The 144,179-nt window shown below is 39.0% G+C and overlaps 1 protein-coding gene across 2 annotated transcripts; it reads right to left on the minus strand.

Annotated features, from left to right (window-relative positions):
* Positions 1 to 4,852: 4,852 nt before the first annotated feature.
* Positions 4,853 to 95,015, minus strand: FBXL4 (F-box and leucine rich repeat protein 4). 2 transcript variants are annotated; one of them, XM_047859772.1, is made up of 9 exons: positions 94,880 to 95,015; positions 76,635 to 76,752; positions 75,396 to 75,979; positions 66,138 to 66,483; positions 57,622 to 57,701; positions 43,892 to 44,105; positions 22,669 to 22,740; positions 18,121 to 18,433; positions 4,853 to 5,394 (listed from the first exon to the last, which is right to left on the minus strand). In XM_047859772.1, the coding sequence occupies exons 3-9, from the start codon at positions 75,905 to 75,907 to the stop codon at positions 5,231 to 5,233; spliced, it is 1,701 nt and encodes a 566-aa protein (XP_047715728.1). In that variant the 5' UTR covers positions 75,908 to 75,979; positions 76,635 to 76,752; positions 94,880 to 95,015; the 3' UTR covers positions 4,853 to 5,230. The 2 variants fall into 2 exon arrangements, with proteins under 2 accessions (XP_047715728.1, XP_047715727.1); XM_047859771.1 differs by having other exon boundaries at positions 57,622 to 57,866.
* Positions 95,016 to 144,179: the final 49,164 nt, after the last annotated feature.

The following is a 144,179-nucleotide window of genomic DNA, read 5'->3' on the forward strand; positions in this document are numbered from 1 at the left end:
AAGAGTGTAAGGGTTACCAGGGACTAGGGGAGGAAGAAATGGGGAGATGTTGGTTAAAAGAAAGTTTCAGTTATGCATGATGAATAGCTTCTGGATATCTAATGTACAATGTGACTACAGTAAATAGTACTTACTGTATGGTTGAAATGTGTTTGTCACTACCAAAATAAACAAAAGTTGTAACTATCTAAAAAGATACATTATTTAGCTTGAATGCGGCAATGACTTCACAATGTATATATAATGTGTATCAAATCATCAAATTGTATACTTTCAACATATACAATTCTTAGTTGCCAAATATACCTCAATAAAAAAGAAAAGTTCAAAATTCTCGTTATGGTAAAAATTTTTGTTTTTTTCCAAGTCAATAAAATATGGTTCTTCATATTAAAATCTAAATGGTAAAGTGAGAAAGATAAAGGCTGAGAAGAGGTTTGAGAGTGGTGTATAAAATTAGGAGTGTGCAAACCTGAGCTTAGTCACTGATTTGAGAATATCCTAGAACCCGGGTTACAAATTTGCTCCACCAGCCTGCCACTTAAAACGGTTTTTCCATTTTCTATTGGCAAAAAAGAAAAGAATATAAAAGGAAGAACAGTATTTTGTGACACATGAAAATTACATGAAATTAAACCTTCAGTGTCCATAAGCAATGTGGCCACATTCATTTATACATCGTCTATAGTGGCTACCACACCACCGGGGAAGAGGTTAAGTGGCTACAACAGAGACCTACGGTGCTCTCCTTGCTCTGCTCTTCTGCTTGGCTCATTACAAATCGCAGTGATGCAGTTATAATCTTCGCCTTCTGAATACCACACATCTGGTCCTTCCACAATAGTTATTTATTACCAGTGGATACTCATAATGCCAGAACAAAGAAAGGGAAAGGAAAAAAAAGAAACGTGGACTCCAAGTTTCATGTGCTGAAGGCACGGTGCAGTCTGGATAATTCTGTTATCAAATTAGATGGCAAAGCACTGTGTTCAACATGCAGTGACACTGTGGCTGTTCTGGAAGAATACTATACATACATTGGAATTATCAAGTGAAGTACTCATCACAGTGGCCAGAAAAACTAGAAAACTTAAAGCAAGGTATCTCATTTCATTACAGAATTTCTTATAAAAATAAAAACATGAAAATAAAGCCGCAGCCAAAATAAGCTTCTGAGCGGTTCATTTGTTAGCCAAGCAAGGAGAGCCATTTACCAATGGTGAGTTAATTAAAATGTTTTTGATTCATCAACTAAAGTGTCCAAAGTAAACTTGCTTAGACTATTTAATTAGCCTTTTGGCAACAATAGTCGCTCAAAGAGTGGAGAACATTGGGAACAACATCAACAGTCAATAAAAAACAAAAACAAAACAAAACAAAAAAACAAGGCAAATGATTCTGAGTAGTTTTCCTTGGCTCTTGATGAGTCAACAGATGTTACTGCTATTTCCTGGTTATTGTGGTTTATTTGATAAGTCAATGCTGAGGCTGAAGTGATTGAAGAGTTAGTTTCTATGAATAGTCTGTGTGTAACAACTATAGGTAAGAGTATTTTCTAAGAAGTTAAGAAAACGTGACTTTGGTACAAGCTGAAGTAGAATCTGCTAAGATGTGTTACATCTGGTGGTAAGAACGTGTGGAGCAAAAAAAGGCTTAGGTGGTCAAATTTACAAAACTTGTGAAGATGCAAAGTATTAAAACCCTATGGTTATTCACTGTACTATTTACAGCAGGTTTTTGTGGAATATGGTTGACTTTCATCTTGTGTTAATGAACTCGTGCTCTCGACATTGAACTTCATGTAATCGGCATCAGTTGTTATCTTTTGTCAGCTATGGAAGGTGACATCCCGATTTGTCCTACCAGTTGGCTTAGCAGCAGTTTTATTGTGAGTTTTTGAGTTCAGAACTGACACTGCAATTTTTCTGGACCAGAAGAAAATACCCTCAACTACTGTTACAGAACACTGAATGGCTTTGGAATCTAGCTTTGGTTGCAGACTTGATGATGTTTTGTAATGAATTCAACCAAAAACTGAGACAGTGCAAAACAATGGGAACAGTTATCCCCACTGTCTGTAGGATTCAGGAAAAGGCTCCTCCAGATTCAGAGTGTTCTAGAGTAGTGCTTTTCAAAGAGTGCCCTCAGACCAGCAGCATCAGCATCGACTGATTACTCATTAAAATGCAAATTCTACTGAATCAGAAGCTCTGGAGGTGGAGACAGCAAAACAATGTTCACGCAAAAAACATACACTAGAGTAATTTTGATGACAACTAACATGATTTGAATCACAAAGTAACACCCAGGAGCTTTATATATTCCTGTGCTCTCAAGAGGGAAGACAAGAAGCAGTATTTCCATTGTCGCACAAATCTGCAGCAGATACATTTTCTGCTCAAACCACAGGTCCGGCAGTGTTTTTCGGACCCTGATGCAAATGTAAAGGAAATTTCCATTTTTCAAAATCCATTCAATTGTGCAATTCAGGAGCTTCCACGTAACCCTTAATTGGAAGGGATTAATCTGCAAGGCTCTAGCAGGCTAAAAGGAAAAGACCAAGGGAAGAAAGAATCTAATAGAATTCTACCAATGCCTTCCAAGTGATAAATATGCTCCGGAAAATACTCTCATGGATTAACATATGTACTTGGCAATTCTTATCTGTCTGAAAAGATATTTTCAAAGACAAAATATGTAAAATCTTACTAGAGATCAACATTAACAGATGAATACTTACAGTCAATTCTGATGATAGGAAATAGTAACTTTGAATCCCAATCGAGTGAAATATTATCCTCCCCATGAGTATTCCATTCTTCTTTAGTAGAACCGTATCACAAAAAAATTGTTTTCCATTACTATGTTTTGAATTCTGTCAATAAAAGTTTTGTGGAAATTCATTCCCTCTCTCATTATATAATACCTACATAATAATCTCAATTTTGCCTCTTAGTCCATTACAGAAAATGTTTGCTGACCTCTGCTCCGGAATCAGAAGTCACCCTGCACGCTTAAAACATAGGTTAAACGCACTGCCTAGGTGTGTAAAAGCCAGGTGTCCAAGGTGTGTAAAATGGCTCTGCCACCAGCAGGTATGTGGACAGGAGGAAGTTCTTCAACCTTTCTTTGCCTCAGTTTCCTCAACTGTAACCGGAAGCAAGCAACAGTATCTATCTTACAGGGTTGTTGTGAAGATTAAGTGACTCAGGGAATACAAAGCCCACCAAAGAGGGTCTGGCCAAAGTAAGCATCAACTCAATGTCGGTTGCTAATTTACGATAAAAGTACCACTTCACCCAGTTGGTAGTCAAATTATAAATCTCATCCTCCTAAAAGTTCCACCAGATAAAACATCTAAAATGTTTATATACATTTGTGAGTGGAAAGAAGATACAAGTGCATGAAGGTAACGTGTAGGATAACCCAGCCCTCTCCCAACTGGCCCTTGCTTCTGCCATGAAAACAGAAGATAGGGTGGGTCCTGCCCCATGACAGCAATCTTCATATAGATGGTTTCTTATATGGAAGAGACTGTACTGCTATTTTAATATTTCAAATGTCACAGGATTGCATTCTTTATATTCTAGAAAAGAGTAAGCATAGTACTAGTTTATAACATTTACATTAAAAATTGTTCTTAATGTTTTATTTATTTTTTGGGAGCCTAAGTGCGGGATGGGACAAAGAGAGAGGGAACAGAGGGTCCAAAGCAGACTCCATGCTGACAGCAGCGAGCTCGATGTGGGGCTCGAACTCACAAACCACGAGATCATGACCTGAGCCAAAGTCTGATGCTCAACTGACTGAGCCACCCAGGAGCCCCTATAGCCTTTATGTTTTTAAGGTTTGACATATTATATGGCTTAGCTCAATAATATATGCTTACTCATTCAATAAATATTTATTGACTGCCTAATATTTGTCATATACATAAATTCACTAGCTTATGCACTTTGGGGGAAAAATGCTTTCATATATGTACTTTTGAGAATGCCCTCAAAAACTGCCCAGAGATATATATTAAGCATGCTAATTTTTTAACTAAGTGTGCTTCTTCTTAAATGGCTACAAGAAATTCTAGAGTAATGATGTCCAATATGATAACCACTAGCTTCAGGTGACTACTGAACACCTGAAATGTGGCTAGCACAACTGAGGTATGGAATTTTTAATTACACTTAACTACAATTAAATAAAACAGCCATATATGGCTAGTGGCTGCCAGATAGGGCAGTAGAGTTCTACAGGATTATTCTGGGATGTGCAGATGTTGGAATTTAGCAGTTTGTCCTATGTGGGAAAGTAAATTTGGTTATACTATACACTTAATATTAGTTTGCTACTCAAAACAGCCCTGTCTTTTCATGCCACAAAATATTTTGTTTACTTTCTTAGCAACAGAACTAAATCAATTCACTATTTTAACAAAACAGTGTTTGTTTTTCCTCCACTGTAACTGATTTCTAATGATTTAAGGTGCTGGGACACAGAAAAAAATAGATATAATCCACGTATATTTCAGAAGTCTTAAGCCTCTCCCTCCAGGCAAATTTTTAAGGCATCTGCTAATAGTTGGAAAGTTATTTTGTTTAGTAGTTTACCTCTTGTTCTTGATTACGCCCACATTTCTACACTGGTATTATCTAGTAGTAAAATAAATAAGTCAGAAGAAAAATGGAAAAACTAAAACCGTCAAATTGAAGAGTTAATGTATCAGCTTAAAAAATAATTGCAACATGAAAAAATAAGACTCTTCCTCCAAATAACTCTGAAAATTCTGTATACATCAAACAAAACACTGGCCAGGTCATAAGGCTTATTATAATAAGACATCTTTACATGAGGGTGTGAAAAATTAATTTTATTTTTAAACATCATGATACTTTCTGGCTCAACGTGTTCCTTTAAAAATAAGTTAAAAGGTTTCCATATTACTCTTTTATTACACATGTAATTATTGACTAAAGAATAATATTACTGATGAACATAAGGTAAAAATAATGTGACCCACTCACATATTCTTGAAGAAAAGCGCTTACAATATTTTATGAAAACACTTCTTTACATTTTTACTTGATTTAATGGACAATTTCATATCTTTCTTTACAATCTACAAATGCCTTAATGGAGCAGTAAGACATTCCCACCATTATAAAACTAAACAAAACCAACGCCAAAATAAAACCCTACGAAAGCACATGGATTTTATTATAGAACATATACGAAGTCACTGCGTAAAGCTCTTTTTTATGAATACATTTGGAAAGCTCACATTGAGTTCCAGCACAGCTCTGTTATCAATCTGTGAACAGAAGGACACATCAAGCAAGCAAAGATCTTTACAAGATTCCAGAAGTTTTCTTAAAGATGCTGGACTTACCATTCTTGTTCCTGTTAAAATAAAACAAAACACCTTAAGTATCATATTTACATAATGTCCGGATAAAGAACCCCTTTATTATTTATTATTTAAAATGCATTTAAGATAAACTGCCTTTTAAAAATTAAAAGCATTTCTTTAAACAAAAGACATATTGAAATAGTCTTGTAAAAAAAATACAAACTGAATTGTTCCATCCAATTTGGCATCTAGGACCTGGATTTTGTCAATAGTCTACTCACTATCTTCATTCCTGCCTCCTGGCCATTCCAATCAGCTCCTCCAGACTTTTCCTATTTCTGTCACCCAAGTTCAAAACTGTCTACACATCTCGTTTTCCTCAACCCATGGGTCAAATCATACAGCAATGCTTACAGTGATTCAACCTCATATTCCATGCAGTGCAATTACTGAGCAACTACTACTGCAGAAACTTCTGTTTCAGGCATTGGAGATACAAAGATGAATAAGACATGTGTCTGCCCTAAGGAACTCCTTGACCAGAGTTGAAAACAAATAGTTACAATACAACTCGGTAAGTGGTGGGTATAAAATGGCATTATCAGAAGTCAGATAGATAATGGCTGAGCAGTACTCCATTTAGCCCACGTTAAATCTGAAGAGACTACTGGCTATTCAGATAGAAGCCACATTATATACGTTATGAAAAGCACCTGTTTACAGTCAGCACTCAATAAATAACAAATATCATTAGGCTTGAAGATATCATCTATTGTAAAACACGCATGCATGCTTTAACTGTGGGTTTTCTAGGGAGGAAAAAAAATCACTATCATATCACATAAACACATCTAATGTGATGGAACTGGAGTTTCTGAGACGTTAACCTATGCCTTTTCTCCTGAGAAATCCTTTCTGCTCTCCTCCTTGCCATGGGCTCCAGAAGCAGTATACTGCTACCTTGACTGCGGCTAGCCCCGTGCCAAACCCATACAGATTCTCCTGGGAATCAGGAGAACTGGAACTCACTAAAGCCTTCAGTGTCCATAGATCCCTTGAACTAAAGACACGAAAAGCTGGGTTGGGACTGTTGTATCATATAGCCACATGTACATAGGAAGACAGAGATGGCCAGCATGACAAGAAAAGAGTAAGGCAAAAACAAAGGGAAAAGCAGATGTAAAAGTTACTGGTGAGTGTACAAGGGCAGTGGAGGTGGGGCAGGCGCCTGAGCATGAAGGACAGGAAAAGGCAGAAAAAAGAGAAAACAACATTCTTGCCTTTTGATAGTTTTCCAGTCTCTGCTGAGGTCTGACCATAACTCCTACCTATGGATCCCAGAGAGACACCTGTTCCTTCACAATAATGTTCCTTCTCTTATGTGGAAGTTAGTGTGAGTGGGCTTCTGTTGTACAAGATCAGAGAACCTCAGCTGGGACACTTGGCTATGCGGTCGGTGTTCTTCACCTAGGGTTGTGACTGTTTTCTATTTGCCAGACTTGGTCATTAGCATCTGAGTTTCCTAGTAAGTTAGAAATTCCTAAAAGCCTAAGAGAATAGAATGTCAGGGAAGGAAGGTGGAAGACTGAAAATTTAACAAGGCTAAGGCGCCCTGTCTTATGCTTCCAGAGGACTGTGTGCTTTTGTTTTCTTATCCACCTAGGACACAACTATGTTCTCAGTTTGCTCCCTCAGGGCAGGGGCCACGTCTGTCTATCTGACCTATCTCCAGTGTTGGAAACAATGCCTGACACAGTTTATGCTCAGTAAGTGTGTAATAAATGAAAGAATGAAGGGATGGTGTTTAATTTCACAATACTATTACCCTGGTTTGGACCCGTATTAGATGGATTACCATGGCTAATCTCCCCGATTTTTATTTCCTCGCTCTCCCAATTCACCTACCACTTGCTTCTAGATTAATATCCCCAACACAGCTCTAAATATATCACTCATGCTCCAAATTAAAACCCAATAATAGCTCTTCCTTGTTTAATTTTGTGCAGATTCCTCATCCTTGTGTTCAAAACTCTCCACGAAAGCCTGCATTATACTAACGTTCTAAGTCAAATTAGATTGCCAATTCTCTGAAGGTATTCTGTATTTTTAACTCCTATGCCATGTTTCATGCTCTTCATTCTGCTTAAAATGCTCTCCTCCTCCTATTTTCTATTCCCTTTTCAAGGGATACCTTTCAAATACCTATTAACCTTAAAAAAAAATTTTTTTAATTTTAGAGAGAGAGCATGCACGAGCAGGGGAGAGGGGCAGAGGGAGAGACACAGAGAGAGAGAATCCTAAGCAGGCTTCAGGCTCAGCACAGACACAAACACAGGGCTCAATCCCACCACCCTGGGATCATGACCTGAACTGAAATCAAGAGCCGGACGCTCAACTGACTGAGCCACCCAGGTGCCCCCTATTAACCTTTTCAAGTAAACTTTTTCATATTTCTTTAATCATATATACTCTCTTTTCTTTGAGCCCCCAAATGAACTTGCTTCTGGCTTGCATTAAAGTTACTTATAATTGTTTTACTGCGTTTTTTGGGGTTTTTTTTTGGCCAGGTCATAAACTCTCTGAAGGTAGGGACTGTATCTTACTCAGCTTTGTACTGGTCAGTAAGCATTTTCAGTATGAAGAAGGAATGCCACTTAACATTAATATGCACCAATCACAAAATGACAAAATAATGACTATAAGCTTGGTTTAACTAAGAATCTTTTTTTCAAAATGGATTCAAACACTTAAGGAAACCATAAACAACAATAAAAATGAAAATTTAGCATAGTGGTTTAGGAGCATAGATTCTGATTCAAATTCAGATTCCTGTGGCACCTGGGTGGCATGGTTGGTTAAGCATCCACCTCTTGGTTTCGGCTCAGGTCATGGTCTTGTGGTTTCATGAGTTTGAGCCCCACATTGGGCTCTGTGCTGCCAGCACGAGCTTGCTTGGGATTCTCTCTTTCTCCTTCTCTCTCTGCCCCTCCCCCATTCACGCTGACTCTCTTTCAAATAAACAAATAAACTTTAAAAAAATTGTAAAAAAAAAATTCAGATTCCTCATTAGACATGAGACTCTGGCAAATCACATAACTTCTTTCAGCCTGTTTCCACTTCTGTGGCTATAATAACAGCTATCTCAAACACTGTGAGGGTTAAATCGGTTAGTGTATGCTCGGAACAATATAAAGCATACAGTCCCATTGCTGTTAACATTATTTTACTTTGTTCTTTATATTTGAAATAAGATGTTCTAATATATTTGCATGATGGTCCTCTTCCTATAATTTATTTTGCCATAATAATACTTCCTTGCTCTCTCTTCTAGTTTTTTTTTAGTATAGTTGACACACAATGTTATATTAGTTTTAGATATACAAGGTAGTGATTCAACAGGTTTATACATTATGCTATGTTCACAAGTGTAGCTACCATCTGTTACCATGCAATGCTACTACAATATCACTGGCTATATTCCATATGCTGTGTCTTCTTTTCCCAGGACTTATTCATTCCATAACTGGAAGCCTGTATCTCCCACTCCTCCTCACACATCTTGCCCATCCCTCCACCCCCCTTTCCTCTGGCAACCATCAGTTTGTTCTCTATATTTATAGATTTGATTCTTTTTGTTTATTCATTTGTTGCTTTTTTTCCTAAAGATTCCACTTATAAGTGAAATCATGTATTATTTATCTTTCTCAGTGTGACTTATTTCACTTAACAAAATACCCTCCATGTTATCACAATCTTATCCTTTTTTATGGCCATGTAATATTTCACTGCATACCTATATACCACATTTTCCTTATCCATTTTTTATTGATAGACACTTAGGCTGACTTCATATCTTGGCTACTGTAAATAATACTCCAACAAAAATAAGGGTGCATATACCTTTTTGAATTTGTGTTGTTTTGAGTAAATACCCAATAGTGGAATTACTAGAACATACGGTAATTCTATTTTTAATTTTTTGAGGTACTTCCATTCTGTTCTCCATAGTGGCTGTACCGGTTTACATGCCCATCTACAGTGCACAAGGGTTCCTTTATCTCCACATCCTCACCAACATTTATTTCTTGTGTTTTTGATTTTAGCCATTCTAATAAGCGTAAGGGTGATATCTCACTGTGGTTTTGATTTGCAGTTCCCTGATGAATGGTGATGTTGAACATCTTTTCATGTGTCTGTTCACCATCTGTGTGTCATCTCTGGAGAAATATCTATTCAGATCCTCTACCCATTCTTTTATCGCATTGTTTTTTCATATTGAGTTTTTAAGTTCTTTATATATTTAGGATATTAACCGCTTATCAGATCATCATTTGCAAATATCTTCTCCCCTTCAGTAGGTTGTGTTTTTGCTTTGTTCATGGTGCATTTTTTTTTAATTTTGATGTACTCCCAGTAGTTCCTTTTTGCTTTTGTTTCCCTTGCCTTAGGAAACATATCTAGAAAAATGTTGCTACAGCTGATGTTAGAGTAATTACTGCCTGTGGTCTCTTCTAAAATTTTTGTGATTTCAGGTTTCACATGTAGGTGTTTAATCCATTTAAGTTTATTTTGCGGTAGGGTATTAAAAGGTAGTCCAGTTTTATTCTTCTACACATAGCTTTCCAGTTTTCCTAGCACCATCTACTGAAGAGATTGTCTTTTCCCCATTATATAATCTTGCCTCCTTTATTTCTGGGCTCTCTATTCTGATCCATCGATCTATGTGTCTATTTTTATACCAGTACCATATTATTTTGATTACTACAGCTTTGTAGTATATCTTGAAATCTGGGATTGTGATACCTTAAGACTTTGTTCTTTCTCAAGACTGCTTTAGCTATTTGAGGTTTTTTGTGATTCCATAAAAATTTTAGTACTATTGGTTCTAGTTTTGTGAAAAATGCTGTTTGTATTTTGATAGGGATTGCACTGAATCTGAAGATTGATTGGGGAAATATTTGGGACATTTTAACAATCCTAATTCTTCCAATTCATGAGCATGGAATATCTTTCCATTTGTTTGAATCATCTTCAGTTTCTTTCATCAGTGCTTTATAGTTTTCAAGAACAGTTCTTTCCCCATTTTGGTTAAGTTTATTCATAGGTGTTTTATTCTTTTTTGTGCAACTGTAAATGGTGTTGTTTTCTCTTTTTTTTTTTTTGCTACTTCATTATTGGTGTATAGAAATGCTACTGATTTCTGGATACTAATCTTATATCCTGGAGCTTTACTGAATTCATGTCTTCTAGCAGTTTTTTTTGTGGAATCTTTAGGACTTTCGATGTATCGTAACCAGTCATCTGCAAATAGTGAGAGTTTGACTTCTTTATCAATATGGATGACTGTTATTTCTTTTTCTTGTCTGACTGCTATGCCTAGGACTTCCAGTACTATCTTGAATAAACACAGTGAGAGTGGACATCTTAGAGGAAAAGCTCTCAGTTTTTCACCGCTGAGTGTGATGTTAACTGTGGGTTGTTCATATATGGCCTTTATCACATTGAGGTATGTTGTCCACTTTATTATTACTATTATGTTGAGGTAAGTTCATTCTACTTTGTTGAGTTTTCTTTTTTATCATGAATGGATGCTGAATTTTATCAAATGCTTTTTCTGCATCTACTGAGATGATCATATGCTTTTTATCCTTCATTTTGTTGATATGGTGTATCACACTGATTGATTTGCAAATACTGAACCATCCTTGCACCCCTGGAATAAATTCCACTTGGTCATGGTGAATGATCTTTTTAATGTATTGTTGTATGAGGTTTTGTAATATTTTGGCCCACAGTTTTCATTTTTTGTGGTCTGTCTGTCTGGTTTTGGTATCAGGGTAATGCTGGCCTCATAGAATATATTTGGAAACCTTCCTACCTCCTCTATTTTTGGAATAGATAAAGGTGAATAGGTACTAACTCTATTTATTTATTTATTTATTTATTTATTTATTTAACACTTATTTTTGAGAAAGAGAGAGAGAGAGAGAGAGCACATGAGCAGGGGAGGGGCAGAGAGAGAGGGAGACACAGAATCTGAAGCAGGCTCCAGGCTCTGAGCTGTCAGCGCAGGGCCTGATGTGGGGCTCGAACTCACAAACCGCAAGATCATGACCTGAGCTAAAGTTGGATGCTTAACCAACTGAGCCATCCAGGGAAACCAGTGCTCTCTTCTTTAAATGTTTGTAGTATTCATCTGTAAATCATCTGGTTCTGAACTTTCATTTTTGGTACTTTTTTGATTACCAATTCATTATTTGTAATCAGCGTATTCAGATTTTCTATTTTTTCCTAGGTCAGTTTTGGAAGATTGAATGTTTCTAGTAATTTATCCATTTCTCCTAGGTTGTCCAGCTTGTTGGCATGTAAATTTTCACATTATTCTCTTATAATTCTTTGTATTCTGTTGTGTCAGTTTGTTACTTCTCTCTTATTTCTGGTTTGAGTCCTTTCTCTTTTATTTTTGATGACTCCAGCTATGGGTTTATTGATTTATTTATCTTTTCAAAGAATCAGCTTTCAGTTTCATTGATTTTTTTTTCTATTGCTTTTTGCTTTAGTCTCTATATCATTTATTTCTGCTCTGATCTTTATTATTTCCTTTCTTCTATTCACCTTGGATTTTGTTTGTTCTTTTTCTAGTTCCTTTAGGTGTAGACTGTTTATTTGAGCTTTTTATTGTTTCTTGATGTAGACCTATATCACTGCATATTTCCCTTAGAACTGCTTTTGCCGTGTCCCAAAGATTTTGGACCATTATGTTTTCATTTCCATTTGTCTCCATTAATTTTGTTCATTTGTTTGATTTCTTCACTGACTCCTTCATTGCTTGTTCAGTATCATGTTGTTTAGTCTCCAGGTTTTTGTGTCTTTTCTATTTTTTTCTTGTGATTTATTTTTAGTTTCATACTGTTGTAATCAGAAAAGACACATGGTATGACTTCAATCTCCTCAAATTTATTGAGGCTTGTTTTGTGGCCTAATACATGATCTATTCAGGAGAATGTTCCATGCACAATAAAAAAGAATGTGTATTCTGTTGTTTTCAGATGGAATGTTCTCTATATGTTATTTCCCTCCAGTCCAATATGTCATTCAAAGACATTATTTCCTTGTTGATTTTCTACCTGGATGATCTATCCACTGATGTTAAGTAAAATGTTAAAGTCCACTACTATTACTGTATTATCATCAATTTCTCTCTTTATGTCCATTAATATTTGCTCTTTGTAGGTATATGCTCCAGTGCTGGGTGCACAGATACTTACAACTGTTACACCCTCTTATTGGATTGATCCCTTTATCATTATGCAATGCTTTGTCTCTTGTTATAGTCTTTGTTTTAAAATCTATTTTGTCTGATATAAGTATTGCTACTTTGTTTTTGTTTTTTTGTTTTTCCACTTCCATTTGCATGGTGAGTATTTCTCCATCCATTCACTTTCAGTGTATATATCTTTAGGTCTGAGGTGAGTCTCCTATAGTCAGTATAAAGATGAGTCTTGCTTTTTGGTTTTTTTTTTTTTTTAATCCATTCTGCCACCCTATGTCTTTTGATTGGAGCATTTTGGCCATTTACATTTAAGTAATTGTTGATAGGTATGTACTTATTGCCATTTTATTATTTGTTTTCTAGTTGTTTTTGTAGTTCTCTCCTGTTCCTTCCTTCCTTCTCTTGCTCTCTTTCCTTATGAGTGATGAGTTTCTATAGTGTTATGTTTGGCTTTCTTTCTCCTTATTTTTTGTGTACCTCATGAGGTTCAAATATAGCATCCTAAGTATACAGCAGTCTATATTAATTTGATGAACTTCAAAGGCATTCTAAAAACAAAAAAGAAAAAATAAAACCTTTTTCTTTTTCCCCTTCATGTTTTATGAATATGTGGTCCTATTTTACATCTTTTTACTTATAATTTTTTTATGTCTAATTATGGCCATTTCCTTTAGGACTTACGGAAGTCTCTTTAACATTTCTTCTAAGTCTGGCTTAGTGGTGATAAACTCCTTTAGTTTTTGTTTGGGAAACTCTCCTTCAAGTCTGAATGACACCCTTGATGAGTAGATTATTCTTGGTTGTAGGTGTTTTCCTTGCAGCATTTTGAATGTATCGTGTCATTCGCTTCTGGCCTGCAAAGTTTCTGCTGAAGAATCAGCTGATAATCTTACAGGTTTTTCCTTGTAGGTAACTTTTTGTTTCTCTCTTGTTTTTTTTTTTATTAAAATTTTTTTTCAACGTTTTATTTATTTTGGGGACAGAGAGAGACAGAGCATGAACGGGGGAGGGGCAGAGAGAGGGAGACACAGAATCGGAAACAGGCTCCAGGCTCCGAGCCATCAGCCCAGAGCCTGACGCGGGGCTCGAACTCACGGACCGCGAGATCGTGACCTGGCTGAAGTCGGACGCTTAACCGACTGCGCCACCCAGGCGCCCCTTGTTTTTAAGATTCTATCTTTAACCTTTAAAACTTTACTTATTACATGTTGTAGTGTGGACCTCCTCGGGTTCATCTTGTTTGGAATTCTCTTCTCTGATGTGGATGTCTGATTCTTTCCCTACATTAGGGAAGTTTTCAGCTACTGTTTCTTTAAATAAGTTTTCCACCCCTTTCTCTTCTTCTTACGGGGCTCCCGAATGTGAATGTTTGTTTGCTTGATGTTGTCCAAGGGTTCTCTTAATCTATCTTCATTTTTAAAAAGTCTTTTCTCTTTTTGATGTTCATCTTGGGTGCTTTCCATTACCCTGTCTTCCAGATCTCTTCTGCATCTGCTAATCTGTTGATTCCCTCTAGTGCGTTTTTTACTTCAGTTATTGTATTCTTCAACTCTGATCGGTTCTTGCTTATATTTTCTATCTCTTTACTGAAGGTGTCACTGGGTTCTTCCACTGTTCTCTCCAGCCTGGTATTTTAATGATCACTACTTTAGATTCCTTCTCAGGCATGCTGTTTATTTTTATTTCACTTGGTCCTTCTCTTGTTCTTCCTTTTGAAGCATATTCCTCTGTCTCCTCATTTTGCTTGACTTTCTGCGTTTATTTCTATGGATTAGGAGGTGCAGCTAATTCTCCTGAATTTGAAGGAATGATCTTGTGTTTGGTCATCCCCTATGTAGACTATATGTGTTTGGTCATCCCCTATGTAGACTATATGCTTGGTGACTTTTGCTGGCTGGCAAGCTGGACCTGTGGCTGGCATGGGTTAGGGGAACCTGGTACTTTCCACATAGTGAGTCCCTTGTCAGGACAGCTAAAACTGAAGCAGATTCAGGTCAGGATGTCCCAGGGTTCTGTGTGTGGAGAGCACACTAGCAGGACAGCTGAAGCTGAAATGGGTGCAAGTCAGAGTGTCCCAGGGTGCTCTGTGCAGGGGGTACCTTGGCGGAATGGCTGGAGCTGATGCAGTGTACAGGCCAGGAGAACCCTGAGCTCTCTAGGCAGAAGGTACCCTAGTAGGAGAGTTGAAACTAAAGTGGGTCCAAGCTGGGGGGACAAGGGGCTCTCCACACAGAGGCACCTTGGAAAGACAGCTGAAGCAGAAATGGATATAAACTTGGGTGTTTCTGGAATTTCCACATAGAGGGTGCCCTGAATAATGGCTGTAGTTGGTGTGGGGTATAGGTTGGGAGGTCCTGGGGTGTTCCATGCAGGGGTCGTCTTGGGAGGACAACTAAAGCAAAGATGTGGTCCCTGGGCTCTCCACACACAACATGCCCTGGTAGGACCGCTGAAACTGAATTGGGAGCAAGTCAGGTTGTCCAATGGAGACGCCCCGGCTGGGTGGCTGGAGCTGAGGTTGGCATGGGTGGAAGTGTTCTGGGGTGCTCCACACAGGTGTGCCCTGGCAGGAGCTGAAGCAGATGTCAGCCAAAGATGGTGAAGCACTCTGCACTGTGGGTGCCCTAGCAAGTCACTGGAAGCACAAGTGGTGTGTGCTCCTGGAGTGTCCTAGGGTGTCTGCACCTGTGTCACTTTGATGTGAAGACTGGGGCTGGAGTGAGCACTAACCAGGGGTGTCCTGGTGTGTACGACTTTGTGGCTGCCTAGGTAGGACAGCTGAGGCTGGTGTGGGCTAAGGGCTCAGGGTTCACTGAGGCAGGAGGCCAGTTAGGGTGCCAGATGTGCACTGGTCTGTGCTTTCAAGGTGGAGGGAGAGTGCAGACCATGTACATAAGCTCCTCCCACCCAGAGAGCATTCTAGCAGCTCTCCCCACTGTTTGGTGGAGTTCTAGAGTTGACTCTTTTATACGCTAGTTGCTCTTTTAAACCATGGCTTTTAGAGAAAGGTGATGATGATGATGATAATAGAAAAATAAAAGAAAAAAAGGGATAAAAAGGGAAAAAAAGGAAAACAAAAACGAAACAAGACAAAACCAAAACCACACGCACAAAAAAATCCAGTTTATTTTCTATGCCCCAGTGCTACTGCCCCCAAGGCTGGCATGGGCTGTGGACTCTGGTCTTGCTGAGGTTATAGGTACACTCTGATGACCAGACCTACTGGTGTCTAGATCCTGGTGGGGTCTAGGCTTTTAAGGTGGGGTGGGAACACAAACTGTGTTGTCCTCCAGTCCCTCTGACCTGGAGAGTGAACCCACAGTCCCTCTGCAATTTGGTAGAGTTCTACTGTTGTCTCTTTTATGTGTTAGTTGCTCTTCTCCACTGAGGCTTTTATCCTGTGCCCAAGGACAGAGATCTGTTCCTGGTCCCTCAGTACTATTCCCCCCTCGCCCCCCCCCCCCCCCAACTGCTGTTGGCCTTGTCAGAGGTGGAGGTTCCCTTTGTTACTGTGTCTCAGTTTTTCTTGCTGTTCTCTTGCCATTCTATGGTTTTGCAGAAGCTGTTTAGTCAGCCCTCAGTTCTTTCAGGAGGAACTGCTCTATAAGCAGGAACTGCTGTGTTCCATGGAGCTGAGTTCAGAGTCTTCCTATGTTGCCATGTCAGACTGGAACTCTCCATATTTCCTTGCTCTTGCTTGGGAAAGTTACAAATGTTTTCAAAAAGAAGCCATTATACTTCTTACCTATTTATCTTTCATGTCTCTGTCAAGTAATGCATATGTTTGTAGGCCATTAGGCCACCTGAAAACCAACCCCAGTGCTCACAAGTGTGCTTTTGTCTGAGAATCAGCGTTACCAACTTCTTTGTAGTTCTGTAGCATCTGTTTCAGACACTGGCTACTCCTCATCTCTACTGTACGAGGTTCGGGCGGGGGGGTGGGGGGGCGGTGACTGTAAAACAGATATTAACCAACGCCAGCCCCTATCCTCTGAAGTGAAGCCTAATGTAATCAGTGATCCAATTTTAAAGGCCTCAGCTACCTTTCCTCATTCTCTCTCATTTTCTTAAACTTTCCAAAATATTTCTCCTGTAAAAGGTCTACAGTAAGTCAAAGTGGTAGGTAGGCAGAAAGGAAAAGAAATAAGCAAGGAAAGCAGTCGTGGTGTTATAAAAAATCAGTACTGACTATGTTGGGGCCCAAAACCTTGCATTTGAACCCTTGGCTCTGCCATATATTAATTGCTGGGCTCTAGTCCCTCTGCTATGAAAACACAATGATATCCAATTCCCTGAGCTATGAAGAATAAAGAAAATATAACACAGATGAGGTATCTAGCCAAAAGTGTACCTGTAACAGGCAAGAATTTCTCCCTAAATGTTTAGGCAAGAGTTTCTGATAAAAGTAGCTTGAATAAGTAATATGCAACCATATGAGCAACATCCACAAATGTATCATAAACCTGGACTGTGCAGAGATTTTCAAGGAAACCACAAATTCAGATGCTGAAAATCTTCACATTTCCCTGTGGTTGAATGTTTAATAGACAGGAAAGGATAGAGTCCACTCCATGGACTAACCTACCAACACGAACAGATTACCAGAGAACACAGTACAAGTGCTATATGAATTCACAAAGTACCAACTGTGTGGGCAATTTTAACTATGGTGCTGCCAGCACTTCCGGCTAAAGTAAGAAGTAACGAAGCCTCACAGGGCTCCCAGCTGATAAACTGCAAGAAGGACACAAGGAATCCCAGAACTGGAAAGGATTTTCAATACATCTGCCCTGGGGTAGAACTACTCCTAAAATCTAGAATTATTGGAAATGAAGATTTGACAATATTCCTTAATCACGAGTTTAACATCAAGAAGCATTCGTATACACACACACACACACACACACACACACACACATATATGTATAACTCATTATACAAATGGATTAATTTCTTCTCTGTCTTTAAAATGGAGAACACAGCTTATATAAATTCTCACTCTTCTTACTAGACCAAGAATTAATGTTTATTTAGAGCTTTCTGATAGGCTCAACTATAAAATTCTGTTATTGTCCTCACTCTTTTACTTAAGTACAGATATAATTACTCTCTGTATCAACTGGCCTATCTTGCACTTCTTCAAACCAAGCAGGCTTATCAGGACAAAATTTTATTGTACCTAAGTTTTTTTCCCCCCTTGCAAAAAGTCTGAGATTGGCTTTCACATCAAGGCTTTAAAATGAGTTTATACATGGGGCACCTTGGTGGCTCTGGCAGTTGAGCATCCAACTTCGGCTCAAGTCATGATATTGCGGTTCATGAGTTTGAGCCCTGCATCGGGCTTACTGCGGTCAGCCTGTCAGCACAGAACCTGGTTTGGATCCTCTGTCTCCCTCTCTTTGCCCCTCCCCCACTTGCGCTCTCCCAGAAATTAAAAAAAAAAAATCTTAAAAAAAAAAAAAGCAAAAATAAAAAATAAAACAAATATATACTGTATCCTTACCTAGTATGTCCAGTTGCCGTAATCGGGTGCAATTACATGCCAGTTCTTCAATGTCTGTGTCACACACAGATCTGTTAGCTGTAAGAAAGAGTTTTTGCAAGTTTGGGAGCTGGCGTGCCAGTCTGGCGAAACACCCGGTGCTGCTCTGCAGTGTAGGGCACCAGCCAAGGTCGAGTTCCTCCAGAAGCGGACACCCAGAAGCCAGTTCTGCTATCCCGTTCTCAGTAATATTCTTACACCTCCACAGATCCAGAGTTCGGAGTTTTTTACACTTGGCTCCTATCATGCTGGCTATCACATCATAGTCTTCAATCTGGAAATCAAATCATTCCAGTCTCTTACATATTATGCTCAGAAATACAGACTGCATAGAGCAAGTTAAAACATTCATAATCATCTCCTATTGTTTGCTTCCATGTAAACAGACCCACATTCTTGTTAATATAGATCTACCCACTCATCTCACAGATCTGCCACTGTTTCCTAAAACAGCAAGAATAATCGCTTACTTAAAAATCCACCTAACAGAACTCTAGACAGAGGGCTTCATGAATTAAATCCCAGAGCAGTATGAAATCTTCAGTCCCTCACAAAGAATTTGAGGATTTTGTGTTGTTCTTGCACGTCTTCCATTTTGACCTTGCTGCTGCTACTCGTTGGGTTCATGGGGCCTCGTTTCTTCTATTTTATATATAATTCATCAACTGTGGTAGGTATGTAAGAGCCCCCTGATAGAGGTGGGCACTTCACCACACTCTAAAATGGTATGTGAATATGTTGAGAGTCCTAATAATGATACTAGTTTGGGGTTAAATGAGGCCTTTAGGGACTGAACATACAACACAAAAATAATTTAGATTGTGATATGTTGTCTCAGTTACTGGAAGTGTCCGACGATTTACTTTGTGATCACAAGATAATTCTCTACTAAACAGGGATTAAACATTTCAGTTCATGGGCTTTCTATGCTTTAATAATGTTTTTCTGAACAGGTTTATTTACAGTTTGATTTATTTTTTAATCAGGTATCAAAATTATCACCAGAAGTCAAAAGGAAATAAAATAGCTAACATTTCCAGGTATCATATCCTTGTGTTCATTTCTTTATTCATATCTTCAACTACCATGTGCCAGGACCGCTCCAGAGGCCAGGAACAACAGTGAACCCCAAAACAAAGACTTTGTTCACATTTTTGGGAAAGACAAACAAACGAGCAAAATAAATCCAGTGAGTGGTAAGTGGTGTTAGAATAATGAAATGGGGTGATCAGACTGCCAGATGCGCAGAGGGTCACATGCAGTGGAGAAAGGGAGCAGGGGAGAGAGGGGTGATTGTTGGGATTTCCAGGAATGAACCTGGTGTATTCAGGGAACAGAAGTAGGATCAGGTATGGCCCAAGGGGAGTGAGGAGAGAGGCCATGAGGGCAGAGAGATATGCAGGGGCCAGGCTGTTATGCCATGAAAGAGTTTGGATTTTTATTTTAAGTACCAAGGAAATCAATGGAGGGTTTGAAACAAATACAACTTACACTAAAACAAAAACAAAACCCCCCTCTGGTTTCTGTGTGGAGGTTGGTCTATGGTCAGTAAGACCGGAGGGAGGAAGCCCAGCAAAGAGGCCTGCATTAGGTTAGTGGAGAGAGGCAGGGGCTTGCAATGAGTTTGCAAGCAGTGAAACGAGAAATGGACACATTTGGAGCTATAGAGCTATATTTTGAGTCAGAACTAAGGGCTGATGGCTTAGATGAAGTCATGGGGATTTCTACGGTCTTCAGGAACTGTTATGATAGAATCAAGCAGAAGACCATGAGAAATGATTTGAGGGGAATACAACTACTTAAGTGAGTGAAAATTAGTGCAGCCAATCAACTCCTTTACAAAGAATTGTCAAGCTTTCCAACACTCGTGATGCTTATTTGCTCTTGTTTTGATAGTCAAAAATAAAATCAAATGAATCATCCTGCCTTTTGGTCAACTGATAGAAAAGAAGCTGAAATAAACATGGTATTAAAATATCAACAGGGGCGCCTGGGTGGCTCAGTCGGTTGAGCGGCTGACTTCGGCTCAGGTCATGATCTCGCACTCCGTGAGTTCGAGCCCCGCGTTGGGCTCTGTGCTGACAGCTCAGAGCCTGGAGCCTGTTTCAGATTCTGTGTCTCCCTCTCTCTGACCCTCCTCCATTCATGCTCTGTCTCTCTCTGTCTCAAAAATAAGTAAACATTAAAAAAAATTTAAAAAAATAAAATAAAATAAAATAAAATAAAATATCAACAAAGATCTGTCTGTGTTACTGTTCTGGTGAATCCTGGACCTGCTGTGAAATGGGAACAGTATTTCTATGACAACCGTGGAACGTTTCCACCACGTAAATAATAGTACCAGCAATATCACGAATATTTCTGAACTTCAATGTCAAGTCCTTAAAACTTAATTTCCTGACAAATATCAAAAGCAACAATATTTTACTGGCAACTACATACTTTAATTTAAAAATAGCCTACTCATCTTAAGTAGCATTTCTTACAGTATATCATATATTAACAGAAGTACAAGGAGAAAATGGGTTCAGGAGTCAGGTAAAGCTGCAAAACACTGGCATACACAAAGGCACACAGTTTCTTTGTTGTAAGATATACCATTGAAAACTCTAGGAGGAAGGCAAGGTGCATTATTTCCTAATCTTAATCAGGAATCCCTACCTCACTGCCCCCCAATACACATCTTTTCTTAATTGAATATATTTTAGGACTAATGTTGCATGAGTCAACTTGAAAATGTTGACTTAAAACATACTAATTCCAACTACAAACATATATGTGATTCCAAATCTCAAGTATGTGTGACCAGAGTCCTGCTTTTCTAGAAGATGTTGTTCCAGTTTAAAGGGAGGTAAGTAACAGGCAGAAAAAGGTACCTCTGGCCAAGGTTAAACAGCGGCCTTACCAATCTAAAGAGGGCGAGCTAGCAATCCAAGCGGCAGTAACTGGCTGGTCTGTCATCACAGAAAGTCCCATCAAATGTAACTGGGCCCATCCAGAAAAGTCATCAGAGGGACCCAACAGAAGCCCATGAAATGGCTTACGAAGATAAGAATTTGATGAAAAGTAAGGAAAGTCTAATGCTGAGTTAATGGGCTCCCAAGATTGTTTCTAAAGACCGGGGTTGGTCTGAGCCCACACCTGGTGGTTTAATCAGGCCTAACCACCAGGATGGTTTTTATATGGGGATATGGAGATAAACAAGTGGTCGTAACAGGTCTCTCTAGCCTACATTGCCAGATCTTGGAGCATCTCAGAAGCCATCATTGAACTCTAAAAGGTGTTCACATGGAATTTCTTTTAGGTTGAATCCAAGCTTAGGACGCCAGGAGAACTTCTCTGATCTTGCAACCATCCTGCTTATTCAGGTCTTCCTAGTAAGTGGATACAAAATTGGAATGGTTTGGGGGGGCACCCGGGTGGCTCTGTTGGTTAAGCGTCCAGCTTCGGCTCAGGTCATGATCTCATGGTTTGTGAGTTCAAGCCCCACGTCAGGCTCTGTGCTGACAGCTCAGAGCCTGGAACCTGTTTTGGATTCTGTGTCTCCCTCTCTCTGATCCTCCCCCACTCATGCTCTGTCTCTCCCTCAAAAATAAATAAACATTAAAAAAAATTAAAAACAAAACAAAACAAAATCGGAATGGTTTGGGATCTCCTGAATCTGTTTTGCGAGGGGAAGGTAAGAAAGAAAAGAGGGATGGATTGCCCTACAGTCAGTTATATTGGGAGATGCATTTCCTCTGAGTGTGTGTACATGTATGCACACACACATGCACATACAAATACCAAGAGTTCTCCTGTCCCTGGAGTCTCAGTATTACTTATAAGCCACATAATTTAGATGAAAAGAATTTAACTCATCCCATGAACTCTTTCAATGGCACCATAAAGCTAAAATTTTAAATCTGGAAGGACTTTAAAGATTATCTAGTTCAACAGTCCCTAGGCATTTGGATTTAATGGACCAGTAACATTCCAAAAAAATTTGAGTTCTAACATAGGGTGTCCATTTACCTTAACCAGTAAGGACAGTAAAACAAACACACACCAAAAACAACAACAGCAAAACAAACAAACAAAGATAAACCTACCTACTATCAGCAACATTTCCAGGAAATAATTTCAGAACTTAAAAACTAAAATTAGCTTTGTGACAAACGTACTGAACTACCAGCATTTGGGTATGACTGATATCTTATTTTGTAAAAAAAAAAAAAAAATCCAGAGAGGTACATAGCTTGTCTGAAACTTGTCTGGCTCGAGGCAGAACCAAACTCTTTTTACCACAACACATTACTTTCCTTGCTCTCCTGGATAAATCATGTTGATGTTTCAAAGACATCCTCTCGAATTTAAGAAAAATGTTTGAAAGTAGGGTACACGGTAGTTCGCTGTAAATCTGAAAAGCCGTGGGTGAGTGTGGAGTGGCTGGGTCAGGATAAAATTCACCCATGGGAAGAAAAAGAGAACAAGCGATGGAGTATACGTAAAGAATTTTCAAATACTTACCATTACACAACTGCCCAAACTAAGGTGCTGAAGCTCTGAACAGAAGTTCAAAATGCTGAGCAGTGCTGTTTGCTGCCATCGGGGACCACATTGGCGGCAAATATGGAAAGCGAAAGAAAGTGAAACAAAGAGGAGAGGTCAATTAGACATTAAAGGCTGTCACCGCTTTTCTTGAAATAGAGCTCAAACCCGAGGTTACAGACACCACAAATGCCATTTAATGAGTCCCCAGGTGCTCCCACCATTGATTGGCTTGAAGTCAAGGTAATCATTACTAGTTTCCATGTAAGTCGCCACTTCGTAGATGGTTTCGTGGGCCCCACAGACACCTATATTCCCTGTGACCTCTCAGCTCATCTCCCAAAGGTAAGCAATTTGAAAGTCTGGTTAAGACTGAACAGCAAGACAAGCTTAACAACCCCTCCCTCAAAAAAAAGAAAAAAAAAAAAAAGTAAGAAAACAAAAACCCAGAGAGGCCTGGTGACACTTTGAAGAACAGCGGCAGCTCTGACATTCACTGATCAGCTGCCGCCTGATGGAGCTGCCAATAGAGTCACCCCAAATCAGGATTGAGCTGGTGACGTTAATGTCAAAGGATTCTCTTTGCTGACAAGGATACCAACAACCATTGAGCACCTGTCACTAGCAACATGCTGACTGAAACATATATACCGTGCACTTTCTAGTCATGTTCCTGCCATTTAAGCCCATCTACTCTGTGCAATGAAAACGGTCTCACCACTGAAGAAACCCAAAGATATGCTAGACTGCTACATAATCATGGTACCTAAAATATCTCTAGTCATAACTTCATTTGGTGAAATGCCTGCCATGAAAAATTACCAAAAAAAAAAGCAGCAAAACATTCACATTTCTAGTTTTCTTTTTTCTATTAGGACAAAAAACTACTCAAACTAATATGGCAAAATTTCTTTCTAAACATTTCAACTAAATCGTATCTAAAAAAAATGACGATGACACTGTACAACTTCTCTTTAATCTGCTCCAAGTGTTCAAAACCTGAACAGTATTAGCTGGAGAAAGGACAAAGAATGTGTCGATGACGATACAAAACATCAGTTCGAACCCAGGTAAGATTTTCCCAGAGAAAATAATGAACTATATCAGATAAAATAAACTTAGTTAAGGCAAAAATAAAATAATAGTTACAAGAGATCCTAGAACAAAACTAGACTTAAGACTAATTGTTTCACTGTTGGGCATTTCTTTAAGCAAAATTTTAAAAAAAAGTTTATATTCATTTTATGACTTTATACCTAAGTTTCAACACAACTTTATCACATTTATAAGACAATCCCATCTAGCTCTCAGAATGTTGACATTAGAAGAGATCTATCAAGATAAATTAATTTTCTGCTTCTCCATAATACTTAGCTATTTTAACTTACTAACAGATAGGAAAATGACATCAGGTTTGTTTTTATTAAAATACCAGATCCTTATGACAAGGTTGCTTGATAAGACTTTCCCATGAGCAAGATCCAGGACATATTAGAGAACTTTTATAGAGAATTCCATATATTCTTGTCAATTCAAAATTATAAATGGCTCCCCTTCCCCCACCCCTATACGCACACCCCATTCAAGAACTTGCTGATAATTTATTTTTAAACTATTTACAATGGCAAACGTCAGGTATACGAACAAGTACAGAATCCAATGAAATGAATACCCAGGTAGCTGCAACTCAGATTTATCAAATCTTAGCATACTGCTTTGCTTATCCTTATTTATTTGTGAATCCCTCCATCCATTTATATATTTCCTTAGAGGTAACCTTTATCATCACTCAGTGCTTAAAAACATGCTTGAAAATTATATAATTTGGGGCACTTGGGTGGCTCAGTTGGTTGAGGGTTTGACTCTTGCTTTCGGCTCAGGTCATGATCTCATGGTCATGAGACTGAGCCCCATGTCAGGCTCTGCTCTGGGCACTGAGCTTGCTTAAGATTCTCAGTCTGTCTGTCTGTCTGTCTGTCTCTCTCTCTCTCTTTCCCTCTGCAGGGAGGTTTTATATAAAAACAGGGGTTTTATATAAATGTGCACATACTTTTGCATCTTCCTCGACAATGTTTGTGAGAAATTTGTCCATGTTGACACTCACAGCTTTAGCTCACTGACCTGTTAACTGTTGTATATACTATTACATTATGCAACATATATCCCCATTTGGTGAATATTTAGTTTGTTTATAACTTTTACCATAACAAAGAATGTTAAAATAACCATTCTTATATGTGCTTCCTTGTGCATTTTATAGAAGAGTATTGCTCTAGAGCACATGCCAGAGGAAGAATTTCTAGGTGTTTAGGTATGCTTAAACTTTATCAGATTTTGCAAAACAGCTCTCCTGAGTGCCTGCGTCAATTGACGTGCCCACTAGCAATGCAAGAGCGCTGGGTCCCCACATCTTTGCCAACATATAATCTTTTCATCCTTTTTAATGTCTGCCTATCTGATGAGCATGGGATGTTAGAATATTTATTAGTATGATTACTAGTGAGATTGAAGATCTTCTCATATGTTTATGGGCCACTCATATCTCCTGTGCCATACACTGCTTAATCATATCCTTTACTGATTATTTCCATTAGATTGTTTCTTCCTTCCTGACTTGTAGGAATTCTTTTCCATGCTGGATACCAATCATTGTCAGTTTTATCCATTACAAATATCTTCTCTAAATCTAACACTTGTCTTTTGCTTTATTTATAGAATCTTCTGCGACATGAAACTTCAAATTTTAATATAGTCACATCAATCTTTCCTTTATGTTTGTATTCTGTTGTCTTCCCCAAAAGGTCCCTCTTTACCCAAGGGAGAATATTCTTTTTTACTTCTTTTTTTTTTTAAATGACACCATTAAAGTTTTTCTTTTTTACACTGGTTTTTAACCCAGTGGTAACTGATCTTTATACATGGGAGCATATCAAATTTAATTTTTTCCTTAAGAATAACCAGTTGTCCTGGTTCAATTTATTGAAGATTCTACCTTATCCACTTATTTGCAGTGTCTTCTGTTATATTTCAAGTTTCCATATGTGTATGAGTCTGTTTCTGGGTATTTTGTTTCACTTGTCTATTTGCCCTTCCCCTGTACCAACACTTCAGTCTTCCCTATTATAATCTGGAATGAGTCTATATATGTGGTAAGGCAAACACCTTTTCCTCATTCTTCAAAACTCTTAGCTGTTCTTGATCCTTTGCTCTTTGATATGAATTTTAGGAACACCTTGAGGATTTTAGTTTACCTTTTTAAAAGTAATACAAAAAGATTAGTTTTTCTTTCTTTTTTACCCCATGGTCAATACAGTTGGTCCCTGAACAACATCAGGGTTAGGGATGCTGACCTCTGCACAGTGAAAACTCTGCAGGTATAATTTTTGACCCCCTATATCCTAACTACTACTAGCCTACTGTTGACGGGAAGCCTTACCAGTAACATAAATAGTTAATTAACACATATTTTGTATGCTGTGTGTATTATATACTGTATTTTTACAGTAAAGCTAGAGATAGTAAATTGTCATTAAGAAAATGATAAGGATGTCGGGGCGCCTGGGTGGCTCAGTCAGTTGGCCGTCCGACTTCGGCTCAGATCATGATCTCACGAGCCCCGTGTTGGGATCTGTGCTGACAGCTCAGCCTGGAGCCTGCTTCAGATTCTGTGTCTCCCTCTCTCTCTGCCCCTCCCCCACTCAAGCTCTGTCTCTGTCTCTCTCAAAAATGAACATTAAAAAAAATTTAAGAAAATCACAAGGACAAGAAAATACATGTACGGTACTGAACTACATTTATTGGGAAAAAAAAAATCTGCACATAAGTAGACCCATGCAGTTTAAACCCAAGTTCTTCAAGGGTCAACTGTATTTACTTTACTGGCATTTTATCAATTTCTGTGTCATTAACTGTCTATTATATCTGATACCTTCTCACTGAATTTTTCTTCTTGTTGAAGAATATTTTTAAGAGTTCTTTTAGCGAGTGTCTGTGAGTGGTAAAACCTTAACAACACATATTTATAGAGTAGTTACCAACATGTCAGGTACTGCTGTAAATTATATACATTGTTTAGTCCTCACAACCCTACACACTTGTTTAATAAATATTTATTGAATGTCTACTCTGTGTTAGGCACTGTTTACACTTGGATATATCAGTAAACACAGCAGATACTAACCTATAAGGTAGATACTGTTATTCTCATTTATAAATTAGGAATCTGAGTCACAGAAAGTTAAATACCATAGTCTTTAATTTTCGCTCCGTCCTGAGTGAAAATTTAGCCAGGCTTAAAATTTTAGGCAGTCTAATTGTCTTCCTCTGTAAGTAATATATTTTTTCTCTCTGGGGGCTCTTATCCATTTATCTCATATTCTGCAATTTCATCACAATGTGTCCAAAGATTTATTTTCACTTATTCTGTTTGGCATCCTGAGTGAACATTTGACTGGAAGACCTCCAACTGTCATCATGAAAGATGAAGATTCTTGGGGCGCTTGGGTAGCTCAGTCGGTTGAGCATCCGACTTTGGCTCAGGTGATGATCTCACAGTTTGTGGGTTCGAGCCCCGCATCAGGCTCTGTGCTGACAGCTTGCTCAGAGACTGCAGTGCAGCCTGCTTCAGATTCTGTGTCTCCTTCTCTCTTTCTGCCCCTTCCCCACTCATGCTCTGTCTCTCAAAAATAAATAAATATTAAAAAGAAAGAAAGATGAAGATTCTTAACAATCCTTTTTTTCAAATATTGCTTCTCTATCATTTGGTCTGGTTTCTTTTCTTCTGGAACTCCTATTACATAAACATTGGAGTCTCCCAAGAACCAGTGCCCAGAGTAGCTTAAAAAGTATGTTCACAGTTCATTCTATACTCCTTCCTTTCAGAGATGGAGCTTACTTAGTTCCTCTCCCTTTGAGTGGGGGCTGGATCTAGTGATTTGTTTCTAACAAAAAGGACATAGCAGAGTGATGGTATGTTAGGTTATTGTGATGATTAATTTATGTGTCAATGTGCCTGGGCCACAGGGTGCCCAGATATTTGGTCAAACATTATTCTGGGTGTTTCTAAGAGGCAGTTTTTGAATGAGATGAACATTCATCTACAGATAAATCAGCAGACTGAAAGCAGATTACTCCCTAATGTGGATGGGCCTCATCTCACAGTCAAATATCAGAATAGAACAAAAAGCTGACTCTCCTCCAAGTTGAGAGAATTCTTCCTGCCTGGTATCCTTCAACCTGGGACATCAGCTTATTCCTGACTTCAGACTGAAACTGAAACATCGACTCTTCCTGGGTCTCAAGTTTGCCAGCCTTCAGACCAGAAACACTGGCTCTCCTGGTTTTCAGGCCATTGAACTTGGACTGAACTACACCAGTGGCTCTCTGAGTCTCCAGCTTGCTGACTTATCCTGTGGGCTTTCTGACTTGCCAGCCTCCATAATCATGTAGGCCAGTTCCTTAGAATAAAGCTATACACACACACACACACACACACACACACACACACACACACCCTCTTATTTCTATGTCTTTGGAGAACCCTGACTAATACTGTTATAAAAGGCTATTGCTCCTCTTGGTTCCCATCTCTCAGTCAGGAAAAGCCAGCTGCCATGTCAGAAGGACACTCAGGAGGCCTGTGGAGAGGCTCGTGTAGAGAGAAACAGAGGTCTCTGGCCAACAGCTAAAGAGGAAGTCTGCTAATAGCCATGGGTGTGAGTTTGGAAGCTGGTCTTCCAGCTGCAGTTAAGCTCTGAGATGAGTGCAACCTTGTTGGACACCCTGAGCCCAAACTATCCAGCCAAACAGCTCCCAGATTCCTGAGAAGTTATGTTAGATGATGAATGTCAGTCTTTCCAAGCCACTCAGTTTTGGGGTAGCCTATAGATAACAATAAATAAATAATACAGTGACTAGCACATAGAGTAGACACAGTATATATTTATTACGGCAATGAACAGGATTACTATGAGGATTAAGTGAGGTGTATGTGTGCATGTACGTATGTATGTGTATGTGTGTGTATATGCGCGTGTGTGTGTATATACATATATATGTTTAATGCATACAAACTACATATAATAGTGCTTGACATCCAAAGCTTTTACAAGTTTAAGTGCATTCCTCAAACCTTTCTAATTTAGCAATATCTTTGTGTCCAATTTAGAACTTAATCAATTTTTTATTATAATGACTATCATTTATTTCCTAGATTTCTAACTAGCTCTTTACCACAACTACTTGCTCTTGCTGTTTCACTCTATGTTCCATAATTTCTTGTTCCATTTTAAAGGATGCTTTCATTTACTTCTTTGAACTCCCATCCCCTGACTTCACTCTTTGTATTCTTCCCTGTCTAATGGTCTTGCAGACTGCCTCCGTCTGGAACCAGGACTTTTCCTTTTTTTTTTCTTTTTTTGGAGGGAGAGAGAGACAGTGAGTGAGCATGAGCAGGAGAGAGGGGCTGCTCCATGCTCAGAGCAGAGCCTGACGCAGGGCTCGATCCCATGACCCTGGGATCATGACCTGAGCTGAAATCAAGAGTCAGATACTCATCCCACTGAGCCACCCAGGTGTCCCCAGAACCAGGACTTCTACTGAAAGTGCAGTGGTCCTGCTCTGCAGTGGTACCGGAGATACTGCAGAAGCAGGAGAGGCTTGGCTCAGTTCTGACAATGAGGTACAGCCAATGCCAGATCACTATATACTTTTTGTTGTATGTGCCCAGGCCCAAATCCCTCCTTTCTCTAAGATTTCCATCCAACCCCTGGGGTGGCTTGGACAGTCACGTAACACAGTCCCCTGACTCTGACTACCCCCGTGTTGGGACAGTAAGATTCTCTTTTATCAAGAGATGAACTCCTGTTAAATCAGTTCTTCTAATTAAAGGTAAGAGTAAGACAAAAAAATGTATTGCCAAGAATGCCGTATTAATCTGTCTTGACTATTCCTTTGAGGAGCCACGCATATTCCTTACTGTCTAGCTTACCAATTATAATTTTGAGGCACAGACAATACACTTCTGAATTCAAATTCTCATAATTACGTAACTGCGAAACATCTTGTGTAAAGGCAGATGCATTCTAGAGGAATTACAAGCCGTGGAAGAGGAATTCATGGCATACTATACTTACTCATGCAAATATTGTACAATAACTTACAGTCTGCACATTAAATTGGGAATTAAAAATTCATTTAATGGTAGACAGAACTATTATTTGCATTCCCACCTTAAAGAAGGAACTAATATAGGATAAAAGATTCATGTTGAATGACATCACACATCTTTGCTAAGTAAGAGTTGTGAGACATGCTGAGACCACCACACGAGGGGATGGAGGTGATGGCTAGGGGGAACAAGGATGGCCTAGGAAGAGATGCTGTGAGGAATATAACAAGGAGTCAACAGAGATCAATAAAAGGGCCGACAGGAAGCACTGAGGTGAACAAGCACAAGTTTACAGTTCCATGACTTTCTCCAGCAGAGCTCATGAGAAGCCCGAGACTGTGGGAGTACCCAGGTTTAGAAAACACGACAATAGTTTGCAGTCTCTCTAAATCCATTTAACCAATTTCCTCCTAGAAAATGTTTAGGATCTTCTCTCTCTATGCTGTTAGTATTCAGAATTAAAGTTCTGCTATTGATGATGAAGCAAAGAGAAGAAATTCTTTGTTTCCAAATATAAAAGGGCCTGATTTGGGGGAGACCACAAACTCAATGACTTAGAGCAGGAGTTGACAAACTACTGCCCCAACGCCAAATCCAGCCCACTGCCTGCTTCTGTAAATAAAGTTTTACTGGAACAATGACACACCCTATCATTTATGTATTGTCTATGGCTATTTTTACACTACAACAGCAGGTTGAATGCATCAACACTTACACATATGACCTGCAAGGCCTAACACATTCACTATCTGGGCCTTCACAGAAAAAGTTTGCCCACCCCTACTTAAGAGAACAATTCTATCATACTGAGTACTTGCGCTTCTAGAACACACAAGTGGATGGATTAAGGCTACATTAGCAAGTATGCCGTGAAAAAAGCATTCAGAAATAAAAGAGTGAAAAACTCGTATGAACCTCTGATTTAAGACTTAAGATATCTATTAGGTCCTAAAGTCCACAAATTCTGCTGGTTAGTTCAATAAAATTCAATAGGAACACAAGAGTAGCTCTATATTTTTTTCAACGTTTTTTATTTATTTTTTGGGACAGAGAGAGACAGAGCATGAACGGGGGAGGGGCAGAGAGAGAGGGAGACACAGAATCGGAAGCAGGCTCCAGGCTCCGAGCCATCAGCCCAGAGCCTGACGCGGGGCTCGAACTCACGGACCGCGAGATCGTGACCTGGCTGAAGTCGGACGCTTAACCGACTGCGCCACCCAGGCGCCCCAAGAGTAGCTCTATAAAATCAAAATACAATTTATTTAAATAGTTATCAGCTTTAATAATGCAAGGCAGGAGATGCGTTTTCAAATGAGTTTGTCATTTTTAAACAAAGGCCAACCTTATTTAAATTGCCATGGAAAGGAATCCACTAAGGAGTGACTGGATCCATGTTAATTTCTCCTACAGAATTATCAAAACATACCCTAAGTGAATGCTGGCATCTAGTAGTAGAATATATGTTCCTAAAAAAAGAATCCCTTTGCATTCCACCTATAATCTACCTACTAACCCTGTTCAAAAGCTCCAAAACCCAACAGATAACTATTAGTCACAGAGAATTATTATTAATGCCTCTTCTTGCTATAAGGAAATTTAGTAAGAGGTAAAAGAAGGAAATTCAAATTTTCATTCACATTTTTTTTAAGAAATGCTACCCATACACTACATAACCTTCTATCCTCCAGACTTTGAAAGTACTAAGCAAAAATACTTAGTAAGATGGTAACTGATGTTTATTATACTCACATATAAGTTTTAGACAGTCCAGGTTTATGGCTTAGTAGAGTTCTACTTATGCATACCGTGTACATTTCATAATACAGTGAGACATTGGTTAATCAATGTTTGCAGTACTGTGTTTACCATTTTACATTAATACAGGTTTATAGTTGTTATAACTAGCTTATGACCTTTGTTGCTCAGTTAAAATTAACTGTTGCTTATCTTCAGTAAAGAATTTAACCCTTAATTATAACACTCTTACTATAGGAAGATAGGATTCCAAATCAGTATTCTCTAACTCTAAGAAAATGACTCCTAGAAAGCATTCTAAAGGAACATTATAGGGGCACTTGGGTGGCTCAGTCGATTAAGCATCTGACTTCCTCTCAGGACATGATCTTGTGGTCTGTGGGATCAAGCCCTGCATGGGGCTCTGTGCTGACAGCTCAGAGCCTGGAGCCTGCTTCGGATTCTGTGTCTCCGTCTCCCTCTCTGCCTCTCCCCTACTCGTGCTCTATCTCAAAAGTGAATGAACATTAAAAAAAAATTGAAGCAACATTAAAATAAGTTTATGTATTACAGATATATATTAGCTAAAATATAGAGACTAGTGACATCACCTGATCACAAACAAATGTACATTCACTGACCGTGATATATTTCAAACACAACAGAGTAACGAGATGGGATTTTATACAAGTATATTCCCTGCATGAGTATCCATAAATTTGCATAACAAATATCACCAAAGAAATCCAAAGAACACAATCAATTAGTAGAATTTAAAATACACATGTATGTATGGGTGACTGACTGGTTGACTCAGTAGAGCATGTGACCCTTGAACTCTGGGTCATGAGTTCAAGCCCCACATTGGGCATGGACGTTACCTTAAAAAAAAAGTATACACTGGATATATGAATCTTTCTTCAATTTAAACTTCTTTTTTGCCCCAGTATCCCAATCTCAATAAATTTGAGGAAGGGGAATATGGAATCAAAGTTGAAGCATTTTGAGAACTATTTAAAGCACTTGAAACTAACTATATGTAGAAACAATCATCATTCCAGAATATTTCAGTTCAATTATTTTATAGAGATTTGCTATAAACCATCTACTGCAAATTGTTCTCTTCTATACAGTCCAAATATACAATACAGTATAGGTTATACAATGATACATAATCACAACTTGAAAATAATTTTGTCTTTTATACCTTAAACTTTAAGATCAACATTGTGGTGGAAAGTTAGACTTCTCATTGATTTCTAAAAAGAAAAGTTAAAGACCATAAATGACATAAATTAATAAAGCTCTTACACCTACCTCCGAGGAAAAAAAGGAAAGCTTTCTAAAACTAACTAGAGTTAAAGCTACCCTAGACCAAAGACTCAGAAATTTGGCTATATGGTACAAGTTTCAAAATAAGGTTCAAATAATTTAAATTCCAAAAGCCCATCTGTGTGACAGAACAAAATCTAAGACTAAACCACACACGTTTGCCTTGCTCTGTAGTCTCATCTCAGAACCATTTTACTATTGTAGTGGATCTCTCCTATAATCATACAGTTGAATGCATCTTTGCTCACAGATGACTAGGCTGATCAATTTCCATATCAATCCATAATGGGTGATGGCAGATATCTACAGTCACAAAGTCAGGGCAGTTTCCACACCAGCTGGACTTGACAGTAACCTTACTGAGTATATAAAAAAAGAATGTTTCAATCAGAGGGGTAGAAGGGCTGGACTGTCAAAGAAGCATGTAAGAGGAGTCTGAGGCATATGCTGGTTGACACTGTTCGTCTAAAGAGAGTGTACTAGTGCAAAGACTTTATCTTCTTTCTTTCCTGTTGAGATGAAAGTGTCAACCTGTTCTGTGCTGATGCCTTTAATCATTTAAGTCACATAACTAATTCTCAGTGTTCTCATTCTAAACTCACCAAGTAAGTCTTGTAACTATAGTTTCCCTAGTGGCATGCCAACAGTGAGAGAATATGCTGATCAGCTACCTCTAATGAATGATGTCCTTTCCAGGTAGATTTCTTCTACCTGATTTACTGGTGGATGATAACAAGTCTGACCCCCAAGAGATGACACTCTCTCTATATCCCACCTCACTGCACTGACAAGTTAGGCTTCTTGACCCTGAATGAACCGCAGCCTATTCTCTCAGGCCACATATACTCAACCCCACCAAAAGCCTCATATTCCCACTGGAACTTCTATAAAGCCTATCAGGATAAAGAAAAGTATAGATATATTCTTGCCTGGAGACATATATTAAAGGCTTTAAAAATTGTTAACTTTAGTATATGATAGTTAAGTTATATAGAAGTTATTAAAAATCTTAACTTTTAAGCTATTTAAGAACAAAGTAATTATTAACCTTTTTGTTTTATGTGTTATCTAATCAAATTAATCTGTCTGAAGTGGACTGCATTTTAGGTGGCAGTTAGCTAATGGTGCCCTGCATTAGTCAATTTACATGACCAGCATAGGTTTTTTCTATTTCAGTTTCTCCTCTTGGTCTTGGTTGTCTACACTGACTCTGTTAAGTGAGAGGCCATCCCTTTCATTTGAGTTTATTAGCTGCACTGGTTCCATTAAAGGAAAGGCCATCCCTGCTTCTACTTACCAGTATAAAAAATGTGCTCTTTAAGTCAAGTAAGAATGCAGTAAGGAGGCCACCATTATCTCTGTGTCAAGAAGCAAATTCATGTCATTAAATCAAGCCAAACAGTTTTCAAAAGACAGTTTATGTATCTTTAGTGGGAAAGCCCAGGAGCTTTCATCAATAGACGGGGTCGGATGCATTTTTACCTACATATCTACTCTGCCAAATGAACTGGTACAGAAAGCAGAAAATACAAGGAGAGTGCTGATATCCAAGAGAAGTAAAGATCAACTACTTTTGTCGTCTTCTACTTGATGAAGATGAAGCCAGTGGGATCCTTGAAACTGTCGTCCCTGCCTAGTAGGCCAAGTAAACAGTTGCTGAACCATACTTTCGGATTACTGTCATACACTAGTCCCCCACAATACCTATAATCAGTTTTTTCACTTCTTCAGATTCTTTCAATTTATGCTCTATCATTCTTGAAGTGAGGCAATCAAAACTGGATGCAGGTGTTCCATTTATAACTCCAACTTTTAAAAAACACACTTGGTTTTCTTGTCTGCTGCTAAGCAACAGAATGACATTCTTACTGAGCTACTATCATGCCCCATCTCACACCCATCCCAGATATTTTTTTTCTCTACAAACAAAGAAAAGGTAAACAGGTCCAAACTTCCACCACTAATCCACATTGTTTTAGTAAATGCACATGACCTCTCTCCAAGACACTTTTTATGCAATATGTGAAAAAGTTGTTGTTATGCCATCCTTTACAAACTGCATTAGTTTATTAAGGCTGCTACAACAACGTACCATGCACTAGGTAGTTTTAACAACAGAAATTTATTTTTGCACAATTCCGAAGGCTAGAAGTCTGACATTGAGGTGTCAGAAGGGTTAGCTTCTTCTCAAGCCTCTCTTCTTGGCTTGAAACTGGCCATATTCTTCCCTTGTTTTCACATGCTCTTCCCTCTGTGCTTCTTTGTATCCTAATCTCCTCTTCTTATAAGGACACCTGTCATATTGGATTAGGCCCCACCCTGATGACCTCATATAACCTTAATTACCTCTTGAAAAACCCTTGCTCCAAACACACTCACATTATGAGGTACTGGGAGTAGGACTGCAACATATGAATTTTAGGGAGATACAATTCAGCTCATAACACAAGTATTTAACAGTAGGTTACAGATACATGTCCCTTTAGAAGTAAAGAATTGTTATCTTCTAATTTATTTTCAAATGGTTCAGGAAAAAAATTATGCATATGGTAAGGGAATCTACTTTTTATGCTACATTTCTTTAAGTCTAAATTTAGTTTGAAATTAAAGGTTTCCTTTTAAGTATTCCAAGGTCTATTTAATGAGGTAAATTTTTACAGCCCTCCTCTCACGAAAAGACATCATCGTATATGGCAGGAGAAATGCTTGCAATCAGTGTTTATCAAACATGAAAAGAATCTAGTGAACAGAGAAGAAAAGGACCAAAGGGACTGAAACAAAGTACGTCCCATCTTTATACATCTATAGCTTTAGTATATATAATATACTAAATATATACTATAATATAGCTATAGTATATACATCATTATACATTATAGCTACCCTTTCGTCATGGATAGCAGAAGATCCTAAGTACAACAAAGCTTCCTTCCTGTCTAAGTTCCCACCTTTTGTCTAAAAGATCCACCTAAAAGATCCACCAAATTCATTACAAAGAAAATTACCCTATTTATCAACCCACTTCACTAGTCATTCTGGGATCATACAGTAAACAAGGCCTAAGTCTTGGCTGGAGGGTCATTTCTCCCAATAAGGTTGCACAACAGACCATTCTCCAACCAAGCACACACCTGTGATGTTCTTGGATGCATGTGGGCTTACTGCACACCAGCCTGCTTTGTCTCTCTTTATCGTAGTATTAGCTTGTTCTTTACTAGGCATATGTTTACTGCTCTTTGCATCTACTGAATTCCAACAAGTGTATACCACTGACTCTGCAAATAGCTTATTTAGTGATGTTTTTTGGTTGATGTTTTAAGGAGACATTTGTTATTTCTCTGATGAAACCAGTTCCCATCTCAACCCTAAACACATCTAAAAAATGAAAAAGATCTCATGAAACAAATGAACAAAACAGGTTGAACTATACTGCATTATCTTTTAGGGCTAAAACTTCTGAACAAATACAGATCTGTTCAAATATTTTCTTCTACGTTTTTCAAGTTGCAGATCTAACTGTCCATCTGTTCAATAGATATGCTTATCTACTAATGAAAAAATGAATTGATAGGAATAGCTATCACTCATTCATTCAACAGAAGTTTACTAAATACCTACTATGTACATTCACTATAATGAATGCTGTTCTATGCACTAGTCGTGAAAAAAAGTAAACAGTCAAAAACATGGTCCTTCCCGTCAAGGAGTTTTTAATTTAGGAATGAACATTCCTTTCACCAGAAATAAATCAAAAGGGTAAAAGAGATAATTCAGCCTCAATCTCCCTTCACACATGATGGAAAAGATACTTCTATTTAGGAAGATATACAAGAATACTTGACAAAGGTGGGAATATTTGTGTAGGACTATGCTGGGTAAATCTATACTATCATTTCCACAACTATACAGGTCCATCTAATTTATAAAGTGTGGGTTTGTTTTTTTTTTTTTTAAATACGTATGACCTAATTTGGTCTTTTCAGTAGTTTATGTGATAGGGTAAGTTTGGCTTTTTTTTAATAGATAAATAAACTTTTAGCTTAGTACAAGTGGCTTACCCAAACACATAAATCTTTTAAGTGGAAAAGCCAAGATAAGGACTGAGTTGTATGACTTGGGTCTATGATACAGACTAAATAACAAATATCTTTTCGGTTTTTAAATTATCAAATAGTGTGTGAATCAGATACTTGAATCCTACTGCTAAGCAAAAGTTTTAATCATAGCTAAAGTCTCAACAAGATCCTACTGCTGCCTTCTCTCACTGCAGGGTACTGACCATAGTCAGCCAAAGCAGTGGAACTGGGCAGAAAATCTTTTTTTTTTTTTTAATTTGATAAACTTGATTCATTGTAATTTGTAAATCTAAGGTGTACAGTGAGGTACTTTAATACTTTTATATATTGAAATACAATTACAATTGAAACAATATTTGTATTGTATCATTACAGTATTATTGTCTATACTCATTATACTGTGCATTAGATCTCTTAAACACCGTCAATCTTACCCTCCCCCCACCCTCTATCCCCTGGTAACTACCATTTTATTCTGTTTCATCTATTTATGGGTTTGACTTTTTTAATGAACTAGGCCAGGTAAAGGTTGGGCTCAAAAATTGGTGACAATGGCACTGGGGCTTATTTTAAGGTTGCTCTCAGTTTACTACCAACGCAGCAATCAAGCAATATGAAGGATATGAACCACAATACAACCCCAGCTCCTGACAAAGTTACCCATGAGGTTCATGAGGCTCAAGCAGCCTTGATGGTGAAATATGTCGGGGAGAGAGAAGCCCACTACCCTGGGCTCACGACCTGTTTCACCACTGGCTCACAAGGGGCCACGTCAGCATGTCAGGATCTATCCACCGGCATATCAGGCAATTCTGACCCGATTATACTTTCATTCTCCTGGGTTCTCAGTCTTATTGAGTAATCAGAACTGCAACATGCCTGGCTATGCCTAACAACTTAGGAACATACCACCTAGACATCAACAACACATAGTTTTACCTGCTAAAATTATGTGGGGGATTATGTGTCCCAATGCTACTGTCCACTAGGGTATAACATTGAGAAGTGGCCTATGTAACCCATTTGCTTAAAGCATTATTATGTATTGATTCCACAAACTATTACTTAAATTTTCTAAATGTAATTTAAATAATTGTTATTTATAAATGCAGAGCAATTAAGACTTCAAAGTAAGTTTGTTTATAATAAAAATGAAAGACAAGAATTCCACTTCCTTGTAGAAGTTTCAACTACAAAATATATATAGAATATAACTTACTAGTTTGCATTTTACACTGGATCACGATGTTGTGTATGTTAGTTACAATGTTATATTTCCTTACCAATTGCAAATCTTTTCTAATAGGTAGTAAGGAAAAATCTCTAGTTTAAATAGAGGCAGTCAAGTTCTTAGAATAACCACCATTCTGTGCTTTTACATAGCATACAATTTTAACTATGACACTGAGACCACCAAACTTGGGTTCAAATCCTGACTCTAACATATTGCTCTGTGTCACTGGGAAGGTTACTAATCTTTTGGAACCTTCATTTGATCATCTGTAAGATGAGAATGACACCTACTTTCACTGGACTAGTGCAAAGAATTAAATAATATGCAAAATGTCTAGGACAGCAGAGTACATTCAGTAAGCTTTCCCAAACATTGGGGCTAAAATCCAGGTCTCCAACATCCTCTAAAGCTTTGCTCACTAGGCACACAGACTTAAGTCTTATAAAATGGCACAGATGTATTATGTTTATTAGTGTAAATTATATATAGGCCTGTAAAGTATAACTCTACGACACCATCAATCTGATCTCTCTGAAGTTAAATGCTATAACAGACTCAACATTTAATAATACTAATTTTTGCTTATTTAAAAAATTTGTAGAATTTAGAAAAACAGGCAAAAGTGGCACTGGATAATTTGTATTGCTTGTTAAGAAAAAAAAAAAAAAACTCTCCCAGGAAGTTCAAATTTGTTTTGTTTTATTTTTTTTCTTCTCATCTATTTCCTCGGAGCAGACAGAGGCATTTAAAATTAATTGCTGTTCCTTTTTTTCAAAACAGTTCATAACATCTGAATGTACTGCCAATGATTACACGGGAGGTTCAGAGAGAAGCCAAGCCCCTGAATCTTGTCTTATTCCCTGTTTGTTCTCCATCCACCAACATCACTGAGTGTAGGACAGAAGTGTACATTCATGGAAGAAAGAAGGGGGTGACATAACGCCGTGCCCAAGTGACAAGGGAGGTGTTTGCAGATTGATATGAATGCCAGTGTTGTAGCTTCTGTTTGTTTTAAGAGACCAGAGGACTGTGCTGCCTTCTTCCTTTATTCCTGTGAGCTACTGAGTGCCCACGTCAGCATCTGATACAGATCCCAAGGATGAGAAGACACTAGAAGTGAATACTAAGTATATAGGTTGAGAGCACTGAATATAGACTCGAGAGCACTGAATATAGACTCGAGAAGCAATAAAAGTAAACACTGCCTAGGGAAATTTTTCCCAATTTTGAATTTTCCCATTTACAGCACTCAAATGGCACTATTTTTATTTTACTGGAAGTTAATTGTAGATCATTAAAATGTAACTTTATAAATTTTTTATACACTCAATGTCAGAAAATTGTATAAATAAATGTATAAATTATTTTTATAATATTTTAGCAGATGGAACTACAACACAAATTTTATTTAATGCATTCCTACAATGATTTTAAATCTGTGTTTAAGTAACCGAGGGAAGGTGGAGATGATGCTTGCCATCTAGAGTTAGATACGTATAGATCTCCACTCTGGAGATAGGAAATCTTCTCAGGCTTTTACAAATCACACTTCTTGAAAAATATACTCGTATGTGGAATTCAAGAAATGAAACAAAGGAACAAAAGAAAAAAGAGACAAACAAAAAACCACACTCTTAAATACAAAGAACAAACTGGTGGTTGCCAGAGGAATGGTAGACGGGAGGATGGGTAAAACAGAAAAAAGGGATCAAAAGTACACTTAACACAATGAGCACTAATGTATAGAATTGTTGAATCATTATATTGTATCCCTGAAACTAAAAAAAGAAAATGATTTTAACAATATATAGTCATATTCTATCAGTTTCTTGAGGTAAATTAAAGAAAACTGGATTACTTCATGATTTCCTGACACTTAGATGTTGTTGATATAGAACATTTCAAAAGCATCCCACAGGCTATACATTTTTTAAGGTATCTAATTTATTTTTTAAATTAATCGATTAATTAATTTTTATTCTCAAGTTACTTAACACACAGTGTAGTCTTGGCTTCAGGAGTAGAACCCAGTGATTCTTAAAAATCACCATAGATGTAAGGTGCCTAGCAAGTTAGTATAATTTCTTGTTTTTATCCTATTTTTCTTCCTGAAGATTCACTGAATAATTAACTGTGCTATATTTCTTCTTAAAGTTAAATTTCACCGGAAAATTTTTAAATGAGGCATTATCTTGCTCAGAGGACCTCAGACTTTATAGTACATAGGCCAATAAAAGAGTTAATATAGGGGCGCCTGGGTGGCGCAGTCGGTTAAGCATCCGACTTCAGCCTGGTCACGATCTCGCGCTCCGTGAGTTCGAGCCCCGCGTCGGGCTCTGGGCTAATGGCTCGGAGCCTGGAGCCTGTTTCCAATTCTGTGTCTCCCTCTCTCTCTGCCCCTCCCCCGTTCATGCTCTGTCTCTCTCTGTCCCAAAAATAAATAAACGTTGAAAAAAAAAAAAGAGTTAATATATCAGTAAAAATAAGGTATGGCATAATTTAAGAATGGACAGACCTACCCAAGAAAAGATAGCTGACAATTTTACACTCACAAGTGGTAAGTCATTTCACGACAGACCAATTAAAACATGGGCTAACACTATACTTAAACATGCATTCAGGGATAACGGCCTTTTTATTTCACAAAAGAAGAATCTGGGAATATGAGAGACTGTGTGACTCAACCTAGATCATGAAGCTTGTCACTGGGCCAGAACCAGAATAAGTCTTCTTTCCACTATACCAGGTTATCGGTTAAACTCTGGCTAAACATTGTGCCCCAAACTGAAAATACTGTATTAAACAGACGCTCTTATACTCACATACTTTCAGGCTTCCATAGATTAGAAAAAACGCCATGTCTATACAAGGGTATACCAATAAAAAAGGCTATATACCCAGATGGTCGTATAGGTCAATTCTAGAACAGATAATTCCCATCTATCAAAGCTATTCCAGATCAAAGAAAAAAATGGGAGTTTCCCATATCATTTTGCTGCGTTGTCGTAATTCTAGCCTCAAACCTGATAAAAAAGCAGGAAAAGGAGAACTAAGGCTCAATCTCACTTAATAAAGCAGATGTAAAAATTATTTATAAGTATAAATCCTTAAAAGATACTAACTATGAACCAGGCACTGCTATAGAACTTCATGTATAGTAAATCATTTAATCCTCACAAAAACTCTCTGTGGTGCATACTATTATTATCTCCATTTTACAGAAGGAAAAGCTGAAGTACAGGAGGTCAAGAAACTTCCTCAAGGTAACAATCCATAAGTGATAAAGCTAGAATTCAAATTCAGGTTAATTTGGCTCCAAAATATTAGGAAATTAACCCAGCTTTGTATTAAATTAAAAACATGTAGGGAGGCAAGGACTATTCGACATAAGTCATTATATTGAGATGAAAGAAAAAAGATGAATGTATCAATGGAGGCTTAATATACATTTTTGCTAAAATATTCTTAAGCAAACAAAAATTATAAAGACTATTTATCAGAAAGCAATATCAAACAACATATAAACTCAGTAAGCTGCATGAGGAGTTGTCTATTTAGTTCGATACTAAAGTTCCAGTGCCTAAAACAGTACCTAGCACATAATAGTCAAACGTTTGTTGTATAGATGTTTTTAAAATGAAACATTAATGACATTCTCACCACATTAAAAATAACACCGGTACACCTGTTATGACTCTATTGCTGCACATTATTTATTAATTTCTATCTAATAAAGCAACACTTTAAATACTAAAAAAGACAAGGTATAGTAATTTTGAGATTATGTAATTGTATCATTAGAAAATCCAAAAGACATAAATAAAAATTAGAACAATTATAAGCATTCAGGAAAGTGAGCAGATACAAGATAATGATACAAAAACAATGAACTTTAACAATAACCTATTAAAATTAAATAGAAAACAGTACCTGAGACTACAAAATGCAAAAGATAAACCTTTTAACTAGAAAGATACAAAACCTAAGTGAAGAAAACAACAATACGCTCTTTCTTGGACATAAAGCAAGGCTTACGTGACAGACAGGAAGCCTTATTAAAAAGCAAAATGAAATAAAACGAATACACTTCTGATAAAATCCCTTGCCAAAAGCTGTAAGTGGCAGAAGAATATACAAGGATTTAAAAAAAAAGGTTTAAAAGCTTAGAAATGAGACTTCCCCCACCATAGAGTAAAACACGCTACAAAACTACCATGGTGGTACTATTATCACTACTACTGTTACGTGCAGCTAATGTTTATTGAGAGTTTACTATGTTCTAGGCACCCTTTAAGCGCTTTACACGTAATTTAATTCTCACAATGACCCTAATATCTGTATTTTTAGTCTCTCCATTTTAGAGAAAAGGAAACGGAAATACCAGAGGTTAAATACCAGAGGCTGACCAAGGTAACACTCAAGACAGGCAAGAGTTCGCTATCGTGGGAAAACTACCGGTATCCCATTTTGGAAAAGTAATTTGGTTACTGTATTCATTCATTTAATAAATATTTATCAAAGAGCCAATCTTCACCAAGTACTATTCTAGATGTTGGAAACACAGCAATGAAAAAGACAAACAAGGCTCCTACTTTCGTAAAATTTATATCCCAGTGTAAGGAGACAGATAATAGCAAGAAAACAAAATCATTTCAGAGTGATACAGATGCCAGAAAGGAAATAATACTGGATAAAATGAAAGGAATGAGCCAGAAAGGGGCTACCTTTTTATCAATGTCCAAGAAGTGATCTCTGAAAAAAAAAAAAAATACTTGAGTTGAACACTGAGCTAAGAAAAGGGCAGCCATGTAATAAGCTAGAAAACATTCTAGACAGGCAGAAGGGCTGGGACCAGATCAGAATGTTCAAGTAACAGAAAGAAGGCCAACACGACTGAAGAAAAGTAAACAAGTATATGACAGTAAGTGGCCCCTAGTAGGTCCCAGCCACATACTCTTTGGTCCAATAATACCACTTACAGGATTCTATCCTACAGCAATAACAGCATGTAAATGCAAATTTCTGCACAAAACAATGTTATTGCTAGATAGTTTATAAAAGAAAAACAACTGGAAAAACCTGAATGTTGATCACTTGGGAAATGGCTGAATAGATAGATTATGGTATAACCTACACTACACAGTTAGTGGAAAATGTCAGGTGGTATATGTAGAGATCTGGAAAAAAGTCCTAGAGATGTTACATGAAAAAAGAAAGTAGGTCAATATACATGACAAGATTCCATTTTTCTTTAATGAGCCTCCTAAAATATGGTATCAAGAATTTTAACTCCTAAGTCTGGCCCTGGCTAAATTCCACTTTGCTTCTTAGCCCTCCTGCATACTATCATTCTGCCTCTTTTTCTAATTCATTCCCTGCCAGCATTTCAGCTCATCTCAGCCCATTGCTTATTACATGAACAGTATTACAAAAATTTTAAGAACACAGAGAAGAACCTCTTCCTATAATTATAAAAACAACACAATACACTTGAAATAATTTTGAAATGACTGAATCAGTTCTATTGATTTTAGAATAGTCAGGTGGCATCATAATCTATTTAAAAATCAGAAAGCACATTATCATGAGCAATTATAGGCAACTAAGTATTCGGTTGGCTATCACTGTAGCAAAGACATAAAGGATGGTTATTCTTACCTCTATTTTTGTTCTATAGAGAACAAGTCGTCTAAGACCGCATAATTTGGCAATGTGGTTGAAAGCTTGAGGTGGTAATTTATCACAGGATGAGAGATTTAAGTCCTGTAAATTTGGACACATCTCGGAAATAATCTCCAAGCAAGTTTCATTAAGAAAGTGGCTACAGGATAATTCCAGGCGCACTAATTCAGATCCACAAACCTTTAGAAACCTGTAAAAACAATGTTCCATGTGAATTTTGTAAAACTAAATGATACTTTTACAAGTACACTGGAATTACCTCAACTCTTAATAGACACCTTCAGAAGAATGGATTTCTACTAGGGAAAATGTAAAGCTCGTTTCACTTAAATTCTCATTTACTGCTTACCGAAATAGGCATGATTAGGCTAAAATAAATCAACCTGATATGATAAGATGTATTCACATCATAGAAAAAGTCATCCAATGCTAAGTGAAAAATTAAGAAAGCAAAGAATGCGGGAGTTGCGGCAAGATGGCGGCTTAGGAGGACGCTGGGCTCACCGCACGTCCTGCTGATCACTTAGATTCCATCTACACCTGCCTAAATAACCCAGAAAACCGCCAGAGGATTAGCAGAACAGAGTCGCCGGAGCCAAACGCAGACGAGAGGCCCACGGAAGAGGGTAGGAAGGGCTGCGAGGCGGTGCGCGCTCCACGGACTGGCGGGAGGGAGCCGGGGCGGAGGGGCGGCTCGCCGGCCAAGCAGAGCCCCCGAGTCGGGCTTGCAAAAGCGGAGGGGCCGGGCGGACTGTGTTCCGACAGCAAGCGCGACTTAGCGTCTGGGAGGTCAGAAATTAACAGCTCTGCTCGGAAAGCGGGAAGGCTGGAGGACAAAGGGAGGGAGAGCTGCTGAGCCCCCTGACAACAGAGCTCAGTTTGGTGGGGAACAAAGGCGCTCGCCAGCGCCATTTCCCCCGCCCATCCCCCAGCCGAAATCCCAAAGGGAACCGGTTCCTGCCAGGGAACTTGCTCGCTCCGCGCAAACACCCAACTCTGCGCTTCTGCGGAGCCAAACCTCCGGCAGTGGATCTGACTCCCTCCCGCTGCCACAGGGCCCCTCCTGAAGTGGATCACCTAAGGAGAAGCGATCTAAGCCTGCCCCTCCTGCCCCCGAGCACCTTGCCTACCCACCCCAGCTAATACGCCAGATCCCCAGCATCACAAGCCTGGCACGGTGCAAGTAGCCCAGACGAGCCACACCACCCCACAGTGAATCCCGCCCCTAGGAGAGGGGAAGAGAAGGCACACACCAGTCTGACTGTGGCCCCAGCGGTGGGCTGGGGGCAGACATCAGGTCTGACTGCGGCCCCGCCCACCAACTCCAGGTATACACCACAGCACAGGGGAAGTGCCCTGCAGGTCCTCACCACGCCAGGGACTATCCAAAATGACCAAGCGGAAGAACTCCCCTCAGAAGAATCTCCAGGAAATAACAACAGCTAATGAGCTGATCAAAAAGGATTTAAATAATATAACAGAAAGTGAATTTAGAATAATAGTCATAAAATTAATCGCTGGGCTTGAAAACAGTATACAGGACAGCAGAGAATCTCTTGCTACAGAGATCAAGGGACTAAGGAACAGTCACGAGGAGCTGAAAAACGCTTTAAACGAAATGCATAACAAAATGGAAACCACCACAGCTCGGCTTGAAGAGGCAGAGGAGAGAATAGGTGAACTAGAAGATAAAGTTATGGAAAAAGAGGAAGCTGAGAAAAAGAGAGATAAAAAAATCCAGGAGTATGAGGGGAAAATTAGAGAATTAAGTGATACACTAAAAAGAAATAATATACGCATAATTGGTATCCCAGAGGAGGAAGAGAGAGGGAAAGGTGCTGAAGGGGTACTTGAAGAAATCATAGCTGAGAACTTCCCTGAACTGGGGAAGGAAAAAGGCATTGAAATCCAAGAGGCACAGAGAACTCCCTTCAGACGTAACTTGAATCGATCTTCTGCACGACATATCATAGTGAAACTGGCAAAATACAAGGATAAAGAGAAAATTCTGAAAGCAGCAAGGGGTAAACGTGCCCTCACATATAAAGGGAGACCTATAAGACTCGTGACTGATCTCTCTTTTGAAACTTGGCAGGCCAGAAAGAATTGGCAAGAGATTTTCAGGGTGCTAGACAGAAAAAATATGCAGCCAAGAATCCTTTATCCAGCAAGTCTGTCATTTAGAATAGAAGGAGAGATAAAGGTCTTCCCAAACAAACAAAAACTGAAGGAATTTGTCACCACTAAACCAGCCCTACAAGAGATCCTAAGGGGGACCCTGTGAGACAAAGTCCCAGAGACATCACTATAAGCATAAAACATACAGACATCACAATGACTCTAAACCCGTATCTTTCTATAATAACACTGAATGTAAATGGATTAAATGCGCCAACCAAAAGACATAGGGTATCAGAATGGATAAAAAAACAAGACCCATCTATTTGCTGTCTACAAGAGACTCATTTTAGACCTGAGGACACCTTTAGATTGAGAGTGAGGGGATGGAGAACTATTTATCATGCGACTGGAAGCCAAAAGAAAGCTGGAGTAGCCATACTTATATCAGACAAACTAGACTTTAAATTAAAGGCTGTAACAAGAGATGAAGAAGGACATTATATAATAGTTACAGGGTCTATCCATCAGGAAGAGCTAACAATTATCAATGTCTATGCACCGAATACCGGAGCCCCCAAATATATAAAACAATTACTCATAAACATAAGCAACCTTATTGATAAGAATGTGGTAATTGCAGGGGACTTTAATACACCACTTACAGAAATGGATAGATCAACTAGACACACGGTCAATAAAGAAACAAGGGCCCTGAATGAGACATTGGATGAGATGGACTTGACAGATATATTTAGAACTCTGCATCCCAAAGCAACAGAATATACTTTCTTCTCGAGTGCACATGGAACATTCTCCAAGATAGATCATATACTGGGTCACAAAACAGCCCTTCATAAGTTTACCAGAATTGAAATTATACCATGCTTACTTTCAGACCACAATGCCATGAAGCTTGAAATCAACCACAGGAAAAAGTCTGGAAAACCTCCAAAAGCATGGAGGTTAAAGAACACCCTACTAACGAATGAGTGGGTCAACCAGGCAATTAGAGAAGAAATTAAAAAATATATGGAAACAAACGAAAATGAAAATACAACAATCCAAACGCTTTGGGATGCAGCAAAGGCAGTCCTGAGAGGAAAATACATTGCAATCCAGGCCTATCTCAAGAAACAAGAAAAATCCCAAATACAAAATCTAACAGCACACCTAAAGGAACTAGAAGCAGAACAGCAAAGGCAGCCTAAGCCCAGCAGAAGAAGAGAAATAATAAAGATCAGAGCAGAAATAAACAATATAGAAACTAAAAAAACTGTAGAGCAGATCAACGAAACCAAGAGTTGGTTTTTTGAAAAAATAAACAAAATTGACAAACCTCTAGCCAGGCTTCTCAAAAAGAAAAGGGAGATGACCCAAATAGATAAAATCATGAATGAAAATGGAACTATTACAACCAATCCCTCAGAGATACAAACAATTATCAGGGAATACTATGAAAACTTATATGCCAACAAATTGGACAACCTGGAAGAAATGGACGAATTCCTGAACACCCACACGCTTCCAAAACTCAATCAGGAGGAAATAGAAAGCTTGAACAGACCCATAACCAGCGAAAAAATTGAATCGGTTATCAAAAATCTCCCAACAAATAAGAGTCCAGGACCAGATGGCTTCCCAGGGGAGTTCTACCAGACGTTTAAAGCAGAGATAATACCTATCCTTCTCAAGCTATTCCAAGAAATAGAAAGGGAAGGAAAACTTCCAGACTCATTCTATGAAGCCAGTATTACTTTGATTCCTAAACCAGACAGAGACCCAGTAAAAAAAGAGAACTACAGGCCAATATCCCTGATGAATATGGATGCAAAAATTCTCAATAAGATACTAGCAAACCGAATTCAACGGCATATAAAAAGAATTATTCACCATGATCAAGTGGGATTCATTCCTGGGATGCAGGGCTGGTTCAACATTCGCAAATCAATCAACGTGATACATCACATTAACAAAAAAAGAGAGAAGAACCATATGATCCTGTCAATCGATGCAGAAAAGGCCTTCGACAAAATCCAGCACCCTTTCTTAATAAAAACCCTTGAGAAAGTCAGGATAGAAGGAACATACTTAAAGATCATAAAAGCCATTTATGAAAAGCCCACAGCTAACATCATCCTCAACGGGGAAAAACTGAAAGCTTTTTCCCTGAGATCAGGAACACGACAAGGATGCCCACTCTCACCGCTGCTGTTTAACATAGTGCTGGAAGTTCTAGCATCAGCAATCAGACAACAAAAGGAAATCAAAGGCATCAAAATTGGCAAAGATGAAGTCAAGCTTTCACTTTTTGCAGATGACATGATATTATACATGGAAAATCCGATAGACTCCACCAAAAGTCTGCTAGAACTGATACAGGAATTCAGCAAAGTTGCAGGCTACAAAATCAATGTACAGAAATCAGTTGCATTCTTATACACTAACAATGAAGCAACAGAAAGACAAATAAAGAAACTGATCCCATTCACAATTGCACCAAGAAGCATAAAATACCTAGGAATAAATCTAACCAAAGATGTAAAGGATCTGTATGCTGAAAACTATAGAAAGCTTCTGAAGGAAATTGAAGAAGATTTAAGGAAATGGAAAGACATTCCCTGCTCATGGATTGGAAAAATAAATATTGTCAAAATGTCAATACTACCCAAAGCTATCTACACATTCAATGCAATCCCAATCAAAATTGCACCAGCATTCTTCTCGAAACTAGAACAAGCAATCCTAAAATTCATATGGAACCACAAAAGGCCCCGAATAGCCAAAGGAATTTTGAAGAAGAAGACCAAAGCAGGAGGCATCACAATCCCAGACTTTAGCCTCTACTACAAAGCTGTCATCATCAAGACAGCATGGTATTGGCACCAAAACAGACACATAGACCAATGGAATAGAATAGAAACCCCAGAACTAGACCCACAAAAGTATGGCCAACTCATCTTTGACAAAGCAGGAAAGAACATCCAAAGGAAAAAAGACAGCCTCTTTAACAAATGGTGCTGGGAGAACTGGACAGCAACATGCAGAAGGTTGAAACTAGACCACTTTCTCACACCATTCACAAAAATAAACTCAAAATGGATAAAGGACCTAAATGTGAGACAGGAAACCATCAAAACCTTAGAGGAGAAAGCAGGAAAAGACCTCTCTGACCTCAGCCGTAGCAATCTCTTCCTCGACACATCCCCAAAGGCAAGGGAATTAAAAGCAAAAGTGAATTACTGGGACCTTATGAAGATAAAAAGCTTCTGCACAGCAAAGGAAACAACCAACAAAACTAAAAGGCAACCAACGGAATGGGAAAAGATATTTGCAAATGACATATCGGACAAAGGGCTAGTATCCAAAATCTATAAAGAGCTCACCAAACTCCACACCCGAAAAACAAATAACCCAGTGAAGAAATGGGCAGAAAACATGAATAGACACTTCTCTAAAGAAGACATCCGGATGGCCAACAGGCACATGAAAAGATGTTCAGCGTCGCTCCTTATCAGGGAAATACAAATCAAAACCACACTCAGGTATCACCTCACGCCAGTCAGAGTGGCCAAAATGAACAAATCAGGAGACTATAGATGCTGGAGAGGATGTGGAGAAACGGGAACCCTCTTGCACTGTTGGTGGGAATGCAAATTGGTGCAGCCGCTCTGGAAAGCAGTGTGGAGGTTCCTCAGAAAATTAAAAATAGACCTACCCTATGACCCAGCAATAGCACTGCTAGGAATTTATCCAAGGGATACAGGAGCACTGATGCATAGGGCCACTTGTACCCCAATGTTCATAGCAGCACTCTCAACAATAGCCAAATTATGGAAAGAGCCTAAATGTCCATCAACTGATGAATGGATAAAGAAATTGTGGTTTATATACACAATGGAATATTACATGGCAATGAGAAAAAATGAAATATGGCCTTTTGTAGCAACGTGGATGGAACTGGAGAGTGTGATGCTAAGTGAAATAAGCCATACAGAGAAAGACAGATACCATATGGTCTCACTCTTATGTGGATCCTGAGAAACTTAACAGGAACCCATGGGGGAGGGGAAGAAAAAAAAAAAAAAAAAGAGGTTAGAAAGGGAGAGAGCCAAAGCATAAGAGACTGTTAAAAACTGAGAACAAACTGAGGGTTGATGGGGGGTGGGAGGGAGGAGAGGGTGGGTGATGGGTATTGAGGAGGGCACCTTTTGGGATGAGCACTGGGTGTTGTATGGAAACCAATTTGTCAATAAATTTCAGGAAAAAAAAAAAAAAAAAAGAAAGCAAAGAATGCATTTCTCCTATCTATCTAAAAATCACACCGGAGTTTGTAGAGCCAAAATCCAAAAACATAACAAAACTCTTAGAAGATATTTCCCCCTAAACAATATCCATTCAGTGCTGGATAATTTACTTTGAATATGACACACAAAGTGAAAGCTTTAATTAAATGACTTCAAAATACATCAGACTAACCTCCTCTTAACTAAGGAAATGTGGAATTGGTTTAACCATACTATTGTAATGTTCCTTATGTTTGTTACTATTTACCATACTGATGCTGAAATTATTACAAGATATTCAATTGCAGCTTCGCGTAAAGTACACAGAAATTATTCAACACGGTGGACATAAAATTCCGTATCAGATTGGTAATAACAATATTTATCTTAGTTGCATTACAGATGGGGGGGGGGGGAACAGTCCTGTCCATAATCATCATCTGAAAATAATATAAAAGGAGATGTGAGTCTAAGAGTATCTGAATCCATGAAACTTTATCACCTAAGCAAATTGAACCCTTAAGTGTACCAAATCATCCCTGTCCAGGTCTCTCGACATTTTCTTGCCTATGACAATGTCACATCAGTGACATACTGTTAGTTTATTTATGTCACATCTTTTTTCCTCATTAGCTTTCAAATACACATATAAAATAAAACTGACTAAATCAATCACGAAAATAAAAGAAATAACACTAAAGAATTAATTTTTGGCCCTGTTCCACTACTTCCAAGCATGTGACCTTGGAAAAGGCATTTACCTAAGTCTTAGCATTTTCTCAGCTGTAAAAGGCAGACGAGAATTACATAACAGCACTCACCACACTGCCTCATGGTTTTGAACATCAAACAATATGTGAAAGCAGTTGGTAAAGGTCAAAGCACCCCACAAACATTAAAATAAAAGTTAAATCGTGGCCAGCTCACATTCAAACAACAATAAAAAAATTCAGTTGCTACCAATTTATTTTAAATGTTGAAAATAACTATTGCCCACGTATCTTATTTACACCTGAACGCCATTTATTCTCAATCCAATGCAATATATGTTCTGTTCTCCCTAAATTCGCCCTTTCCTTTTAAATGCCAAATTCAGTGCCCTTTCTTTTCAGTGCTTGAATTACTTGACTTATTGTGGCATTTTGCACAACTGCCCATCCCTTCCTTAAGATTCCCTGACATTCCTCAAGCTACTCCCTCTCCCAGATTTCTTCAAACCCATCCCACTACTGTTACCTTTGCTAAGTTGAATTAGGTAAACTGCAATTTGCATCAATCATGTTCATTAATTCATTAAACAAATATTTATTGAGCTCCTAGTATGATCTAGGCATTTCTCTGGGCACTGGGGAGTTAGCAGTGGACAAAACAAAGTCCCTGCTCTCGGGCGGCTTACTACATTTTGGTAGGAGGCAGGCTATAAACAAGTAAATGAGTAAAACAAATAATAAGTGAAAAGTGTCGGGGCGCCTAGGTGGCTCAGTAGGTTAAGCATCCAACTTCAGCTCAGGTCATGATCTCACGGTTCGTAAGTTCGAGCCCCACACTGGGCTCTGCACTGACAGTGCTTGGGATTCTCTCTCTCCCTCTCTCTCTCTCAAAATAAATAAACTTTAAAAAAAAAAAGTGTCAAGGAGGAAATAAAAGGAAGGAAGGGCAACAGGAAGTATCAAGGGTAGATAGGGTGGTCGGAGACACCTCGCTGAGATGAATCAAGACCGTAGCAGTATAAGCAAAGCAGGTATCTGGGAAAGAACTTTCCAGGCCGAGGGAAAGGCAAGCACAATGGCTTGGGGGCAGGATACCACACAGACTGAGGAAATGTGAAGAGACTAATGCGGGAGGTACAAAGTGAGGGGGAGATGAGGCGCAGGTCAGAGAGATAAGAGGCAGTTCATATAGTGTCTACGTTTTACTTTGAGGGGGATGGGCTTCTCAATCATCAGAGGGTCTTGAGCAGAGGAGTGACACAAACTCCTTGTGTTTTAGCAGGATCACTCTCGCTTCTAGGTAGAGGAGAGACTCAAGGGGAAGAGGAGTGAAAACGGGGGCAGTCAGGTCACAATATTCAGGAAAGAGAAGATGGTGCACGAGATCCAGGTGGTAGCAGTGAATGTGGTGCTCAATATTCAGGTTCTGGATCTACCTCAAAGGTAGGCAATGTATACTAATTATGACAGGGGAGCCTGGGTGGCTCAGGAGGTTAAGTATCTGACTTCGGCTCAGGTCATGATCTCACGGCTTGTGAGTTCGAGCCCCGCGTCGGGCTCTGCGCTGACAGCTCGGAGCCTGGAGCCTGCTTCGGATTCTGTGTCTCCCTCGCTCTCTGCCCCTCCCTCCCCTACCCCTCTCTCTCACTGTCTCTCTCTCTCCCTCAAAAACGAATAAACATTAAAACATTTTTTTGAAATAAATAAATAATGACATACCTCTATACACTGAATTGAACTCAGGCTCATCTATTCCTCAACTACTACTTTTTTTTTTTCTCTTGCTTTTTTTTTTTTTTTTAATCTTTGTTTATTTTTGAGAGAGAGACAGAATGTGAGCAGGGAAGGAGCAGAGAGAGACGGAGACACAAAATCCGAAGCAGGCTCCAGGCTCCGAGCTGTCAGCACAGAGCCCGATGTGGGGCTCAAACCCTCAAACCGTGAGATCATGACCTGAGCCGAAGTCGGATGCTCAACTGACTGAGCCACCCAGGCGCCCCCTTTTTTTTTCTCTTAACCACAATTTCCTCCCTTACTAACTTATTTATATTGAGCTTTATAAGCTGCCTCAAATTCCACTTAATGAAAATTTACTTGAAGAATTTACGTTTCCTCTATTCTTAAACAGACTAAATTCTATGGACTCAGGGTATTTTTCCTGTAGGTTAAACTATTCCTAAGAAATGGGACAAAATTAACAGTTTTACCTAGCTTTGGGTATAAATAACAGTTATAGGTGGTTCTTCGTATTTTTATAAACTAGCAACCTAGAAATGGATGTAGGGTTTCAGAGAACCTATTTTGATTTGATACTTCTACAAATATTTGAAGATTATAAAAGTTAAATGAGCATATTAACTCTTAAAACCTTTTAGCATCTTATCTCTTGAAGGTCTTCATTATTTGGCAAAGTACTTTGTTCTATAATTCTTTCCCAAATTGGACTTGGAATACTTGGACATCCCTTTTCTCCTTACCCCCATTATTGAACTTTTCTCCTCTAAAGAATTTACAGGCCAATCAGCAGAAAACCAACTGGTTAACAGACTAGAAAACTTCCAAATTGATTTAATGAATGGTAGAATTTGAAAGCACAATGAAGATAATGATCATGCCTGTACTACCTTTCTGACTTTCCCTCTCTCTTTTATATTGCATATTTTCAGGGTGAGCAGATTAGCCAATATCCCTATACTCTGTTTTCCTGAACTTACAGGATCTACACTACCTAATTTTTCATGATCTCTCCAGTTCAAGAAGGGAGAAGTAGCAGCAGAGTCAATTAATTAGCTGAACACAACTCTCGTTTCTTTCCTTAATGCTCCTCATTTAAATTTTATTTTAATGCATAATTACATGTATGTTTTTGTCTTGGTCATGTATTCATTCATCTCAATCGTGACACTGGTCACTCAAAATGAGAACTAAGCTTCTTTATTTCCTACAGCCTATTCATTCCACGGTGTGAATTCTCATAAAGTATTTCTTGATATTGGGGGTATTATGAGAAGACTTAATTTCACACGAACAATCCCAAACTAGGTCTCCTGCTATAAGAAAAGAAATAAATGGCTTATCCTTATGTGGTGAATTAATTTGTCCAGAGTAATGTAAGTACATAAGAAGTAACTTACTAAATGGTAACTTGCAGCCTAAAATAATAAAATCATATGAATGAATGATTTGAGTTTACTCATCAAAATAAAAGACACTAATCCTCACACTTGCCTGATGTATAAAGGTAAGGGGAGAATTAAACACAAATATCTATGGCTTCTGATTCCTAATTGTACATTTTGTTAGCTGACTCTCACTGAGTTTTATAAAATAGCATATTTAACATAATCTTTAATCCCATGTAATTTGGAACATTATTTAATACATCTGATCCAAAATAAAGCCGTTAAAAACAAAACTTGTTGGCAGGGGAAAAAAGTCTTAACGTTGGTCTCCAATCTCTGGGAATTGGACATTCTAAAAGACAACTGTATAAAGCATAGGTAAGCAACTGAGTAAACAAACAGGCAATGAGCTCTTTATCCCATAAAATTGTAGCTCTGTGTCAAAACATCTAATAAAGTTCTAGAAACTAAAAAGTATCCAAGAATGTTTTCTAAAGGAAACAATGAGAGGAGTCAGGGGTAAAAATCTCTGCATAGCTGAGGTGGAGATCAAGGTCATTAATTTGGGCAACTATCCGAAGAAAAATAGTAGTGGAAAAATAAACCTAAGGCTTTTTGAGCATCAGAGTGATATGATTAAGCCTCAGAGCACAAACAGGCAGGGGGGCAAAGAAATATCCAAGACTTTAGGGAACTGTATTATAAAAGAAAAGTGGAATTATAAAAGATGTGATTTTAATGAGTAATGATATGCATGAGCAGTACTTGAAGTTGCAAATCACAAATCTGGGGATAGAATAGGATTTTAATAACTGATTAAAACTTTTAAGTTCTTGTTATTCCGATTCAACCTATTTTCCTGCTCTTTTGAATAATATAAATTCCTAAAAAGTTCTTTGAAATCCAGTTAAACAGTTCCAACTTGTGAGGATAAGGTTTTTTGGCAACAAAAATAAATGGTATCAAACTTTTCCCAAAGACTTACTCATCATCACTGGTCTCTGGTTTAAAAATGTACTTTTTTTCTTTAAAGTATTATAAATAAGTCTTCTTCACAGTAATGAGCATAAATAGACCGTACTTATTCATAGATTATTCATTAATAATCAAGCCATGAATATTTATTGTTTATTCTGGGAATGCTGCCTACAAGGCATAATGACTATCAATTCGGCAGTCAAGTCAAGGGGGCCAACAGCAATCAGTAGGCAAAACTCCAATATCTCCCACCCAGAAAAAGAATTCTCTCTTCTCTCCCTGGTATTTAAACTTTTTACTTTCTTAATGGGAACAAGGACTATGCTTAAAGGAATGCTATCAAGATTTATAGTTTTACTACCTGAAATACTACAGTAAAATATGGAAAACTTAAATGTATGTATGTACCTTCGTGATTATTTAAACAGCCCCACAGCAACTAACATGGCTGAACTGAAAATGGAAGAGAAATTGCTAGAGAGAGAGTAGATTGGAGATTTAGTCTTGCAGATCTTTATCCCTTATGAGTCTAAAATTAAAAAGTAGCATTACTAAACTTTCTTCTTACAACTTATGTCTCTGCTCATGCATCAGAATGAGCTACATAAAGGGAGTTTTAAAACAATGATTTAATATTACTGCTACATTTTACTCAGTATATCACAGTCATATGCAACATTTTGCCAAAGAAGCTGGGCTTCAGCTGTTCGCCATCAATGTTTTCTTTAATGTCTACACTCATTAGTTGTCATGCTGTTATTTTATTAATTTTATTAATAAAAATATAGCATGTTTACATGTTTATATCTTTATCATTTCTGTAGCCTGAGGTAGGACTGTGTTCAACATCTCTTGATGTGGCCAACAACACTCACTATAATTCCTTATACACAAAGGGTGAAAACAAACAATAAATTCCCAGTAGTGGGAAACATTAAGGAAAGAGCTACAAGAGGAATGAAAATACCTGAAAGGTCCTAAGAATGTAAAATAATGCTTACTGACACAGTTATTCTAAGAGTCAGTTAGCCTTGATTTCTGACCTTAGGGCCTGTTCTAAATACCCACAGTTATCATTAAGCTCAGTTCTTCTTGGTCCTATTAGCAGAGAGCACAATTTTCAAATGAAGCGTATGTATCTGGGCCAACGGGAAGTAGAAAGGATTAAGCTGTGTTCCACTGGATTGCTGTCAAATGTCTAGCAATTTTTAAAATGTGGATTCTACAAAAATTCACCAGAATCACACTGCCAAAAAAGAAATGCCCATTTTTCTACCATAGACATCTCCTCTTAAGAAAATTCACATAATGGAAACCATTTTGTATACATAGCATGTTATAAAATCGTTATATCCTCTGACCCACCACACCATAATGTTTTATCGAAGAACTCCTTTCCCTGGCTCTATTTTTGGAGGAAAAGAAAGGAACTCGGTGCATCCGTGGTTTCAACATGTGCCATAAGCCATCACTGCTTGTGTTTATTTTTTACTTTGATGCATAAACTATCAATATTAGCACTTTGAACACATTGTGACATTAGTTATCTCATCTGAATCTTATGCTATCAAATATTTATTTTTGGAACTGCATCTTTATTTTTATAGTCTAGTCAAGGGAAAACAAGGCTCAATATACAAATTTCTAATTCATAAACCTCTGTTTAAGAATGTATCCACTGAGGATGCGTGAAGGGAGAGCTGTTGTTCATTTTTAAATTCTAAAAACGGGACAGAAAATTATTCATTAATCAAAAATCACAGGTAATTTCCCCAAAGTTTCTATTCCTTCATTATTTAACTTAATGAAATGATGGGATTAGAGTGTAACATACAATGAGAATAACTCTCAGCAAGGTTAAGAGAAAAACACCTGTTTGTATCATAAGAAAAATTAATATGGCATTACTAAATGAATATGCACTTGTGCAAGCTTTCAAATGTTTAACAGGTGACATTTAATAGTAAGGAAACGAAATGCTTCAATAGAAAGGAGCAGAAACACCTGGGCAGGTCTGCAAGTGTGGTCGCCTACTTAGCATGCAATTGCATTTTCAACATAATTAGTTTAAATGAGCTTCTAAATTTGGGTGATGTATTGCACATGTAATTAAGATTTAATTAAAAATGTTCTATAATAAATTGTTTTCCATTTCTGACAAATCACATTAGAGAGGTGGATTTTGATTTGGAAATAGTTTGTAAAATGTGTTAATCATCTATGCTGAAAATATGAGAAAGAAAAAAAGGGGGGGCTCTGTTCAAAGTTACTTGGGATTTAAAACATATGAGGTAAAGGGAAGACTTTCCTTTTATCTCATTATAAAGTTTCGCTGAAGGGGATGAAGAAACTTACTCACGTTTATAAGCAGAACACGACGATACACAGAATGGATCTCCTTTTTATTTCCGTATGGTATATGGTAGATACTTTCGGACTTTGGTTACGGAAAAGACCACGTAGTAACGACCGCAACAAGGCTTGGCACTAACCTGCTGAATCCTGCCACAGAGATGAAGCCCCTGTTCCCAGTCCAAGACAAGTTGAGCCACTGAACAAGGGTGCAGCGAGCCTGCAGAAATTCCAGAGAGGTGTCATTTAGTTTTGCCCAGTACGGCTGCAGATTGAGGTGGATGTACTGCAGAGGATCACAGCAGTGCTGGTTCAGTAGTTTGCAAGTCTGTGCTAGTCTACACAGGTCTGGCAGTGTAAGATGGTTCAGAATCAGTTGAATGAGCTACATCAAACAGAGAAACCAAGACCATCAGGACGGAGAAACAGTATCACGTAAGTATATCACATGGTCTAATAAAGAACAATCGTATCAAATTTGATGACAGTGTCTTCACATACTAGATAAACCAAGATTCATCCGAATTATCCAAATTAGAAGAAAGCATTCATGCATAAGACTATATTACATTTCAAAATTGTTTACAAGGTACTTCAAGTTCAGATTGACTACTCATTTTTTTCCAGTATAAACAATTTGGTAATCAATTTTTCATGGACTCAACATTTAGTGAACATCTACAGCCCAGCAAGCATGGTTATGGAAGAGAGCTCCGACTTCCAGAGTTTTGCAGGGCCCAGTGGGAACTGGTTAGTGCAATAAGATGTTTTAATAGCTTCGAAAAAGAGGAGCATAGGCTGCTATGGAAGAGAAGGCCTAACCTCGAAGGAAGAGTGTATTTGCACGAGGAAGGCTCAGCTTTAAAGGGCGAGAGGCAAACAAGGTGAAAGACTAGTTAGTGGTAGGGTCTGGGTAACTAAGAACTTGAATTTATTCTGAAAGCAAGAAGGATTCTTGAAGGGATATAAACTGCAGAGTGACAGGGTCAGATTTGTGTTTGGAAAGCCCATTGCAGAGGGTACTACTGGAGGCATGGAGGCAGGGAGGCAGAGAAACCGGTCAAGGAGCGATTACAGAATTCCCAGAGGAAAGAGAAACCATGGGCCTGCTAGCAGTGATGATGGAGTAGCACACGGATACAAAAAGTATTAAAGGGGAGAAATCCAAGGGATTTTTACCTCTAATTAAAATCGTTTTCCTCGAACTAGTTCAAGATTTGTTTTTTCTTGACGGTGCACAATTTGGGGTTTCTAAACTAATACTGTTGAATAGCCTATTCTGAACCAAGAAACACAAAGAAAAAAAAGACCAAATATTTGCTAAATGGTAAAAATCTTTAGATGAGAGAGAATATTGAGTTTCTTGCTTAACGCAGTATGTTTATCTAGCTACATTTTTGTTTTGCCAATATGCCCCTTAACCCAAATGATGTTCTTCTATTTATTTGACTACGTAAACCCAATACTAGTTTCAGGTCATAGTTTCACTGTTTTAGGCCGAAAGATTACAAAATAGTGACAACATGATATTTAAAACAAGCATAAAGAGTGCATAAAGTATGAGCACTGCTAACTAACATAAATATTGTGCTCCGTGAGGCTTGGAGGGTTTTTACTATTTATTTTTAAGACTGAACTAGGCTTTAAAAATATTAAGAGTGTGTTATAAAAAAAAAAAAACAGGGAAACATAAGGAAATTAAAAATTCGTCTAAAATCTCATCACCCCGATAACAGGTAAACTGCTGACATGTAAAATATTATACAAACAAAAAGAAAATTCGGGTAAAACATTAGAAAAACCAAACACTGAAGAAGGGTAGTATATGAGAAGTTTCTCCCTATCTATCCTCAAATCTAACAAACCCTCTCCCCATTGGTAAGCACTGTTCATTTTTCTGATCTCTTCCAGACAAATATGCATGAATATGTATAAAATCCTATGTATGAATATGTATAAAATATGTATGAAATCCTATTTTGGATTTGCACTAAAAGCTATACCTTGCTTTTTTCATTTAATAATTTATCTTGTAGGCATCTTTTTATCTGCACATAGAAATCCACCCCATTCCTTTTTAAAGATGTGGCATACTATTCAACTAATTTCTCACTTACGGAGTTCCTGGGTTTTTCCCCATCGCACATGATACTGCAGTATCATTGTGTGTGTGCATATTTGGCAAAATTTGCAAATATACCTCAGGGTAATTGCCCTTCAGAGCATCAATTTACTACAAACGGTGTAAAAAAGTACCCATTCACAGATGTCCTAGACAGTACTGGTGTCAATGCTTTAAATTTTGCCATTCTGAAAGCAAAAAAGGAAGAAACGAGAACAAAACAGTGTGACACTGTTGTTTTTTATTGCTGTTCTTTTTTTGTTTTTACTATAGCAATGTAACCCTTTGCCAAGGGAGTTGTCAAAGTTTCTTTCTTTTCTTCTGATCTGTTTCTGGATTCTATTGTTCCATTTATTTATTCATTATTTCTCTCTTATCAATAGCCCTGTGAGTCAAATGAGTTTTGTTCTAATTTTTTAAAAGTTTATCTGTGGGAGTGCATTGGACTGTTTGGTTGCAAATGAGATTCTATCTTCTTTGTTGACCCACAAATATCAGTCCTATAGCTTCATAATATGCTCTGTTATCTGGTGGGACTAGTGCCCCCCTCTAGCACTCTTCTCTTCCAGAATTTTCCTGAGTATTTTCATGTTTTTTCAGGTGAACTTTTCAATTAAAGGACAAAAATTCTGTTTGTATTTTAATTGGGACTTCATTGAATACATGAAGGAAAACTGACATCTTTACTTCATTGTATCTTCTTATTCAAGGGCATGGATGATTTATCATTTAATGATCTTTTATGTTCCTTGAGTTTCTAAAGCTATTGACTTTTGTCTATTAACTTTGTAACCTGCCAACTTTACTTATTGTTCTTAATAGTTTTTAGTCTAGTCTCTGAAGTATTCTAGTACAGAATCCTATCATCTAAAAAATGATGATGATTTTACAGCCTCCTTTCCAAAAATTATGCCTTTTCTTTCTCACATCTTCCAGCATTGGCTAGTACTTCCAGAACAATGTTAAGTAACATGGTTGTCTTGTTCCTGGCTTTAATTTAAATGTGAGCCACAAATGTGATACACATATATAATTTCAAATTTTTAGTAAATATTTTTTTTAAGTCAAAAGACTATAGTTAATAATACTCTATTGTATACTTGAAGGTTGCTGAGAGTAGATCTTAAGCATTTTCAACACAAACAAAAAACGAGAAATAACGATGTGAGGTGATATATGTGTTACTTATCTCGATCTTGGTAATCGTTCTACAATGTATATGTATATGAAATCATCATGTTGTACACTTTACATATATACAATTATATTTGCCAATTATTCCTTAGTGAAGTTAAGAATAAAGGCAAAGGAACAGGTAATATTAAATATATTTAATAACATATTAAAAATGATCATTTCAACATGTAAATCAATATAAAATTACTGAGATCTTTTATTTTTTTTTTTTTTTGTATGAAGTCTTTGAAATCTTGTATTTTACATTTTCGGCACATCTCAATTCAGACCAGCCATATTTCAAGTGCTCAACAGTACATGTGGCTAGTGGCTACCATATTGGATAATGCATTTCTAGTGTTTGATAATTAAATATGTTAGCTTTTGGTTAATGATATTTGGTAGTAGACAATTACTATCATATAGCTTAACCAGGTATTTATTTTTTTAACAGAGATGGATTACAAATTTGGATATCTGTCCAGCTGTCATTTGTCAACCAATTTTGTATATCCATTAAGATGACATAGGATTTTTCTCCTTTGACCTAGTACTATGGTATTATTATATAATTCTCTGATACCAAAACACTCTTGAATTCCAGGAATACATGCTGAATGATTTTATTGTATTATCTTTCAAAATAAGTCTATTTATTTTATTTGTTTGCTGAAGTACAATTGGTCTGTGGTATTTTTAGGTACTATAATGTTATACTGGCTTCATTAAAAAGTTGAAAACTTTTCTTTTTCTTTATGCCATGAAATAATTTAAATAATATAGGATTTATCTGTTTCTTAAATGTTTGAAAGAACCTATGAGCCACCTGGACTTGGCAATAGTAGGACCTTAAATATTTGTAGAATGAATTAAAAATCCATTGGTTTAACTATAATATTAAAAGTTATTTCAAGAGAGGGGCGCCTGGGTGGCGCAGTCGGTTAAGCGTCCGACTTCAGCCAGGTCACGATCTCGCGGTCCGTGTGTTCGAGCCCTGCGTCAGGCTCTGGGCTGATGGCTCAGAGCCTGGAGCCTGTTTCCGATTCTGTGTCTCCCTCTCTCTCTGCCCCTCCCCCGTTCATGCTCTGTCTCTCTCTGTCCCCAAAATAAATAAAAACGTTGAAAAAAAAATTAAAAAAAAAAAAGTTATTTCAAGAGAATTTGTAAAGGCAGTTAGCGTAAAAAGGCATTAAAAATTAAGTATATCTCTGTATCAGAGGATCAATAATTTACTTTTTCCAGATGATTTGTAATTTAAATAATATCCAGCAATTTCTGGCATTGTTCCAAACAAAAGTCACCAATATGAAAAGATGTATATTTTGTGTGAAAACATTCTATGGTAACTTAATATTACATTTTAAGCAAATATCCAAATAGAAAAAGAATAATGAAAAGTCACTGAGACCATGACACTGACATGTGAAAATGCACTTTGGGATTTTGATTAAATGAGAGATAACTGGTTTCAGGCCTACAGGAGAATACCCATTAATCATTATTTGTCTAGTGTCTATAAAAACATGTTTTCATACAGGGGTATCCCAGCATGAAGTACCATTTGCTACCACAGTGAGTGCAGGATGTGATGTTGGCAAGGGCTCAATTGTGCCCTTATTTTCAACTGTGGAAACACTCACTTGATATATTTAAATGTTGGGTTTTTTTTTCACTTTAAATAATTTATATTATCTTAAAAATAATTTGGGTGGGGGCGCCTGGGTGGCGCAGCCGGTTAAGCGTCCGACTTCAGCCAGGTCACGATCTCACGGTCCGTGTGTTCGAGCCCCGCGTCGGGCTCTGGGCTGATGGCTCAGAGCCTGGAGCCTGTTTCCGATTCTGTGTCTCCCTCTCTCTCTGCCCCTCCCCCGTTCATGCTCTGTCTCTCTCTGTCCCAAAAATAAATAAACGTTGAAAAAAAAATTAAAAAAAAAATAAAATAAATAAATAAAATAATAACAATAATTTGGGTAATTTTTTTTTTTAATTTCTCCTTTTAGTCACCGTGAGATCGTTCAGTGTTCTGCAGCATTAACTCTCTATGCAATGTACTCTGCTTTCATCATGGCTGGTTAATGTTCTCAGGACTACAGATTCTGTCCCTCACCTTCTCCCACGTGCCCTTGTATTGACCAAACCCCTTGCCTGTATTGGAAGCTTTCCCTCTCTACTGCGTCCTTCCCTTCAGCCTAGAAACATGCTGAAACGTCTCCCAAACTGCATCACAAACAGAAAACTTCCTAATCTGCTGCTTCCTCCACCATTTGTCCTTTTTCCTTTTAGAAGGCAAGTTAGAGCAGATAATACCTCTAATTCATACTCTCCTTCATTTTGATATGCCTTTTTTGAGTGCCATACAAAGGGGTGGAGTGTTAGTCAAGATGACAATATTATTCATTATTGGCGGACAGTCTTATCCATGTTACAGCCCCCAGAGTATATTAACAGAAGTATTTTTCTGCTTATACTCAGAGTAAACAGTTTTTGTCTCTGCTTCTTTCTCCCTCCTTTATGCCTTAACCAAATATGGCAAGGTTTTCTCATCCCTCACCTTATGTTCATGGCTCCACTGAACCGATAACAGTAAAGGATTATCAAAGATGTCCCAGTAACCAAAACCTGTGGGCACTTGTAACTTAGCTCTCTGCAGCCATGTGGCTGACTAGGTCCTTTTTGTGTTTTCTAGGCCTCCTCTTGCTTTGCTTTTAAGACTCTCTCATTGTTATCCCAAGCGCCTTTTCTGACAGGTCTTCTCTATGAGACTCTTAGATGTTAGTATTCCCAGAATTCTGCCCTTGGCCCTTTATTCCCACTCTACAGAGTGTCACCAGTTAATTTCATCTACCATGATGCCCCTCTCCTCTTTCAAGTGGACTCACTCAAATGTAAACTCAGACCTCCCTCCTGCATTTCAAACTGAAACACTAACTGCCTACTGTCCTCAACCAGACAGCGGAGATGCTTTGATGAATCACAGGCACCTCAAAGTCAGTATATCCTTCCCACCTTCACCCACTGTTTTATGATTAATGGCATGTCCATCCACTTAGTCATTTCAACCAGAAACCTAAAAGGGTCTCTGATGTTCTGCTTCATCTGTAGATAAACGTTTACTACTTTCAATTCCTACCTCCTGATCTCCGGAATATTTCTCCTACTCATCTCCCTTCCAAATCTTCCAATATCCAGGCTTCATCATTTTTTGCCAAAATTACGGCAGTAGTTTCCTAACTGGTGTCCCTGCTTCCCCACCCTGACCTCCTCTTGCCCTATTCTTCATTTACCAACATAGGTATCTAAGACAGAAATCTCATTTTGTTATTCTCATTTTTAAAATAAATAAAATAAAACCTTCAATGCTTCCCTAATGACCACAGAAAAGGTTCACTCTCTTGTTTATACCATGACACATATGAAAGACGAAATTTACACGAAGGCCAAACACCTGGGCAATTATTCTAATTGTGGGCCAAGAAGTGTGCAAAAATGCCTCCATATTGTGGATGATTCCTGGAATGTTAGCTATTCCACACCATTCTCTCCCATTCAGAAAAGCATTATGAATACAAGACAACACAAGAAAGTGAGTGTGAAATTATTACAGGTATAATCTTGGATCTGCTCTAATTTTTCATCAAAAGTAAACTGATGCAGCCAGTGATGCAGGCCGCATACTGCCAATGCTAGGCTGTCCCAATCACTGTCATCTGCACGAATGGTGTCCTGGGGAGTCAGGCACCGAGGCAGTCCTAAGCCTCCATCCAATTTCATCCTCTGCAGCCATCTTGTTCCCAAACGGGTTACAAAGTTATACTTCCTCTCCCCTCTGTACATTCTCTTCCCTCTGCTGGAAGTTCCCCTCAGGTGTTCATTTGAATGCTACGTGTCAGCATTTTATCAGGTCTGGATAAAATTCAAACAAACACTGTTCAAATGTATTGGCCAAATTTAAGTTTCTATTTTGTCGTTTCAGGAAATGGGTGAGAATCAAATAAGTGCTTTTGTTTCTTCCTGATGAACTGTTCCCACTGCTGTGAGGACAGCTGCTCCTTGAAGCCCTGGGGAACAACACTGTCAGCACCCTACCCTCCTCTCTTTCCCCAGCTCAACTCTTCCTTCACCTTTCCCCAGTCCTCCCATTAAGGGCCAGAGGGTCTTGTCCGATCCGTGAAGCTTTCTTTCTGTAACACAAGACTTGACCTAGACAGCCTGGGTGGGGTCCTGTTCGTGGCTTACTGACTCAATTACCTTGGATCCTTCGCTTCATCTTTACGTGGCAACTCTAGCTACTTCGCAGGACACGACAGCATTTTAACCGCAGAATGGTGTACAGGCGTTGTAGTAACCATTAGGCTTTCAAGAGACTATCTTGCTGTTCTATGCAAGTTAAGCTACTTGTGTTACTACAGTGAAAGCTGAAATACCCACCAATTTGGAAGGCGGCCAGTTTAAATTGGCTAAAATTTGCGTTATAAACACAATAAACACAAAAAACACCATTTTTCTTAAAAAGTTTTGGTTACATTATTTTTAGCCACACACAGCAGTTTGTCAGCAGGGGACAGAAATGCCTGGCAGGATCCCCCACCACCAGGGGGTGTGCTTCTGGCATATGATGCCTCGGGGCCAGGGACGCTAAACATACTGCAGAAAGGTGCCTGCAAAGACACACTGAAAACAAGACTTTAAGTAAAGGCACTCTGCACGTGCCTAGACCAAAAATTTCAGCTAGCCAGAAGGATATAAAAGAGAATTGGTATAGAAGCATAAAGGAGACTTGGAGAAACTGTGGACTATCAAAGAGAACAGGCACCCTTCTCATGGTATTATTAATACTCTAATGCAAAACAAAGCGGTAAAATTACTTAACACAATTTTGTCCAGCTTTTTCAAAGTCAAAATACAGGTGACCCTTGAACTACAGCAAGGGTTAAGAGTGTCAACCTCCCCTCCACCAGTCGAAAATCCATATATACTTCTGACTTCCCCAAAAGTCAACTACTAATAGCCTACTGTTGACTTGAAGCCTTACAGATAACATAAACAGTCAAGCAACACATTCTGTATGTTAAACATAGTATGTACTCTATTCTTAAAGTGACGTAAGCTAAAGAAATTAAGAAAATCCTGAGAAAAACACATGTATCATACTATACTATAAAAAAAACCTATATCTAAGTGTACCCACATAGTCCAAACCTGTGTTGTTCACAGGTTGACTGTATATGATACATGAGATTATGTACACCATACCAATGTTTCTATTTCTCCAATATCTAGCAAAATAAGTATTAATACCTAAACATTTAAAAATTATAGTGTTATGTCCAATATTGCTACTGATTATCTTTGGCTTACCTCATAAGGCAGTTTATCAAAATATCCATTATTTGGCCCTTCCCTGAGGGCAGTACTGCTAAACTTTTTGTTAAGACTGTCCATTCCACAACCGTCCTTTTCTTCATAGTCATCATCTTCTAGATCATTCATGTCAATAAGTGAAGTCTTGAGAGAAAGCACTGGCTTGTCCTTCGTACCATGTAACACGACTGCATCTAATTCGGTGTAATAATCCAGAAGAGAACTATTTACTTCCAGCCGTATAAGGTTTGTGGGAAAATTTATCTGCTTAATACAAGGTTTAAATTGGCGAGCCTGGGAAGCATTCACCTTCGTCGGTCTCTCTGACCAAAGAATCTCCCATCTGCCAAAGAAAGAAACTTACCTATAATACACTTTAGAATGAGATTTACTGTTACCTTAAGGTTATGGCCCCACGCCCAAAACATTATAGTGTGACACACAAAAGTATTAAATAAGGTGAACAGAATCAAACACAAGTGTTGTTTCCCGGATGTAAACAAATTTATAAACTAAATGTCACAGACCTTGAAATATTTGTACTACTTGAATTATTTTCCTAACGTCCTAGAAAGTACTTTTTTGCAAATTCCATATCAGTCAGTCAGAAACTGGAAGAGCAAGCGTTACATGAAGACCACCACTCAGTTTTAAAGGAAAAGGATACCTGAAGTCAGAATGAGGCACACAGGAGGAATTAAGCTCTGTTGTGTACATGTCCTAAAACCAACAGTGGAAACCAAAATGATCATCTTGTCACCCCAAGCTCTCCTTTTCCAGCTTCTCCATTTCTGTTACTGGCGTCACACAAACTCAACACTTCCATTATCTTTGATTTTCTCTTATCGAGTCATTAAGTTTTGTCAAATTTTTCATGAAAGCATCCTTTTTCTATGCTCTTCTTCTAAATTCTCATTGTTCTCCTCTTTTAGTCATCTGAGTGTGGTCTCTATCTGGCAAGTACCTAACACATAACAGATAAATAATATCTTCTCTACTCCTCCAAAACGAACTCTACTTTCCAGCCAGATTAATCATTACCTTCCAGATAATAAACTTATTTCTGCTTTTGTGTCTTTGCTCATGTTGTCTCCCCACAAAGAAATGCCCAGTTTGCAATTATCTGCCCATCTCTTCTTCAAGGCCCAACTCAGATTCCATCTCTTCATAGAAGTCTCCTAATAAAACTAATCTCCCAAATTATGCAAAGATTCTTCATAACCTAGGATCATCAGATATGTAATATTCTTCCACATGTGTCATAAGTAACCATTTCTCTAATACTCTTTCCAAATACATCAGAAAACAATTAGAAACACAGATTAAAAAAATACTTCAATAGGGGCGCCTGGGTGGCGCAGTCAGTTGGGCGTCCGACTTCGGCCAGGTCGCGATCTCGCGGTCCGTGAGTTCGAGCCCTGCGTCGGGCTCTGGGCTGATGGCTCAGAGCCTGGAGCCTGTTTCCGATTCTGTGTCTCCCTCTCTCTCTGCCCCTCCCCCGTTCATGCTCTGTCTCTCTCTGTCCCAAAAATAAATAAACGTTGAAAAAAAAAAAAAATTAAAAAAAAAAAAAATACTTCAATAAACATCTTTCCATTTCTAATTATTGACTTTAGCTACAGAATTTTTTAAATACAGATTTTATGTCAAGACTAAGAATATTTTTAAATCTGAATACATACTACAAACTGCTTTCAAAGAAGCTTATGCTAATAGTATACAAGAATGGCTACTGAAAGTATTATTTATTTTTAAAAACAATCTCTAATTTAATGATAAGCCATATCTCCACATGACAATTTATAATTCCCTGATTACTAACAATATTTAAAATATTTTCATAAATTTATTAATCATATGAGGGTTTTTTTCCTCTAATATATTGCCAGTTCATTTCCTTGGCCCAGTGACCTATTAAGATTTAAGTAAAAACTGATTACGGTAAGACATTTAGGAAACTGAAATAGACAAAAAAGCATGAGTCATCAACATGTAGGTACCCTCATGGTCTTTAAGCCAAGATGGCAGCAAGAAGGGCATACGGGGAATGGAGAAAGGAAGCATGATCATTTCTACCTGTGGGAATAAAAGCACACAGCAGAAGCTCACAGGGATCATAGTAAACGGATCACTACCCACTAGAGTAGGAACTTTCGCACTTACTAGAAGCTTTATAATCACCTCATAGTTGCTACTTTTGCTGGTTCTTTCCTGAAAATTAGAAATAAAACTCATCAAACACTAAGAGCCTGTGAGTCCCGTATCTGGAGACAACATGAGAGTTAAGAGTGGAGAGACAGGTCCCACTCTATGACCCACCTTGACAAACTGGGGAAGAGTTCTATTCTAAGGAGTAGAGCAGGTTGTGGCGGGTATAAGAAGGAAAGGAAAGCAGGCAGGCTGGGCATCTTCCTCTTCCTGTGACATGGCAGTCAAGCACACTTGGAATGCCAGCCTAGACCTGGGCACCCCTACAGATTAATCGCAAAACTCTTGAGGGTTCCTAACAGTTCTGATTTGAACAATCTCACATAAACTTATGTATTTACATAAATGCATGTAAAGGAACTGACGTATGAATCATTTAAAACCATGCTGGTAGGAAAATGCATTCCTAATTTTGAACAGTATATTTCCACGAATCAGGAGGTAAACGGTTTTATTCATTCTTTTGTTGCTATGGCAAAATGACATCAGATGATGTTAGAGAAATGTCTCATGTCTAGGAAAGAAGGACCAGTCAGGACCCTTTGAAATAACTGCCTGTACTGGTTCACAACACATGTGATCTTAAACCCAGTCTGTTGTATTATTTAGCTTCAATGAGGAGTTTTTATGAAGCTTAACAGGAAACACTGAAAATGTGACATAGAAATCATCTGTGCCAGATCCTTTGCAATAAATACAGCTAATACATGCTCTTCATGTGCAGTTTGAACTGCGCTATGACGTAAATTACATTATAAATGTACAAATATAAGCTTAAAGAAAAGCATTGACTAGAGCAGCAATATTCTATGTTAATAAGGTATTAATCTGCTAAAGTCTTCCTTACCTACTCTGCAGAATGGACAAGGCTAGATGATGCTTCAAATTGACTTCCTTAACTTTTGTGGTATATCAGGATTAATGCTATTTTAGCATCACTTTCGCTTTTCTATATAGCATGAATATTATATATTTACCTATACATATAACTTAAGTTGTAAATGTAACAGTATACTTAAAGGAGAACATCATCATCACCTTATCAGTGTTTAGAAATATTTAAAAATATGTCTAAATATAAAAACTTCCAAGTATCTAAATTAGTTATTTATATTTCACTTTTGTCTTGATAACCTAAAAAGTAACAAAAAATTATGAAAAGAAAAATTATTTTATAGGTCTGTGGCCATCTGAATTAAGTTAACATTAACTATGAGATCAATCAAATTGATCCTGAGGTGTGTGTATTAAAGTGAATTTTTATTGAAAATTTCTTAATAGAACTAGAATGTATTATTTCAAAGTTAGCAAGAGAAAGGTATCTATTTTATCCAACAAGAAAATATGCCAGTATTATTTTATTCTGGAAAACTAAAACCAGAATCTTAAAACCTAGTCCATGAAAACAAGCAAATACAAACAAATGTACATGTGCACACGTGTGGGTGTACGTACACACACACACACACACACACACACACACACACACACACTATTCTGTGAGATAGCCCCAACTCCTTTAATCCTCTAGACTTAGGACAGCATTAACAAGATTAAATTGTGCTCCATAGTCCACACATTTAAGTGTTTACTATATATGCTCACACACTGTATATATCTACCAGACAAGTCTGACCAACTCTAAATGCCCTATGTAAGTATTTTAAATCTACACTATCACGTATGCAGGATTCAGCTCTGAATCCCATTCTGGCTGCACTTTAGAACACTTAATTCTGGGATCGTAACCAATAACATTCACTTCACCAGCCCACTCATTTCCCTTTCTGTTGATGGTACTGAACGCCTACTATGTGTCCAGTTCTTAGAAACAAAGAAACAAACCACTCCTTCTATGCTGTTGATCTCGTTTCCCCATTGAGAAAGGCCCTCCAAGGCTCCCAGGAAGCAACAGGTAAACCAAAAGAGAGAGAGAGATGTTCACCAATGGAAACCAGAGAAAGCAAGTTTTCCAACATATTTAGGTTGGAAGTCAAGCACACAGATGCAAAAAGCTTTCCTATAACCAAAATTTCTCCTGGTTAGTAAGCATATGTAGTAGTCAGCACAAAGACAGTTCTCTTGGCAACACTGCTCCATTTCACCAGCTGAAAGTAAATGGATAGAAGAGGAAAACCAACAAGAATAAAAGAAAAGGATTCCGATAGTATACCTACTCATTCCCTGCCTCCCAGCCTATCTCTAATTGGAACTAACTAGCATCTGCTTTAAGAACCAACCACTTTAGGGCCTGGCGACTTCCATGACAAAATCATGCTTCTTGGCCTACAAAATCAGGACTAGACTATGACCAATTTGGGAAACTGTTACTTAAGCAACTTCCTTTGGCAGCAAATTCTCTATGTGACAGCCACTTTCTTTTCCTCTCCTTTCTTAACTTCAGTATTATATAATTAAATGCTTTCTTTTAACGCTCAAAAAAAAAAAAAATCCACACCACTAAATTTTATCCCCAAATAACTTTATTCCAGTCAGTTTCTTTAACAGGACCTCAATTTGTCATTTTCTTTCTCCTCTTTTTCTGTCTCTCTCTTCCAATGTGTAACCCTGTACTAGCCTTTTTCTGACTCTTATACAAGCATCCAGTAAGATCTTATTCCCCAGGACCAGGACACCGTGTAGTACCTATTTTCTTTTCTCTTAATAGGGCAGTAGGCAAGAAGTCAGAAGACTCTGAGATCTTACAGAACTACCTGTAACTTATCTACTTCATTCACTGAACAAAGAAATCAACCAGACGAAATGGGGAAAGACTGCTTTTGAATTTTGAATGTTCCGGGACTACAAGTCCATTTCCTGCAAACAAATTCCTGAACGACTCCAACCCACTCCCTTGTTTGCTAACTCTTAAGATAGGCATAAAACCACATACTCAAATAAAATATTAGGTAGTAGAGTCCAGCGGTTCCCAAATAACAGTGCGTGATGGAGATTTCCATGAATAAATGTGAAAAATAAGGAATGTATTGGTAAAAAGTTAGACAGGGAAAGAGGCAAACCATAAGAGACTCTTAAAAACTGAGAATAAACTGAGGGTTTATGGGGGGTGGGAGGGAGGGGAAAGTGGGTGGTGGTCATTAAGGGCACCTGTTGGGATGAGCACTGGGTGTTGTATGGAAACCAATTTGACAATAAATTTCATATTTAAAAAATATGCACAAATATACATGTAAAATGCCAACCATTCTTTAAGATTCTGATCATGCTAATTTCTCAGTATAAACTGAGGTTTCTTTTATGACATGATGGTGATGACAAATGATGTATTCCATTTGTTTGTGTTTTTAACGCGTACTTACTTAGCAAAGTAAATAATGTGACAACCTGTATCAGTTTTTATTATCATTTTTATTATGTTTACTAGTTTAAGACCGCCAGCTTTCTCTCCCTGTATTCCACTTAGACCTCCTGGTCAGTTCTGTGTGCCCACCTTCCACATCTCCTTGCTTTGCTCCTAAGGGCCTCCACCTGCAGCCTTCTTCAAAGTACGGTCTCTCCATCCAGAGGGTAGCATGTGCCTGAGAGACTTCCATTCCCCTTCCCACTCCCCTGGCCACAGCCCAAGACAGGTGCGGGGAGTATAAGAGCCCACCTCCCTAATAACTTTTCCTCCAGGCAGACTGGGACTTCACGTGAAAGCACCTCCTTGCCTGACTTCTTCCTCTCCCTAGCTCTCCTGGCTTCTCCAGGAGCACTTCCAGAGCAAATCATTTGCATAACAGCAGTCTTCAAGGTCTGCTTCTGGAAAACTGGATCCAAGAGGCCTGCGATTCCCAAAGTGTGGAAACCACTAGGCTAGATCTTAAGAATGGCACTTACACGCTTGTGGCCTCTCACTAGCTTATTCTCCGCACTCGAACCTTTTTCAGAAAGTTCTTCAAACACCCAGATCTCATGTCATGATTTCGCCTTTGCATGTGTGGTTCTCTCTGTACCTCTCCCATCCAAACTAAAGCCTCACTCAACCTTCGGCTCTCGGTTAAGTTACTTCCTCAGGGAAGACTTCTCTGAGCCCCACAGATTAGGTCTTCCCACCACCAATACACGCTCCCTGTGATCTTATGGCCTTCTTGCAGACTGACCTACAACAACTCAAAGAACAAGAGCCATGTTTGTCTGGTTCTCTGTTTTGTTCCCAGCAGCGAACTGGCAGAGAAGGTGTTCAATGTTTCTGACTGTTTAAAGAAATTCACCAAAATGTTAACAGTTACTGAGTCTGGGGAGAATTGTGGAGGTCTTGTTTCCTGTATGTTTTCTTTCTTGATATTTTATAACAAGTTTTTTTAAACAATGAAACACCTATTGATTTCATAATCAGTAAAAATTTAAAGGTCCTTTCTTATTCTGCAATAATATATATTGGCTAAATTATTTTTCTCTTAAAATGTAAGGGTATTGTCTGTGGAATAAAGATAAAATTCAGTTAAACAAATTAGAGATATATCTATAAATAAAGTCGTCACTTTAATCTCAACCACACACTCCAACTCTCAGCTAGGAATCCAAGAGCATGATTTACACTCAAAATCAGTTATGCAGACATTATGTTTTAGATTAAAGATACTGCATGTTTCATAGATCTCATTCCCAAATTTGTTTAGCTTTTTAGGAAAAAAGGGGATAACTTTGTAGGAAAAAGACAAAGAATGATAGAGTCCAATTAAACAATTCTCATGTAAGAAAGGATCCTTCCCAAAGGACTTCTCCCTCAGGGGGGAAAAAATCAAACCTGTATATTAAACGATGCTGGTTTTGTGTTTAAAAAAACAATAGATTCATCAGTAGTATTATTCACAATGAATTTTCGAGGTCATTCTGAAAAGAACAAATAGAGATTATTCCAGCAGTTTCCAGCTCGAGCTGTATTTATTTCCTGACACTGGGGAGGTACTCCCTTAGAGTTGAGGGGACAAGGGTCTTCAAGGAAGCAATGTGGCAGGTGGTAACTGATCCTTGTCCCCACTCCTTCTCCACTAGCAGCTAGAGTCTTACTGTTTAACAGGTGCCCACAAACTGCTCTGGAGTTAGAATACACTCAAAAGGGCAGGGCTTTTTGTCTATTTTGTTCATTGTTCACTGATGTATCCCCGATACCCAAAACAATGCTTAGCATATGGTAGACACACACAAATGTTTAATGAACAAATTAATAGTGATACAAAGATCTTAAAACTGATAACAAGTAATAGAAAAATGAGCAAATAAGATGATCAGACGGTTCAAGGAGAAGGAAACTTAAATGGCTTTTAAACATGAAAACATATTCAAGCTTGAAGATAATAAAAGTATTCCAACTTAAGGTTTATATAACATTTTCACCTACCAAACTAGCAAAAATATTAAAATTAACATACTCTGTAGGTGAGGCTTTGGCCAAACATGTATGCACATACACTGCTAATACGAATATAAATAAACAGGCTCTTTGAAGAGATTTTGCCACTATATATCAAAATTACAAATACACAGACCTTTGGCTCAGCAATTCTTTTGGGAACTTAACCCACAGACATACTTGCACACGTGAGGTGATTCATGACAAGGTTATTCATTGCATTAATTCTCAAAATAGCAAAAGCATGGAAAAATTAAGTTCCCATCAATAGGCGTTTGGTTAATAAGTTGGGATACATATACACTGTGCATTGCAACTATAGAAAAGAATAAGGAACCTCTCTCTCTTCGTACTTATATGAAAAGACACAATATGTAGTATTAAATGAAACATGGTGTAGGACAATGTGAATAGTATGTTTATTTTGTGTGTAAAGAAAGTAAAATATTTGTTTTTGCTTATATCCACATAAACTCTGGAAAAAAGTAAGTGGATAAAAGTGGTTTCTTTGAGGAGGGATGGGTCTTAGGCACGTGGAGAACAGGATATATGCAAGACTGCATTATGTACTTTTTAGATTCTTGAACCATACGAATATATTACCTAGTCAAATAATTATATTTTTATTTTATTTTTTTATTTAAAAAATTTTTTAATGTTTATTTTTGAGAGAGTAAGAGAGAGGGGAGAGAGAGAGATAGAGTGCGAGCTGAGGAAGAGAAGAGAGACAGAGGAAGACACCGAATCCGAACCAGGCTCCAGGCTCCCTGCTATCAGCGCAGAGCCTGATGCAGGGCTGGAACTCATGATCCATGAGATCATGACCTGAGCTGAAGTCGGATGCTTAACAGACTGAGCCACCCAGGCGCCCCAAATAATTATATTTTTAGAACACAGGAGGCTGAACTACAAAAGAGAGGCACTGGTATGCAAATTGATATAAATAGGCTTTTAGAAAGAATGCATGAATTTCTTAAAGCAACATGTTTTTAATGAATATGCTTGTTACAAAAACATCCCCTTAATATTAAAGCTAATCCCCCAAATACCACCTTAAGTATTACTCTATAGGCCTACTTTGAGTTACTCACTGTATGTAAAAGCAATCATATGATACTTTTCTTAAATATGTTACAGGTCATATATCCTACTAACTTCTCAGATTGGCCCACATCCCAATTAGTTCAAATCATGCTTTTTTTGTTTATAGTAAATTGACACATAAATCTCATGACATATGAATGCTATAGTGTAAGGTGTTATAGGTATAAAGAATTCATCATATCTTAAAATGTGTGATCTTTCTTTCCCTATTAGAAAACTAAGGAAAATTTTAAAAATCCAATTTGTTTAGGGGCTCCTGGGTGGCTCAGTCTGTTAAGCGTCAGATTTCGGCTCAGGTCATGATCTCGTGGTTCGTGAGTTCGAGCCCCGCATCGGGCTTTGTGCTGACAGCTCGGAGCCTGGAACCTGCTTCAGATTCTGTGTCTCCCTCTCTCTCTGGCCCTTCCCCTCTCAAGCTCTCGCTCTCTCTCTCTCTCTCTCTCTCTCTCTCAAAAATAAATAAACATTAAAAAAAAATTTTTTAAGCCAATTTGTCTAAATTAGTTGAGAATAAAAAACGACCTCCAATATTAAAACATCCTAAACCTTCCAGCCATAAAATCTGGTCATTAAAAACTGAGTCTTACCTTACTTCAGCCGGTGGAATTGGGGAATAGGGATTTGCAGAACAAGCCAGAATTCTAATGACTGCTCCAGGATGATAGGTTTCCAGAACATGAACGGCTGTAGGATACACCTGTTGTTCAAAAGTAAGTTCCACATAGTCTTGGCTTTGAAAATTAGGTGGCGTCCTCTTGAATGGCAAGGAAGCACTAGGACACTGATCCCACCATGTTCCGTAAGTTCGAAATACGGCTGTCTGAGTGAAGTCACCAGAACTTGGAAATACATTTGGTACACCTGCCAAATTCCACATGGTATAGGACATACTGTTCTCACTTCCATAATGGGAACTGAAATCCACTACTTCTTTGGCATACTGGACCACCTCTGCGTGGAGAGGGGAAGTCCGGCTGTTTGATTCTATAGCTCTATGGCTGTTCATCATTTCTCCTCTTGTAGCTGTCCTGGCTCGGCGCCGAAGGCATATATAATAAAACATAGTCAGAACGGTTAACATGGGAAAGACTGGTGACATCTAGGTGTGAATTATGAAGCTTCAAAAGGTCAGGTGTCCTCAGTAAGACGCATGAACTCTTTGAAGGATGTTCTAAAAAAAAATGAATGGCTTGGTAAAGTAAAATAATTTAAATAAGCAGAAAAATGCATGGATAAGGTTAATAATTAGGTTTTCCCCCCAATATAATTTCCCAGAATGAAACTGAAAAAGCAAACTCACTGTAAATGTGAAATCTCTGGCATAACTTATCAAACATATTTTTAAGAAACCTAAATATTGAAAATGTATATAATTCTATGCTATGTGGGAAGCAAAACTGATATTATAAGGCAATGGAAGGTATATATGATCCAAAAAACTCCATTTCATACAAAGTTCTATCTTTCAAAAAATACTAAAATCCTTGAACTTTTAAAATTAAAATTATTTAAAATATATGGTGAACCACTAAAACACTGCTGTGAATCTGAAAGAACCTTAAGGCATTTTTTAATTTTACATTTTAACAAATGATTCCCTATTGTTAATTATTACTTAACCTCCAAACATGCTAAGTACAGATTTCACATTATGGGAATATAGTTTTCTGGAGCTGACAGTTAATCCAGACCAACTAAATTAACTGCCTTACACATCACAGATCACCAGACAGTGTTTAATTTATAACTCTTAGCAGTATTTGTTAGGGCAGTCCATGGCTGGCTGGCATCTGGTTAGCTGCCAGATACTCTTAGAAATCACTCACCCCAGAGAGAATGGTCACAGGATACACACAGGAAATGTAAAAGTTGGCATTCATCCATGTGCCTTGAAAATTGCATGCTGATTTCAGGTTCAAATGTTGAAACGTCACATTCTTTTACCTATAAGATAAGAGTTTTAGAAGATACTTTTATTTCCAATTTAGGAAGTCAAATAACCCAAAAAGATTATAGATCATCTTTTAGACAGATAAACATAAACAGCTATTTATTTGATATAGAACTTTCTAACTGAACAGGTTACATGTTTCTGAATCTTGTGGACAATTCTGAATAATTTATTTAAAATTTCATGACAAGAGCACCTGGGTGGCTCAGTCGGTTAGGTGTCCGACTTCGGTTCAGGTCATGATCTTGTGGTTCATGGGTTTGAGCCCCAAGACAGGCTCTGTGCTGACAGTTCAGAGCCTGGAGCCTGCTTCGAATTCTTGGTTTCCCTCTCTCTAGTCTTCCCTGCTCATGCTCTGCCTCTCAAAAATAAATCAACATTAAAAAAAATTTTAATGAAAAAACAAAATTTCATGACAGAATGTAGTAAAAATATAATGACCCCTTTCTATATAAACGCTACAAACCTATAGCTTACGGGTCAAAGTATGTGGGCAGACATGTGTTATGGGGACCAAACAGTACTTTTTATCTCATTGTTTATTTTTGTTTTTTAAAAATTCTGATTATAATTGATACACAATGTTACATTAGGCTCATATGTAAAACATAGTGATTCAGCATCTCTACACTATACTATATACACTTATACTGTGCTCACCCCAAGTGTAGCTACCATCTGTCACCATATAATGCTATAACAATATCACTGACTATATTCCCTATGCTGTGCCTTTTATTCCCATCACTTATTCATACCATAACTGCAAGCCTGTATCTCCCACTCCCCTTCACCTATTTAGCCCATCCATCAACACCCTTCCCTCTGACAACTTATAGTGTTCTCTGTATTTATAGGTCTGATTCTGTTTATTCATTTGTGTTTTTAGGTTCCACATATAAGTGAAGTCACATGGTATTTGTCTTTCTCTGTCTCACTTATTTCAATTAGTGTAATACCATCTAGGTCCATCCGTGTTGTCACATATGACAAGATCTCATCCTTTTTTATGGCCATATAATATTCCTGTGTGTGTGTGCATACACACACACACACACACACACACACACACACACACCACATCTTCTTTATCTATTCATCTATCAATGGACACTTAAGTTGCTTCCATATATTGGCTATTATAAATAATGCTGCAAAGAACATAGAGGTGAATGTATCTTTTTGTGTTAGTGTTTCTATTTTCATTAGGTAAATAGCCAGTAGTAGAATTATTGGGTCATACAGTATTTCTATTTTTTATTTTATGAGGAAACTCCATACTGTTTTCCACAGCGGCTATACCAATTAGATTCCCACCAACAGTGCATGAGGGTTCCTTTTTCTCCTATCCTCACCAACACTTGTTATTTCTTGTCTTTTTGATTTTAGCCATTCTGACAGGTGTAAGGTGGTATCTCATTGTGGTTTTGATTTGCATTTCCCTCATGATTAGTGATGCTGAGCATCTTTTCATGTGTCTGTTGGCCATCTGTATGTCTTCTTTGAAAAAATGACTATTCAGGTCCTCTGCCCATTTTTTAATCAGACTGGTTTTTTGGTTTGTTTTTTTGTTTGTTTGTTTGTTTGTTTGTTTTGGTATTGAGTTGCATGAGTTCTTTATATATTTCGGATATTAACCCCTTACTGGATATATGATTTGAAATATTTTCTTCCATTCAGTAGGATGCCTTTTTGTCTTGTCGACTATTTCCTTTGCTGTGCAAAAGCTTTTTATTTTGATGTAGCTCCAATGGTTTATTTTTGCTTTTGGAGACACATGTAGAAAAATGTTGCTCTAACCAATGTCAAAGAAACTACTATCTAGGTTCACTTCTAGGATTTTTATGGTTTCAGGTCTCACATTTAGGTCTTTAATCCATTTTGTGTATGCTGTTAGAAAGTGGTCCAGTTTCATCCCTTTACATGTAGATGTCCAGTTTTCCCAGCAGCATTTATTGAAGAGACTGTTTACTCCCCATTGTAGAGTCTTGTCTCTTTTGTCACAGATTAATTGATCATATAAGCATGGGCTGTCTATTCTGGGATCTCTTTTCTGCTTCCATTGATCTATATGTCTATATTTGTGCCAATACCATACTCAAATAGTACTTTTTAAAAGTCTGACTAGGTTGCAACCCTTAAAAAATCAAGAGGGCCCCCTGTTAGAAGAGCTCTATACTCTCCAGGCAGCTGCCATTATTCCCAGCCAACTTCATTGGTTTGTAACACAGGCTTAACCTCTGTCCATGTTGAGTAGGTACCTCTGGTGTACACAAACAAGGAATTCAAATATACTCATGCCTGTGCCTAAGGTTTAGAAGTTTAACAGAAGTTTAACTTCTCCTAAGAAAATATAACTTTTCTTTAGTAGAGTGATGGGTGAGCCTTTCAAAACTTAACACTAAGACTAATACCTTAAATGTCCCTGCCACTCAAAAGCCTTCAATAATTTTTTTCTTACCTATAAGACATAGTCTAAGTTCTTTAGTTTGACCTTCCAAGGTTCTCCTCAAGCTAGACCCACATCTATTTGTCTAACCCAGTAAATTCAGTCAACCCCTAAACACTGTATTACTCTAGGTCTGTCTGCCTCTATCATTCCTTTTCCAGCCACTTTACTCACTATGTTTAGTCTCTGACACCACCTTGGTATCAGATATATACCTTAGCTCCACAAGGGTTTACACTAAGTTTCTTGAAGGAGGGAATCCAGCCAAAGATCTTCATTTCTCAAAGTACGAAGAACATGGTAGGTACAAAATATTGTCATGTTTACAGAAAGGTGATGGGCAAACAAAAAACACTATAAAAGTCTAAAATAATTTAAAATTATATAACAGCATTCTTGTGCCTCTTAATCCCAGCCAGATGCAAACACACTGAAATATAACCAGTAAAACAGTAATGAAAGAACTGAGCTTGAAACAAGTGAGGAAAATCCACAGCTATGAGAAACAAACAGCACAGAGCAGGAGCTGAAGCTAATACAACTCTCGGAACCAGTTACAGGCCTTAATGGTTATTAGGGGACCTTCTAACACCCATGCAGAAAGGTTATTTCAAGCCAGAGGTGACCTCTGGAAGATCTTCATAAAGCCAAACATTAGGAAAGATCATCCTATCTGTGAAACCAGGTATATAAAAACTTAGCTCAATGGCCAAGAAGCCTAAGAAGATAGGACACCAATTTAGGCAATGGAGAAAAGTTGCTAGAGGGAAATCAGACCCTATTAGGCATATATCATGCCTCATAAAGAGCATGGGCCTAAATTCACACTACCTTCATCCCTAAGCCAAAAAGCATGGGCCTAAATTCACGCTACCCCATCCCTAAGCCCCCAAAAAACCCCCCAAAAAAGTAGTCCTGAGCTGGTAAAACTTTAGAAGCTGATAGGGGTAGATGGGAAACCTCTCTGCGGGGATGCTTCCACGACACAGGACAGACTAAACCCTTACAAAAGATACGGCACAGTAAAAACGCACAGACTACAAGAGAAAATGAACCACGATGAAGGACAGTCAGTAGGCAGACTCACTAAGTGAAGGAACTTGCACTCCAAGAACAAGAAATAATAGAACAATCTGAACAAGACAATTTCTGGAGAAGAGTAACAAAACACGTATTAAAATAAATAAGGTGGGTCTGCAGCACATGTTCCTACAGTTGATGTACCAGGAATCGACAATTTGGATTCACCTCAGAAAATGTAACACCAAGTGCTAAAGTATAGGTCATGTTATCAGTGTGGGAAAAAATAATTATCTAGTACGCACTTCTTTATTCAAATATTTCACCTACAGGGGCACCTGGGTGGCTCAGTCGGTTAAGCGGCTGACTTTGGCTCAGGTCACGATCTCACAGTCCGTGAGTTCGAGCCCCGTGTCGGGCTCTGTGCTGACTGCTCAGAGCTTGGAGCCTGTTTCAGATTCTGTGTCTCCCTCTCTCTCTGACCCTCCCCCGTTCATGCTCTGTCTCTCTCTGTCTCAAAAATAAACAAATGTTAAAAAAAAATTAAAAAAAAAAAAAAAAAAATATTTCACCTACAAGTATAAATCTGTTGCAAAGAAAAAATTTACAAATGCACAAATCTCAAATATTTAATGCCAAAATTTAAAATGATACAGCTCTTTGATCATATACACTTCATTCCCAAATAGGCTCCCAGGTAAATCAACAGGGGTAATTTCCCAAAGAATTTATTTGGTCCTTCTGTCTCTTAAAAGAAAAAGAATAAAATAAACTGCAAAATGAAATTTAGGAAATAAAGAACAATTTATAAGTATCCAACTCAAGTGACAGACTACTGGAAGACTGCAAGTTTTATTCCTGGAAATCTTCATGAGCGTGACAGGTAGGCCACCTGCAACGTGGACGGATGGGTCTGGCTTTATAATCTTTGGACATCACTTCTCACTCCACAGTCTGTAAACTGCTTCGAATAAGCTTCTTTCACTTTCTTTATAAGACTGCATTTATCAGAAAGTAAAAATTTCATAAAACCAAAGATACATCTGCAAAATAAGATATCATCATTCATGTGAACTTTCACAATCATTCTGGGCAAAAAGATGGAGACAAATTGGGATAGCCAAATTCTATTTGACATACTAAGCCACAAACTTTCTGTTTCCCAGCTAGCTTTTACTACTACAGAATATGGGATAATATCAAAAGCAGCAAGAGTGCCATATGAGCAATATCATTTTAAAGCTGTGTTGCAGTAAAATTTTACATTGAAGCAACATATGTAAAAGTGAGTTATAAACTGTAAATATATGTATTATGTATTCAAACTTCTGCAGAGTACAAGAGAAATGTAAATGGATGCTTTATTTTTTCCAACCACGAATAACAATAATTGTTATTTTTTAAGATAAAGCTAAAAATGACAAAAGAAATTTTTGAAAGAAGGAAAAGCAGTGTATAGTACACAGAAAAAGCAAATATATTTATTCTTTTCCAGCAGTACTATTCAGAAAAATGTAATAAAGTTAAAACCTGCTTTTTGAAAATAAACAAGGCATAGAAATAAAAAAGGAAATGTGCAAACCCATTGTTAACACCCTTCATTGATTCTAAACTCCTTTCCAATCACTCAGATGACACATCAAAATGTTTGGGGCGGCTGGGGAAGAACATATGGAGAAGAAAGGCTAGCTCACTCTACTTTTCCCTGGCAAATGAAGCTGAAAAGGGGATTGGAGCCATAGTCTCAGGACTCATGTGGGTGGCAATGGCCAATGCTTAAGTCCAAATCGTCTACGTACTGTCTGGACTTTAGCCAAGGCATGGAGGCAATTTGTGATAACCAATGAATATCCCAATGGGCAATGAACCAAATGTAAAAGATACAATAATTCTATTTTATGGGGAGAATGGGATTCAAAGGCAAAATGACTTTTCCCACCTGGTTCAAATAAATAAATATTAGTCTGTTACACTAAACTGGTCCAAAAGGATGATTACAAAATATACCTTTTGAGAGGCATTTTCTTTTCTGGTTCATTCAAAATGCACCTTTAATTGTGAAAACTCTTACAACATATACAAATATTATTTTCCACTTAACAAGTCAGAATTAGAAATAGGGTGATTGTTATCTTGTTAGTCATTTAATCCAATTACTCGCCAACAATGGCTAGGAGGTGAGAAATTCTCCACAACACATGGAACTTTTCTACTAGCACAATCAAGGAATACAGAACGACAGCCATTTGAACGTCTATCCTGAGACTCTCATACTCCTTGGGAAACAACGTGCTTTACACGACATGATTTTATTATACTACAACTTTATTTTCAACTACATCTTTCATATTCTAAAATGCTTAACAAAGTTAAATACAATTGCAGAGAAAGCAGTAACAGTGGAGAAGAGAAATTAAGAGGTGTAGACAAGGGAGAACATATGTTTTCTACTGAGATTTGAAGTGAGATGGGGAGTCGATGAGGCGGAGAGAAGCAGGATGGCAGGCGCTGCAGAGAAGGCGGCTAGAGCTCCGGCACGGGGAAGAGGAGGGATGGAAAGGACTTTTCATACAATAAACAAAAGGAGGCAATCAGAAGGAACCGCAGCCAGGACCACGCCAAGGCTAGGTTCACAGTGGGAGGCAAGAAGCTAGAGACAAGTTGAAAACTCAAGGAGGATTCTCCGCGTCAAGTGAAAAGATCCGGGAAAAGGAAAGAGGACGGGCAACAAGGCACGGCCAGACACTGAAGGCAATCCCCATCACGGTACCTCCGCAGAGCGGCCCGCGGAGACGTGCCCGAGAAGAGCTGGGGGAAAACGAGGGTCGGGGCCGCTCCGCAGCATCATACCAAAATGTAAGAGTGCATAATGTGGTAAGGTATCAAGAAGAAAGGCCAAACGTGAAATGGTATCATTTCTGAATCCTGCTGAAACGGACCAAGAGACACGCTTTTGAGGAGAGGTGTCTTGCAATCAAGACACCGGCGCATGCAGGAACATATCGGTCAAGAAGAGTGGATGGAATCAGATTTGAATTCAGGGCAGCAGCTGCCCCTCCGAAGCAGCCCTCTTTCCTGGCCTGCCCCCTCCAGGCTTCTCTGCCATCACATGCTCTTATATCTCCTCCTCTTGTTGGAGCACTTCTCCCCGGGGCTTCTTCCTCTTCATCCTCAAATATACAGAGGTACCACTGAACGAAGGCTGACTTTCTGATAAAATACTCCAGAATGCTCCCCCTACCTGGGCACCAGTCTTCTCCCCCTCCCTTCCACTTCTACACACTCACCACTCTTGCCATAGAACATCCGCCTGGCCCTCACCACACCTGGGCTTGCACACCTCAGCGTCTTCAAGTCTTCCACTGAGGCTGGGCTGCTCTGGAATGCCCCTGTTCTTCCCCCACTTGGCACCCTCTTATTCATCTGTTAGGGTCCATCAGCTCACTCACTGTTTCTCTGCTCTTACATTTTCTGGGTCATTTCTTACACGGTGAGACATTTTTTCTGCCCTCCCAGACAATGAATTCCTCAAGTTCTGAGATGTCACTGAATGGTAACTACACTGTTAGGGCCTAGCACATGCCAATATATGCTCAAGAAGCACTTGTTCTGTTTTTTGAAGACCGGCAGAGGAGATGGCTGGACAGAATTAAAATAAACACAGAAATGAAGCCAGAGACTCTTCAAGGTAAGAACACGTAGATGGAAAAATGAAGCAAAAGGAGCTCCATACCTTGATACAGAGCAAAAGAGGGGAAAAAATGGATAATAAAAACCGAAACACAATAGGTAAGAATCAAATGTAGGACCTTCTTTGAAGCCATCCAATAAGGAATAGTATACATATTGAAATTTTACTTTTCAAAGAGAATGTAAAAAAGTAGTAACCTCTGTTAGTACAAAAGCAGCCCCAGAACCCATAAAAGAGACTTGACCTTGGCTACAAAGAAACTGATTGAAATTAAAGAAAGATTCATGAAAGAGATGATTGGAAAGGTAAAAGGAAACTATTTTCTCAAATACAATGAATTTTTTTTTTTTTTTTTTTTTTTTTAGCACTCCAAATCTATGTTAAAGACTGGAGGATGATTAAGCACTGGAAAAACTATGAATGAAAAGTAAATTCTTAGAAAAAGTGATAACCTAGGAGCAAGAGGACACAGACAAGCTGAGAAAGGCAATAATAAAAAAGAGCAAGGGTAAAAAGACAAGTTGATACAGTTCTGGTATTAGATGAGCTACGAAGGAGCACAGACCGAGGCAAAGCAGCCCTCTGTCTTCACCATAATTATTTACATTACAATGTACTATATTAAAATAATGTAACACTGTCAGTAAGGAGACTACCGGAGACGGAATATTACTACTTGATGTGCCTCTCTCTTCCTCTAAGTAAATCTTCCTCCAGTTAAAAGACTTTTACTCTGATTAGTTTTTATCCAACAAGGTCCCAATATAGAATAAATGTGTAGAGTTCTTAACTGAACCAAGCGTAGGAACTGGGAAAATAGAGCCTCCTATCCAGCTTCAAAGATTCTTGAAAATCTAGAGCAAAAGAAGGCAGGGGAACCACTGAGAAAGAAAAATCTAAAGGTGCAGGAAAAATCCTGAAAACCAAAGACAAACAGTACTTCTTTCTCTTCTGGGAATCAAAGTAGCACTCAAAACTACAAAAAGTAGCATTTCAAAACTTCTGCTGAGGTGATGAATGATCGGTGAGGACTAAGCAAGAAGTACAGAGGAAGTCAAATTACAAATAAACTTGTCAGAAAACAAGGGATAAGATTTAGAATCAATTTAAACTAGAAACTGATCATGGTTAGTTATGCAGAATGTTTTCTCTCTCTTTCTTTCCTATACTTTAACAACCAAATCTCAATTTATGAAATACTTCATGACCATTCTTTAGTAGCAAGAGAAAGGAATTAAGGAGTCAATGTTTTGTTTTGTTTTGTTTTGTTTAAAAAAAAAAAAAAAGGAAACAAAACAAAAGTTTTGTGTCTGGCCTGGAGAAACCAGGTCTGATCCCCTCCTTCTTTACAGTTTAGGGTTATTCTGGCAGCCAGCTTAATCTGTTTAATGTTATCAATACATTTTAAACAGGGGCACTGAAGTTCACTCCCACCACCAGGGCTTTCCTTAGGGTGCCAGGGCCCTAGGCCTTAAAACATTAGCCAAACTCCCAATTTGCAAATCAGTCAGGAGTTCTTGCTCCCAGCTGCAGGCCCAGGCCCCAACATGTCCCCTTCCTAGGGTCACAAAGAGCAGAGAGGAAGAAGAACCTGGGGGTTGTGTGGGAATCTGCTCTTAGGGGCTGGATGCCTCTGCCTGGCCCTGCATAGTGCTGACTGCCCCTCCTCTCTCTCAACAGATTCTAAGTAGTGCCTGAGACCCTGCCCCGTAGGGCTTAAAGGTGGGACTGGGGGTGTAGAAGTGGCCTGCCCTTCTCTGTCTTCACTGAACAGCTCATTCTAACAGGGGAGGAAGGGGGAAAGCTCTAGATTGGGTGAGGGGAGTGGGGGTGTCAGGGAGGCAAGTGTGCTGTGTTACTGTGTCAATAAACTGAGTTAAAGTTTAAAAAAAAAGTGACAAGGAAGGACATGTTCCTAAAAACACAGATACGATATATAAAGTACCTTAGGTACAGATACCACCATGCTATACTATCCATATTTTACCGTTTTCTTCATTGTTAATAATGGGTAAGAATAAGCCATCTGAGTGGTAAAATAACCCTAAACCTTTGGCAGATACACTATGTACATTTAACTAAAGTCTAAAATATTAGGAATATCTGGTTAAGGGCAATTTTAATAGACTCACTGAAGCCAGAAAAAATCTTTCTAGCTCTTAAAACCATACATTATATTGAATTTACTTTAGCCAAATACTAACTGTACATTTTTGTACAGTAAAACAAAGAGCATTTTACCTAACAGAAATATATTACATTTATACTTAGCCTCCCTAACAAAAATCCAACTACAGGATCATGGATATGTCACTTCTAGCCATTCTTGCAAAAAGAGCAACTAACTAAAATGGTATAGTACTGTTAAATTAACTTTGGTGTGCAATTTACATTCCAAAAAAAGTACTCCACTTTAAGTGTATAGTTTTTGTTTTTAATTTTTTTAATGTTTATTTATTTTTGAGAGAGGGAGAGAGAGACACACAGAGACAGAGCACGAATGGGGAAGGGGCAGAGACAGAGGGAGACCCAGAATCCCAAGCAGGCTCCAGGTTCTGAGCTGTCAGCACAGAGGCCAATGCAGGGCTCGAACTCACGAACTTTGAGAAAATGACCTGAGCCGAAGTCGGACGCTTAACCAACTGAGCCACCCAGGCTCAGAGTATAGTTTAATGAGTTTTGACAAAGACACATACCAATGTAATCATTTCCAGAACTGAAATATAGAATGTTTCCATTCAGCACAAAAGTTTCCTTGGTGCCCCCTTCCAATCATCCATCCACTTCCTTTTTTTTTTTTTTAAGTTTACTTATTTATTTTGAGAGAGAGTGCGAGAGGGTGCAAGTACATGTACACGCACACAAGTAGGAGAGGGGCAGAGAGAGAGGGAGAGAGAATCCCAAGCAGGTTGTGCACTGTCAGCACAGAGCCCGATGCAGGGCTTGAACTAACAAACTGCGAGATCATGAGCTGAGCCAAAATCAAGAGTCGGATGCTTAACTGAGTGAGCCACTCAGGTGTCCCATCCCATCCACTTCCTGCACCAGATAAAAAATAATCTGCTTCCTATCACTGTAAGTCAGATTGTCCTTTATTCTAGAATTACATAAGTGAAATAATATATCTGTATTCTGTTTAGTTTATCTTGCACAGCCTATCTTTAAGATTTATCCCTGTTATTATGTGTATCAGCAGTTTGTTCCCTTTTATTGCTGAATCATACCCATTATGTGGACATATCCTGTCACCTGCTGATAAACATTTCGTTTTGTTGTGCCAAAATGTTTCTAAAATGGCTGCAGCAGTTTACATTTCCACCAGCAGTGTGTGACAATTCTAGTTGTTCCACACCTTCATCAGTAGTTAATGCTGTCAGTCTGTAGCCATTCCAGTGGGTGGGTGGAAATATCTTGTTTTAATGACGTGGAACATTTTTTTATATCTTTATTTGCCATTTGTATCTTCTTTAGTGAGATGTCTAATTTGTCCATTTTTAAAATCAGGTTTTCTTGGTTTCACATTATTGAGTTGTAAGAGTTCTTTATACATTCTAGATACAAGTTTTTTTATCAGATATGTTTTGCAAACACTTTCTCCCAGTCTGTGCCTGGCCTTTCATCTATTTGATAATATCTTTTAAAGAGAAAAGTTTTCCATTTTTATTAAGTCCAATTTATCATTTTCTTCTTTTATTGCGTATTTTTGTGTATCCTAGCAAACATTTTACTTAAGAGCAATGTCAAGCATAATTTCAAAAAGGTAAACCCTGGGACAGATAGTATTTAATAACTTAAACCTGGGAACAGTTAATTATAGATTAATGAAATTTTAAGATGATACCAAATTGGATGCTGCAAACATTGCCGGTGGGAATGCAAAGTGGTATAGCCACTTTGGAACACTTTGGCAGTTTATAATACAGTTCAACATACCCTCACCAAAACATCTAACAATCTCACTCCTACTTTATTTATTCAAGTGTATAAAACCTATTTTCAGACAAAAATCTGTATACAAATGTTTATATATTTATTCATAATCACTCCAAGATATCCCTCAACAGATGAAAGATTAAACAACTATCCATACAATGAAATATTACTTAGTAATAAAAAGGAATGAACCATTGATTCAGCCAATAGCACAGAGGAATCTTAAAATGATTTTGTAAGTGAAAGAAGCCACACTGAAAGGCTACATATTGTATAACCTCATTTATAAGACTCTAGGAAAAAGCAAAACCATAGGGAAGACAAATAGGTCAGTGATTGCCAGAGAGTTAGGGGAAAAGACAGAGGTTGACTCCAATGATTACAAACGGCCCTCACAAAGGAATTCGTAGGATAATGGAACTGTTCTGTGTGCTTTCGATTTGTCTTTGTTTTGGACCAAAACAAAGTCAAACTGGAGATTTAATATCCCCATACCGGCTTGTTTACGGGAGCCCTACTTTATTGGCCTCTTCTTGACCAGCATACCCTGAAAGATACCTATTAGTTGGCATGTCCTGCCCATTCATTATGTCTAGCACAAAGCGGCATCACAGAGCCCCTACCACTCACCTGGCTTTAGGAAACTACCTGTCCAGAAGAGTGAACAGTGACCTTCATGACCACAGAGATTCCCAACCAGGTACAAATCAGTCAACATAGATATGCATTTATAGATATGAGTAGAATTAGCCATCTTAAAGACCAGGAAACAAGTTGGGCAATTAGAACAAATGGTCTCCAATAAAAAGTTAATAAATGATAGGGGCGCCTGGGTGGCGCAGTCGGTTAAGCGTCCGACTTCAGCCAGGTCACGATCTCGCGGTCCGTGAGTTCGAGCCCCGCGTCGGGCTCTGGGCTGATGGCTCGGAGCCTGGAGCCTGTTTCTGATTCTGTGTCTCCCTCTCTCTCTGCCCTTCCCCCGTTCATGCTTTGTCTCTCTCTGTCCCAAAAATAAATAAACGTTGAAAAAAAAAATTAAAAAAAAAAAGTTAATAAATGATAGAAGAGCACTGTCAAATAACAGTTGTTACCTTTCGTGTGGATTAATAGAGTATGGGATTCATAAAACAAGTAGAACTAATTTTTTTTAAATGTTAAGGTCTTTGAAATTAAAAACATGGTGGCTAAAGTTAAAAATTTAAATGAAAAAATGATAAGTGACTTGGAATACAAATGCAAGAAACCTAATGCCTATATAAAATGGATTCAAGAGACTGAAGCTGATGAAAATTCAAGTACATGCTAGAATATAATGTAATATTTCAGAAATTCTACAGAAGAAAAAATGTACTTAAACTCTTATTCACAGAAAAACAACAAAATGAAAAATATTTCTTGACATGCAAACATACTTCCTATAACTCTCCTTAAAAACAGTCTTTAAAAGTATTCCAATCAAAAAACAAAAGAGTTAAAATAAATATTTTTATTTTTTTTTTTTAATGTTTATTTATTTTTGAGACAGAGAGAGACACAGCATGAGCAGGGAAGGGGCAGAGAGAGAGGGAGACACAGAATGTGAAGCAGGCTCCAGGCTCTGAACTGTCAGCACAGAGCCCGACGCAGGGCTCGAACTCACAAACTGTGAGATCGTGACCTGAGCCGAAGTCAGACGCTTAACCGACTGAGCCACCCAGGCGCCCCAAAATAAATATTTTTAAAAGGGAAAGACATAATATTCAAGTCACTAGTGACTTTATAGTCAAATTTGAATCATTACAGACACAGTACTGGTGAAGGTGAAAAGGATGGTTGGGGAAAAACAAGTAATATAAAAAAGAAATCAAGTCAATAAAACTAAGAATGTAGGGAAGGCAAGGAGTCACAGTCTCATATTATTAAGAGGAAGTATAAGGGAAACAATTATATAGATGGTTTTATAATTTCCAAACTTGCAAGGGAGAAGAAAAAAGATAAATATGAATAGGTTAAATTTTCCTATGAAAAGATAAAGCCTTTTGCACAAGGAATCTCTGTAATGGAACTGTTCTGTATTTTGACTATGGTGGTGGTCACAAGATCTATATGAAACTACAGAGAATTGGGGCGCCTGGGTGGCGGAGTCGTGACTTCAGCCAGGTCACGATCTCATGGTCCGTGAGTTCGAGCCCCGCGTCGGGCTCTGGGCTGATGGCTCGGAGCCTGGAGCCTGTTTCCGATTCTATGTCTCCCTCTCTCTCTGCCCCTCCCCCGTTCATGCTCTGTCTCTCTCTGTCCCAAAAATAAATAAACGTTGAAAAAAAAATTTTTTTTTTAAAAAGAAACTACAGAGAATTAAATGCAAACACACCTAAGAGAGCACGTGAAAGTTATGAAATCTAGATGAGGTCTGTAGATTGTACCAATGTCAATTCCCTAGGTGTAATATTATACTTTAGTTATGCAAGATGCACCACAGGAGGAAACTAGGTGAAGTGTACATAGGCATTTCTCTATATTGTTTCTTATCATTGCATGTGAATCTATAATTATTCTCTTACAGACTTTCAGTTTAAGACAGGGGCAAGACTGGAGAAAGAAACGTCCAGCTATATGATGTCTGAGGTTTACAAGAGAGGCAAGTAAAGCAAAATGATGTAGGCTGATTAAAATTAAACATGGGCAATATAGATTTGGCACACACAAAACTGACAGAGATGCCAACAGTAGTATCAGACAGTATAGACTTCAAGGCAAAAAAAATCATTAAACAAGGAAAAAAGGATATTTTGTATTTTGTAAGATTAAAATCCAAGCGATTACACATAGGATGAATTCAACCACATTCGTAGTCACAGTAGGAAACCAACATATTTTACTTACTAATTTGTCAATTTTGAAGAAAAAATAATATAGAATAAATGTGTCAAATGAAAACAACAGGGAAAGGATGGCTTATCAAAATAAATGTTTTAGAAAAATATCCAGATATTTAGAAAAGTAAATTTAGGATATTAACATAGCAACTATTTCTTAATCTAAATTTATGATACAAAATATCCAATTAAGAGAATATGTACAAAGTATCTTAATAATCTTGGGGTAGAAATTCAGAGGTCATGAAGAGAATAATAGAACTGACAACATAAATACTATAAAAATGTATATATAGCAAAAGTTCCCAGGAACATTAAAAGAATATAGACTATGAAAAAAAATATATTATCAAATGGTATACCAAGTCACTAAGAGCCACAACATGTAAAGAACTATTACCACTAAGAAAAACAGAAATACTTCAACAGAAAACTAAGCAAAGAGGAAGAACATGTAAGTTACAAAAGAATACAAATGACCAGTAAACATTTATAGATATTTAACTCCACCAATAAGCAAAGAAATATAAAAATTAAGAGTAAAAAAATAGCATTTTTCATCCATAAAATTACTAAAATGTAAAAAAAAAGTAAAAATGATGGTATCATCTTAGCAGCTATGTTTTGAGACAATTCTTCACAGGTCTCTCATGTTTCTGTAGGCCTTATAAGCAGAGGCACTGATGGCCTCTGTTCCAGATTATTTTTTCAAGGATGTCTACATAGCAAACGTCCATGGTAAAGAGAGGTTTCCCTTTGGAGCAGAGGGCAGGTTTGTTTATTAACCAGAAAAATAAATATAATGCCTCTCTGTAGGGCAAAGGTTAAGCAAGTTTACTTGCAGCCCATAATGAAAGATTCAGGTTTCTTACACTCAGGCTTCCTGTCCTATAATGCAATCTACTGTGTGTGCTACAGTCACCTAGTCCTTATCACATCACCCCACAGAAACTGGGGTTCAAGGAAGAAGCACAAGAAAACGATGATACTCTGGTTACTGCTGTTGCTGTGCTTTGTCTCTGGCCCAGGAGTCTCATGTCTTCTGCCAGTATCCATGAAACTGTTGGCTTGCAAGTAGGGTAAAATCTCAGATCTGTGACAAATCTTGGCAATGATATGGTAGCAGCAGCATTCTTGTAAAGTATATAAATTTACTCTTCCAATACCTTTTGAAGAGCAATATGACAATCTATCATAATTTAAAATGTATACAGCCTTTGACCCAGCAGTTGCTTATCTAAGCATTTACACGAAGGAAATAAACAAAAGTGCAAACAAATATATACATACAAAAATGATCCCTGCAGTTTGTCTCTGATAGAAATAAATTTGCAATAGCTTAAATACCAACAGGGGGATCAGTTAAATAAATTTTAGGTTATTCCTACACTGAAATACCAAAAAGACTTTAAAAAGATAATGTTCAATGCAGTGACACAGAAAGATGCTCATCAATTATTACTAGCTGGAAATTATAGAAAATTATATATATACATATATATATATATATAGTGCCATTTATGAAATAAATGTAGACTTATACATATGTATTTTTAAAGTCTGGAAGGAGAGAGAACAAATGATTAAGTAATGATGATCTCTGGGAAATGGAGTTATGGGGTAGGTGGGCACACAACACTTTCACTTTCTCCTCTGGCTACTTCTGTATTACTTGACTTTTTTTGAAGAATGTATATATTTATTTTATAATCTAATAAAGTTTCTAAGGATCTATTACAGCAGCACTTGAAAATTCATTACATTTAAGATGTCCAGTTGGGATGGTAAAATACAAATGGACATGGGGCTGTCCTGGGTATCACTTTTATCGGCACTTATCCCTCAGAGCTGCTGAAACCAGGTAGAGAAAGTCCTGAGTCATAGCTGACGAGACACACTACACTTACTGGTAAATAACATAATGCAAAGTCTAGAGACAGGAGGATTTTGAACAGCTGCTTTTCTACCTACAACTCTGAGGAGCAACTCTACATGGCGAGTTCTGAGGTACCAAGAAAAGGGATTTATTATCTAACAATGGTTAATGATTCAACTCACCATGAAAAAGTCTAGCTAAAAAATAATTTCAAGAATAGACAAGAGACTTTAAGGGGGGGGGGCGGGGAGGAGTAACAAGGAAATCAAGTTACCCCTACCAAGTGTCATCATTCCAAAAATATTTAGTGGCCTACAACATACCAGACACTATTTTAATCACTAGATATTAAACACATTATAAAGCTAGAATAAGAAAAGCAGCACGGTATCAGCACAAGAAGCCAGAGATCACTGAACAACAGTTCAGAAAACATCCTAAGAATACACAAGAATTAAGGCCTTGGATAAATGGAGTATTTGTTATCAGTAGGAAAAAACAGAATCCAACAAATAAAGATGGGATCACTGCCTAACAATTTTGGGTGGGGGGAAGCGCCCTACTTCCTTTCTCACGTGAAAATATTCTTGAGGTAGGTTAAAGATTTATAGATGGGAAGAATAAGATCATTAAAGGTACTTAAAGAGGGGCACCTGCTTGGCTCAGTCAAGCGCCTGCTCTTCATTTCAGCTCAGGTTGTGATCTCACAATTTGTAAGATAAAGCCTGGCCTTTGGCTCTGCGCTGATAACACAGGAGCCTGCTTGGGATTCTCTCTCTCCCTCTCTCTATCCCTCCTACACAAGAACCTGTAGGTGCTCTCTCAAAAATAAACAAACATTAAAAAAGTACTAGAAAAAAACAGAGGTGAATACATACATACACACACACACACACACACACACACACCTCATGTGGCAAAAGGTCTAAGAGGACAGCAAAGTTAGCTCCTTAAGTTAAGACAGAATGTTGATCCTAGGAAAATTAAGGCAGAGACTAAGAGAGCAAAGAACAAAGGGGCAGTTTTTGCTAACTGACCATGTTCAAAGTAAAAGATAAGCAGTTAGCAATATTTTAAGATGCCACGTACAGAGTACTATAATTGCATCACTAGATCATAGCATTATAGAGAAGAAATTAACCATTTTACATTGAGTTGACCTCTCTGCTTTTCAAGTCAGTAACAGAAGAGAAGCGCAGGAAATTGAAGGTTCAGAAAAGCCAAAATTTGAGACAGTGTAAGAAGTTGGTACTCAGAAAAGAAGCATGAAAAGAAGAATCCAATTCAATGAGAAATTAGAGAGTTCCTACCATAGGGTGATGCACACTGCCACTAGGAAGACCAGTACACCGTCTCTGTACTGGTCTTCCTATAACTTAGTATCTAATAAAGGACTATAGGATAGTTGATGATGTATTAGGAAAATGTCCCTTTACTTAACCAACAGCTACAATATGCAGTATAGATCTACAGACCCATTAGGTGAGCTTTTTAAGGATAAAATGTGCCTGATACCGAGGAGTACAGGCCAGGCAGCACTAAAGGCAGCTTGTGTCCTCAACCAAATTGGAACAAGCAAGATCACAGCCCCTGGCGTAGAGTCAGTCCTCCACGGCATAACGCCAAACACGGTATCCTGTCAACGCCACTACCTGACCACAGGTTTATATCACCTTAACTTTCTATTTATCCGTATATATTTCAATCAGTGATGGCCTCTAGAGGCTATGTGACAATAAGCATTTGGGAACCATCAAGGCAATCCAAAATCACTCCCATTGTAAACAGGTTGACAAGGAAGCCCAGTGGGTGGTTAAAGTCAACACGACACTCTAAGGACACCCCTAAACATAGAAACTGCCGGTATCTTGTGGCAGCCCTGAAGACATGGGCCTGATTAGTCAAAAACCATCGATGCCAGAGGGAAATCAAGGCAACACGCACAAGAGCAACAAGTACACAGCCGGGCAGGTGGCCGACGGGGTGGCTGCTGGGTCAGCACGGCCCAGGGACACCGCGGTGTAAACAACCCTAGGCAGGGTGAACGCCGGCACGCCTCACGCCTTGCAGACAGAGCGGGACAGAGAAGCAGCACCCAAGGCACGTAAGCCATTCACAGGTGCCCAGCAAGCTCCGCAGCGCGACGCGGGCTTCGGGGGAGGGGCGATCTGTGGGGACCTCTGCCCTGCGCCCAGGCTCCCCGAAGCGCGGCGCTCCGCCCTGGCCCGGCCCCGCCCCAGCGCCGAAGGAGGAAGACGGAGACCCGCAGGAGGAAGAAGTAAAGGAAGGGCCGTACCCTGTAGGGTCCGGGAGAGGTGCGCGCCGTGGGCTTCACCAGCGACCCAGGCGGCACCGGGAGACACCGGCGCGGGGGCGGCTCCCAGAGTCCCGCGCTGCGGCGCGGCGGCGGCGAGCGCGGCCCAGCGCGACCCGGAAGGAAGACGCGAAGGCCACGAGGAGGGGCGGGGCCGAGACGGGGAAGGGGCGGAGCTAGAGGAGAGGTGGGGCGCCGCTCTGGCCTGAGGCGCTGCGCTGAGTCTGGACCGCCCTGTCCTAGGCTGAGGGGAGGAGCTTCCTACAGACTTCCCAGACTCAGTCTTGCCCTATAAATCGCCAGTTACTCCCCAGCAGGCAGTGGTTTAAATTCGCTGCAGGAGTAATCCCTTCCTCGCGCCAGCCTGCCATCTGTAGTGTACTCCTGCTAGGGCTTTTGCAGTCCAGAGTTGGTGGGTCAGGTGATGCCTAGGGGTGGTAAGGTCCTCAGAGCAAAAGCGGAAAATAAATTACAGGCGCTCTAGAGGCATAATTCACCAAATCTGCAAACCTCTTCTGCCCCAGATACAAATCCGTCCTGCAAACTCATTTCCCTCACAACATTTGGAAACTGTAACCATTACCTCTCATGAACGAGATGCTCTCACATCTCCCTTACTCGGTTACTTTTATTTTCAGTAGATACAATACCACTATTTTAAAGTTTGCATTATATTGATCTCGTTACAAGGTTTTATTAAGATGGAAAAACCTTGAATAATGAAGAGATGCTTACTCGTTACTATTTAATTGCTCCTAAAGAGGAAAAATAAAGATATTTATTTATAAAGTATATGAACTGAGCTGATATATGTGGTAAAAATTGTATGCAAAACTGGACATTTAAAAAAAGAATTGAAGTTTAATATTTAGTCTCTTTTGAGTGTGGGCAGCTTAGTGACTTGCTTCCAAAGAATATGGAAGGGAGAAAAAAGCTTTATTGTGGAGAAACCTGGTAAACACTATCTTGGCCAGATGAAAATTAGCATCAGTGATAAATCAAGTTGTAGCATGCACCCTGATATGCTGTGATGAGAAAGGGGTACTTCATCTCCATGATATTCTTCCTCAAAAGTCATAAACCCAGTCTGACCTTGAAACATCAGAAAAACCAGGAAAACCTACAAAACACCTGAACAAGCTGTCAAGTTAATGGGAAAAAAACATAACAAGGAAAAACTAAGAAGTTGTCACAGACCAGATGGACACTTGGTTGACTACACATAACATGGTATTTTGAATGGGATCCTAGAACGTGCAAAGGATGTTAGTGGGAAAACTAGCAAAATAGTGATGGAATTTAGTTAACAGTTATGTACCAATGTTGGTTTCTTAGTCGTAACAAATGTACTATTATAATACATGTTAACAAATAAGGGGGAAATATATGAATGGTATGCAGAATCTTCTGTACCACCATTGCAACTTTGCAACTTTTCTGCAAATCTCAAGTCCATTCTAAAATCAAAAGTGGAGTGCAAATAAATTCACTAATGAGTAAATAAAACCTGCCCTTTTATGATTGCCCGTGAGACTTCATTGAGTTGATACCTTTAGGGCACTCAGCCCCAGTCTAACTAAAACAGTTTCTCATTTCTAACATTATTTTGAAATCAATTTTTCATCGAGGTATAAAATATATATTCAGAAAAGGACACAAAATACCAATGGAAAGTTTCATGAAAAATGAACACACTCATGTATTCACTCACATAAAAAAAAAATAGATCATTACTAGCATTCAGAAGACCCCCTTGTTTTCTTAAATCTCTATCCTTCACTCCCCCTCAAAGGTAGCCATTTTCCTGCCTTCTAATACCAGAGTGGTTCTTGCCTTTATGTAGTTGGATTCATACATTATACGCTCTTTTCAGTGTGGCTTCTTTCTCTCAACATTAGGTTTGTGAGAGCTATTCATGTTTTTGAATATGTTGAGTATAGTGGTAGTTTCTTGAGTTTCCACTGTATAAATACACCTTAACGGACACTGAGCTATTTTTTGGGTTTGACAAACAATGTTCAAACGATGCTGTTATGAACATTTTTATTCACATCCTTTGTTGCAAATCTTTTGCACACCCCCCAATACAGTTTTGTCTCTTTGGTGTATAAGAGGTATAGTAGTTGGTGCTATTATTTGTTTTGCTTAGTGCTTTGGTTTAGTTTTGTTTTTAAAGGCACTTAGAGTGCTGCTTGGGAAGTATATAAGTTTATGTTTAAGGAAAGGGAAAGACTGGGGCAAAGTTCCATTTCTGTGACTAGAGGAATTTGGGTCATCATGGCTCAGTCTGTCCTCCCTCCAACCTTCTCCTCTCAAGTGCCATAACATTGCCATGCTTCATTCTCTAAGCGGAAGAGCCAAGTGGGGCCAAGGAAAAGGGCGATACTTATCAGTTAGTGATGGCGCTGATTTAATGGGTGAACTAATGCCTAGTTATTAAATGGAATGTTGTTTGGAGCTGAATAGCATCCCACGCCGTAACAGCACTATTACAAATAAAGAAAGTCCCAACAAAGCTTAATTGTGCATAAAGAACCAGCTCAGCAAGCTAGTTATGATCCATTCTATGTTCGCTTCAAAAGTTACAATGTTCGACTCAGATGGGGAGGCGGGCAAAGAAGCAGCAGGTTCAAAACTCTTCTTTGTCTCTAACTCTTAAAACACTCACCATCATACCCTCGACTGTTTTCAAGTGATTCGTCTGTATCTTAAAACGAAATGCCTACCAACTATAACCTTTCAGGGTGAGGCATATGCATGACAACAAGACACTATATCAGAGAGGCAGAGATAGCATATATTCAGCACACTGCAGGGAGGGCCAAAAATGTCTTCACAGTGTGCTCCCTGAGGTTTTCTGTCACTGGTTACCAAGTAAGGTCTTCTGTCGAGTCAAGATCTCTCTGAAAATGCAACTCCATGCATTGGAGTATGTAACTCAGGCAGAAAAATTTACCTCTTTATGAAATCTTCAGTTAACTAGTCTACTGAAAACTATTATTTGGTCAGTAATATCAGTCAGTCCAAGGTTTTTAATAGGCCAATGGCCAGAGAGCATGAATAATAGCCAGTAGGAATGATCTTGTGGTGAACTTTTTTCAACCTCTTATAGTCTATAAAAAGTTTTATTTTAATGTTAGTCTACCACAATTTTAATCTAGGCATAGTGACAGCCTTAAGAAAAAAGAATTTTAAGCAAGAAGTAAGCCCAAAAGTCACGTAGTCCAAATCCCTTTATTACAAATGAGGAAACTGAAGCTCAGAGAGGTTGACTTCCCCAAATCATACTGTCTGTCAAAGAAACCTAGTTCTCTGACTCTACATCCAGAGGGTAGAATACCCTCTGTAAAATAATACCACATTACTTTATGATTTAACAGAAACTTAACTATCCATATTACCATCACCTTCAAGTACCCTGAATACAGTAGAAGAAAATTGAACTTGGGAGTAGGAAGACCTGTCTATCCAGCTCTGCTGTATAAGAACTCTGTGATCTTGGATAAGTTACAACTTCTCTGAGCTTGCTCTCACTTCTATGAAATGTGCCTAACTCACACACACTGGAAAGATTCAAAGAGATCATATATGTGAAAGCACTTTGCAAGCTATGAAGTAGTATGCAAATGTATGAATATTATTAATATTTATTAAAACATGTTGAAGATAAGAAGCTGAATCTTTCCAGCACAAAATGTCAGAATAGAACCTTCATGTTCATTCTCCTCTAATCCTTTGAATTGTCACCAGAGGAGAGAAAAGCCTCAAAAGACAGGATAAATTATCGAAAGACTTATAGCAAGTTGCTGGCAAGCCAGGACTTGAATTAAGTCTCCTAACTTGCAATTTCAATGAACTTCTAATATGTTTGATAAGTGAACACTAACTACAAACCAGTAAGATGGTTTAAAATGATCTGATAAAACTTTAAGTGTTTATTTTTGAGAGAGAGAGAGAGAGAGAGAGAGACTGTGTGTGTGTGTGTGTGTGTGTGTGTGTGTGTGTGCAAGCAGGGGAAGGGCAAAGAGAGAGGAGGACAGAGGATCTGAAGCAGGCTCTGTGCGGACAGCAGCAAGCCGGATGCAAGGCTCAAACTCACAAACTGCGAGATCATGACCTGAGCCAAAGTCAGACACTCAACTGAATGAGCCATCCAGGTGCCCCAAATCTGATTAAACTTTAAACTAAATTTATACAAGTTTAGAAGGGATATCTTGAAATGCTTTTACAAGTATTTAAAAAATACATTTAAAAAATAAAAACGTATCTAACTCATACTATTTGTGCTGTTTTGACTCGTATTATTCCTTTTCCTATAGCTTGGATCACTTACTTAAAAACTTAACATTAATAAAACAGTGTCAATGGTTGAGAATAACGTAGGAGAAATACCACCTGGAAACAGTGGACAAAACACTGGAAGTGGATCTCTTCCTGAGGTAACTTCCTGCCAAGGGTTCTGTGAGGACGGAAAACACAGCCATGAAACTGATGTTCATGGCCAGGGCATCAGCTAAGGCCAAGTGAGGCTACAATCCTTCTTCTTCCTCCTTTTTCTTTTTTTAAGTGAATATGTTTTTGAAAGAGTTCCTGTGTGTTTGCATGAGGAAGATCCCTGTGGTCTATTCATAGAGTGATATGGTAATCAATAGAAAAAAGCAAAGTTTTTCTGTCCATACAGGTAAAATAAATATGTGAGGGTTTCAATATTAATGTTCCACATAATTCAATCTGCAATCCCTCAGTATTATTTTGTCCTCAATGGAAGATTCGAGAGGACTGGATTTCCCAGATAAACACTCATCATTCACCTATTTATTTGTGTCCTTGCACAACTGTGACTGTCCCTTCCCCACTGTAATATAATCTGTGTATTTAAAACAAAACAATTGAGGGGCACCTGGGTGGCTCAGTCAGTGAAGCGTCCGACTTCAGCTCAGGTCACGATATCGTGGTCCGTGGGTTCGAGCCCCGTGTCGGGCTCTGGGCTGATGGCTCAGAGCCTGGAGCCTGCTTCTGCTTCTGTGTCTCCCTCTCTCTCTGCCCCTCCCCCGTTCATGCTCTGTCTCTCTCTGTCTCAAAAATAAATAAAAAACGTTTAAAAAAATTAAAAGAGAAAACCTCTTATTTAAAAAAAATTGAAAATATGATTTTCTGGGTAACCTAAATCCTTTGGAAAATAAAGGAGTGTATCCTATTTGTGTTATTGAGCCATAAGTATTTTCCCCATCTGGTTAATATGAGTAATAAAATGTATATAGTAAATACAAATGACTCAAGAATAATTTATTAAGCATAATTTAAAATGAAATCTTTACCACAATTGTTGAACCCTTATTATAAATCTTCCCTCAAAACCAGTATTCTTTGCCAGTGCGTTTCTTTCATCCAGCAGCCCTGCCTCTCTCGTCGATAGTGTGTGAAAGGACAGTGGTAATCTGACCAAAAGCTCCCTAAAAGTGCATTTTTAAATATCAATCTTTGAGATGCTCCAACTGTTTGGAGTTTCTTGGTTAGATTCCTCAATGCCTTATTGGGAAAAATTCCTCTATTTCAAAGTCATTTAAAAAGAAAAGACAGAAAACAAATTTACAAATAGGCTTGCTTTTCTTCCCTCCTGGTTTTAAATTGGTAGAAGTTCCAGAATTTTGAGGAGAAATTGGCTTTTCTTTAATAGGTTCCTCAGAACATTATTGAAGACAAAGCTCCCTATTATATACTGTTCTATAGCTATTCTTTTGTTTTGTGTATCATTTCAGCCTTTAATGGTGAGAGATTTGAGTGCTTTCGAGTAGGGGTCTTTTCCTCCAAATCAAATGACTCATAAAGCAAGTCAGTAAGAGAAGAGGGTGAGAAGCCAGGATGGCCTGCTGGCTGCGTTCCCCCTTCCGCCCGCCTCCTGGCCCCCTGCCCTCTGAGAACGCCTGTGGCTGCCAGGACGGCACAAACAACTTGGAGACGGGCCAGACAAGATTTAACGATGGGCACTTGGGATCGATCTGTTATGGAACCGGGCACTTTCTTTACTATTTACTAAGTAGATTGCTATTCATATAGTGTTGGACTATTTTATAGGATAAGATGTCTTGGGCTAATTTCAAATTTGTATGTCCTATTTCCCTAATAATGAATATTTTTCCATAGCCTTTAGTGCAGCTGGAAAACAAGCTTAATGCAATCAGTCAAAAGTACCTCTTTAGAGAAGCAACGCAAGTATTTGAAATTCAGAAGAGTGGGTCTTTGAGCTACTTTCTTTGAAGGTCATATTGAGGATAGGAGGAGCCACCATACTATTTCTAAGGGACAATAGTAGTATTTTATTCTTCCACTAATAATAATTCATGTTCATTTAGACTAAAAGAGCTCACATACAAATTGTGTTTGATGTCTTTTCTATTCCAATTTTGTCTGTGCTTCCAACTACAGACAAGAATCTAAGCAGGCATTCTTTTACATGGAATGATTGATGGATACAATTTAGGTAAAAATAGTAAAAGTCCTATAGGCCAATACTTCTAAAACTTCAATGTGCAATGGAATATTATTCAGCCATGAGAAAGGAAGATATTCTTTCATTTGTGACAACATGAAAGGACCCTGGGCACATTATGCTAAGTGAGATAAGGCAGACCTCACTTATGTGGAATTTTGAAAAGTTAAAACTATAAAAAAAAAAGAATAAAATGATGGTTACTAGGGGTTTGGGAGGGAAGGATTAAAATGATGGTGTTTAAGGGTACAAACTTATAACAAGTAGTAAATAAACCATAGAGATCTAATGCACAGTATCATGAATACAGATTGATAATGTTGTAGCATAATTATGTAATGTGATAAATATTGCTACATGGGCAATCATATTACAATATGTAATATTATATGTTATATGTAATATATATATGTGTGTCCCCAAAAAGGGGACACCTGGGTGCTCAATCAGCCAAGTGTCCGACTTGATTTTGTCTCAGGTCATAATCTCACAGTTCACGAGATCAAGCCCGCATCATACTCTACACCAACAGCATGGAGCCTGCATAGGATTCTCTCTCTCTCTCTCTCTCTCTCTCTCTCTCTGCTCCTTCCCCACTCACACTTTCTCTCTCTTTCTCTCAAAATAAATAAATAAGCATTTTTTAAAAAACAATATATGAATGTGTCAAGGCAATACATTGTGCACTTTAAACTCACACAATGTCACCTATCCAATTTATCCAATAAAAAAAAAAACAACCTTTAATGTGTATATGAACCTCCTGGGAATCATGTTAAAATATGATTCTGATTGTGGGTAAAGCCTGAGTTCCGAACTTATAACAAGCTCCCAGATGATCCAGGTGCTACTGACCTCTGAACTACACTTTCAGTGGAAAACTTTAGGCCATTTCACCAGCAGAGTATTATGTCTGAACTGTGAAGACTTACAGTGAACAGGTACTAATATTACAAAGCAACACCTCAACTTCAAGTGGAGACTCGAATAAAGTAAATGCATAGAGTCTCGTCAAACATTTGTATTGACTCCTTTCAATAGTGTTAGATTTCCTTGGGAATAGGGACGGGTAATCCATAGTCTCTTTCTGTTTTACTGAAAAAGCAGGCACAAGAGAAAAATCTGTGAAGTGATGGCACAAATGGTCATCGCTTTAGTCTCAGAAGACTGTGGCAGGCCCATCTTGCAAGGTAATCGAGAAAGCCGGCAGCCAATATTAGAACAGTCTGGGGATAAAATTCTGGCCTATGCCAACACCGCATGGGCTTGACCAATTTAACTTTCTGTATGTCAAAGTTCTCCACCAGTAATGTCACATCTCCAGCCGCCGTTCTGCTGCGTCCCGCTGTGTCCCGCCTTTGTTTTCACCCAGCACAAGTGCAGCAAGGAAACGAGGGCATAAGAAAAACATCAGGTTTGTTATTCACAGCAACAGCTCCAGGCCCAGACAGCTCCAAAGTAAATCTGAGCAAGGTCTTGCTGTGACTTTGTGACCAAAGACTTAATGTTCTCATACCATTAGTGGGCTCTGGCACTTTATCAAACCTGTGATATTGACTAACTACCAGTAATTGCTGATTTATGGGCAAAGTTTTCTTAGCCTTGTTTTCTTCGGGATTCTAATATACCTTCATCTTCTGGAAACGTGTTGAATCAGTCAGTTCACGTTCTCTGTGAGCTTTGCTGTTGACATATCTAAATAGAGGACATCTTGCCCTTTTACCTGTTGCTGTTGAGATGACTTTGTAGTACTTTACGTGCCTTAAGCTATCTCTTAAGGAAAAAAAAAACACACTTCTGTGCATGCAGGGAGGGCATATGGGGAATAAATTGTATTGGTCTATAATTTGTAAAAGCTCTTTACTTAAGCAGGGTAAGATAATGATATAACTAGAAGCATTTCTAAAGAGCATCTTGTCCAGGATGACAAATGAATTTCATTTCTAGTGCCGCAGGATGGAGGGATGAGGGCAGATGTACCTTTCATTTTCTAATCCAGGTCTAGTATCAAACCTAACTTCTAGTCCATGCTTTCCTTCTCTTGTTCTTTGTTTCCTTTTTCTTTTCTATCTTTCTTTCTTCTCTCCACCTAAAATACAACTCCCTAGCTAAATACAAGTACCAACCTGACCTCAAAATTACATCTCAGGAAGGATTAGGGTCATACCAAGAGCGTAGGACAACCCTATCCATTTAACCTCCCCTTCAAACTTCTCCTACTTATTCCATCACTGACCGGCACCTGGGGCTCCCCAGAACCACTTCCATGATGGCCTTTGTGCTCTAGCATTTCCACAGGGGTCCATATTACTGTGAGTGCTTTGTGCCTGTATGGTCATATTACAGTAACCCTTGAACCACACTATAAAATGTTTATAACCAAGCCACAGCTCACAACAGTTGGACACATCAATATATCTCTGGTTTCCATTTAATTCCTTTTCCAGAATCAGTAACTGCTGTCAGGTGCTTCCTTTATCTCTCTTCACACTTCCTCATGCATTGCATCCAGCACTGGGAGGCAGGCAGAGGTTGGTGAGAGTATTTGAGATCTTATAATATCTTGGAAGTGTCCAAGTATAGAAATAGATCTTGTCCTGTTTATTTCTGGATTCAGGAGAGTGCTAATTGCAACCAAGACGTCTAGAGCTGAGTTAGATTTCTCTCTGGCAGTGTGACCTTGGCTGAGCTACTTCACCTTTTTGATAGTTTGTCAAGTGTGGATAATGGCATCTCCTCTTAAATGTGCTTAATCAAAGAAGATATGCAAAAGAACTTTGCTCTCTCCACAGGAAAGGTTCTGGTCTACATAAATACAAAGAATTATTAAGATACTGATATTTTCAGGCTGAGTTAAGTGCGATTGAATTTTACAGCATTAAATGTGCATGTTCAGTGATTTCTTTATTGGTAGGCTGATTCTTAGTATGTTAATGAAGACCTATGTATAGTTTTCTTGATTAACTCATGGCTCAAGACTTGTCACTTCAAATACCAAACAAGACTTTGTTTTTTGAGGTGTTGCGTCCAATATCTCAATTATTCATCTTAGGAATTAGTGTAAAATTAGCGCAGATCCCTGTTCATATGGAAATAGATGGGTATGTTAATTGGAATGCTGCAGCTGGAAAAAAGTCTTGCATAATGAACGGATTGATATTAATACCTTTGAATGGAAGATGTATATCATATTGTTAGTAAGAAATAATCCATTCATGTGTACTTGTTCTAAACAATTATTTTATGTGGTTTATCTTACTTCTAAAGTACAAGCTATTCAATGTATTTAGGAAATATTTTGAAATGGAAATACGCTAACACATTTTTAAATTAAAGTAAAAGCTATGTTGAAACATTGAAATTTCTTCCTGGCTCCTTTCTTATATTTTCTGTTAATTTCAATCTCTAAATGTTCATAGTCACTGGAGGGTTTATTAACTCTTAATCAGAACTGGATTTTCACTAACTATACAGATAAAATACTAGGTATGTGTGATAACTTGCCATAACTGACTTCCTTCAGGTAGGTCTCTCAGAGCCTTTTCTGGGTTTATATACAAAGGTAAGCCCATAGTGGCAACAATAATTTATAGAAATGCTGAAGGAAATGAGATACCAGTTTATATCACAATTTCCATCGTATATATATAGACTTATGTATAAATGTACACACACACACACACACACACACACCCTGGACTCAAGTTGAGGCCTTTAATCAATTTTAAGTTTCTAAAGCATTTCACTACATATATGCCTTATTATAATATAACTTTATTCTAATATTTCACCATCCCTTTCATTTAGAAATTTAACTCCACAATCTTATATTGAGGATCTATTATGTGAAAGGCACTCTGCTAAATGTTGCAGAGGAAATAAGGTCTAACAAGGACTTCACCATCTAGGCCTACAAATATCCATGTGTACAAATATCTTAATCACAAGAGGAGGGTTTAAAAGCATTCTCAACAAAATTCTGCGTGAGCATAAAGTTAGACAAACTTGTCACTAAGCATGGCCGCTTAAAGGAGTTGGCATGTTTAACTGAGCTGAAACGATAACAATTTCAGGGATTTCCAGGCAAAGGCAACAACATGATAAAAAGCCTGCAGGGGGGTGGAAAAAGAGGCAGAAAGTGTTTTGGGATCGGTAATGAGAGAGAGTTGCAAAGATTGGCAAAGTATGTCCTACTTCTTTCCTACCCTCAGCACTTTGTGATAATCTTACCTCCTTCTCATCAGTGCTGTGAAAAATTGTTTTTGAATACAGATTGATAAGTGAAGAAATTCTAAAGCAGAGAGTGATTTCCTAAGGAGAGCCTACACCATAATTTCACTGCTGTGAACTGCCAAAGACAACTGAGGATGGTATTAACTAACACCGTGAACACTCACGGAGGGCTAGGGAGTACCCAAAGGGGGGAAAAAAAAAATCATCTGATTAGGCCTAGTGCACAGAGAAGATGGCCGGCAAAGCCTAAGAGGCCCAGGGGTGAGAGTCTGTCAGCTGAGGCTGTGAGTCGGGGCACCAAGTATCATTTCGTATTACAGTTACAACCCCGTGGTGAAGGACACTGGGAGTTTGGGATGGCATCGAGCGAGTAATCCTGAAATGGACAGGTTTCTTCCACCATTTCTAACTCAAAATTCTGGGAAGGGAACCCCCCCCCAGATATACCATTTATTTACTCATTTGCCCAAAGGGACTGTTCCATTTTCTGTGACTGCCTAACAAATTACTCTCCAACCTCATCGAGAAAAATAACTATCACACTCATAGATTCTGTGGGCCAAGTTTTTGACGTCACAGTGGCATCAGCTGGTGTCTGTTCTAGGCTGCCTGGGCCTCACCTGAAGACTTGAAAGTGGGGACTGGATCATCTGAAGGTTCATTCTCTCACGTATCTTGTAGTTAACCCTGGCTGTTGGCTGCAGAGTTCCTCTCCACCCGGGCCTCTCTATGTGGTGTCTCTGCAAAAAAAGCTTGTCTGACCTCATCACAATATGGCGGTGGAGTGCAAAGGGATAGAGCCGCATGTGGCCACATGTCCTTTCTGTGCCCTAGCTTTGGAAGTCAGGCGGCATCACTTCTGTCATATATTGCCTGTGGAAGGGGTTAAAGCTCCTGCCCAAACTGAAGGTGAGAAAACAGAGACACCACCACTTGGGAGGAGGATTGGCAAGGTTCTGAAGGGCAGGCTGAACCAGAATTACTGCTATCACCATATTTGGAAAATAAAGTCTGCCAGAGGGCCCGAAAGAGTTCGTAGAACAAACTCTTACTGCCCCTCTCCCTCCCTCTCCTGTACCTTTTGTAACTGTTGTGGTTTCTTTTTTTTTTTTTTTTAATTTTTTTTTTTTCAACGTTTATTTATTTTTGGGACAGAGAGAGACAGAGCATGAACGGGGGAGGGGCAGAGAGAGAGGGAGACACAGAATCGGAAACAGGCTCCAGGCTCCGAGCCATCCACCCAGAGCCCGACTCGGGGCTCGAACTCACAGACCGTGAGATCGTGACCTGGCTGAAGTCGGACGCTTAACCGACTGTGCCACCCAGGCGCCCCTGTTGTGGTTTCTTAAATGAAGAGAGAGACAGAGGATTAACAAGAAGCCTGGACTCTGCTTAGGGGAATTATTAATAAAGCTTATTATGGGTTTTCAAAATTCAAACTCAATATAGATTCATATTCCTAGAGCGTGGGAAGGATAAAAGTATTTGAAGAGGTAGCATGGGATAAATCATTGAGGACTTTAAATGCCATGCTGAGAATTTAGGTTTTATGCTGGACTTGGGACTTTGTTTTGTGGCAATGGACAAATGGCTGCACAGTTTTAATCAGGTGACTGACATAATCATTTTGGAAAGTGACACATTCTTTTTTTTTTAATGTTTTATTTATTATTGAGAGAGAGAGAGAGCAGAAGCAGGGGAGGAGCAGAGAGAGAGGAAGACAGAGGATCTGAAGTGGAGCTCGATGCTGACAGCAGTGAGCCTGATGCAGGACTCGAACTCATGAATGGTGAGATCATGGCCTGAACCAGAGTTGGATGTTCAACCAACTGAGCCGTGGAGGCACCCCAGAAAATGACACGTTCCTAAAGCCCTGGGCCAGATGGCAAGAAATTGGTAACTGAGAGAAAACAGAAGTTCCCTCCTTTTTAATTCAAGTATAATTAATGTACTAATGTGTTAATATAATTAATGCTATATTCATTTCAGGTGTACAAGGTAGTGATTCAACAATTCTATACATTACTCAGTGTTCATCATAAGTGTACTCTTAATCCCCTTCACCAATTTCACTCATCCCTCCACCCACCTCCCCTCTGACAAACAGTAGTTTGTTCTTTATACTTAAGAGTCTGGTGTTTTGTTTGTCTCTTTTTTCTTTGTTTATTTTATTTCTTAAATTCCACATATGAATGAAATCTTTCAGTGTTGTCTTTCTCTGTCTTATTTCCCTTAGTATTATGCTCTCTAGATCCATCCACGTTGTTGCAAATGATAAGATTTCATTCTTTTTCATGGCTGGACAATATTCCATTTTACACACACCAAATCTTTTTTATCCCTTCATCTATGGATGGACACTGGTTTGCTTCCATATCTTGACTATTGTAAATAATGTGGTAAACACAGGGTGGGTGGGGTGCATAGATCTTTTCAAATTAGTGTTTCATTTCCTTTGGACAAATACCCAGCAGTAGAATTACTAGAACATATGGTAATCCTATTTTTAATTTTTTGAGGAAAGTCCATACTGTTCCACAGTGGCTGCGCCAGTTTGCATTCCTACCAACAGTGTGTGAGGGTTCCTTTTTCTCCTTGCCAACACCTGTTGTTTCTTGTGCATTTGATTTTAGCCATTCTGAGAGATGTGAAGTGATATTTCATTGCAGTTTTGATTTGCATTTCCCTGATGATGAGTGATATTGAGCATCTTTTCACGTGTCTTTGGATATCTGTATGTCTTCATTAGAAAAATTGGACAGCTACATGCAGAAGAATGAAATTGGACCACTTTCTCACACCATACACAAAAAATACCTCAAAATGGACTAAAGACCTAAATGTGAGGCCTGAAACCATGAAATTCCTAGAAGAAACCATAAGCAATTATTTGTTTGACATTGGCCATAGAAACGCTTTTCTGGATATATGTCCTCTGGCAAGGGAAACAAAAGCAAAATTAAACTGTGGGGACTACACTAGAAATTCTTTGAACAGAAATGCCTCATTAATCCCAGCTCTCAATGTTGTCTCCAAAATTCATGGACTGATGTACAGAACACCCTGGATGTTGAGACCAGTGAGGTGCACCCTAATACTCCCTTGTATTCTTATTCCTTCCAGACGAGTTGCTTGCTCACAGAGAGTCAGGATGTTTGTTCCCAAATCTGTTTATGAGCTATAGTGGCAACTACATAATTTAATTAAATATTTCAAGACAAAAAAGTAATGATGATGTAAAAGGAAAGAGGGTTGTTGTTTCTGTGAAAATCAAACTACCTGTCTTGGGAAAGACTGAAAAGGGGTTTAATAATTGCTGGAGGATTAAGGGTGAGTGGAGCAAAAGTAAAAGATTGGAGTGGGGCGGGAGAATGAAAATCTGGAAAGATTTTTGTTTTGCACTTTCAGAATAGACATGATGGTGTTGCACAGTGGTTAAGAGCCCATAGAGCTAAATTTAATGAAGCTAGTTCCAATTCTACCATTTGCTATCTATGTGACTTGGGCTAATTTACTTAACCTTTATGTGCCTCAGTTTCCTTATTTATAAAAAAGTTACTAATAGTGCCTACCTCACAGTTTGTGTGAGGATTAAGAGAGTTAAAATTAATAAAGTGCATAAAAGAGTACCTGCTAGACAGTATCAAAGAAGGCTATTATTACTATTATTATTATTAATCATTATGCACTGTAGATATGGCTTTTAAAAGAAGGACAATGCAGAACACCAATAAAGGGAAGAAGCTATGGCTACACTAAAACGTAAGGGCGTGAAGAAACATTCATATGTTCACAAGGTATTGTTTTTATAATCCCTTGCTGAAACATACTTGTAAACAACACTGACAAGCCATTGGTCCCAATGATCAGAGACAAGAGCTTCTTCACTGTCTGGAGGGCTCTTGCCAGGTGGATGATGCTAGGGGTCTACGGCGAGGCAGGGGGAATGGAAAGTAAGGGGCAGTGGGAGACATGATAGAAGGAGACTCCGTGGAACCTGAAAATTGCACACAAAAGGAGAGCAAGGACTCCAACTCCCAACTTTGAGCCTGAGTACTTGAAAAAAAAGTCAGAAGAAAGTATTCAATTTGGGAAGGGAATAATTAAAATGCTTTATTTAAATATAATTGTTTTGAAATGTTGGTACTTACCAGGATTTGGTCCTGGGGCCTCTACATTTCTTCCCCCAAACACTCTCTCTGTGTAAACTCATCTCATGGCTTAGGTTAGCATTTTCTAATCGTGCCGAAATTCATAATCCAGCTCAAACCTCTCTGCTGAACTTCAGGACACACAGCTGGATCCCAGATACAGCTTGAGTGTTCCACAGAACGTTCATTGAACACTCAATGTGTGCCAAGCAATTTGTCATCTTCCCACTGTCACCTGTTCCTTTTCCAAATTGCCTTAACTAATGATATCATGTACCCAATCATTCAGGCCATGGGTAATCTGGAAAGCAATCTAAATGTCTCCCCTTACCTTACCCCTTACATTTAATTGGTTTCTAGGAATTTTTACCCTGTAAATATCATTTTAATCAGTCCTCCTGCCTCCTGACTCATTTCCCTGCCTTTATAACTGGTATCTCTGCCTTCATGCTTTCTCCCTTCTGACCCATTGCTACCAGAGTTATATTTACCGCACGAATAGTTAAGTATCTTCAGTGGCTCTTCATGGTCTGTAGGACCTAGCCCAAAATTCTACAGATGGTACATAGCATATGAGACATATTGTAATCTCCTCTCTACTTCTTTCTCCAGATTCATCTCTACCCCTTGGACCCTCTGATCAGCCATATGGATTTATCATGAAAAAGAATCCCACCTTGCAGAACTTTCCATTCGAAAACTTGGCACAATGAAATTTTTAAGGCAGAAGATTTTAAGTGATCAACGAAGACCATTTCTATCGGCTTCAAGGAATAGAAAAAGACTATCCCAATCAAAACTTTCTGAATTCTTTTTAAGAAAGCTTATCTAGTATAATTCCCAGGGGGGCGGGGGGGGGATCCTCAAAAAAGGTGTTTGCAATCTATATTTTATTCTAAATATTTGTTTCATAAATTTATAAATATTTGCTTCTAGTTAACAATAATATTTTGTATTTTCCTGGCATTTACTTCAATGATTAACATTACTATTTTTATAGTATGAATAGGACCAGAACTCTGATTTATAACACTGTATCTGTAAGATGAAAAGAATTTGTCTAAGAATGACTCGACTTCTAACAATCCTTGAAGAACCAATTATGCTGTCAGAAGTGCCCTATACACAAAGTTAGAAATGAAAAAGAGAACAAAGAGGATATTAAAAGAACACCAAGAAAATACTTTGCACAGCTCTATAATAATAAAATCTAAAGAAATGAACAGTAGTCTAAGAAAATATAAATTTCCAAAATTGGCCCTTGAAGAGGTAGTAAATCTAAATAAATCAATTTTCATGGAAAAAATAAAGTTGTCACAGAACTACTACTTAAAAATGTGCAGGACCCAGATGGTTTTACAGATGAATTATTTCAAACTTTCCAGGAACAAATTGTTTCTATGTTATATAAACTGGTCCAGAACACAGATAAAGAAAGAAACTGTTTCTCTTCCTTATACGAAGTTAGCATCCATTTAACAAGAAGAGTGCAAACTTCAGACCAATCACCCTTGAAAGAACTGACACAAAACTCCCAAGGAAAAGATCAACCCATTTACTTTGAATACTTTTAAATGTTAAAGAATGACCCAGCAAAGGTAATTTCAAAAATGCAAGGATAGTTCAATAGTGTAAAACGTATTAAGAGATAAAAAGGGAAATTATATTATTATCCTGTCCTGCAAAGAAAAAAAAGGGCCTTCATTTTTTTTTTTTTAATGTTTATTTATTTTTGAGAGAGAGAGAGAAAAACCAAGTGCAAGCAGGAGAGGGGGAGAGAGAGAGAAAGACATAGAATCAGAAGCAGGCTCCAGACTCTGGGCTGTCAGGACAGACATGGGGCTCAAACGCATGAACCCTGAGATCATGACCTGAGCCAAAGTTGGATGCTTAACTGACTGAGCCACCCAGGCGCCCCCAAAGGCCTTTATTTTTATAAACTTGAACTAGGAAGATGCACAGACACTCCATGGTTGGCGTAACTATAACTTGCTCTTAAAATGGGTATGAAATAGTTAGTACACCCCAAGATGTCACAAGGTATCATAAACTCCAGATACTCTGAAAGTGGACCAGCCTGCTTCAGCCCAATTCTATCTCTCCCTCCTTCCAGAAATGGAGACTGAAATGCAAAGCACCACCCATATCACTGCCCTGGGGCAGAGTGGGCATAGAGTCAGGGAGACAATGCAGGGAGCAGAGAATGCGGCCCACGGATAAAAACCCCACACCTAGGAAAGCAGAAAGCCATGGCAGGCATTGTAATGAGCATGTTGTCAGGGAAAAATACCACTAACGGAACGAATGCCATTGCAAACGCTGTTCGTTGTCTGGAACTGATCCTACAGCTCTGGTGATGCTTTAACCTAGGTGATAGAGGACCCAAACAGTGGGCAACGGAAAAAACCCAGTGATCCAGCTCAATACAAGAAAAGCATCCAAACAAGGGCAGGACAAAAACCATTACCTTAGCTACACCTGGAACCATCCTGGGTATGTGCTATAGTTTTTGATATTTATTTATAATTAAGTTCATCATACAAGGTGTAAGGTAGAGAGAGAGGGAGGTACTGATCATGTGGCACAACATGAAGACCTAAGGGCCCGCCACTTTCTAAGGGGAGTCTCCTGAACTGCTTTCTTTGGTTTTGTTTTTTCTTTCTTCAAAAGCTGGGATGAGACGTGTCCCCAGCTTCAGGTGAAAACCACGGGCCGCTCTAGCCACTCCTGACTGGGGAAGAGATTGGTATGTGAAGCGACGGCAGCCTTATAGTGGAGCCTGTAGGCATTAAACTAATAGTAGATGATGACAATTGTTTATGATGCGATAAATTTACATTTAAGGGGCGCCTAGGTGACTCCGTCAGTTAAGAGTCTGACTCTGGATTTGGGCTCAGGTCATGATCTCACAATTCGTAGGTTCGAGCCCCGAATCAGGCTCTGCGCTGGCAGTGCGGAGCCTGCTTGGGATTCTCTTGCCTCTCTCTGCCCCTCCCCCCACAAAAGAAATAAAAAAATTTAAATTTAAGTGAAAACATGACGTTTGAAATCTAAGCATAAAAATATACTTAGGTGGTTTACGTGTACAGACAGCTGTTTCAAGAGTCCCAAGACCACTGTCAAGCTGAATGATTTGTTGAAAGGACCCACAGGACTTATTGTAGTGATTTATTGTAGTGAGAAGATACAGATGAAGATTAGCAAAGGGTAAAGGTATGCAGGGTGAAGTTCAAGAAATACCAGGCACAAGCTTCCAGTCTCCCCTTCCAGTGGGACTGCACAGGGACGTACTTCATACTCTCAGCAACAATGTTTTGTTTTGTTTTCTTTAACTTTTTAAGTGTTTATTATTTATTTTTGAGAGAGAGACAGCACAATCAGGGGAGGAGCAGAGAGAGAGAGGGAGACACAGAACCTGAAGCAGGCTCCAGGCTCTGAGCTGTCAGCACAGAGCCCAACGCAAGGCTCAAACCCACAAACTGTGAGCTCACAACCTAAGCCGAAGTCGGATGCTTAACGAACTGAGCCACCCAGGCGCTCCTCCCAGCACCAATGTTTGACAGCACATATAAAGTGTTCCCAAATAAACAGCTCAACCGAGTTTTGGTGTCCAGGGATTTTTACTGGAGGTCAGTCATGTAGACATGCATGGCTGCACGATCACAGCTACTCAGTATCCACTACCTGCCCAGACTAAAACCAGGTATTCCAAATCACATTTTTTTTAAATAGGCTTTTTTTTTTTTTGAGCTATTTTAGAATCACAGAAATACTGAATAGAAGGTACAAATATTTCCCATCTACTTCCTGCCCCACACATTCACAGTATCCCTTACCAGAGTGGTACATTTGTTACAACTGATGAATCTACGTCGACACATCATTATCACCAGAAGTCCATAGTTTACATCAGGGTGCATTCTTGGTGTTGTACATCCTATGGGTTTGAACAAATTTGTAATAACAAGTGTTCACCATTATAGCATCATACAGAATAATTTCATTGCCTTAAATACTTTCTGTGCCCAGCCTATTCATCCCTTTGTCTCTCTAACCCCTGGAAATCATTGATCTTTATACCATCTCCATAGTTCTGCCTTTTTCAGAATGTCATATAGTTGGAATCATTTGGATGTATCCTTTCCAGATAGGTTTCTTTCACTTGGTAACAGGCATTTAACTTTCCTTTATACCTTTTCATGGCTTGTTCATTTCTCTTTTAGCACTGAATAGTATTCCATTGTCTGGATTACCACAGTATTTTATCCATTCACTTACGGAAGGACACCTTGGTGAATTTAAAGTTTTGTCAATAGGGGTGCCAGGGTGGCTCAGTCAGTTAAGCATCTGACTCTTGGTTTCAGCTTAGGTCATGATCTCATGGTTTATGAGTTCAAGCCCCACATTGGGCTCTGTGCTGACAGCACAGAGCCTGCTTCGGATTCTCTCTCTCCCTCTCTCTGCCCCTCCCCACCCCCAAATAAATAAACATTAAAAAACTATCAAAGTTTTGCCAATAATGAATAAAGCAATTATGAACAGCCACATATAGGTTTTTCTGTGGAAATGTGTTTCACTCCTTTGCGTAAATACCAAGGAGCCCAGTTGCTGGTAAGAACACAGTAAGAATATGTTTAGTTTTATAAGAAACTGCCTGTCTTCCAAAATGGCTGTTTTATTTTGTATTCCCACCAGCAATGAATGAGAGTTCCTGTACCTCCACCTATAAATCACACCTTTAGTGCAAGCTTACTTGGTCAAACAGGTGTGGCATGGCCCGAGGCCTGAGGCACACAAAAACACTGATTAGGCAGAATATTCCAAGGCTTCAGAAGTTCTCTGCTAGCAGTTAGCTAAGGGCCAGGACAAGTCTTCGGAATGTACTGAGTTGGAGCTAGGGTGGTCTGCTGAGTTAACCCTTTTCTGCCCCTATAGCCCAAGTCTTGAGAACCCAGCTGCAATCAGTAAGTAGCTGGTCTACACCCAATTAGTATGAGAAGAGGAAGAGCACGACTTTCTCCCAGGAAGTCTGAAGTAACAGGAAACACCCAGTGGCTGAAAGGCTGACCCTTCTCTGCTCAGATTAGGTATTTTCATCATTCCTGGGGTGACGCCACTCTGACTCCCTCTTGTCACCATTACTTCTAGCTCGCAACGTAGCCTGCCTAAAAAGATAAGAAGTGAAGCCCTCTACTGTACTCCGGGCTAGAAACGCAGCCCCTCCTCCTCATTCACAGGGTCTGGGGAAGCTAGAAAGAAGCTTGCCTGGGTTTGGTTTGGAATTGGTGAGTTGGATTTCTCGTGAAAAGATCCATTTGGTTAGAAAAAAAGAAACTGCTTTCAATTTCTTCTTTGGCACTAAGCAGAAATTAATCTTTAACTAGACTACGGTAGTATTTTTTAGTTTATTAATTTATTTTGAGAGATAGAGTGAAAGAGAGGGAGAGAAAGAGTGCAAAGGGAAGGAGCAGAGAGGGAGAGAGAGAATCCCGTTGAGCTGGCAGCACAGAGCCCAACACAGGGCTTCATCCCACGACCCTTGAGATCATGTCCTGAGCTGAGATCAAGACTCAGACACTGGGGGGCGCCTGGGTGGCTCAGTCGGTTAAGCATCCGACTTCGGCTCATGTCATGATCTCGCGGTCTGTGAGTTCGAGACCCGCGTCAGGCTCTGTGCTGACGGCTCAGAGCCTGGAGCCTGTTTCGGATTCTGTGTCTCCCTCTCTCTCTGACCCTCCCCATTCATGCTGTCTCTCCCTGTCTCAAAAATAAATAAACATTAAAAAAATAATAAAAAAAACAACAACAGACACTGGACAGACTGAGCCACCCAGGTGCCCCTTTAACTAGACTACTTTAGACATAATCTTTTGCAAGCCTGGGCTTTGACCCTACAAAACAAAGCATGTACTCTGGATTGACAATGCCCTATCTCCCTCATAACCAGAATTTTTGGTCTGGGGACACGAAGGGTGGAGATGAAAATGATGCCAATCTTAATGACACCAAAAGGCCCACTCTCAACATTTCAGGTTAGACAAGGCCAGACCAAGAAAAATAGTGCATGCCATTTTAAAGAAGTTGGATTTATCCTGGAGTTAATGAGAAGTTATTGAAGGAATTTACATGGGCCACTGCAGACTAAGGTTTATATTTTTAAAATATTGCTCTGAACACAATGAGGACTGAGGGAAACAAGAATGGATGCCAATTTGGGAGGTTGCTGCATTAATTAAGGCAAAAACTAACTACTGAACAAAGACAGTAACCGTAGGAGTGGAGAGGAATTTGGATAAGAGATATTCAGAGAGTAAAACTGACATGCTGGAAAGGATCTGGCATGATGGCCACATTCTGGGTTAGATGAGAGAAAGGCAGAGAATGCATCAGTCCCGGGTTTCCAGTAGGGAATGCATAGGAAGACCTAACACGTGCATGGTAGACTACACATAGGAGGGGTTAATAAATCTTTATTAAGTTGAATGTTGGAGGAGGAATTTTAGGAAAATTATTCTGGAAGCAATAAGTCACAGGCCCTGGATAGAGAGGAAACCAAAACCCAACGTACTCTAAGTAGGATGTGACAGAATAGGAAAGGCCTAAGCACTCGTGAACTTTCAAAAGGAAAGTCCATAGATTCTGATGATTGATTAATAGAATACAATGTATGAAAGGGAAAAATGAGTCAAATTTCAAACTTTTAATTCCTGGCTAAGTACCAAAGTCACATGACTGGAGTCCCATGGATAAATATTATTCATTCTAATAAGAAACTTCAATCTGAATTTGACTGTATGGCTAAATTATTTCTCTACATTTGGCACAAAAGTCTCATTATATTTACAACCATTATCCCCATTGGGAAAGAAGTTTTCTTGCCCAGAATTAAGCTGATTGCCAAATTCCTGTTTGTGCTGATGATGTTTAAGTGCCATTTGCTTTTGTTTCTAAGTTACTCTTGCTCCCTGATGAATGGAGATTTAGTTTGTGTAACCATTTAATGCACCAAATTTTAAAGCCTGATTGTAACTTCTGGTTGGAGATGTTTGACCTTTTATCCACATTTAAATATCTGCAAAACATTTGGAAACTTCAGCTGGGAGATCAAACACAGTTCTGTCACAAAGGTTCCTGACCTTTCTACATTTCTGAGAAAAGGAATTAAGACTTCAGGCTTTCTTAATACACATTTGAAACTAAACTCATTGATTGAGAGCTTTCTGTTCTCCATTTGTCTCCTCAGCCTCACCCAATGTCAGTGTGAAATCTGTCGCTCTTTATCCATTACTTTCTCTTTTTTCCTCTGACCTCTATAAAGTTCAACTGACTTTCAGGTGAATAAATACAAGTCCAGATTGTGTTTAGGTTTTAGCAGGTATTGCCAAAATGGTCAGAGTCTTAAATGTCAATAATCCTAATACCGGCTGGCAGAGGGTTTACTTAAATTTGAGACCTCAGTCTCGTTTTCAAATATTTTCCTCTTTTCCATTTATTCATTCAATAACTCCTTTTTAGGCATACTGTGTACCAGGTATTTGGGATACATCAGTGAATAAAACTAAGATGTTTCACTCATAAAGCTTATACCTGAGTGGAGATATAAAGTTATGAGCATAATAAATAAGTTTATCTGTGGTATATGAGGAGGTGATTAGTTCTCTGAGAACAGGAAAACTGTAGAGTAGGCTAGGGAGGAATTAGGAGAGGAGGTGGGGTGGAGAAACTGCTATATTAAATATAGAGATCAAGGTAGACCTTGTGGAGGAGGTGAGATAGAAGTAGAAAGATAGAATGTTCCAGAAGCAGCAAGTAGGGAGGTTTGGTGGGGGGTGGAGGGGGGGCCGCAGAGGACATAGGCATGGCATAGACATAAGCATAAGCATGGACAGGTGCTCTGACATGCCTGTTGACAACCTCGAGGCCATAACTGGCTTTTTCTCTGTCCATAACTATGCAACCTTTTCTTCATTCTTCCATTCCCCAAACAAATTTTCTGCTTGTTAAGCTCATGTATTCACCAACCTTCCAAGCCATCCACGTCTACTTCTACCTCTATGCCTTTGTACATTCCTCATGGCACCATATTTTGTACCTTTATCTTGGTAGCAAAATCTTCTCCTTTGCTAAGGTCTACCTCATGGTTCATCCATCCTTGGTGATGTTTTCCTTACATGTATTGACCCATTTTTTTTTTCGTTCACTCAGTGCCACACATTTTATCCCTCAAATATTTGCTGTCTTGTATCATTCCTTTATTACATCACACATGTAATTCTTTTCTTATAGAGTTTATGCTTCCTAAAGTCCGAAATTGCTTCATCTATATTTAACTAGCCTTCACAGTTAAATATAACTGGTTATACAGAGATAAATAAGACTCTCTCCCTATCCTGGAGGAGTTCAACCTGGAGAGAAAATGACTGGCAAATCAATAACAGTGATACTCCAGGATGGATACACAGCTAGGATTCTGAGAATGACAGCACTCTAAACAGAAAGAAAAGAAGAACCAATATGTATTAGATGCTACACGTTATCTCGCTTAATTCCTACAAGAGTCCGGCAGATAGAGGTTATAAACTTCACTTTAGAAGATGAGGAAACTGAGCTCCAGAGAGGTGGAGCTTCTTGACCATGGTTACTCAGGTAGGTATGATCAGTCCTGGGGCAGGATTTAGGCCTTTGATTTTCATTTAACTACACAATTTTTCTACTTGCCTATTATCGTTTACCAGTCCAAAGAACACAGCAACTAAGAAATATGTTTTAAATCAGTCAAATAAAATAGCGATTTCTTTCATTTGCCCTTATGTTGCCTTTCAAATATCAGAGGATGCCCATGGTAAACATACTTTTCTTTATTTTATAAACTTCAATCTTGTCTCTCCTCAGACTTTGATTTAAAGAAAACATGAAATCCAGTTCTAGCTATATTTTTCTCTTACAATTCCTATTATATGTTTGTTTAAAGATCACTTGTGAAACGAAAATGTCAAGTTTGAATTCTAACTCTGCCTTTCATTTATTACAGGTTATTCAATTTAGCGGTTTCAGGTCGCTCCATTTATAAAATGGAGATACCAACATGAGGACCCTGGCAGAGTTAATTAATATTTTAAGAACATCTGATATTACACAACTGAAAATACCAGCTAAGTGAACAAAATTGCAGTTTTCATCGCATGCATAGAAAACATCAGAGAATACATGCACTAGACAATTAGGTGACTTCTCAAGTAACTGTTGTGGGAAAAAATGCAGACAGTCTAAATGAGAACAAACAGAGGCTATTTATTCAGAACTTGCTGTAGCAAGGGAGTCAGCCACCATCACCTGCATTGTAGCAGAGACCAAAGGCAAGCAGAGGAGTGGGAACATTTTATAGTAGAAAAAGGAGACTTTTACGGGTGCTCTGATTGGAGGCTGTTGGCACGGGGAAGCTGTCAACAGACTAGCGAGAAGTGGGGCATCCTAAGTGAGGGGTTAAGGGTGTATATTTGGTTTTCTCTGGTTGGTCCTTAGTTGGGAGCAGAGACAAGAATTAGGGAAGCTGTCAGTTATCAATCAAGTCCTGACCATTTTGTTACAGGTGTTATTTGGCTTCCGGGATTAGTTGCTAGAGACAGTAATTGGACTTTCCACAAGTCTGACTTATAGCAGTTTGGTTTCCTAGGCTAGTTACTGTAGGTAATGTATTGTTTCCTGGGCTGATCGCTACATACGCAGGTATTTGGGATACATCAGTGAATAAAACTAAGATGTTTCACTCATAAAGCTTATACCTGAGTGGAGATATAAAGTTATGAGCATATCCAGTTCTAGCGTTCTATTTTCTAGCGTTCTAGCATTCATATCAGAGTTCTATTTTTATCTGTGGCTTGGCCATTGTCTGTTTGCACATTCAGTCCCTCACTGTAGATCTATCGAAAGTTGAGTTAGCAGACCTGTATGTTTTACAGGACTCTATGCGTACTTTAATGAATTGCTGTTTTTTATTGTTTATATTTTTTAATGTGTATTTAGAGAGAGAGAGAGCATGCATGAGAGCAGTGGAGGAACAGAGAGAGAAGGAGAGAGAGAATCCCAAGCAGGCTCTGTGCTGTCAGTGCAGAGCCTGACACAGACCTCCATCTCATGAACCATGAGATCATGACCTGAATTGAAACCAAGAGTCAGATGCTTAACTGACTGAGTCACCTAGGTACCCTGAGTGGCTGTTTTTTAAAATGCAGTTCTAGAAGCATCTAGAGGACATGTGCTAACTTTCCTAAGCATTAACCTCATTAAATTTGATATATTAATAATTTGGTCCTTTTCTTCTTTTGTCAAAATTTTTATCTAAATATTCTAGATGTGACCAAATTTCCATCATGATTTATTAGAAGATATATGTAGGATAGAAAAGTAATGAGTTGTATTGTAAAGAGTTTATTATCATCATTGATTACCATTGTTAATTAGCCCTCCAAAAAAAAGTTAGATTGACCATACACATATTCATACTCTTCACAGGCTTTTAGGGGAAAAAATTAAGAAAAAAACACTACAACTGGGACTCGAGATGCTGCACACTAAGCAATATGAAATTTCTAGAAAATAAAATCACATTTTAAACTCTCCATGGCAAAAATCATGGCCAACACAGGAAAGGTAATTCAGGCATATGTTGCAAGAGTCATAAGACTATCAACATTGTGGCTTTGGTGTATATTCACTTGGTCATTTCAAATGAAGATAGCCAGAAAGAGTAGACATTTGTACACTGCTTGGATAATTTTTGATTAGTGATACATCTCTCCTCCACTAGTAGTTCTCATTATCAGAGGTCAGATGAGACCTCTGCTAGCCCAAGGGGGTAAACCCAGACCTACACTAATCAATATGTTAAATTTCATGACTGTAGTGATTGGTTCCAAGATGGGCTCATGACTTCACCTGGTCCAATCAGACTAAATGTCAGGACTTTTCATGAGAATACTGGAAAAAAATATTCTCATGCTTCCCTGGTGGGCATAAGCCACGAAGGCTATTTCCCAAGGACAAATGGCAGCCATCTTGCAACCACAAGAAGAGTTCAAGTCTAAGAATAAGATCAACAGAGTTAAAAAGCACAGTCCAGCAGTGCACAGAAAAAACTCAGTTTCCATCTCCTTAAGTAGGGGGAAAATCTACTTCCTCCCTACTACTAGTTTCTTCCCTAGTGAGTCTCCTTTTCTACTCAGAACACGTCTGACACTTCTGGTCATCAAAGGTGTAGAGGTTTTTCCCCACAACAGCAAGGAACTCTCCGTGACACCAGCAGGTATCCTACAATTTTACTCGGTGCTAACACTATCTACCTGGAGATAGTATCAGATCCCAGATTCCACAGGTTAAAGTTTAGTCCCACAACACTGTAGTCTCTTCCCTCCCTGCCCCAACTTCACACACTGATGCAAGTCCATATGTCACCTGTGCTTCTGACCAACTGGTAACAGATTGCAGATTCCAACAACCCTCTCCTTGGGGGCAATTAATTTGCTAGAGCAGTTCACAAATCTCAGCGAAGCACTTACTTACATCTACCAGTTTATTGAAAGATAATGATAGAGGATACAAATAAACAGCCAGATGGAGATATACATAGAGTGAGGTCAGGCCTGGGAGGCTCCTGAGTACAGGAGCTTCTATCCCTGTGGAGATGGGGGTGCATCACCTTCTCGGATATGAGTGTGTTTGCCAGCCTGGAAGTTCTCGAACCCACTACCACTGGGATTTGTGGAAGCTTCTCATGTAGGTATGATCAATCATTGACTCTCTCTTCTCTCTAGGGAATGAGGAGCAAGGATGAAAATCACTACTTTTCCCAACTTCTAATCAAGGTTTTGTCTTTCCAGTAACCTGTCCTCATCCAGGAGCCCACCCACAGTGATCTCAATAGGAGAAAAGATGTTCTTAGTGCTCTTATCACTTAGGAATTTATAAGAGTTTTAAGGGCTCTGTGTCAGGAACCAGAAGCAGAGACCAATATATCTATTTCTATTACCCCAAAGCAGTAAAGAGAGAGAAACCAGAGAGCAACTGATGATACTGTTTGAATCTATTTTCCTAATTATAACTTTATAATCTTTTCCTAATTTTAAAATAAACAAGGAGAGCAAAAAGACAACATAAACAAGCTAAAGAAGTAAGTAGCCCTAAGGGTGCCTGGGTGGCTCAGTCCGTTGAGTGTCTGACTTAGGCTCAGGTCTTGATCTCATGACCTGGAGGGTAGGGGGGGGGACACATATTTTGGAACAATGCTGGCAGTGTCTGACCACAGCAAAGCCCCTCAGGTGTAAGGTTCCTCTTAATGTAACAGACACCACCCACTCCCTCTCAGGTTTCCCTCAGGAATTTGACAAAAGACTGACTAAAGATAAGTATTGGATCATAAAAGGTATGACTCACAAGGAATGACATGGCCATAGGCTACCCCTCATACAATGGACGCAAGCCAATCAGGAATGGACCACCCAGCACCTAGAGCTATCAAGCCTTTAAGGGTAGGACCCAAGAAAGAACTGGGGGAGAAGGGAAGAGCATGCTGACCAGAACCTTATAAAACAAAGCCCTTTGCCTATAGTGAGGGCATTCACTAATGTCCCCTCTCTGTAAAGAGAGCTTTCATACTATTCTTCCTTTCCCATCTTATACGTTAATAAACTTTTGCCTGCTGCTCATTTTGTGTCCACCTCTTCATTCTTCGAAGCAGCGAGACAACGGACCCCGGGTATTGAGGTAAAAAATCCTGCAACAGCAACATATATTTATTGTCAGTAGTAGACTGCAATTATCATGCAAGAAGGAACAATTTTTTTCAGCAAAAGCCCCGGGACAAAGACGGTTATTTCTTGCAAGGAGCAGCTATGGCCGCCGACCAATAGGCAGGGTTTGGCCACAGACAGCGTTAGAAACACGGCTGGTCCACCCCAGGTTTGACTAGACAAATTCACACATAAAATTTCAGCGCCAAAGAAAAACTGCCATGCCACAAGCTGAAGCCAAGGCAAAAGTCATTGCTTTGAAAGGGAAAAACCCGTTCCAGATGTCCGTAAGGCTTCTCTGCCCTCAGGAAGCTTTCCATCAAAAAAGGGGCTTTAGAGCCCCTGTGGGAAGTGAAATGAGCAGCCATGTGCTTAGAGTGATTTCAGAAAGAACTCTTCATTTGATCAGAAAAGTGCCTTCACTGCAGGCCTTTTATAGGCCATACTCCTCAAGGCAAAACTTCTACTCCCAGAGACTTTTCTGTGCTGGAAGAGAACAAACCTTGATGCATTAGTCCTAAAGAGACATTTCTTACATCTAAAAGAAACAAAATTCAACAGAGCTAGAGTTATGTAAATGAGCCAGAGACAGCCCCTGGTAGCCTAAAATGGCCCCCGTGCTATTTACTTCTTCACAGCAGGCTAAGACCTTTAGCCCAAAGCCTGTCAGCACCAAACTCAAATTTTCACACATCCAATTGCTTTAAATAGACTCCAAATAAACATATTTTTAGCCTGTTTGGAGCCTAACTACTTTACATACCCCGTGAAAGCCACCCAATATCTGCTCACCATAGATAAGACAAAGCCTGTAGCTATAAACGAAGCCAAACCCCTGTTGCCCTTCAGAGCTCTCTGACCCAGAAGCTCCCCACCTTACTGCTGAGCCACGTCACCTAAGCACATCGCCCTCACTCTGATTTCCCCCTATTTCTCTAGGATTTCATCTGCCCTATTCCCCTCCTGGGTGGTGGCCTCCTGCTGCTGTTTCTGGAAGGTCTGTTGCTGGGAAGGGCTTACCCTATCCCGCAGCCCTATCCAAGCACTCCCCAGTAAAGCTTGTTGTATGTTACCGTGGTCCTGTCTCTGCTTTGTTAAACCTTGGCATCTCTGTACTTACCAGGGCCAGTTCAGTCCAGGCTTTCTTTTTTTTTTTATTTTTATTTTTTTAACATTTATTTACTTTTGAGAGACAGAGCGTGAGCAGGGGAGGGGCGGGGAGAGAGGGAGACACAGAATCCGAAGCAGGCTCCAGGCTCCGAGCTGTCAGCACAGACCTTGACATGTGGCTTGAACCCACTAACAGTGAGATCATGACCTGAGCCAAAGTCGGGCGCTGCACTTGACCAACTGCACGACCCAGGCACCTCTTTAAATTTTGCTTTTTTTTCCCCCGAGTCCAGGCTTTCCTTTTTCTTTTTTTTTTCCTTTTAATATGAAATTTATTGTCAAATTGGTTTCTATACAACACCCAGTGCTCCTCCCAACAGGTGCCCTCCTCAATGCCCATCACCCACTCTCCCCTCCCTGCCACCCCCGATCAACCTTAGTTTATTCTCAGTTTTTAAGAGTCTCTTATGGTTTGCTTTCTTCCCTCTCTGTAACTTTTTCTTTCCCCTTCCCCTCCCCCATGGTCTTCCGTTAAGTTTCTTAGGATCCACATAAGAGTGAAAACATATGGTATCTGTCTTTCTCTCTATGACTTATTTCACTTAGCATAACACTCTCCAGTTCCATCCACATGGCTACAAAAGGCCATATTTCATTCTTTCTCATTGCCATGTAGTATTCCTTTGTATATAAACCACAATTTCTTTATCCATTCATCAGTTGATGGACATTTAGGCTCTTTCCATAATTTGGCTATTGTTGAGAGTGCTGCTATAAACATTGGGGTACAAGTGGCCCTATGCATCAGTACTCCTGTATCCCTTGGGTAAATTCCTAGCAGTGCTATTGCTGGGTCATAGGGTAGGTCTATTTTTAATTTTCTGAGGAACCTCCACACTGCTTTCCAGAGTGGCTGCACCAATTTGCATTCCCACCAACAGTGCAAGAGGGTTCCCGTTTCTCCACATCCTCGCCAGCATCTATAGTCTCCTGATTTGTTCATTTTGGCCACTCTGACTGGCGTGAGGTGATATCTGAGTGTGGTTTTGATTTGTATTTCCCTGATGAGGAGCGACGTTGAGTATTTTTTCATGTGCCTGTTGGCCATCTGGATGTCTTCTTTAGAGAAGTGTCTATAGAGAAGTGTCTTTAGAGAAATTTGGTGAGCTCTTTATAGATTTTGGATACTAGCCCTATGTCATTTGCAAATATCTTTTCCCATTCCGTCGGTTGCCTTTTAGTTTTGTTGATTGTTTCCTTTGCCGGGCAGAAGCTTTTTATCTTCATGAGGTCCCAATAGTTCATTTTTGCTTTTAATTCCCTTGCCTTTGGGGATGTTGTCAAGTAAGAAATTGCTGCGGCTGAGGTCAGAGTCCAGGCTTTCTTCACGTGTTTGTGCTATTTTGTTCAGAAGAAATGTATTCCCAAAATCTTATCAATGAAACAAATTTCACTGTATGTTAATATTAATATACTTCTCCTGCTCACCCAAGTTTTGAACGAACTGACAAATAAAGGAGTCAAGAGGAAAGTGATCAAACTTCTGAAAAAACTATGAAGACTGTCATTGCAGGATTTTTTACCGCAATATCCGGGATTCATGTTCTTGCCGCTTTGAAGGATGAATAGGTGGATGCAAAATGAGGTGTTTTCCCCACCCAGGAGATCTCAGGCCCTAATCTTTCCCTCTCTGCTTACTGAATCCTATCTTCTCCTATCATACTATGACATTCGTGTGTAACAACAGGCTCTCCAATGCTGTACCCAGAGTTAGGCAGATTTACTCATTCAGTCTCGGGGCGGGGGGGGGTGCTGGAGATCTAACCTTCCCACTCCAGGGACAGATCTGAGCCCACACTTACTCCAGGCACTCAGGAAGACACATCTCTAAGTGACAGGCAGAGGAAAGGGCTCAGCCTTTTCTCAAGCGCACCAAAGAAGCCACCGAGTGACAGAGGCTAAGAGCTCCCTAACGGATGACCCTCCACATGGAATGAAACAGCAGTACTGGCAATCAGTGTTCTCTAATCTCACATTCTCTCCAGTGACTGCAGCTTGTGAAAATGAAAATGTTTCTGTGGAGAAAGCTGAGATCCAAGATGATATGATTTTACTTGAGAACCACCACTTTCACAATCATGCACTTAAAGGAGGAATACTACTATTTCTTCTGATAAAAACACTCTTCCAGATGTTCAAATTCTATTAAAAAAAAAGACTACATTTATTTCTTTTAAGTTTATTTATCTATTTTGAGAGAGCATGAGCAGGGAAGGAGCAGAGAGAAGGAGAGAGAGAGAATCCCAAGCAGGCTCCGTGCTGTCAGTGCAGAGCCCGATGAAGGGCTCTATCTCATGAACCGTGAGCTCATGACCTGAGCCCCGACCAAGAGTCAGATGCTTAACCGACTGAGCCACCCAGCAGCCCTGACTACATTTATTTTTATGTCGAGGGTAACAGTATACATGCTTAAAAGTATGACAGCTGAACTGAACGAAACACAATTGACTGATAACCCTTAGTTGAGGGTTATGAAAATTCCACATTGTATTCCGTGCTAGGAAAACATACCACAGCTTTGGGTTTGTTTAGAACCTTTTCCAGCGATTACTTTTCCAGTTTTTCCCAACGAACAGTTCCACCTTGGTCCTAAGAAAGAAGAGGCTTGAAAGTGCAGCAGTGCTGACAGCCCAAAATATGGGAAAAGGAAAGCACGTGTGGGAACCCATCATCCTAAGCGTCTCCAAGGCAAGTTGTTGTGTGGCATTTAGCAAGTCATACCTTGATTACAAATTCCATAAGCTCACGTATCTGCCTGGCACACTTCTGTATTTGGAGGTACACTTGTAGATGGCAATCTGGCAGAAATGAAGTCTACAAAACTTAAGCTCCAGGAAGTAAGACTGGAAAAGTTTTGAGCACATGAGAACAAGAGGTTATATGAGGGTACTGTGGCTTTAACTGTGAGCCCTGAAACCCTGAGCGTGTTGTGACACTGTTGTGACATTTAAGAAGAGTTACACCAGACAATTTAGATTTCACTGTGACATATGCTGTATAAATTCTTTAATGTTTAGCTTATCTTGCACTAAACAGCAGAAGAATACTTAGTAAGTGCAAGTAGGTCAACATCACTTTAATTTGCATTATCAGTTCAGAAGAACATTTTACACTATATGTGTTGTGATAAAACACTGTGTCATTTCTGTCACCCAATGCAGAGTATTTTTAGGTCTTTGCACATTATGTGTAGAGATATTTGGTATTGCCTTTAATGTAACTTGCCATCTGTGTTCTAGTTTCTCAGCATTGGCAGAAGTGAGCTAAAAGCATTGGCCAAACTTCAAGGGGTTAAGATTTTTGCTAACAAATAGGGACTATTTGATATGAAAACCATCATTGTTTGATATGTCAAATAAAACATTTGTCAATCAAAAGTCTTTAAGCACCGGGCTATGTGACATTTACTCTTTTATAAACCAACAAAGTCCCTAGCGGCATGCCTTTTTTCCTCTCATTTAAATAGTGGTAGGAGACCAAATCAGACTTCGGGGCAAGTTGATAACTGCCAGTCACGATTCCTGCCTTGTTTACTATAATGAGGAGGGTAATAAATGCATCTGACCATTTCGGCTGGCATTTGCATAGATGAATGATTTGTCCAGTCAGTCGCTCTCCAGTGATTTGGGTCTTTTTGTCAGCACAAAGAGCATTCAGTCTCTCTGGAATTTACAGCAGCCAAGCTCTCATTAGCAAACATCCTTTACCATGAATGATTCAAATAATTACCACTGAAATAATAAACTGTTTCACAAAAACATTTTATTTGATGGCTCCAAACATCAACTTTTCTGAATTGTTGACATTCAAATAAGCCAGAGAGCTTCATTGTTAAGGAACAATGGCTCTCTTGTTAAAGGGTGGGCATTGTTTTACCTCCAATAGACCTTTAAACTTGGCGAGCTATCAAATGCGTCCCTCAAACTGCCAGCCAACATTCTGGGTAATCAGAGGGCATGTACCAGATGGAGCTGTTAAAACTTTACATATTCAAACTCCAGGAAATATTCTTTAGATTTTCTTTTGAGGTTGCAAACCTAGAACTCCAGATTAATTAGCAGCTGCTACTCTGTATCTTTTTGCACCTATTGGAGCCAAATAATATTAAATGTCCTCACTTATACTAAGCTATTCAAGTGCGAGTTCTTCACTGTAATGGTATTCTATGTGTATAATTAAGTGTTATTTGATATAGTTTTGGAGTTCAAACAAATGAGCAAGCAACAATTATACCTTATTACGATCTTCTCTAGTGCATAGCCATAGGGTTGCATTACCAAATTCATAGCACCAGGCCAGGCAACAGTTCCTGTTATCAACTTTTTTCACCCTCTGCGCCATGCATAATTTAGAGAGTTTTATTAATTTTGAGCTGGTTTAATGTATGCGCATGTTCTAAAGATCTAGGTAGATTGTATGACTAAGTTTAGCTTTCATAGTGCAATTGTTTATGCATGTAAATGTCTGAAAAATATTTTCCCTCAAAGCTTAAAAAGCTATGGTTTCATTTAAATAGATTAACTTGCACATTGCACCTTCTTCCTTACCTGCAAGGAAAAAATGCAGGGAGGGAACGAATGGAATATATTTCTGTGCTTTGCAAATTTCCTCATTACTTTGCTTTCACTTTCAAATTTAGACATGTTATATATAGCAAGAATGGAAAACCGTCAACAATACTGAAATACCTTGATGTTCCTACAAAATTACAACACGATGCAAGAAGATCGTGATCATTGGTACGCAAAATTTTTAAGTGTTAACTTTGAGGAATAGCTTAAGGATATTAATAATACCAAGTAGATTTTATAGACTCTATAAGCCACTATCTCCTAGAAGTCAAAGATATCAAAATTACCCCTGAAGATGTGCTTGATATAGGCGGCCACTTAAAATGGCATACAATTCCTTAAGCTTCCATTTCTATCCCACAAAGATAGATGCAAACTAGAAACATAATTTGTCATACTTAAAATAATTTACTTTACTTTATCGGGACTTTGTGTCCAAATCCTCAAGTTTCTCCTTTGCCGCTAGCTCAGAACCTTCGACGCGGAATGGTGTGGCTTTTTTGTTTCCCATTCCTCTTGCTGCCTGCCCTAGTTGGTAATCACGGTCAAGACCACGGGGCCCATTTTTCATTTTGTTATTTGGCTTGTCAAATCAAAGGTCAAGAGATGATGAAGAAACCCCAAAATAGCCCAGGATTGGCAGATTTTCCCCTAAGTTTTCTAACGGAATTTGGTGCTTATGAAAGTGAGGGAATAAAGAACCGGCTATAGCCATAAATCATGCAGGCAAGAGCCTTCCAAGTTTTACATGGTTTCAACTGCCTGGTGCCCAGAGGCCCAGAAAAGAAAAGTGGGCATCCTACCATTAATAGTGCCATCCTCATGATCTTAGGGCTGAGGGCATGTGAGGACAGCTCTCTGACATCGACTCATTGTTTGTGATTGGAGATGTGGGCAACAAAGAAGTGCAGCGTTAACGCTTTAGCTGTGACATGACATGATATATGAGGCATGACTTGATATACGAGGGATATAGACTCACAGAACGTTAGCGCCAGGAGCGACATCAAGATCACAGTAAACTGCAGAACTTGTACTTGAATCCAGGTCTCTTGACAGCGAAGGCAGAGGTCATTCTCGGAGTTAGGCCACAGTGATAAGCCCCTGAGGCTCAAACCTTACTTGTGAGGACCTCTCTCATTACAAGCTGACACAGTCACATGCCTTATACATACATGAGGTTTCTTTCATGTTAATAAAAACGATTCCACATAGTGCTACTCTTGGTCAAGGTGTCTTTTCGTAATGATGTTGCTCTAGTCGCGGGGACAAGAATCATTTGTGGTGATGTTTGTCATTTCTTCCCCAGTGATCTGAAAGAAAGTTGTCTGGTATTGTGCCATTAGAGTAAGGGACTATGTCTGTTCTTTTTAAACGCAGGGATTTTTGTTTGCTTGTTTGTTTGTTTAAGAAAATATTCCAGGGGCTGCTGCTATCACGTCTTTGAGATATTTGAGCCCAGATCTTCAACTCACATGGGAAGAGTAATGTTTTCAGCTCCGTTTGGAGGGGAGAAGAGAAGTCCCCATGATTCCTTTTGAAACAATTAATGCAGTCTCTTGGATTGTCCCAAATTACTGATGTACTTGACATTGTGGTTTGGTTGTAGAATTTATGCAAGTGTTCTCTCCATCAATGCACTGATAATATTAACTTTTCCTCTAAGCTCTGTTACAGGCTGAATTGTGTCCCCCCCAAAATGCATACATTGAAGCTAATACCCAGTATCTCAGAATATGATCGTATTTGGACATAGGGTCTTTAAAGAGGTGATTAAGTTAAAATGAGGTGGTTAGGATGGACCCTAATCTAATTTGATGGGTGTCTTTATAAGAAGAGGAAACTTGGACATGAAAATAGACCAGAGGTGCACTCACACAGAGAAAAGACCACTCGAAGAGGGAGCAACAGCCATCTGCAAGTCAAACAGAGAGGCTTCAGAGGCAACCAGCCCTGACAGCGCCTTGATCTTGGACTACCAGCCTCCAGAACTGTGAGAAGATAGGCTTCTGTTGTTTAAGCCACCCGGTCTTTGATATTTTGGTATGGCAGCTCTAACAAATGAACACCAGCTCTTTGAATGTATAACTTTCTCTTATCTCTAAAATAGCCCTTATGGAGCACTCCACCTGAGCCGAATTTCCTCCCCATCTTCTGCCTGCCAAACCCTTACTCATCCTTCAGTCCTTGGCTTAGGTGACACCTCCTCCAGGAAGACTTCCTTCACTGTGCTGCCCTGGTCCAGTGCTCCTCCTTTGGGCTCAGTAGCTATCCCAACACTTGTCACCTGGCCCTAAGCAGTAAACCTGAGTTAACTCTTGTAACAGCCAAGGACCTTCCCTTGCTCAATTTTAATGAAAAAGTGCATTATGTTACAAATCTTAGTGGCATGGTTGACTTGCATCTCTGTAAGGAAAGCAAGAAAGTTCCAGGTACATGTGCCCTCTACAAGCTTTGGTGAAACATTTTCTTAAGACTGGTCAAAAAAGTATAAAGCAAAAAGAGGGTGGGCAAGAAAAGTTGCAACCAAAGGGTTTTGTAAAGCAAGACATCTGTCACCCCGTAAGTGGGAACAATGTAAGTTAGAGAGAAATGTGGGGAAGTTCTGTTGTTAGAACGCATATGCAACGGAAAATTACCAACTTGAGAATTAGAATAAATAGTGGTGTAAAAGTGGGATTGTTAAAGTCCTGGACTTAGGCCCTCAGACTTGCAAAATGCCACACCGTGCTGACTGCTGGTCTACTACATACACACATATGCACACTCACATGCTCCCACCTACACACCTGCACACATACACGCGCCCATGCATTTAAGGCAGAAGTAAACTGGACAGTCCCAGAAGGGCGCTGTCACTCATTAACACTGTACCGAATAAGGTGTATTTTTCCTGTTCAACATTTGTTAGCTGCTTTGAGACAGCTTTTCATATCTGATCTGATGTGGAAAGTCTTCTGATTGGGTGGCACTTAACTAAATCAAGAAATTCACCTACTGCAACTAGCTCCCTACCCTGAAGCTCCCTGAGAGCAGGGACTCTCTCCATGGCACCCTCAGTGCCCATGGGCACAGGACATGGAACTCAAGGTCCCCAATAAATATTGTTCTTGAAGTGGAATGAACTGAATGAGAGAGAAAGAAAGAGTAAAATCAAGAGAGGAAGCTTTCTGATTCTGGCTCCTTCCCCAACTACTTCCCTCAAACCCAAAAGCCTCCAGTGTTTGCATTTATTCACTCTTTTTGACTTGAACCTCTCTTAAATGACCATGTTGAATATATATATATATATATATATTCATTTTGAAAGGGATGAATCCAAGTTTTCAGAGTTGGAATGACAGATTCTGTCCTTCCTAACTTACTAGATAAATGTACGACCACAACCGTTCCAGTAACTTTTCCCATTTGACTCTAAATAGTTATCATGAAATAATTATAGATGCTTTCTCCTGTTACGTGGAATAATTGCCTTTCCCACCCCCACCCCTGAACTTATTCACTAAGCTTTAATCATCACAAAAAATTTATTTATGCAAGGAAATAGCAAGTTATTCACTCAGCTCATTTTATTCGCCATTGTCTTCTGATTTCTTCACACTACTTAATTTAGCACGTCAAGGTGAAACGATTAGTTTATCTCACCTTGACACAGCTACAGTCCACTGACAAAACACGTTTGTGACATTCTTGTTGGATACTTCCTTTCTAGTAATAGCTATCTCCTGAATTACTTATCGTGGGACGGTATTTCCAAGTCAGAGTAAGTATGTGACCAGCAGGTAAATCTGGCTGATAATAAATCAGAACAAATAAGGGCATCAAAGAAAATGGCATCTCTTAGGACCACTACACATGATAAGTGGTTGTTTCAGATCAACATCTGCTTTTACTCCTCTTGATGATAAGAAAAGCCCAATTAACACCCGCCGCTTAAAAAGATGCAACTTTTTATTTATCTGAGTCTCTACTGCTAAAAACCTTGCCAGATTTACAATTCTAAAGACAACAGCTTTTTGTAAATGTGTTTTATTTGCAGTTATAATATCTATAGTTAAATCAGTTCATTAAAAATAGAGTTGTAAACTATCTCTCAAACTGCCATATTTGAGTGTTTAAAACAAAATGATTAAATCATATTCTTACACTGCATTTGGGTAGAACTGTGAAGTTGTCTAGTATACAAAATAATGTCCTTAGTTAGGAAATCCTTTCTTAATTAAGATGGAGGTTAGGCCCATGTAATTTTACATTACACATCTAGTCGCTCAACCCAGGATTAAATAAGCATGGTCCCTAAGCACTTCACCGTGGTAGTATTTGCTACACTTAACTTTGAAAGAGCTGTTACCCCTCTAGGTCTCAGGGCAAATGAGCAACAGTGTATAATCCACGGAAGGTGACACCTTCTTCAGCCCAGAACAACCGTGTACTACACCAGAGGTGCAGAGCCTTCAGTCTTGGTGAAAGCAGGCTGTATTTTGCCTTTTGAATTATATTATTTTTTACAGCCCTACTTGGCTTCATTCTTTTCAGGAGAAAGCTAAGGGACTTCTTTCTTTTAATAAGAGCTGAAAAGATCCTAGGGTTTCCACCAGGCTCTGTGGTGGAAAAACCCTGTGAGTGAGGGTGCACCGGTTCTGGAGGGAAAGCCAGAGACCTGTGTCCCAAGCGCAAGCCTTCTCTGCTAATTGTGTGCTTTGGGTCTGTCTCTTAATCGCTCCCTACCTTTATGTCTTCATTGTTAAAATAGGAATACTAATAGCTGCCCTGCCTGCATCGTTGTTATGAGGATCAAATGAATTAATAAATGGGAGAGTGCTTTGGAAAAGTTAAAAGTGCCACTCAAGCGTTAGCTATTCTTATTTGGCTTTCATATTCTTCGGAAACCCCATTTATAATAAGGCCCTCCTGGAGAAGTAGCTGTTTCTTGAAATCCCATGAAAGCTTTGTCTTTGTATTATCTCTTACGGGTTCCTTTGGAAGTTCAGCAAGTCTGGCTGTTCCCTACTGTGCTGTGCATACATTGCCCAAAGCGATTCCACAATGGGCACCCTGCTCCGCGCATGCGCACGGTCAGCTGGTGAGGATTGGCGCCGTGCTGATGGCATGAAAAATACATACGCTATTTATTGTGTTTTTCTCATTACAAAAGTAATTGTGGGGGGGGGGGGGAAGGAAGCGTTTCACTTGCAACAGCAAGGAAAATATTTGATACCAGATATTTAGGGATACTTGCCTAAGGCAATGTCCCCTCGGACAACAAAATTGGGGAAGCCTTAAGCGAAGGATGCACACATTCATGACGGGGCTTGGCAAAGGACCGTTCAGTATAGGATTGGGGCAAAAGTCATCCTAAGTTGGCAGAGTTCAGGTCCTAATTGATTGAAGTCTCTGGAGGGCCAACAAGGGTTATTACCAACAGTTCTCTCTCTCCAGTTAGTCCCGTCTTCGAAGGCTCAGAGGGGGTTCGGTCCTCAGTCCCGCAACAGGATCAAGAATATAAGGTCAATTTACTTTTGAGATAGCACTGGGAGTTTTACAACTGATTTATTTTTCTGCAACTTTAACATATCCCAGGGGTTCTGCAAGAAATGTGCTTGGACAAGTAGCACCAGTCTTGAGAAAGAAGACCAAAACTGGAGATGGCACCATCCCAGATTTCAAAATATACCACAAAGTTGTAGTGATCAAAACAGTATGGTACTGGCACAAAAATAGACGCATAGATAAGTAGAAGAGAATAGAGAACCCAGAAATAAGCACACACTTATACGGCCAATTAATCTACAAGGCAAGAATATGCAATGGGGAAAAGACAGTCTCTTCAACAAATGGTGTTCTGAAAACTGGACAGCGACATGCAAAAGAATGAAACTGAACCACCTTCTAATACCATACACACAGAAAAAAACCCTCGAAATGGATTAAAGACCTAAATGTGAGGCCTAAAGCCATAAAAATCCCACGAGAGAATATAGGCAGTAATTTCTCTGACAGCACCTGTAGCAGTGTTTTTCTAGATAAGTCTCCTAAGGCAAGGGACACAAAAGCAAAAATAAACTATTGGGACTACATCAAAATAAAAAGCTTTAAAAATTTTTCTTTAATGTTTATTATTTGAGAGAAAGACAGATAGAGCAAAAGTGGGGGAGGGGCAGAGAGAAAGGGAGACACAGAATCCAAAGCAGGCTCCAGGCTCTAAGCTGTCAGCACAGAGCCAGATGCAGGGCTCAAACCCAAGAACCAGGAGATCATGACCTGAACTGAAGTCAGATGGTTAACTGAGCCACTCAGGTGCCCCCAAATAAAAAGCTCTTGCGCAGCAAAAGAAACCATCAACAAAACAAAAAGACAAGCTCCTGAATAGAAGATTTTTACATACCCTTTTTTGTTTTTTAAGTTTATTTATTCATTTATTTTGGGAAAGAGCTTGCATAGGGAAGAGGCAGGGAGGGAGAGATGGAAAGAGTGAATCCCAAGCAGGCTCCACCCTGACGTAGGGCTTGATCCCAGGGAAGTGAGAGCAGGACCTGACCCCAAATCCAGTCAAACGCTTAACAAACTGAGTTACTCAGGCATTCTGATATTTACACATTCTTAATAGAACATTTTGAATTGACAGAAAAAATATAAATTACTTTCAATCTTACTATCTAAATATAAGCACTGTTAATATTTTGATACATATCATATACAGCCATCAGGCCTCTTTCCACGTATACATAATACATGTTGTATATTTGGAAATATATGTGCTGTTATGGAGAAGATATTTGTTACTTCCCCCCTCTCTACACTCTTATGTTGAAGCCTGACTCCCAATGCGACTGTATTTGGCAATAGGGCCTCTAGGAAGTAATAAAACTTAAATGGTGTCATAAAGGTGGGTCCCCAATCCAACAGGATGAGTATCCTTATAAAAAGACGCACCAGAGAATCTCTCTCCTCCCTCCCCCATCAGCCTTGTGAGGACAGAGTAAGAAAGCAATGGTTTTCACCAGGTACCAAATTGGCCTTCCAGCCTCCATTACTGTGGGAAATAAGTTTCTGTTGAACCCCCCATCTATGGTGTTGTGTTACAATAGCCTGAGCAGACTAAAACATGTGTATTATACACTGCTATATCATTTGTGTTTTTCATTTAGCAGTAGATGATGAACATTTCTCTGTGCGTTACTATTCTACAGTGTGATTTTTAATGGCTTTAAAATATGATAAAACGTGGGTGCAACCTAAATTTTTAATAATCCCTATTGGACATTTTGACGATCTTCAATTTTTGGTTATTATAAATAATGTTGTAATGAATACCCTTGGATATTTATCTTTTTACATAGCTCTCATTCCTCAAAGTAGAACTGCTAGATCAAAAAGAATGAATATTTTAAAAGTTTTTGATGTATGCATTAAAATGTCCTCCAGAAAGACTGTATCAATTTATACTTCTACTGACAGTTATCTGAGGTTGCCTATTATCAAGAACTCCCACCAACAGTAGGCACTATCATTGTAAAATGGTACTTGTTGGGGCCCCTGGGTGGCTCAGTCACTTAAGTGTCTGACTTCGGCTCAGGTCGTGATCTCATGGTTCATGAGTTCGAGCCCCACATCAGGCTCCATCCTGACAGCGTGGAACCTGCTTGGAATTCTCTCTCTGCCTCTCTCTATGCCCCTCCCCACTCACGCTCTCTCTCTCTCTCTCTCTCTCTCTCTCTCTCTCAGAAAAAAAAAATAAACTATAAAAAATATTTAAAAAAATAAAATGGTATTTGTTGATCTGAAGGCAAAGAGGTATCTCATTGCTATTTTAATTTGTATTCTTAATTCCTAAATTAATGAATTCTGTTTATGTTTGGATTTATTCTTTAAGGATAGAAAAGAAAGAATATCCTTCTTAACATATAATTATTAACACTTTATTACTAAAATTTTAATTTTTCAATATGACATTTGTTTTATGACATACACTTTACCACGTGCAGAGAACACTTGATGTATTCACCAATCCTGCAGCTTCTAACACAATTTCACTGCTTTATTTTTCATGATTCTTAGAAGACCCCAGAAACATGGAATTTTTATAGGTTTTAAGGAAGCTGGAATTTAAGTCTGAATTAGCCTTAGAAAAACTTCTAGGAATCCTTAATACAGAAGATTATGGGATGCTTCAACATAAATGATATGCTGGTAATATGGCAATAGAATTTTCAAAATAGGTCATTTTAATTTTACTACCTGGATATTTTTTTCTATACGCCTTAATTATCCATTCTTAATCTTCATTATGGCACATAGCAGATGCAAAATAAATATCTGCTAGATGATTGAATGGAATAATGGAGGAATCATCTACTGTGTTCTCATTTTAAACCGAAACAAATCATATCTATTCAAAACCATTTTAAATTAGTGATTATAATCAACCTATTTCTATCCCCAATGCAATCCTCCTTTACATTCTTCTCTGTTATGATAAATTCTACTTCTTTTCTTGCCACGATCTCCTGAAAGACCATCTTTCTAGAAACTACTGAGTGGCTAAACAGTCAAGGAAATGTGCTTCTAATGCTCTAACTCCATGACCACGCCTTCCGCTGAATTTCAAAATAACATGGGATAAAATTAGGGAAAGCATGATTCACAATTTCTCTAAGTCACATGGAGAAAAAATGACATGTAAATTTCCCTATTTATTCTTTGGTTTAATCAGAAATCACCATAGAAAATTTGCCTTAAGTTGACCTTGGAAAATTCATTGTTTATTTTTTTTTTTCAGCCCATTACCCCAGGAGGCTTTTTGATCTTTATTTTCTTTTACTGAGACTAACCTTGATGTACCCTCCACTTTTGTCCACTCCCAGTGAAAATATCTTTTGTAAAAATTAGTGTCTATTTTACAGTCGTCTGTGAAGAGGCAATTGCTGAGAGATTTGTCATCACATTTTTGATTCAGTTTAAAAAGAGTTAAAAGCAATTTTCTTCAAAAAGACCAGTACAAAAGTACTCCTACATGTACTAGGCTTTCGGATGCCTCAAATATTTTCATGAATGAAAGCCCTTTTGGTTATTTTCATTATAGGAGAAATTCTTTTATGGAAAATTCAAACCAACAAAGAAAGCTCAGATCGCAGTTCTAACATTTTTCAGCAGAGTTGACCAAACATGGGTCCTAAATTGACGTATTATGAACACAATAAATAAGGTTTTAAAGGCTGGCTAACACTGCAGAGCTTTGGGAAACAGACCTCTCCTTTATGTATCTATCTTTCTGGGAGTTCATGGATCATGAGAGGACATGGAATTCGAAGACCTCTGGTTATTCTTACAATAGCCACAGCTAATGGACAGCTGGGCAGCAAGGGTCAGTCACTTCCTGTAGAATCATCTGTGATGAATTGTCCCTGTTGCCAGCTTGGGAGTGGAGGAACCCTTATATTGCCGACCAGAGTTGTTAAAAGACTGCACTGGCATTGTAAAAGGTTAATTGCTAATGGATAAACAATGCAACTCAAGCCACTTCTGTTGAATCCCTACTTTGTACAAGGCACCAAGATGGTAGTGTTGGAAGCCGTGGCATGGGCGGTGGTGGTGGAGTTGGTGGTGTGTGTGTCTGTGAGGGGAAGAGAGTTACAAAGAGGAATGACCTTGTCACTGCCCTCATGTGTGGAAATGCTCTAATGGACGCAGAGCTAAGGGCTGTGGGAGCAAAGCAACAGGAGACACATATTCTAAAAAATAAGGAACAGGTATGAATCACCCAGTAGAAGCCCAATGGTTCTAGAATCAGGGTACAAGAGATAGAAATTAAACTCCATGAAGTGGGTCAAAAGGCAATGAATAGTTTTAGAAAGAAAGATGTCTTATAGGTGGCCAAAAACATATAGCTTCAACAAATAAGGATTAGTCAATGAGAGAGAGAGAAAGACAGACAGACAGACATACACACACAGAGAGAGAGAGAGAGAGAGAGAGAGAGAGAGAGAGAGAATGGCAGAAGTCTCATTGTAAAAGAATTAGAATCTGGAATAGTCCAAACCACTTGGTGAGCCCTAACTCCTTTCAGGTTCTTGTCTGTGATAACTTACCTGTATGTAGAATATTTGCCCCATCATTAGAGTGCAAGCTCCAAGGAGGCAGCCAATTTGTCCGTTTTGTTAATTGCTCCCCAAAGAGCCTATGACACTAGTAAGCACATAAAAATATCAACAGAATGAACATATAGACGTATATGATGGATGACTTACAGAACTGCAAGGGAGACCTGTATTCCAGAAGCAAGGATTTGAGGAAATACACCCTTCCCTTATTATCAGGTTGTAGCATAAACCTGCAAAGAGCAAGAAATGTGTAGGCTATAGCAAGACACTGATTCCAATTTTTTTTTATTCTGCTGGATTGGCATCTAGGACCCAAGACGGACATAAAGATGACTCATTGATTCCATATTTTGTAAGGAAAGCAGAAAACAATTAGAAACAAACACTATCTTCAGAGCTTATGAAGATTTGGCCCAATTGGTTCTACAGGGATGGGAATTCAAAGGGGACACTGGAGTCAGAAGTCATCAACTCAGTGGGGAGTGCTGCATGTGGTTTTCTTTAGCTTTCATCCTCCCTACCAGTCTTCAACCCCTGGGCCAAATTAGGAGGAAGGCTTTCAGAGAATTACTTGTAGAGATAAAGTTTGTAAGAAGAGGCCGCTGCTCACTCTCTGGTTGAATATGTACTATGCAATGTCATACTCCGGTGTACCAAGTGAAGGGGCATGGTGAGGAGAGAACACCAAAGACGTGTGACTGGACTTTCCCCATGTGGTGTGGCAAAAATGGCCGACTTCCCCATGGATCAAACAAATATAACAGAAGGTGGCTAAGCTGAAGTCCAGAGTGAGAGGATACCAGAAGCAAGAGGTAGTGGGGCCTATTGTTAGAGGTGAATGTGGATTAGTTAGAAAGGACTGAGCTGAGTGAGTCGGGGCACTGTGCCATAGAGAGAGGTATGACATCCCTGCAGGGCCTCCCTAAGGGCAAGAGCCCTCATGGAGAAAACCTGGCACAACTTCTGGCCTGGAATGCTCTCCCAGTGACCACCACCCTTCCTTCATCAGGCTACCTCCTCTGGACTCTCCGATCACATCAGCTCCTCAGAGAAGCGTCAGACCGTGATTATCTTTGCAATGCCTTGATTAATGGTTGTCTTCTCTTCTAGACTGCAGCCTTCCCAAGGGCAAGGGACCCTGGGACTTTAGCTCAGTGTGGGACTTTAGCTCAGCTCAGTGCTCGGCATGAGGTTGCAGCCTGGTGGGTCAGGAGAGCCAGCCCTGGTTAGAACACCAGTGTTAGCATCTTCTACCTGTGCCGCCTCTCTACACCTCAGTCTCCTCATCTATAAAATGGGGTAAAAAACATATTGTAAAGATTAAATGAGACAATACATATAAAGTGTGTGACTTAGTACGTGACACAATTATTATCCACAAAATGGACAGCTTTTGTCTTTTCTGAGTGGCATTCAGTATTTGCTGACTTGAATTAACAAGAGCCAATGGTATTGGGTGCTCGCTATGCCAAGTACTGTTGAAATGCTTTACATTGACTATATCTTTCCATCTCTCACCCCCCCCCCCTCCAAGAACAGGGTACCACCATCAACCATATTTTACTGATAAGGGTGCTGAAGTACAAAGAGGTTAAGTAACTTGCTCAGAGTTGCACTGTGATGCAAGTAGTAAAAACAGTTTAAGGAGCATCCCCGATCATGACATATATTATTGATTGCCAACGGGTTTGTTGTAAATGCTTCTTTATCTTTGGCACCCTCTTTTCTGGCCAAAAAACAGAATCTGTAGCAAACAGCCCCATCTTATATGAAAACGTTGATTTTCTATAGCTATGTACTAAAAACATGTAATTTTTAAAAGCACAAATAGTCGAGGGAACTTCCTCTGTAGTCATATATATTATTTCTCATAACTCAATAAAATATGTCATCTGCATCAAGGTCATTTTGTTATTTGCTTTTATTGGACACATGCAAATTTAGAAGATACCTTAAAATCTGCGAACCTTGAAGTACATAATCACCCTGGCATTGGTGTAAATATAAATCACTTAAAATATATCAAAGTAGGAATTCTAGGAATGTTTGATTGAGGAAAAAATCACAGACATCTATATTTGGCTATGTTTACATCTACCTATGTAAATATGTGACTTTCTATTCATATTCATAAATAAGGAATTCAGCAATATTTTATCTTCACATTCTTACCTTTGAATGGAACTTACACATTGCTCACTGACCAATTTAACTTAAAAAATAAAAATTTGAGACACCTGAGTGTCTCAGTTTGTTGAGCGTCTGACCAGCTCAGGTCATGATCTTGTAGTTGGTGAGTTTGAGCCCCGCGTATGTCTCCCTCTCTTTCTGCCCCTCCCCTACTCATGCTCTGTCTCTCTGTCTCTCTCTCTCAAAAATAAATAAACATTAAAAAAATTTTTAAATAAAAACTTGAAGAAAGTAGTTCATTATTCACTTAAAGCATTTTACACAGAAAGCTAATTAATTTTTTTCCAGTTGTTTAAATGGTGTGCTGTACAGAGGTGCACAGTATTTCCCTCTAATCTCATCTTTGCTAAATGCACAGAGATTCAGGAACCTAGAAGTTAGGAGCTCAGGCTCTTGGGTTATACTGACCTGGATTCAAATCCTGACGTGACTTAGTCAAGATACTTAAGCTCCACAACCCTTAGTGTTTCCATCTGTAAAATGGGATGATAATATTTACCTCTCAGGGCTGTTGTAATCATTAAAGAAGATAACACAGCAGTCCCCCCTTTATCCATAGGGACACATTCCAAGACCCCCAGTGGATGCCCTAAACTTCAGGCAGTGTGGAACCCTATCTATAGTTTGCTTTTTGCTATACATACATATCTATGATAAAGTTTAATTCATAAATCAGGCACAGCATGAGATTGACAACAATAGCTAATAGTGAGAATAGAACAATTGCAGCAATATATTGTAATAAGAGTTATGTGTATGTGGTCTCTCTCTCTCTCAAAATATCTTATTGTACTATACTCCCCTTCTTCTTGTGATGATGTGAGACGATACACTGCCTCCATGACGAGATAGCATCTTCTATCTATAGAAGACATAGACACTGTGACTTAGGGTTAGGCTACTCTTGAACTTCTGCCAATACCTCAAAAGGAACATCTGCTTCTGGACTGCTGTTGATCTCAAGTAACTAAAACCATGGATAAGATGGTACTACTGTAGTTGTGAAGGGCTGAACAGAGTTCATCTACACCTAGAAAACCAATTTCCAGTCATGTCTATTAGTGACTCCCATACAACACTTGGTAGATGTTTAAATGATTGTTGTTGAATTGAATAAAAATTCAGGAGGCAACCGTGGAGTCAAACAACAGAGTCTTAGTATGAGCCACTATTTAGCTTTCCCCCAACGCATTCAAGGGCAGGTTGTATAGGACTCACCCTGAAAGTTTTTGAAAATTTAGGATTCTGGTACTCTGAAAATTCTGACTTCATCAGAAGGCGTGGTATAAGGCCACAAATGCATTTTTTTTTTTAATGTTTTTACTTACTTTTGAGACAGAAAGAGACAGAGCATGAGCAGGGGTGGGGCAGAGAGAGAGAGGGAGACACAGAATCCAAAACAGGCTCCAGGCTCCGAGCTGTCGGCACAGAGCCCGACACGGGGCTCGAACTCATGGAGTGTGAGATCATGACCTGAGCTGAAGTCAGCCGCTCAACTGAGTGAGTCTCCCAGGCACCCCAACACAAATACATATTTTTAAAAGCTCTTGCAGGGATTCTGATGGCTAGCCAAGTTGGAGAACATTGCCTCAAATGCACTTTGAATTCAATACAAAATTTCCCCAGTACTTCCATTGGCAGGATGAGCCCCCAGTAGAAGGGAACTGGATCCTAAGTGTTTCCTGGTTAAAGAATGTCCATATTGGGGTGTCTGGGTGGCTCAGTCAGTTAAGCATCTGACTTTGACTCAGGTCATGATCTCACGGTTCCTGAGTTCAAGCCCCACATCGGGCTCTGTGCTGATGGCTCAGAGCCTGGAGCCTGCTTCATATCCTCTGTGGCCCCCCTGCCCCCCCCCCCTTGCTCATGCTCTCTCTCTCTCTCTCTTTCTCTGTCTCTCTCTCTCTCAAAAAAAAAAAAAACATTAAAAAAAAAAAGTGTCGACGTTGCAGGATCTGCAGCCTGATTCCCAAAATGACTGTTTTAACTCTCTAAAGGTTTGGCCAGTGAGAAGAAGTCTCAGAATGGCATGAGAGAAACCATAGGGAACAGGACTGACCCTGAGCATTTTCCAAGATGTCAGTGCCCCCAACACAGGGAACAGCAGCTCCTCCCACCCGGAGATGGAACACATGGTGCACAGGTGAAAGAAAAACCCTACATCCTGATTGGATTTCTGCTCTTCTACATCTTTCTGTGCTATTACAAAGGCAGTCAGTAAATACTCGTGAATTAATTATTGTCATCTTCGAGCCAGCCTCCCATCATAGCAGCCCTTAATACATAACGCCTATGGGATGCGAATCTAGCCAACAAAGTTGATTCAATGAATATGCCTTCCCCCCAAGTCCTATGACAAACTGCATACATTTTATTTCTCCCACCTGCAGGTCTGCTTTCTCCAGCCATGTGTATTCATTCCCTCTCACAGGCCCTCCTCTTCCTTCCTGCTCTCTCACGCCTCCAGGCACGCCATGGAGTCACGTGCTCTAGGGTATAAATAACAGACCAACATTCATCTCTGTGGTGGCAGAGAAGCTGCTGCCACTTTCCCTTTCTTTTTTTTTTTTTTTTTTTCTGGAAACCTGCCTTTGGTGTGACAGTATACTACAGCAGTTTGAAACATTTTCACAAAACATTTCTGAGTGAAGCGGGGAGAGGAGATGCGGAAGTGAAGATACTGCTGTGGCCTTCACACATCAGTTTATAACTTGCCTAAATATTTGTCATCATGTCAACAGCACTTAAGCATGAGCCAATAATTCATTTCAATCCAGATCTGTATTCTCTGAAGTGTTCTTGAGGGAAAAAATTGCTCAGTGCTTCTGAACTTTTTATTCTGTTATCACTGGGAAAATATCTATTTTTTTTTTTTTTACCTGTTTAGGATTTTCTTTAAGAAACGGTAACAAAGATGTAAATTCTAATGGAGCCGGCAGTGTGTCTATTTTTGCTCATCATTATGTCCTCCCTAGTTAGCACAATGAGTGACAACAGTAGGTGCTTTAAATTATTTTTTTAATCAGTGAAGACACACTTCAGAAATGACAGTTGGAGGACCTCAGAAGACAAAGAGACCTTTGGAAGTCCATTTCAAGGAGAGAGAATCCCCCAAAAGATGGAAAATTCTTTTCTTCCAGTGCATACACAGAGAAGAGAGGGAGAGAGAGAGAGCGAGAAAGGAGGGGGAGTGAAGAGAGAGAGAGGGGGAGAGAGAAAAGGGGGGGGAGATAGAGGAGAGAGAAGGAGACAGAGAGGAGAGGGAAGAGCGTAAGATCAAAAGGACAATATGGTATTTTTCAAGGAAAGCAATTATGTCCCTTCTCCTTTGTTGCCCTTGATAACAAGGGGGGTGCACACAACATATAGGTGCCTCGAGTAGAAGTTCCTGCAATGCCCCTCTCCATCTTCTAAGGCTGAAGTCTTAACTTGGCCTGGTTTATAAGGCCTCACATAACCTAGCCCCTGCCCAGGTGTGAAGCTTCACTCCCATCTCCACCATCCCCTCCCAAGTGGGCGATATTCCAGCCATCTTGAATTTCCTTCACATTCTCTTAACGTATGGGCAATTGGCTATACTGCCAGGAACATG

The sequence above is a fragment of the Prionailurus viverrinus genome, chromosome B2 (genome assembly GCF_022837055.1).
Source record: "Prionailurus viverrinus isolate Anna chromosome B2, UM_Priviv_1.0, whole genome shotgun sequence".
NCBI classification, from domain to species: Eukaryota; Metazoa; Chordata; class Mammalia; order Carnivora; family Felidae; genus Prionailurus; species Prionailurus viverrinus.

Excerpts from the sequence above, each read along its gene's own strand:
- FBXL4 (XM_047859771.1), bottom strand. The coding sequence starts at position 75,907 with ATGTCACCAGTCTTTCCCATGTTAACCGTTCTGACTATGTTTTATTAT. Across the intron at positions 22,741-43,891 it reads TCTATAGAACAAAAATAGAG|CAAACAGCACTGCTCAGCAT; the intron begins GTAAGAATAACC and ends CCCCGATGGCAG. Across the intron at positions 5,395-18,120 it reads ACGGCAACTGGACATACTAG|GAACAAGAATGGTAAGTCCA; the intron begins GTAAGGATACAG and ends TTATTTTAACAG.